The 135,130-nt window shown below is 38.2% G+C and overlaps 2 protein-coding genes across 2 annotated transcripts; one reads left to right on the plus strand and one right to left on the minus strand.

Annotated features, from left to right (window-relative positions):
• Positions 1-24,112: 24,112 nt before the first annotated feature.
• Positions 24,113-49,263, minus strand: LOC138319843 (serine/threonine-protein kinase VRK1-like). The gene is made up of 5 exons (XM_069262973.1): positions 49,233-49,263; positions 47,698-47,838; positions 36,491-36,687; positions 32,849-32,953; positions 24,113-24,262 (listed from the first exon to the last, which is right to left on the minus strand). The coding sequence occupies exons 1-5, from the start codon at positions 49,261-49,263 to the stop codon at positions 24,113-24,115; spliced, it is 624 nt and encodes a 207-aa protein (XP_069119074.1).
• Positions 49,264-58,064: 8,801 nt separating this feature from the next.
• LOC138319845 (protein phosphatase 1 regulatory subunit 37-like) lies at positions 58,065-102,706 on the plus strand. The gene is made up of 12 exons (XM_069262974.1): positions 58,065-58,491; positions 61,966-62,063; positions 62,307-62,352; positions 66,119-66,219; positions 75,420-75,539; positions 76,521-76,671; positions 80,857-81,002; positions 87,376-87,501; positions 92,171-92,312; positions 92,686-92,852; positions 93,268-94,741; positions 102,639-102,706. The coding sequence occupies exons 1-12, from the start codon at positions 58,221-58,223 to the stop codon at positions 102,704-102,706; spliced, it is 2,910 nt and encodes a 969-aa protein (XP_069119075.1). The 5' UTR covers positions 58,065-58,220.
• The last annotated feature ends 32,424 nt before the right edge of the window (positions 102,707-135,130 follow it).

A 135,130-nucleotide genomic window follows, 5' to 3' on the forward strand; every position in this document is an offset into this window, starting at 1 on the left:
CTGCCATCGTGTTAATAATGACGATTGAAATTATGTCTGGCTGTTTAGATAAAATCCATATAAGCCTAAAAAAAACACTTTCGTTTCTTATGATTCCTAACTATACACGCACCCAAGCCAGTTAAACAAACACACTTCCGGTCATGATCAGTCATGCCATGCTGTGTTATTGTGTAAACATGCGTGTGTCTGTGTACAGGTAGGTCACAATTGTAAAGTGACACTAATTAGGAAGCCAGACTTGAGAGGATTATTAAACAATTCATAATTAGCAGTCATTGTTGTAGTATGTTCTATAGGCCTGCGTATACCGATCGCAATATGTGCAGGTAAACCAATCATGCGTTACAACAAACCACAGGAGAATTTCAACTGTTCATATACATTGTATATTTACGTAATTGATTTATTTTTAATATAAAATTTTGACTGAAATTATATTCGAGATAGCGACTATTTTTTTAGCTGAATATCCATTCTAGGGACCAGGAGTTGAATTTGACTCAACCCGAATTTCGAGTCATCCGATCTTAAAATACATATACAAAGAAGGAAAAATAACTGGACTTCAAAATTGATTTCACTCAACAAGAATTTCGAGTCATGAGATTTTGAGATAAAGAGTTAAGACTGTATATGATATCCAATATAAATTCATATTACTCAGAGAAGAATCTAATGGATCTACGTTTTGTACAATTTTTAATCCCCAAACCATGAGCATGTTGCATACTAAATGATGTTACCATGTCATTGATCATTGTTACCATGTCATTGATCATGTTACCATGTCATTGATCATGTTACCATGTCATTGATCCATGTTACCATGTCATTGACCATGTTACCATGTCATTGATCATGTTACCATGTCATTGATCATGTTCCATGTCATGTTCAGTGATACATGTTACTATGTCATTGACCATGTTACCATGTCATTGATCATGTTACCATGTCATTGATCCATGTTACCATGTCATGTGATCATGTTACCATGTCATTGATACCATGTTACCATGTCATTGATCATGTTACCATGTCATTGATCATGTAACCATGTCAGTGATCATGTTACCATGTCAGTGATCATGTTACCATGTCATTGATCATGTGACCAGTCATTGATCATTCGACCACGTCAGTGATCATGTTACCATGTCAGTGATCATGTTACCACGTCAGTGATCATGTGACCATGTCATTGATCATGTTACCATGTCAGTGATCATGTGACCATGTCATTGATCATGTTACCATGTCAGTGATCATGTTACCATGTCATTGATCATGTTACCATGTCAGTGATCATGTTACCATGTCAGTGATCATGTTACCATGTCAGTGATCATGTTACCATGTCAGTGATCATGTTACCATGTCATTGATCATGTCGACCATGTCAGTGATCATGTTACCATGTCATTGATCATGTTACCATGTCATTGATCATGTCAGTGATCATGTCACCATCAGTGATCATGTTACCATGTCATTGATTATGTTACCATGTCATTGACCATATTACCATGTCATTGATCATGTTACCATGTCATTGATCATGTTACCATGTCATTGATCATGTTACCATGTCATTGATCATGTTACCATGTCAGTGATCATGTTACCATGTCATTGATCATGTTACCATGTCATTGATCATGTTACCATGTCATTGATCATGTTACCATGTCATTGATTATGTTACCATGTCATTGATCATGTTACCATGTCATTGATCATGTTACCATGTCATTGATCATGTTACCATGTCATTGATCATGTTACCATGTCATTGATCATGTGACCATGTCATTGATCATGTTACCATGTCAGTGATCATGTTACCATGTCATTGATCATGTTACCATGTCAGTGATCATGTTACCATGTCATTGATCATGTTACCATGTCAGTGATCATGTTACCATGTCAGTGATCATGTTACCATGTCATTGATCATGTGACCACGTCAGTGATCATGTTACCATGTCAGTGATCATGTTACCATGTCATTGATCATGTTACCATGTCATTGATCATGTTACCATGTCATTGATCATGTTACCATGTCATTGATCATGTTACCATGTCAGTGATCATGTTACCATGTCATTGATCATGTTACCATGTCATTGATCATGTTACCATGTCATTGATCATGTTACCATGTCATTGATCATGTTACCATGTCAGTGATCATGTTACCATGTCATTGATCATGTTACCATGTCATTGATCATGTTACCATGTCAGTGATCATGTTACCATGTCATTGATCATGTTACCATGTCATTGATCATGTTACCATGTCATTGATCATGTTACCATGTCATTGATCATGTTACCATGTCATTGATCATGTTACCATGTCATTGATCATGTTACCATGTCATTGATCATGTTACCATGTCATTGATCATGTTACCATGTCATTGATCATGTTACCATGTCATTGATCATGTTACCATGTCATTGATCATGTTACCATGTCATTGATCATGTTACCATGTCATTGATCATGTTACCACGTCAGTGATCATGTTACCATGTCAGTGATCATGTTACCATGTCATTGATCATGTTACCATGTCATTGATCATGTTACCATGTCATTGATCATGTTACCATGTCATTGATCATGTTACCATGTCATTGATCATGTTACCATGTCATTGATCATGTTACCATGTCAGTGATCATGTTACCATGTCATTGATCATGTTACCATGTCAGTGATCATGTTACCATGTCATTGATCATGTTACCATGTCATTGATCATGTTACCATGTCATTGATCATGTTACCATGTCAGTGATCATGTTACCATGTCAGTGACATGTTACCATGTCATTGATCATGTTACCATGTCATTGATCATGTTACCATGTCATTGATCATGTTACCATGTCATTGATCATGTTACCATGTCATTGATCATGTTACCATGTCAGTGATCATGTTACCATGTCATTGATCATGTTACCATGTCATTGATCATGTGACCACGTCAGTGATTATGTTACCATGTCATTGACCATGTTACCATGTCATTGATCATGTGACCACTTCATTGATCATGTTACCACGTCATTGATCATGTTACCATGTCATTGACCATGTTACCATGTCATTGATCATGTTACCATGTCAGTGATCATGTTACCATGTCAGTGATCATGTTACCATGTCAGTGATCATGTTACCATGTCATTGATCATGTTACCATGTCATTGATCATGTTACCATGTCATTGATCATGTTACCATGTCATTGATCATGTTACCATGTCAGTGATCATGTTACCATGTCAGTGATCATGTTACCACGTCATTGATCATGTTACCATGTCATTGATCATGTTACCATGTCATTGATCATGTTACCATGTCATTGATCATGTTACCATGTCATTGATCATGTTACCACGTCATTGATCATGTTACCATGTCAGTGATCATGTTACCATGTCAGTGATCATGTTACCATGTCATTGATCATGTTACCATGTCATTGATCATGTTACCATGTCATTGATCATGTTACCATGTCAGTGATCATGTTACCATGTCAGTGATCATGTTACCATGTCATTGATCATGTTACCATGTCATTGATCATGTTACCATGTCAGTGATCATGTTACCATGTCAGTGATCATGTTACCATGTCATTGATCATGTTACCATGTCATTGATCATGTTACCATGTCATTGATCATGTTACCATGTCATTGATCATGTTACCATGTCATTGATCATGTTACCATGTCAGTGATCATGTTACCATGTCATTGATCATGTTACCATGTCATTGATCATGTTACCATGTCATTGATCATGTTACCATGTCATTGTGTTACCATGTCATTGATCATGTTACCATGTCATTGATCATGTTACCATGTCATTGATCATGTTACCATGTCATTGATCATGTTACCATGTCAGTGATCATGTTACCATGTCATTGATCATGTTACCATGTCATTGATCATGTTACCATGTCATTGATCATGTTACCATGTCATTGATTATGTTACCATGTCATTGATCATGTTACCATGTCATTGATCATGTTACCATGTCATTGATCATGTTACCATGTCATTGATCATGTTACCATGTCATTGATCATGTTACCATGTCAGTGATCATGTTACCATGTCATTGATCATGTTACCATGTCATTGATTATGTTACCATGTCATTGACCATGTTACCATGTCAGTGATCATGTTACCATGTCATTGATTATGTTACCATGTCATTGACCATGTTACCATGTCAGTGATCATGTTACCATGTCATTGATCATGTTACCATGTCATTGATTATGTTACCATGTCATTGACCATGTTACCATGTCATTGATCATGTTACCATGTCATTGATCATGTTACCATGTCATTGACATGTTACCATGTCATTGATCATGTTACCATGTCATTGATCATGTTACCATGTCATTGATCATGTTACCATGTCATTGATCATGTTACCATGTCATTGATCATGTTACCATGTCATTGATCATGTTACCATGTCATTGATCATGTTACCATGTCATTGATCATGTTACCATGTCATTGATCATGTTACCATGTCATTGATCATGTTACCATGTCATTGATCATGTTACCATGTCATTGATCATGTTACCATGTCATTGATCATGTTACCATGTCATTGATCATGTTACCATGTCAGTGATCATGTTACCATGTTGACATGTACCATTCATGATCATGTTACCATGTCATTGATCATGTTACCATGTCAGTGATCATGTTACCATGTCAGTGATCATGTTACCATGTCATTGATCATGTTACCATGTCAGTGATCATGTTACCATGTCATTGATCATGTTACCATGTCATTGATCATGTTACCATGTCATTGATCATGTTACCATGTCATTGATCATGTTACCATGTCATTGATCATGTTACCATGTCATTGATCATGTTACCATGTCATTGATCATGTTACCATGTCATTGATCATGTTACCATGTCATTGATCATGTTACCATGTCATTGATCATGTTACCATGTCATTGATCATGTTACCATGTCATTGATCATGTTACCATGTCATTGATCATGTTACCATGTCATTGATCATGTTACCATGTCATTGATCATGTTACCATGTCATTGATCATGTTACCATGTCATTGATCATGTTACCATGTCATTGATCATGTTACCATGTCAGTGATCATGTTACCATGTCATTGACATGTTACCATGTCATTGATCATGTTACCATGTCATTGATCATGTTACCATGTCATTGATCATGTTACCATGTCATTGTTATGTTACCATGTCATTGATCATGTTACCATGTCAGTGATCATGTTACCATGTCAGTGATCATGTTACCATGTCATTGTGTTACCATGTCATTGATTATGTTACCATGTCATTGATCATGTTACCATGTCAGTGATCATGTTACCATGTCATTGATCATGTTACCATGTCATTGATCATGTTACCATGTCATTGATCATGTTACCATGTCATTGATCATGTTACCATGTCAGTGATCATGTTACCATGTCAGTGATCATGTTACCATGTCATTGATCATGTTACCATGTCATTGATCATGTTACCATGTCATTGATCATGTTACCATGTCAGTGATCATGTTACCATGTCAGTGATCATGTTACCATGTCATTGATCATGTTACCACGTCATTGATCATGTTACCATGTCATTGATCATGTTACCATGTCAGTGATCATGTTACCATGTCATTGATCATGTTACCATGTCATTGACCATGTTACCATGTCAGTGATCATGTTACCATGTCATTGACCATGTTACCATGTCAGTGATCATGTTACCATGTCATTGATTATGTTACCATGTCATTGTGTTACCATGTCATTGATCATGTTACCATGTCATTGATCATGTTACCATGTCAGTGATCATGTTACCATGTCAGTGATCATGTTACCATGTCAGTGATCATGTTACCATGTCATTGATCATGTGACCACGTCAGTTATGATGTTACCATGTCAGTGATCATGTTACCATGTCATTGATCATGTTACCATGTCATTGATCATGTTACCATGTCATTGATCATGTTACCATGTCAGTGATCATGTTACCATGTCATTGATTATGTTACCATGTCATTGATCATGTTACCATGTCATTGATCATGTTACCATGTCATTGATCATGTTACCATGTCATTGATCATGTTACCATGTCATTGACCATGTTACCATGTCATTGATCATGTTACCATGTCATTGATCATGTTACCATGTCATTGATCATGTTACCATGTCAGTGATCATGTTACCATGTCATTGTGTTACCATGTCATTGATTATGTTACCATGTCATTGACCATGTTACCATGTCAGTGATCATGTTACCATGTCATTGATCATGTTACCATGTCATTGATCATGTTACCATGTCATTGATCATGTTACCATGTCATTGATCATGTTACCATGTCATTGATCATGTTACCATGTCATTGATCATGTTACCATGTCATTGACCATGTTACCATGTCATTGATCATGTTACCATGTCATTGATCATGTTACCATGTCATTGATTATGTTACCATGTCATTGATCATGTTACCATGTCATTGATCATGTTACCATGTCATTGATCATGTTACCATGTCATTGATCATGTTACCATGTCATTGATTATGTTACCATGTCATTGATCATGTTACCATGTCATTGATCATGTTACCATGTCAGTGATCATGTTACCATGTCAGTGATCATGTTACCATGTCAGTGATCATGTTACCATGTCATTGATCATGTTACCATGTCATTGATCATGTTACCATGTGTCATTGATCATGTTACCATGTCATTGATTCATGTTACCATGTCATTGATTACCATGTTACCATGTCAGTGATCATGTTACCATGTCATTGACATGTTACCATGTCATTGATCATGTTACCATGTCATTGATCATGTTACCATGTCATTGATCATGTTACCATGTCATTGATCATGTTACCATGTCATTGATCATGTTACCATGTCATTGATCATGTTACCATGTCATTGATCATGTTACCATGTCATTGACCATGTTACCATGTCATTGATTATGTTACCATGTCAGTGATCATGTTACCATGTCATTGATCATGTTACCATGTCATTGATCATGTTACCATGTCAGTGATCATGGTTACCATGTCATTGATCATGTTACCATGTCATTGATCATGTTACCATGTCATTGATATGTTACCATGTCATGATCATGTTACCATGTCATGAATGTTACCATGTCATTGATCATGTTACCATGTCATTGATCATGTTACCATGTCATTGATTATGTTACCATGTCATTGATTATGTTACCATGTCATTGATCATGTTACCATGTCATTGATCATGTTACCATGTCATTGATCATGTTACCATGTCATTGATCATGTTACCATGTCATTGATCATGTTACCACGTCAGTGATCATGTTACCATGTCAGTGATCATGTTACCATGTCATTGATCATGTTACCATGTCATTGATCATGTTACCATGTCATTGATTATGTTACCATGTCATTGATTATGTTACCATGTCAGTGACCATCATGTTACCATGTCATTGATCATGTTACCATGTCATTGATCATGTTACCATGTCATTGATCATGTTACCATGTCATTGATCATGTTACCATGTCATTGATCATGTTACCATGTCATGTCATGTTACCATGTCATTGATCATGTTACCATGTCATTGATCATGTTACCATGTCAGTGATCATGTTACCATGTCATTGATCATGTTACCATGTCAGTGATCATGTTACCATGTCAGTGATCATGTTACCATGTCATTGATTATGTTACCATGTCATTGATCATGTTACCATGTCATTGATTATGTTACCATGTCATTGATTATGTTACCATGTCATTGATCATGTTACCATGTCATGATCATGTTACCATGTCAGTGATCATGTTACCATGTCATGATCATGTTACCATGTCATTGACATGTTACCATGTCATTGATCATGTTACCATGTCATGATCATGTTACCATGTCAGTGATCATGTTACCATGTCATTGATCATGTTACCATGTCATTGATCATGTTACCATGTCATTGATCATGTTACCATGTCATTGATCATGTTACCATGTCATTGATCATGTTACCATGTCATTGATCATGTTACCATGTCATTGATCATGTTACCATGTCATTGAATGTTACCATGTCATTGACCATGTTACCATGTCATGATCATGTTACCATGTCATTGATCATGTTACCATGTCATTGATCATGTTACCATGTCATTGACATGTTACCATGTCATTGATCATGTTACCATGTCAGTGATCATGTTACCATGTCATTGACATGTTACCATGTCATTGATCATGTTACCAGTCATGATTACCATGTCATTGATCATGTTACCATGTCATTGATTATGTTACCATGTCATTGATCATGTTACCATGTCATTGATTATGTTACCATGTCATTGATCATGTTACCATGTCATTGATCATGTTACCATGTCATTGATCATGTTACCATGTCATTGATCATGTTACCATGTCATTGATCATGTTACCATGTCATTGATCATGTTACCATGTCATTGATTATGTTACCATGTCATTGACCATGTTACCATGTCAGTGATCATGTTACCATGTCATTGATCATGTTACCATGTCATTGATCATGTTACCATGTCATTGATTATGTTACCATGTCATTGATTATGTTACCATGTCAGTGATTATGTTACCATGTCAGTGATCATGTTACCATGTCATTGATCATGTTACCATGTCATTGACCATGTTACCATGTCAGTGATCATGTTACCATGTCATTGATTATGTTACCATGTCATTGATCATGTTACCATGTCAGTGATCATGTTACCATGTCATTGACATGTTACCATGTCATTGATCATGTTACCATGTCATTGACCATGTTACCATGTCATTGATCATGTTACCATGTCAGTGATCATGTTACCATGTCATTGATCATGTTACCATGTCATTGATCATGTTACCATGTCATTGATCATGTTACCATGTCATTGATCATGTTACCATGTCATTGACCATGTTACCATGTCATTGATTATGTTACCATGTCATTGATCATGTTACCATGTCATTGATCATGTTACCATGTCATTGATCATGTTACCATGTCATTGATCATGTTACCATGTCATTGATCATGTTACCATGTCATTGATCATGTTACCATGTCATTGATTATGTTACCATGTCATTGATCATGTTACCATGTCATTGATCATGTTACCATGTCAGTGATCATGTTACCACGTCATTGATCATGTTACCATGTCAGTGATCATGTTACCATGTCATTGATCATGTTACCATGTCATTGATCATGTTACCATGTCATTGATCATGTTACCATGTCATTGATTATGTTACCATGTCATTGACCATGTTACCATGTCATTGATCATGTTACCATGTCATTGATCATGTTACCATGTCATTGATCATGTTACCATGTCATTGATCATGTTACCATGTCAGTGATCATGTTACCATGTCAGTGATCATGTTACCATGTCATTGATCATGTTACCATGTCATTGATCATGTGACCACTTCATTGATCATGTTACCATGTCATTGATCATGTTACCATGTCATTGATCATGTTACCACGTCATTGATCATGTTACCATGTCATTGACCATGTTACCATGTCATTGATCATGTTACCATGTCATTGACCATGTTACCATGTCATTGTGTTACTGTTACCATGTCATTGATCATGTTACCATGTCATTGATCATGTTACCATGTCATTGATCATGTTACCATGTCATTGACCATGTTACCATGTCATTGATCATGTTACCATGTCATTGATCATGTTACCATGTCATTGATCATGTTACCATGTCATTGATCATGTTACCATGTCATTGATCATGTTACCATGTCATTGATCATGTTACCATGTCATTGATCATGTTACCATGTCAGTGATCATGTTACCATGTCATTGACCATGTTACCATGTCATTGATTATGTTACCATGTCATTGATCATGTTACCATGTCATTGATCATGTTACCATGTCATTGATCATGTTACCATGTCATTGATCATGTTACCATGTCATTGATCATGTTACCATGTCATTGATCATGTTGATCATGTCATTGATCATGTTACCATGTCATTGATCATGTTACCATGTCATTGATTATGTTACCATGTCATTGATCATGTTACCATGTCAGTGATCATGTTACCATGTCAGTGATCATGTTACCATGTCATTGATCATGTTACCATGTCATTGATCATGTTACCATGTCATTGATCATGTGACCATGTTACCATGTCATTGATTATGTTACCATGTCATTGATCATGTTACCATGTCATTGATCATGTTACCATGTCATTGACCATGTTACCATGTCATTGATCATGTTACCATGTCATTGATCATGTTACCATGTCATTGATCATGTTACCATGTCAGTGATCATGTTACCATGTCAGTGACCATGTTACCATGTCAGTGATCATGTTACCATGTCATTGATTATGTTACCATGTCATTGATCATGTTACCATGTCATTGATCATGTTACCATGTCATTGATCATGTTACCATGTCAGTGATCATGTTACCATGTCATTGATCATGTTACCATGTCATTGACCATGTTACCATGTCAGTGATCATGTTACCATGTCATTGACCATGTTACCATGTCATTGATCATGTTACCATGTCATTGACCATGTTACCATGTCAGTGATCATGTTACCATGTCATTGATCATGTTACCATGTCATTGATCATGTTACCATGTCAGTGATCATGTTACCATGTCAGTGATCATGTTACCATGTCATTGATTATGTTACCATGTCATTGTGTTACCATGTCATTGATTATGTTACCATGTCATTGATCATGTTACCATGTCAGTGATCATGTTACCATGTCATTGATTATGTTACCATGTCAGTGATCATGTTACCATGTCATTGATTATGTTACCATGTCATTGATCATGTTACCATGTCATTGATCATGTTACCATGTCATTGATCATGTTACCATGTCATTGATTATGTTACCATGTCATTGATTATGTTACCATGTCATTGATCATGTTACCATGTCATTGATTATGTTACCATGTCATTGACCATGTTACCATGTCATTGATCATGTTACCATGTCATTGATTATGTTACCATGTCATTGATCATGTTACCATGTCAGTGATCATGTTACCATGTCATTGATTATGTTACCATGTCATTGACCATGTTACCATGTCAGTGATTATGTTACCATGTCAGTGATCATGTTACCATGTCATTGACCATGTTACCATGTCATTGATTATGTTACCATGTCATTGATCATGTTACCATGTCATTGATCATGTTACCATGTCATTGATCATGTTACCATGTCATTGATTATGTTACCATGTCATTGATTATGTTACCATGTCAGTGATCATGTTACCATGTCATTGATCATGTTACCATGTCATTGATCATGTTACCATGTCAGTGATCATGTTACCATGTCAATGATCATGTCAGTGATCATGTTACCATGTCATTGATCATGTGACCAGTCATTGATCATTGACCATGTTACCATGTCATTGATTATGTTACCATGTCATTGATCATGTTACCATGTCATTGATCATGTTACCATGTCATTGATTATGTTACCATGTCAGTGATCATGTTACCATGTCATTGACCATGTTACCATGTCATTGATTATGTTACCATGTCATTGATCATGTTACCATGTCATTGATTATGTTACCATGTCATTGATTATGTTACCATGTCATTGATCATGTTACCATGTCAGTGATCATGTTACCATGTCATTGATTATGTTACCATGTCATTGATCATGTTACCATGTCATTGATCATGTTACCATGTCATTGATTATGTTACCATGTCATTGATTATGTTACCATGTCATTGATCATGTTACCATGTCATTGACCATGTTACCATGTCAGTGATCATGTTACCATGTCATTGATCATGTTACCATGTCATTGATTATGTTACCATGTCATTGATCATGTTACCACGTCAGTGATCTTGTTACCATGTCATTGATTATGTTACCATGTCAGTGATCATGTTACCATGTCATTGACCATGTTACCATGTCAGTGATCATGTTACCATGTCATTGATCATGTTACCATGTCATTGATCATGTTACCATGTCATTGATCATGTTACCATGTCATTGATCATGTTACCATGTCATTGACATGTTACCATGTCATTGATCATGTTACCATGTCATTGATTCATGTTACCATGTCAGTGATCATGTTACCATGTCATTGATCATGTTACCATGTCATTGATCATGTTACCATGTCATTGATCATGTTACCATGTCATTGATCATGTTACCATGTCATTGATCATGTTACCATGTCATTGACCATGTTACCATGTCATTGATTATGTTACCATGTCATTGATCATGTTACCATGTCATTGACCATGTTACCATGTCATTGATCATGTTACCATGTCATTGATCATGTTACCATGTCATTGATTCATGTTACCATGTCATTGATCATGTTACCATGTCATTGATCATGTTACCATGTCATTGATCATGTTACCATGTCATTGATCATGTTACCATGTCATTGATCATGTTACCATGTCATTGATCATGTTACCATGTCATTGATCATGTTACCATGTCATTGATCATGTTACCATGTCATTGATCATGTTACCATGTCATTGACCATGTTACCATGTCATTGATCATGTTACCATGTCATTGATCATGTTACCATGTCATTGACCATGTTACCATGTCAGTGATCATGTTACCATGTCATTGATCATGTTACCATGTCAGTGATCATGTTACCATGTCATTGACCATGTTACCATGTCATTGATTATGTTACCATGTCATTGATCATGTTACCATGTCATTGACCATGTTACCATGTCATTGATTATGTTACCATGTCATTGATCATGTTACCATGTCATTGATCATGTTACCATGTCATTGATCATGTTACCATGTCATTGATTATGTTACCATGTCATTGATCATGTTACCATGTCATTGATCATGTTACCATGTCATTGATCATGTTACCATGTCATTGATCATGTTACCATGTCATTGATCATGTTACCATGTCATTGTGTTACCATGTCATTGATTATGTTACCATGTCATTGATCATGTTACCATGTCATTGATCATGTTACCATGTCATTGACCATGTTACCATGTCAGTGATCATGTTACCATGTCATTGATCATGTTACCATGTCATTGATCATGTTACCATGTCATTGATCATGTTACCATGTCATTGATCATGTTACCATGTCATTGATTATGTTACCATGTCAGTGATCATGTTACCATGTCAGTGATCATGTTACCATGTCATTGATCATGTTACCATGTCATTGATCATGTTACCATGTCATTGATTATACCATGTTACCATGTCATTGATCATGTTACCATGTCATTGATCATGTTACCATGTCATTGATCATGTTACCATGTCATTGATCATGTTACCATGTCATTGATTATGTTACCATGTCATTGATCATGTTACCATGTCATTGATCATGTTACCATGTCATTGATTATGTTACCATGTCATTGATCATGTTACCATGTCATTGATCATGTTACCATGTCATTGATCATGTTACCATGTCATTGACCATGTTACCATGTCATTGACCATGTTACCATGTCAGTGATCATGTTACCATGTCAGTGATCATGTTACCATGTCATTGATCATGTTACCATGTCATTGATCATGTTACCATGTCATTGATCATGTTACCATGTCATTGACCATGTTACCATGTCATTGATCATGTTACCATGTCAGTGATCATGTTACTATGTCATTGACCATGTTACCATGTCATTGATTATGTTACCATGTCATTGATCATGTTACCATGTCAGTGACCATGTTACCATGTCATTGATCATGTTACCATGTCATTGATTATGTTACCATGTCATTGATCATGTTACCATGTCATTGATCATGTTACCATGTCATTGATCATGTTACCATGTCATTGATCATGTTACCATGTCATTGACCATGTTACCATGTCATTGATCATGTTACCATGTCATTGATCATGTTACCATGTCATTGATCATGTTACCATGTCATTGATCATGTTACCATGTCATTGATCATGTTACCATGTCATTGATCATGTTACCATGTCATTGATCATGTTACCATGTCAGTGATCATGTTACCATGTCAGTGATCATGTTACCATGTCATTGATCATGTTACCATGTCATTGATTATGTTACCATGTCATTGATCATGTTACCATGTCATTGATCATGTTACCATGTCATTGATCATGTTACCATGTCATTGATCATGTTACCATGTCATGATCATGATCATGTTACCATGTCATTTGATCATGTTACCATGTCATTGATCATGTTACCATGTCATTGATCATGTTACCATGTCATTGATCATGTTACCATGTCATTGATCATGTTACCATGTCATTGATCATGTTACCATGTCATTGACCATGTTACCATGTCATTGATCATGTTACCATGTCATTGATCATGTTACCATGTCATTGATTATGTTACCATGTCATTGATCATGTTACCATGTCATTGATCATGTTACCATGTCAGTGATCATGTTACCATGTCATTGATCATGTTACCATGTCATTGATCATGTTACCATGTCAGTGATCATGTTACCATGTCATTGATCATGTTACCATGTCATTGATCATGTTACCATGTCATTGATCATGTTACCATGTCATTGATCATGTTACCATGTCATTGATCATGTTACCATGTCATTGATCATGTTACCATGTCAGTGATCATGTTACCATGTCATTGATCATGTTACCATGTCATTGACCATGTTACCATGTCATTGATCATGTTACCATGTCATTGACCATGTTACCATGTCATTGATTATGTTACCATGTCATTGATCATGTTACCATGTCATTGATCATGTTACCATGTCATTGATCATGTTACCATGTCATTGATCATGTTACCATGTCATTGATCATGTTACCATGTCATTGATCATGTTACCATGTCATTGATCATGTTACCATGTCAGTGATCATGTTACCATGTCATTGATCATGTTACCATGTCAGTGATCATGTTACCATGTCATTGATCATGTTACCATGTCATTGATTATGTTACCATGTCAGTGATCATGTTACCATGTCAGTGATCATGTTACCATGTCATTGATCATGTTACCATGTCATTGACCATGTTACCATGTCATTGATTATGTTACCATGTCATTGATCATGTTACCATGTCATTGATCATGTTACCATGTCATTGATCATGTTACCATGTCATTGATCATGTTACCATGTCATTGATCATGTTACCATGTCATTGATTCATGTTACCATGTCATTGATCATGTTACCATGTCATTGATCATGTTACCATGTCATTGATCATGTTACCATGTCATTGATCATGTTACCATGTCATTGATCATGTTACCATGTCAGTGATCATGTTACCATGTCAGTGATCATGTTACCATGTCATTGATTATGTTACCATGTCATTGACCATGTTACCATGTCATTGATCATGTTACCATGTCAGTGATCATGTTACCATGTCATTGATCATGTTACCATGTCATTGATCATGTTACCATGTCATTGATTATGTTACCATGTCATTGACCATGTTACCATGTCATTGATCATGTTACCATGTCATTGATCATGTTACCATGTCATTGATCATGTTACCATGTCATTGATTATGTTACCATGTCATTGATCATGTTACCATGTCATTGATCATGTTACCATGTCATTGATTATGTTACCATGTCATTGATTATGTTACCATGTCAGTGATCATGTTACCATGTCAGTGATCATGTTACCATGTCATTGACCATGTTACCATGTCATTGATCATGTTACCATGTCATTGATCATGTTATTATGTCATTGATCATGTTACCATGTCATTGATCATGTTACCATGTCATTGATCATGTTACCATGTCAGTGATCATGTTACCATGTCATTGATTATGTTACCATGTCATTGATCATGTTACCATGTCATTGATCATGTTACCATGTCATTGATCATGTTACCATGTCATTGATCATGTTACCATGTCATTGATCATGTTACCATGTCATTGATCATGTTACCATGTCATTGATCATGTTACCATGTCATTGATCATGTTACCATGTCATTGATTATGTTACCATGTCAGTGATCATGTTACCATGTCATTGATCATGTTACCATGTCATTGATCATGTTACCATGTCATTGATTATGTTACCATGTCATTGATTATGTTACCATGTCAGTGATCATGTTACCATGTCAGTGACCATGTTACCATGTCAGTGATCATGTTACCATGTCATTGATTATGTTACCATGTCATGATCATGTTACCATGTCATGATCATGTTACCATGTCATTGATCATGATATTACCATGTCATTGATCATGTTACCATGTCAGTGATCATGTTACCATGTCATTGATCATGTTACCATGTCATTGATCATGTTACCATGTCAGTGATCATGTTACCATGTCATTGATCATGTTACCATGTCATTGATCATGTTACCATGTCATTGATCATGTTACCATGTCATTGATCATGTTACCATGTCATTGATTATGTTACCATGTCATTGATCATGTTACCATGTCATTGATTATGTTACCATGTCATTGATCATGTTACCATGTCATTGATCATGTTACCATGTCATTGATCATGTTACCATGTCATTGATCATGTTACCATGTCATTGATCATGTTACCATGTCATTGACCATGTTACTATGTCATTGACCATGTTACCATGTCATTGATTATGTTACTATGTCAGTGATCATGTTACTATGTCATTGATCATGTTACCATGTCATGATCATGTTACCATGTCATTGACATGTTACCATGTCATTGATCATGTTACCATGTCAGTGATCATGTTACCATGTCATTGATCATGTTACCATGTCATTGATCATGTTACCATGTCAGTGATCATGTTACCATGTCATTGATCATGTTACCATGTCATTGATCATGTTACCATGTCATTGATCATGTTACCATGTCATTGATCATGTTACCATGTCATTGATTATGTTACCATGTCATTGATCATGTTACCATGTCATTGATCATGTTACCATGTCATTGATCATGTTACCATGTCATTGATCATGTTACCATGTCATTGATCATGTTACCATGTCATTGATCATGTTACCATGTCAGTGATCATGTTACCATGTCAGTGATCATGTTACCATGTCATTGATCATGTTACCATGTCAGTGATCATGTTACCATGTCAGTGATCATGTTACCATGTCATTGATCATGTTACCATGTCATTGATCATGTTACCATGTCAGTGATCATGTTACCATGTCATTGATCATGTTACCATGTCATTGATCATGTTACCATGTCATTGATCATGTTACCACGTCATTGATCATGTTACCATGTCATTGACCATGTTACCATGTCATTGATCATGTTACCATGTCATTGATCATGTTACCATGTCATTGATTCATGTTACCATGTCATTGAATTCATGATCATGTTACCATGTCATTGATCATGTTACCATGTCATTGATCATGTTACCATGTCATGATATGTTACCATGTCATTGATCATGTTACCATGTCATTGATCATGTTACCATGTCATTGATTCATGTTACCATGTCAGTCATGACATGTTACCATGTCATTGATCATGTTACCATGTCATTGATCATGTTACCATGTCATTGATCATGTTACCATGTCAGTGATCATGTTACCATGTCATTGATCATGTTACCATGTCATTGATCATGTTACCATGTCATTGATCATGTTACCATGTCATTGATCATGTTACCATGTCATTGATCATGTTACCATGTCATTGTCATGTGACCATGTCATGTCATGATCATGTTACCATGTCATTGATCATGTTACCATGTCATTGATCATGTTACCATGTCATTGATCATGTTACCATGTCATTGATCATGTTACCATGTCAGTGATCATGTTACCATGTCATTGATCATGTTACCATGTCATTGATCATGTTACCATGTCATTGATCATGTTACCATGTCATTGACCATGTTACCATGTCATTGATCATGTTACCATGTCATTGATCATGTTACCATGTCATTGATCATGTTACCATGTCATTGATTATGTTACCATGTCATTGATCATGTTACCATGTCATTGATCATGTTACCATGTCATTGATCATGTTACCATGTCAGTGATCATGTTACCATGTCATTGATCATGTTACCATGTCATTGATCATGTTACCATGTCATTGATCATGTTACCATGTCATTGATCATGTTACCATGTCATGATCATGTTACCATGTACGTGATCATGTTACCATGTCATTGATCATGTTACCATGTCAGTGATCATGTTACCATGTCAGTGATCATGTTACCATGTCATTGATCATTCGACCACGTCAGTGATCATGTTACCATGTCATTGATCATGTTACCATGTCATTGATCATGTTACCATGTCATTGATCATGTTACCATGTCATTGATCATGTTACCATGTCAGTGATCATGTTACCATGTCATTGATCATGTTACCATGTCATTGATCATGTTACCATGTCAGTGATCATGTTACCATGTACGTGATCATGTTACCATGTCATTGACCATGTTACCATGTCATTGATCATGTTACCATGTCATTGATCATGTTACCATGTCATTGATCATGTTACCATGTCATTGATCATGTTACCATGTCATTGATCATGTTACCATGTCATTGACCATGTTACCATGTCAGTGATCATGTTACCATGTCATTGATCATGTTACCATGTCATTGATCATGTTACCATGTCATTGATCATGTTACCATGTCATTGATCATGTTACCATGTCATTGACCATGTTACCATGTCAGTGATCATGTTACCATGTCAGTGATCATGTTACCATGTCATTGATCATGTTACCATGTCATTGATCATGTTACCATGTCAGTGATCATGTTACCATGTCATTGATCATGTTACCATGTCATTGATCATGTTACCATGTCATTGATCATGTTACCATGTCATTGATCATGTTACCATGTCAGTGATCATGTTACCATGTCATTGATCATGTTACCATGTCATTGATCATGTTACCATGTCATTGATCATGTTACCATGTCAGTGATCATGTTACCATGTCATTGATCATGTTACCCATGTCAATGATCATGTTACCAGTCATTGATCATGTTACCATGTCATTGATCATGTTACCATGTCATTGACCATGTTACCATGTCATTGATCATGTTACCATGTCATTGATCATGTTACCATGTCATTGACCATGTTACCATGTCAGTGATCATGTTACCATGTCATTGTGTTACCATGTCATTGATCATGTTACCATGTCATTGATCATGTTACCATGTCATTGATCATGTTACCATGTCATTGATTATGTTACCATGTCAGTGATCATGTTACCATGTCAGTGATCATGTTACCATGTCATTGATCATGTTACCATGTCATTGATTATGTTACCATGTCATTGACCATGTTACCATGTCAGTGATCATGTTACCATGTCATTGATCATGTTACCATGTCATTGATTATGTTACCATGTCATTGATCATGTTACCATGTCATTGATCATGTTACCATGTCATTGATCATGTTACCATGTCAGTGATCATGTTACCATGTCATTGACCATGTTACCATGTCATTGATCATGTTACCATGTCATTGATCATGTTACCATGTCATTGATCATGTTACCATGTCATTGATCATGTTACCATGTCATTGATCATGTTACCATGTCATTGATCATGTTACCATGTCATTGATCATGTTACCATGTCATTGATCATGTTACCATGTCATTGATCATGTTACCATGTCATTGATCATGTTACCATGTCATTGATTATGTTACCATGTCAGTGATCATGTTACCATGTCAGTGATCATGTTACCATGTCATTGATCATGTTACCATGTCATTGATCATGTTACCATGTCATTGATTATGTTACCATGTCATTGATCATGTTACCATGTCAGTGATCATGTTACCATGTCATTGATCATGTTACCATGTCATTGATCATGTTACCATGTCATTGATTATGTTACCATGTCATTGATTATGTTACCATGTCAGTGATCATGTTACCATGTCAGTGATCATGTTACCATGTCAGTGATCATGTTACCATGTCATTGATCATGTTACCATGTCATTGATTATGTTACCATGTCAGTGATCATGTTACCATGTCATTGATTATGTTACCATGTCATTGATCATGTTACCATGTCATTGATCATGTTACCATGTCAGTGATCATGTTACCATGTCATTGATCATGTTACCATGTCATTGACCATGTTACCATGTCATTGACCATGTTACCATGTCAGTGATCATGTTACCATGTCAGTGATCATGTTACCATGTCAGTGATTATGTTACCATGTCATTGACCATGTTACCATGTCATTGATTATGTTACCATGTCATTGATTATGTTACCATGTCAGTGATCATGTTACCATGTCATTGACCATGTTACCATGTCATTGATCATGTTACCATGTCATTGATCATGTTACCATGTCATTGATCATGTTACCATGTCAGTGATCATGTTACCATGTCAGTGATCATGTTACCATGTCAGTGATCATGTTACCATGTCATTGACCATGTTACCATGTCATTGATCATGTTACCATGTCATTGATCATGTTACCATGTCATTGATCATGTTACCATGTCATTGATCATGTTACCATGTCAGTGATCATGTTACCATGTCATTGGATTATGTTACCTACCTACTCCAAGGTGGGCATCAGTACTGGTAAACTCTATGGTTAGGTGTGATACCTACCTACTCCGAGGTGGGCGTCAGTACTGGTAAACTCTATGGTTAGATGTGATACCTACCTACTCCAAGGAGGACGTCAGTACTGGTAAACTCTATGGTTAGGTGTGATACCTAACTACTCCAAGGTGGGCATCAGTACTGGTAAACTCAATGGTTAGATGTGATACCTACCTACTGCCACATGGACGTCAGTACTGGTAAACTCTATGGTTAGATGTGATACCTATATACTCCAAGGTGAGCGTCAGTACTGGTAAACTCTATGGTTAGGTGTGATACCTACCTATACCTACCTACTCCAAGGTGGGCGTCAGTACTGGTAAACTCTATGGTTAATTGTGATACCCACCTACTCCGGGTGGATGTCAGTATTGGTAAACTCTATGGTTAGGTGTGATACCTACCTACTCCGAGGTGGGCGTCAGTACTGGCAAACTCTAATGTTAGGTGTGATCACAACCTACTCTGAGGTGGACGTCAGTACTGGTAAACTCTATGGTTAGGTGTGATACCTACCTACTCCTACTTGGGTGTCAGTACTGGTAAACTCTATGGTTAGATGTGATACATACCTACTCCAAGGTGAGCGTCAGTACTGGTAAACTCTATAGTTAGGTGTGATACCTACCTACTCCAAGGTGGGCGTCAGTACTGGTAAACTCTATGGTTAGATGTGATACCTACCTACTCCGAGGTGGGCGTCAGTACTGGTAAACTCTATGGTTAGGTGTAATACCTACCTACTCCGAGGTGAACGTCAGTACTGATAAACTCTATGGTTAGGTGTGATACCTACCTACTCCCACATGGGTGTCAGTACTGGTAAACTCTATGGTTAGGTGTGATACCTACCTACTCCAAGGTGGGCGTCAGTACTGGTAAACTCTATGGTTAGATGTGATACCTACCTACTCCGAGGTGGGCATCAGTACTGGTAAACTCTATGGTTAGATGTGATACCTACCTACTCCGAGGTGGGCGTCAGTACTGGTAAACTGTATGATTAGGTGTGATACCTACCTACTCCGAGTTAGGAGTCAGTACTGGTAAACTCTATGGTTAGGTGTGGTACCTACCTACTCCGAGGTGGATGTCAGTACTGGTAAACTCTATGGTTAGGTGTAATACCTACCTACTCAAGGTGGGCGTCAGTACTGGTAAACTCTATGGTTAGGTGTAATACCTACCTACTCCGAGGTGGATGTCAGTATTGGTTAACTCTATGGTAAGGTGTAATACCTACCTACTCCAGGTGGATGTCAGTACTGGTAAACTCTATGTTTAGGTGTGATACCTACCTACTCCGAGGTGGGCGTCAGTACTGGTAAACTCTATGGTTAGGTGTGATACCTACCTACTCCGAGGTGGGCATCAGTACTGGTAAACTCTATGGTTAGGTGTGATACCTACCTACTCCCACATGGGTGTCAGTACTGGTAAACTCAATGGTTAGATGTGATACATACCTACTCCAAAGTGGGCATCAGTATTTGTAAACTCTATGGTTAAATGTGATACCTACCTACTCCGAGGTGGGCGTCAGTACTGGTAAACTCTATGGTTAGGTGTGATACCTACCTACTCCAAGGTGGGCGTCAGTACTTGTAAACTCTATGGTTAGGTGTGATACCTACCAACTATGAGGTGGGCGTCAGTACTGGCAAACTCTATGGTTAGATGTGATACATACCTACTCCGAGGTGGGCGTCAGTACTGGTAAACTCTATGGTTAGGTGTGATACCTACCTACTCCGAGGTGGGCATCAGCACTGGTAAACTCTATGGTTAGGTGTGATACATACCTACTCCGAGGTGAGCGTCAGTACTGGTAAACTCTATGGTTAGGTGTGATACCTACCTACTCCAAGGTGGGCGTCTATGGTTAGGTGTGATACCTACCTACTCCGAGGTGGGCATCAGCACTGGTAAACTCTATGGTTAGATGTGATACATACCTACTCCAAGGTGGACGTCAGTACAGGTAAACTCTATGGTTAGGTGTGATACCTACCTACTCCGAGGTGAGCGTCAGTACTGGTAAACTCTATGGTTAGATGTGATACCTATCTACTCCGAGGTGGGCGTCTATGGTTAGGTGTGATACATACCTACTCCCACGTGGGCGTCAGTACTGGAAAACTCTATGGTTAGATGTGATACATACCTACTCCAAGGTGGGCATCAGTACTGGTAAACTCTATGGTTAGATGTGATACCTACCTACTCCGAGGTTGGCGTCAGTACTGGTAAACTCTATGGTTAGATGTGATACCTACCTACTCCCAGGTGGGCGTCAGTACTGGTAAACTCTATGGTTAGATGTGATACCTACCTACTCCAAGGTGGGCGTCAGTACTGGTAAACTCTATGGTTAGGTTTGATACCTACTACTCCAAGGTGGGCTTCAGTACTGGTAAACTCTATGGTTAGATGTGATACCTACCTACCCCGAGGTGGGCGACAGTACTGGTAAACTCTATGGTTAGGTGTGATACATACCTACTCCAAGGTGGGCGTCAGTACTGGTAAACTCTATGGTTAGATGTGATACCTACCTACCCCGAGGTGGGCGTCAGTACTGGTAAACTCTATGGTAAGATGTGATACCTACCTACACCGAGGTGGGCGTCAGTACTGGTAAACTCTATAGTTAGATGTGATACCTACCTACCCCGAGGTGGGCGTCAGTACTGGTAAACTCTATGGTTAGGTTTGATACCTACTACTCCAAGGTGGGCTTCAGTACTGGAAAACTCTATGGTTAGGTGTGATACCTACCTACTCCAAGGTGGGCGTCAGTACTGGTAAACTCTATGGTTAGGTTTGATACCTACTACTCCAAGGTGGGCATCAGTAATGGTAAACTCTATGGTTAGGTTTGATACCTACTACTCCAAGGTGGACGTCAGTACTGGTAAACTGTATGGTTAGGTGTGATACCTACCTACTCCAAGGTGAGCGTCAGTACTGGTAAACTCTATGGTTCCATCATGTGCCATTCGTTTGTCCTCTTTGTAAGGCTTATGTTCCCCATCTATCTGATATTTTGTAGCTAGACCAAAGTCCACTAGGTAAACCTATATAACAGCATCAGTATTCAGGCAAAACAGCATCAGTATTCAGGCAAAACAACATCAGTATTCAGACAAAACAACATCAGTATTCAGACAAAACAGCATCAGTATTCAGACAAAACAACATCAGTATTCAGACAAAACAACATCAGTATTCAGACAAAACAACATCAGTATTCAGACAAAACTAGAAGTGAAAGCCAATGGGTGACTAATATATGTACCCCCTTCTTATCAGAGGTGTTCGACTTGTTCTTGAGTCCAGCAGTTTAAAAGGAGTTGTCCAGACAAAAGTTTTCTACCTGTACATAGTGCCCTGGTTACCATGGGGGGTGTATAAAACATGCACAACTAGAACAATGAAAGCCAGAAAAGGCCATATACTTATGTGCCTTATGATTAGAAAAATATAACACACTCTCCATAAACATGTACACATACATGACACATGAACCTCACACTTCACACACATGACACCACATGTACCTCACACTTCACACACACATGACACCACATATACCTCATACTTCACACACACATGACACCACATGTACGAGGCATGTTCCGAAATTAATGTTACTTGCGCAATATCTCGTGGAAATCGTGCTAAATGGGCTTAAAACTACCTCGTGGCGATAGCGTGATATCTGAAGCATGATATAGGTAAATATCTCGCTCACAATTACACTGACCTTGGTGCTGTGTACATTGTTTTGTAGCACACTCGTTACACTCTATACAAATATGGTTGGCAAGAGAGTTGAAAACGTAATTGAAATTTGGGCCTTTATCAAAGGTAGGTCTCTACTTGGCTTAAAGCCGGTGGATATTCATCTTGAGGTGTGTGATATATATGGGAAGGGTCAAATGTCATATATGACTATTTGTAGGTGGGTTGCTCAATTTAAGTCGGGACACCAGCAGCTTAAAGATGCTGCCCACACAGGTCGCCCTGCAACAACAACAAAGCATAACATTGAACTAATTCGGCAAATCCTTGAAAAATATGCAAGGTACACTATCCGGCAGTTAGCTAAAATGACAGGCTTGTCTTTAGCACGTATTCATTGCATTTTAAAGAAACATCTTAAGCTGGGCAAGATCAATGCCAGGTGGATACCCCATTTACTAACTGACAACCAAAAGAGGTCCCGGGTTGACAAGGCCAAATCCTTATTGAAGAAATACCCAAAATACAGCAAAAAGGCTTTTGATAATTTGGTCACAGGTGAAAAACATGGGTGTATTTTTTTTAACCCAAAAGAAAATGCTCTAATCGAATCTGGGCAAGCAAAAACGCCAGGCGCCCTAGCATTGCTAAAAGAATACGCACCGTGAGGAAGGTTTTGTATGTCATATTCTTTGATAACAAGGGTCCAATCATTCAAATCCCTGTTCCAAAAGGCAAAACTGTCACCGCGAAGTATTATAGAGACGTTGTACTTCAAAAACTTAAGAAAGTCTACAAACACCGCCGCCCACAGACAGGTTTGAAGTACCTCAGGCTCTTATATTACATGATAATGCGCCAGCACACAAGGCGCACATTGTAACGGAGTTTTTGAAGGCAGAAAAGGTCACTGTCCTCCCCCACCCTGCATATTCACCAGACTTGGCCCCCTGTGACTTTTTCTTGTTCCCCAAACTAAAATTTCACCTGTCTGGAACAAAATATAAATCAAGAAATGCCCTTGGCTCTGCCATTGACAAGTATCTTATGAGTATACCAATTCAAGAGTACGAAAACTGTCTCCAAAAGTGGATCGATTGGTTGAAACGATGCATAAATGCAGAGGGGGAGTACTTCAAGGGACAGGGCAAAGTAAAATGATCAGAATTACTTCTATCAAAGAGAAATCACCAAAGTAACAATAATTTTGGAACACCCCTCGTACCTCCCACTTCACATACATGACACCACATGTACCTCACACTTCATACACACATGACACCACATGTACCTCACACTTCACACACACATGACATCACATGTACCTCACACTTCACACACACATGACACCACATGTACCTCACATTTCACACACACATGACACCGCATGTACCTCACACTTCACACACACATGACACACATGACACCACATGTACCTCACACTTCACACACACATGACACAGCATGTACCTTACACTTCACACATACATGACACCACATGTACCTTACACTTCACACATACATGACACTACATGTACCTCAAACTTCAACCACACACTCGACACCACATGTACCTCACACTTCACACATACATGACACCGCATGTACCTCATACTTCACACACACATGACACTACATGTACCTCACACTTCACACACATATGACACCACATGTACCTCACACTTCACACATACATGACACCACATGTACCTAACACTTCACACACACACATACATGACACTACATGTACCTCACGCTTCACACACACATGACACCACATGTACCTCACACTTCACACACACGACACTACATGTACCTCATACTTCACACAAATGACACCACATGTACCTCACACTTCACACACACATGACACCGCATGTACCTTACACTTCACACATACACGACACCACATGTACCTTATATTTCACACATACATGACACTACATGTACCTAACACTTCACACACACGACACCACATGTACCTCACACTTCACACATACATGACACCACATGTACCTCACACTTCACACACACACACACATGGCACTACATGTACCTCACACTTCACACACACATGACACCACATGTATCTCACACTTCACACACACGACACTACATGTACCTCACACTTCACACACATGACACCACATGTACCTCACACTTCACACACATGACACCACATGTACCTCACACTTCACACACACATGACACCGCATGTACCTTACACTTCACACATACAGGACACCACATGTACCTTACACTTCACACGACACCACATGTACCTCACACTTCATACACACATGACACCACATGTACCTCACACTTCACACACACATGACATCACATGTACCTCACACTTCACACACACATGACACCACATGTACCTCACATTTCACACACACATGACACCGCATGTACCTCACACTTCACACACACATGACACACATGACACCACATGTACCTCACACTTCACACACACATGACACAGCATGTACCTTACACTTCACACATACATGACACCACATGTACCTTACACTTCACACATACATGACACTACATGTACCTCAAACTTCAACCACACACTCGACACCACATGTACCTCACACTTCACACATACATGCCACCGCATGTACCTCATACTTCACACACACATGACACTACATGTACCTCACACTTCACACGCACATGACACCACATGTACCTCACACTTCACACATACATGACACCACATGTACCTCACACTTCACACATACATGACACCACATGTACCAAACACTCAACACACACATGACACTACATGTATCTCACACTTCACACACACATGACACCACATGTACCTCACACTTCACACATACATGACACTACATGTGCCTCACACTTCACACACTCATGACACTACATGTACCTCACACTTCACACACACATGACACCACATGTAACTCACACTTCACACATACTGTACACCACATGTATGGGAGGCGTCCTTAACTGACTCTGGCTGTTTATAGGACGTTCATATAATAAAACAATCCAAACAATTGACAATGAAATATAATGTTGTCCTTAAGATCACTAGATTATGGTACAGTAAAGCACAGTTTTAACGAACCTCCAGGGACCAGGAAAATAAGTTCTATTGCAAAGTTCACATTTTGTATCTACAGTGCATCAAGCAGGATGTGCAGCTAATGTGATGTGCAGGCTAATTATTGGTTATATGGTGTTACCGACACCACCTGGTTATATCGTGTTGCCGACACCACCTGGTTATAGGGTGTTACCGACACCACCTGGTTATATGGTGTTACAGACACCATCTGGTTATATCGTGTTACCGACACCACCTGGTTATAGGGTGTTACCAACACCACCTGGTTATATGGTGTTACCGACACCACCTGGTTATATGGTGTTACCAACACCACCTGGTTATATGGTGTTACCAACACCACCTGGTTATATGGTGTTACCGACACCACCTGGTTATATCGTGTTACCGACACCATCTGGTTATATGGTGTTACCAACACCACCTGGTTATATCGTGTTACCAACACCACCTGGTTATAGGGTGTTACCAACACCACCTGGTTATATCGTGTTACCAACACCACCTGGTTATATTGTGTTACCGACACCACCTGGTTATATCGTGTTACCGACACCACCTGGTTATATGGTGTTACCAACACCACCTGGTTATATGGTGTTACCAACACCACCTGGTTATATGGTGTTACCAACACCACCTGGTTATATGGTGTTACCAACACCACCTGGTTATATGGTGTTACCAACACCACCTGGTTATAGGGTGTTACCAACACCACCTGGTTATAGGGTGTTACCAACACCACCTGGTTATATCGTGTTACCAACACCACCTGGTTATATGGTGTTACCAACACCACCTGGTTATATGGTGTTACCAACACCACCTGGTTATATGGTGTTACCAACACCACCTGGTTATATGGTGTTACCAACACCACCTGGTTATATGGTGTTACCAACACCACCTGGTTATATGGTGTTACCAACACCACCTGGTTATATGGTGTTACCAACACCACCTGGTTATATGGTGTTACCAACACCACCTGGTTATATCGTGTTACCAACACCACCTGGTTATATGGTGTTACCAACACCACCTGGTTATATGGTGTTACCAACACCACCTGGTTATATGGTGTTACCAACACCACCTGGTTATAGGGTGTTACCAACACCACCTGGTTATATATGGTGTTACCAACACCACCTGGTTATATGGTGTTACCAACACCACCTGGTTATATGGTGTTACCAACACCACCTGGTTATATGGTGTTACCAACACCACCTGGTTATATGGTGTTACCAACACCACCTGGTTATATCGTGTTACCGACACCACCTGGTTATATGGTGTTACCAACACCACCTGGTTATATGGTGTTACCGACACCACCTGGTTATATGGTGTTACCAACACCACCTGGTTATATCGTGTTACCAACACCATCTGGTTATATGGTGTTACCAACACCACCTGGTTATATGGTGTTACCAACACCACCTGGTTATATGGTGTTACCAACACCACCTGGTTATAGGGTGTTACCGACACCACCTGGTTATATGGTGTTACCAACACCACCTGGTTATATGGTGTTACCAACACCACCTGGTTATATGGTGTTACCGACACCATCTGGTTATATGGTGTTACCAACACCACCTGGTTATATGGTGTTACCAACACCACCTGGTTATATGGTGTTACCAACACCACCTGGTTATATGGTGTTACTGACACCACCTGGTTATATGGTGTTACCGACACCACCTGGTTATATGGTGTTACCGACACCACCTGGTTATATGGTGTTACCGACACCACCTGGTTATATCGTGTTACCAACACCACCTGGTTATATGGTGTTACCAACACCACCTGGTTATATGGTGTTACCAACACCACCTGGTTATAGGTGTTACCAACACCACCTGGTTATAGGTGTTACCAACACCACCTGGTTATAGGGTGTTACCAACACCACCTGGTTATATGGTGTTACCAACACCACCTGGTTATATGGTGTTACCAACACCACCTGGTTATATGGTGTTACCAACACCACCTGGTTATATGGTGTTACCGACACCACCTGGTTATATGGTGTTACCGACACCACCTGGTTATATGGTGTTACCGACACCACCTGGTTATATGGTGTTACCGACACCACCTGGTTATATGGTGTTACCGACACCACCTGGTTATATGGTGTTACCAACACCACCTGGTTATATGGTGTTACCGACACCACCTGGTTATATGGTGTTACCGACACCACCTGGTTATATCGTGTTACCGACACCACCTGGTTATATCGTGTTACCGACACCACCTGGTTATATGGTGTTACCGACACCACCTGGTTATATGGTGTTACCGACACCACCTGGTTATATGGTGTTACCGACACCACCTGGTTATATGGTGTTACCAACACCACCTGGTTATATGGTGTTACCGACACCACCTGGTTATATGGTGTTACCGACACCACCTGGTTATATGGTGTTACCGACACCACCTGGTTATATCGTGTTACCGACACCATCTGGTTATATGGTGTTACCAACACCACCTGGTTATATGGTGTTACCGACACCACCTGGTTATATGGTGTTACCGACACCATCTGGTTATATGGTGTTACCGACACCACCTGGTTATATGGTGTTACCGACACCACCTGGTTATATGGTGTTACCGACACCACCTGGTTATATGGTGTTACCAACACCACCTGGTTATATGGTGTTACCGACACCACCTGGTTATATGGTGTTACCGACACCATCTGGTTATATGGTGTTACCAACACCACCTGGTTATATGGTGTTACCGACACCACCTGGTTATATCGTGTTACCGACACCATCTGGTTATATGGTGTTACCGGCACCACCTGGTTATATTGTGTTACCGACACCATCTGGTTATATCGTGTTACCGACACCATCTGGTTATATGGTGTTACCAACACCACCTGGTTATATCGTGTTACCGACACCACCTGGTTATATGGTGTTACCGACACCATCTGGTTATATGGTGTTACCGGCACCATCTGGTTATATGTGTTACCGACACCACCTGGTTATATGGTGTTACCAACACCACCTGGTTATATCGTGTTACCGACACCACCTGGTTATATGGTGTTACCGACACCACCTGGTTATATGGTGTTACCAACACCACCTGGTTATATGGTGTTACCAACACCACCTGGTTATATGGTGTTACCAACACCACCTGGTTATATGGTGTTACCAACACCACCTGGTTATATGGTGTTACCGACACCATCTGGTTATATCGTGTTACCGACACCACCTGGTTATATGGTGTTACCAACACCATCTGGTTATATCGTGTTACCGACACCATCTGGTTATATGGTGTTACCGACACCACCTGGTTATATCGTGTTACCGACACCATCTGGTTATATCGAGTTACCGACACCACCTGGTTATATCGTGTTACCGACACCACCACGGAAGGCGGATCACTGTGTAAATGGGGAGGCGGATCACTGTGTAAATGTGGAGGGGATCACTGTAAATGGGAGGTGGATCATGTGTAAATGGGGAGGTGGATCACTGTGTAAATGGGGAGGTGGATCACTGTGTAAATGGGGAGGTGGATCACTGTGTAAATGGGGAGGTGGATCACTGTGTAAATGGGGAGGTGGATCACTGTGTAAATGGGGAGGTGGATCACTGTGTAAATGGGGAGGTGGATCACTGTGTAAATGGGGAGGTGGATCACTGTGTAAATGGGGAGGTGGATCACTGTGTAAATGGGGAGGTGGATCACTGTGTAAATGGGGAGGTGGATCACTGTGTAAATGGGGAGGTGGATCACTGTGTAAATGGGGAGGTGGATCACGTTGGATCACTGTAAATGGGGAGGTGGATCACTGTGTAAATGGGGAGGTGGATCACTGTGTAAATGGGGAGGTGGATCACTGTGTAAATGGGGAGGTGGATCACTGTGTAAATGGGGAGGTGGATCACTGTGTAAAAATGGGGAGGTGGATCACTGTGTAAATGGGGAGGTGGATCACTGTGTAAATGGGGAGGTGGATCACTGTGTAAATGGGGAGGTGGATCACTGTGTAAATGGGGAGGTGGATCACTGTGTAAATGGGGAGGCGGATCACTGTGTAAATGGGGAGGTGGATCACTGTGTAAATGGGGAGGCGGATCACTGTGTAAATAGGGAGGTGGATCACTGTGTAAATGGGGAGGTGGATCACTGTAAATGGGGAGGTGGATCACTGTGTAAATGGGGAGGTGGATCACTGTGTAAATGGGGAGGTGGATCACTGTAAATGGGGAGGTGGATCACTGTGTAAATGGGGAGGTGGATCACTGTGTAAATGGGGAGGTGGATCACTGTGTAAATGGGGAGGTGGATCACTGTGTAAATGGGGAGGTGGATCACTGTGTAAATGGGGAGGTGGATCACTGTGTAAATGTGGAGGTGGATCACTGTGTAAATGGGGAGGTGGATCACTGTGTAAATGGGGAGGTGGATCACTGTGTAAATGGGGAGGTGGATCACTGTGTAAATGGGGAGGTGGATCACTGTGTAAATGGGGAGGTGGATCACTGTGTAAATGTGGAGGTGGATCACTGTGTAAATGTGGAGGCGGATCACTGTAAATGGGGAGGTGGATCACTGTGTAAATGGGGAGGTGGATCACTGTGTAAATGGGGAGGTGGATCACTGTGTAAATGGGGAGGCTGATCACTGTGTAAATGAGGAGGCGGATCACTGTGTAAAAGCATTATCAATAAAGAGAAGAAGGGAAAGGTGGAGCAAGTGATGGAAGCACAAATAATACTGTTACCTCATCAGCTTGTTGTTTGCCAGCTCTGAATCCAAGTAAGATATTTGAGGCTTTGATATCTGCATGGACATAACCATTGTGGTGGATGTACTCCAAGGCCTCAATCTAAATATAGAATGGGCATTAACTATTACTGTATCACAGGTATATAAATCAAAGCATTACAGAAGCAGAGTATTCAAAATGTTACCCCCGTGTGTCTGATGCAACTATACCCCTACACATAAAGCTACCAGTAACCGAGGCTCATGAGAAGCTCATGAGCACTACATGAGCTTCACATAAGAATGATGTTAAAATTTTATGCAAATTAGGTGAGCCATGTGAGCTGAGGTTATCTGAAATAGCACATCTGATTTGCACATGAACTTTCTGAAAGCCAACAAAAGCTCACATGATTTTTTGGAAAGCAACAGACCATGTGAGCATTCTGAACTTAGAACAAGAGATCCCAGAGGGATCTTGGCGCCCACCAAAGAATGATCTATGTCTGACAATGGAAAGAGGGATCTTTTCCCTGCTTTTCAAACTTTTTCAAACACACTACATATAAAATTTGAGACAGATCCCTATAGTACTTTCTAAGAAATAGTGGTAACAAACTTCAACAATGAAATCTAAGATGGCGGCCGGTTTGCCATCTTGTATACCGATCAGTCCCGAAAGGCATTATGGATCAGTCCTTAAATGTACTATGCACAACTAGGGTACAAGGGGAAACTATGCATGGAATTTGAGAAAGATCCCTTCAGTACTTTCTGAGAAATAGCGATAACAAACTTTAACTATCAAAATCCAAAATGGCCGTCAGTCGGTCATCTTGTTTACAGATCGGTCCCAAAATGCAATATGCACAACAAGGGTCCTAGGGGAACCTATATATGAAATTTGAGAAAGATCCCTTCAGTACTTTTTGAGAAATAGCGGTAACAAACTTTAACTATCAAAATCCAAGATGGCCGCCTGTCAGCCATCTTGTTCATCGATCGGTCCCAAAATGTGATATGCACAACTAGGGTCCTAGGGGAACCTGTATATGAAATTTGAGAAAGATCCCTTCAGCACTTATTGAGAAATAGCGGTAACAAACTTTAACTATCAAAATCCAAGATGGCCGCCGCCTGTCGGCCATCTTGTTCACCGGTCGGTCCCAAAATGGAACATGCACAACAAGGGTCCTAGGGGAACTTATATATGAAATTTGAGAAAGATCCCTTCAGTACTTTTTGAGAAATAGCGGTAACAAACTTAAACTATCAAAATCCAAGATGGCCGCCTGTCGGCCATCTTGTTCCACGATCCGTCCCAAAATGCCATATACACAACTAGGGTCCTAGGGGACCCTATATATGAAATTTGAGAAAGATCCCTTAAGTACTTTTTGAGAAATAGCGGTAACAAACTTTAACTATCAAAATCCAAGATGGCCGCCTGTGGGCCATCTAGTTCATCGATCGGTCCCAAAATGTAATATGCACAAGTAGGGTCCTAGGGTAACCTGTATATGAAATAAGCTACCTTCAGCACTTTTTGAGAAATAGCGATAACAAACTTTAACTATCTGAATCCAAGATGGCCGCCTGTCGGCAATCTTGTTGACCGATCGGTTCCAAAATGCAATATGCACAACTAGGGTCCTAGGGGAACCGACATATGAAATTTGAGAAAGATCCCTGCAGTATTTTCTGAAAAATAGCGGTAACAAGAATTGTTAAGGACGGACGGACGGACGGACGGACGGACGACGGACCACGGACGAGAGGCGATTTGAATAGCCCACCATCTGATGATGGTGGGCTAAAAATTAAAGGTACACCCGTCTTAGTACTGAAAAGCTACCATGTTTGCACATAAATCGAGTGGTCCTAGTTAACCAATGAAAAATAACTTCCTGTCATTTTGAACTTCAGTTTAGAAGCCATTTTTATTGGTGTGTTGGTGTGGCTGTACATGCATTGATAGATCTGTATTTTATTTACTATTCGGACAGAGTGATTAAGTGAAAGATATGTATATTTTATAATACATAATAGAATATGAAAGTAAATCTATTTGATTCAACATTAATGAATTAGGTAAGTATAATCAATATACTTACTATTAGCTTTGAGGAGAAAGGTTTGTGGGTAACTTATGTGAATTACAAATGATATAACCAAACCCAAAATTTGCAACAATTTGTTTGTCTGATAATTGTAAACATGTTCGTTGCAGTTAAATTACATGTATTAATGCATGACCATCAGTGCACTCTTGATTTTTGACGGACGACGGACGACGGACGCCGCGCTTCGGACCAGGTGAGCTAAAATATCTGACTATTGAAACTATCAATAGCTTGGCATACGATTGTTATTGACTTGTTGAAGTTGTAATCGTCACAATATAATAATAGGCCAATGTATTGTTACACTCCTAATGCTAGGTTTACACTATGTTCCCGGCGACCACGGTAGACCTGTTTGCCCGAAACGTGGTGCGCCGTGGAATTTAGGCTATTTTTGTCTCTGTATTCAAGTTAAGCTAGGTCTTGTGAAGTTTTGTTAAGCTAGGTCTTGTGAAGTTTTGCCACGTTTTTTTTACGGAGTACGTGGTGGACCATGGATATAGGGGAAAGCGCTGTTCTCCGACATTAAAGGTTCACTACAGCTTTAGCACGGTCTATCAAGGATACCACTACGCTCTCTCTAGGCCTGTTACGATCTGATGAGGTCTGCTATGTTTTACAAATTTCGATCAAGCTCCGATACGTTTTTCACGGTTCGCCAAGTCGTACTATGGATGAAACTTTGATGCCTGGCTTTTTTGGAGCAAATGAAACAATATTTATTGCCGAAAATGTCATTTCAAACACATTTTAATTACAAAATTATAATTATTATTGCCAAGTGTTTCTACGCAAATATTTTTTTTATGTAATGGTTCTCACTTAATCTACTTTTTGCAATAATAGCTTTGGTATAATTTGATGGTTTACATGTGTTTGATAATGACTATTTCTATTTATTAATACAAATAATTCCATGAAGTAGCAAATATCTACCAGGCCAGGCAATGATACTCTATCATATATTGCTTGCAACATAAGACCGTGATAAGACACAACACGCCATATCACGTCGGGCTTTCAACCGTTACAAGCCAAGCCAGAACCCATCGAAACCGCTATCATCCACCTTGGCTTGTCGTCAAAACCTGGACAAAACGTGCAGCCAATATACATCAACCGTGATAAAACGTGGAAAAAACTCAACAGAAAGTCACAAAACTTGAAATCACCGTGAGATTCTGGGGAACGTGTTTGCTGCCCGTTCCACCACGGACCATCTGGAAGTTTTGTTACAGCCTCGTACGCACTTTTACGTTTTGTTACGTCAATCACGTTTTATTACGTCCTGTGGCCTTCACCATCTGTACCGTGACTGTCGTGGCAAATTTTTTGACAGTTTAAAAATCTGGCACCGCATCCACGGTATTCACGACCGCTCACGTTTGTCTATCATGTCCTTCTGTGTTGTCTCACGTTGTCTCGCGGTCACCACGTTTTGTCCACAGTGGTCTAAAATGGGGCTGCCATGGCCGCCGGGAACATGGTGTATACCTAGCATAACAATGACTCTTAATCTGTGTTTTAAAACCTACCATTCTCAGTGCTAAACAGAATACTGTGTGAACTTCAAATTGTTTCCCTGCTCCTTCAAATATTTTCTGTACATCTGAACCAAATCTCTCCATCACCATGAATCTGTACTGTTCATTTGCACGCATGTGAGAACCTGCTGCTATAAACTTCGGCACTCCAAGGTATTTCAGCTTTTGGCCTTTTCTCCATGCTTCAACTTGAAAAATAAAAAACGTATGCACAGCCTCAACAAACAAAATGATCTTTTTTCACATACAGACCAACCACGTGCTTTCATTCTAACACCTGTTTGAATGTAATAATGTGCCAAGGTCTAAATAATTCTGCTTACCTTGTAACACTGTCCCAAGGTCTATAACTCTATATACAACAATGGAAATATTCTCCATCAACAGACATATATATAGCGCTTGTCTTTAATATGATATATGATGCAACATGGTGTAGAAATGTCTCCAGATGTCTTTAAAGCACCATCCCATCCCTCATTTCTCAGTTCCCAAAGAACAACTTATTCATTTGGTGTTAGTCGGCCTTACTATGTATCTAGATAAAGATAAGTTAATCTTACACCAATATCTAATTTATCTGACCTTACTATAGATCTAGATAAAATCAATCTTAACTGTATCTACTTTGGCAGGCCTTACTATAGATCTAGATAAAGTCAATCTTACCTGTATCTACTTTGGCAGGCCTTACTATAGATCTAGATAAAGTCAATCTTACCTGGATCTACTTTGGCAGACCTTACTATAGACCTAAATAAAGTCAATCGTACCTGTATCTACTTTGACAGGCCTTACTATAGACCTAGATAAAGTCAATCTTACTTGTATCTACTTTGACAGGCCTTACTATAGATCTAAATAAAGTCAATCTTACCTGTATCTACTTTGACAGGCCTTACTAGATCTAGATAAAATCAATCTTACCTGTATCTACTTTGGCAGGCCTTACTATAGATCTAGATAAAGTCAATCTTACCGGTATCTTCTGTGGCAGACCTTACTATAGACCTTACTATAGACCTAGGTAAAGTCAATCTTACCTGTATCTACTTTGGCAGACCTTACTATAGACCTAAATAAAGTCAATCTTACCTGTATCTACTTTGACAGGCCTTACTATAGACCTAGATAAAGTCAATCTTACTTGTATCTACTTTGACAGGCCTTACTATAGATCTAAATAAAGTCAATCTTACCTGTATCTACTTTGGCAGGCCTTACTATAGACCTAGATAAAGTCAATCTTACCTGTATCTACTTTGACAGGCCTTACTATAGATCTAAATAAAGTCAATCTTACCTGTATCTACTTTATCATGCCTTACTATAGATCTAAATAAAGTCAATCTTACCTGTATCTACTTTATCATGCCTTACTATAGATCTAAATAAAGTCAATCTTACCTGTATCTACTTTGGCAGGCCTTACTATAGATCTAGATAAAGTCAATCTTACCTGTATCTACTTTATCTATGCCTTACTATAGATCTAAATAAAGTCAATCTTACCTGTATCTACTTTGGCAGACCTTACTATAGACCTAGATAAAGTCAATCTTACTTGTATCTACTTTGACAGGCCTTACTATAGATCTAAATAAAGTCAATCTTACCTGTATCTACTTTGGCAGACCTTACTATAGACCTAGATAAAGTCAATCTTACTTGTATCTACTTTGACAGGCCTTACTATAGATCTAAATAAAGTCAATCTTACCTGTATCTACTTTGGCAGACCTTACTATACCTAGATAAAGACCTAGATAAAGTCAATCTTACTTGTATCTACTTTGACAGGCCTTACTATAGATCTAAATAAAGTCAATCTTATCATCAAGACCTATCCTGCCACTTGATGTAACACTTGACCCTGTGCCTACCACATGATGTATATAAACTATAAAGACTTAATGACCACTTCAATGTAGATAACTATAATATAAAGACCATCCTGAACCACAAACACTTGATGTAGATAGCAGATAATGACCTAAACTAAGATTAACTATAATGACCTATCCTGCCATTTGATGTAGATAACTATAAAGATAATGACCTATACTACCACTTGATGATGTAGATAACTATAAGATAATGACCTATCCTACCACTTGATGTAGATAACTATAAGATAATGACCCTATACTACCACTTGATGTAGATAACTATAAGATAATGACCTAATCCTGCCCACTTGATGTAGATCCTATAGAGATAATGCCACTTGATGTAGATAACTATAAGATAATGACCTATAAGATGGCTAATGACCTATCCTACCACTTGATGTAGATAACTATAAGATAATGACCTATGCCTACCACTTGATGTAGATAACTATAAGATAATGACCTATCCTGCCACTTGATAGATAACTATAAGATAATGACCTATCCTGCCACAAACACTTGATGGTAGATAAACTATATGATAACCTATATCCTACCACTTGATGTAGACAACTATAAGATAATGACCTATAACTGCACCACTTGATGTAGATAACTATAAGATAATGACCTATCCTGCCACTGATGTAGATAACTACTAAAGATAATGACCTATCCTGCCCACTTGAATGTAGATAACTATAAGATAATGACCTATCCTACCACTTGATGTAGAGATAATGATAATGACAATCCTACCACTTGATGTAGATAACTATAAGATTAATGGACCTATCCTACCACTTGATGTAGATAACTATAAGATAATGACCTATCCAGCCACTTGATAAGATACCACTTGATGTAGATAATGACTATAAGATATGACTATATCCTGACCATACCACTTGATGTAGATAACTATAAGATAATGACGCTATCCTGCCACAAAACACTTGATGTAGATAACTATAAGATAATGACCTATCCCTGCCACTTGATGTAGATAACTATAAGATAATGACCTATACTGTACCACTTGATGTAGATAACTATAAGATAATGACCTATCCTACCACTTGATGTAGATAACTATAAGGATAAATGACCTATCCTGCCACTTGATGTAGATAACTAAATAAGATAATGACCTATCTCTACCATATTGATGTAGATAACTATAAGATAATGACCTACTCCTACAAAACACTTGATGTAGATAACTATAAGATAATGACCTATCCTGCCCACTTGATGTAGATAACTATAAGATAATGTTACCTATCCATTGATGCCACAATCCACTTGATGTAGATAACTATAAGATAATGACCTATCCTGCCACTTGATGTAGATAACTATAAGATAATGACCTATCCTGCCACTTGATGTAGATAACTATAAGATAATGACCTATCCAAACCACTTGATGTAGATAACTAAAAGATAATGACCTATACATACACTTGATGTAGATAACTATAAGATAATGACCTATCCTGCCACAAACACTTGATGTAGATAACTATAAGATAATGACCTATCCTGCCACTTGATGTAGATAACTATAAGATAATGACCTATCCTGCCACTTGATGTAGATAACTATAAGATAATGACCTATCCCTACCACTTGATGTAGATAACTATAAGATAATGACCTATACTACCACTTGATGTAGATAACTATAAGATAATGACCTATCCTGCCACAAACACTTGATGTAGATAACTATAAGATAATGACCTATCCTGCCACAAACACTTGATGTAGATAACTATAAGATAATGACCTATCCTACCACTTGATGTAGATAACTATAAGATAATGACCTATCCTGCCACTTGATGTAGATAACTATAAGATAATGACCTATCCTACCACTTGATGTAGATAACTATAAGATAATGACCTATCCTGCCATTTGATGTAGATAACTATAAGATAATGACCTATCCTACCACTTGATGTAGATAACTATAAGATAATGACCTATCCTGCCACAAACACTTGATGTAGATAACTATAAGATAATGACCTATCCTGCACAAACACTTGATGTAGATAACTATAAGATAATGACCTATCCTGCCACTTGATGTAGATAACTATAAGATAATGACCTATCCTACCACTTGATGTAGATAACTATAAGATAATGACCTATACTACCACTTGATGTAGATAACTATAAGATAATGACCTATCCTGCCACTTGATGTAGATAACTATAAGATAATGACCTATCCTGCCACCACTTGATGTAGATAACTATAAGATAATGACCTATCCTACCATTTGATGTAGATAACTATAAGATAATGACCTATCCTACCACTTGATGTAGATAACTATAAGATAATGACCTATCCTACCACTTGATGTAGATAACTATAAGATAATGACCTATCCTGCACCACTTGATGTAGATAACTATAAGATAATGACCTATCCTGCCACTTGATGTAGATAACTATAAGATAATGACCTATCCTGCCAAAACACTTGATGTAGATAACTATAAGATAATGACCTATCCTGCCACTTGATGTAGATAACTATAAGATAATGACCTATCCTGCCACTTGATGTAGATAACTATAAGATAATGACCTATCCTACCACTTGATGTAGATAACTATAAGATAATGACCTATCCTGCCACTTGATGTAGATAACTATAAGATAATGACCTATCCTACCACTTGATGTAGATAACTATAAGATAATGACCTATCCTGCCACTTGATGTAGATAACTATAAGATAATGACCTATCCTGCCACTTGATGTAGATAACTATAAGATAATGACCTATCCTGCCACAAACACTTGATGTAGATAACTATAAGATAATGACCTATCCTGCCATTGATGTAGATACTATAAGATAATGACCTATCCTGCCACTTGATGTAGATAACTATAAGATAATGACCTATCCTACCACTTGATGTAGATAACTATAAGATAATGACCTATCCTGCCCACTTGATGTAGATAACTATAAGATAATGACCTATCCTGCCACTTGATGTAGATAACTAAGATAATGACCTATCCTACCACTTGATGTAGATAACTATAAGATAATGACCTATCCTGCCACTTGATGTAGATAACTATAAGATAATGACCTATCCTACCACTTGATGTAGATAACTATAAGATAATGACCTATCCTGCCACAAACACTTGATGTAGATAACTATAAGATAATGACCTATCCTGCCACAAACACTTGATGTAGATAACTATAAGATAATGACCTATCCTACCACTTGATGTAGATAACTATAAGATAATGACCTATCCTACCACTTGATGTAGATAACTATAAGATAATGACCTATCCTGCCACTTGATGTAGATAACTATAAGATAATGACCTATCCTACCACTTGATGTAGATAACTATAAGATAATGACCTATCCTGCCACAAACACTTGATGTAGATAACTATAAGATAATGACCTATCCTGCCACTTGATGTAGATAACTATAAGATAATGACCTATCCTACCACTTGATGTAGATAACTATAAGATATCCTGACCTTGATGTAGATAACTATAAGATAATGACCTATACTACCACTTGATGTAGATAACTAAGATAATGACCTATCCTGCCATTTGATGTAGATAACTATAAGATAATGACCTATCCTGCCACAACCACTTGATGTAGATAACTATAAGATAATGACCTATCCTACCACTTGATGTAGATAACTATAAGATAATGACCTATCCTACCACTTGATGTAGATAACTATAAGATAATGACCTATCCTACCACTTGATGTAGATAACTATAAGATAATGACCTATCCTACCACTTGATGTAGATAACTATAAGATAATGACCTATCCTGCCACTTGATGTAGATAACTATAAGATAATGACCTATCCTGCCACAAACTATAAGATAATGACCTATCCTGCCACTTGATGTAGATAACTATAAGATAATGACCTATCCTGCCCACTTGATGTAGATAACTATAAGATAATGACCTATCCTGCCACAAACACTTGATGTAGATAACTATAAGATAATGACCTATCCTACCACTTGATGTAGATAACTATAAGATAATGACCTATCCTACCACTTGATGTAGATAACTATAAGATAATGACCTATCCTGCCACAAACACTTGATGTAGATAACTATAAGATAATGACCTATCCTGCCACAAACACTTGATGTAGATAACTATAAGATAATGACCTATCCTGCCACTTGATGTAGATAACTATAAGATAATGACCTATCCTGCCACTTGATGTAGATAACTATAAGATAATGACCTATCCTACCACTTGATGTAGATAACTATAAGATAATGACCTATACTACCACTTGATGTAGATAACTATAAGATAATGACCTATCCTGCCATTTGATGTAGATAACTATAAGATAATGACCTATCCTGCCACTTGATGTAGATAACTATAAGATAATGACCTATCCTACCACTTGATGTAGATAACTATAAGATAATGACCTATCCTGCCACAAACACTTGATGTAGATAACTATAAGATAATGACCTATCCTGCCACAAACACTTGATGTAGATAACTATAAGATAATGACCTATCCTGCCACAAACACTTGATGTAGATAACTATAAGATAATGACCTATCCTGCCACAAACACTTGATGTAGATAACTATAAGATAATGACCTATCCTGCCACTTGATGTAGATAACTATAAGATAATGACCTATCCTGCCACTTGATGTAGATAACTATAAGATAATGACCTATCCTGCCACTTGATGTAGATAACTATAAGATAATGACCTATCCTGCCACTTGATGTAGATAACTATAAGATAATGACCTATCCTGCCACTTGATGTAGATAACTATAAGATAATGACCTATCCTACCACTTGATGTAGATAACTATAAGATAATGACCTATCCTGCCACTTGATGTAGATAACTATAAGATAATGACCTATCCTGCCACTTGATGTAGATAACTATAAGATAATGACCTATCCTACCACTTGATGTAGATAACTATAAGATAATGACCTATCCTGCCACTATCCTGCCACTTGATGTAGATAACTATAAGATAATGACCTATCCTGCCCACTTGATGTAGATAACTATAAGATAATGACCTATCCTGCCACTTGATGTAGATAACTATAAGATAATGACCTATCCTGCCACTTGATGTAGATAACTATAAGATAATGACCTATCCTGACCTAGATAACTATAAGATAATGACCTATCCTGCCACTTGATGTAGATACTATAAGATAATGACCTATCCTCACTTGATGTAGATAACTATAAGATAATGACCTATCCTGCCACTTGATGTAGATAACTATAAGATAATGACCTATCCTGCCACTTGATGTAGATAACTATAAGATAATGACCTATCCTACCACTTGATGTAGATAACTATAAGATAATGACCTATCCTGCCACTGCCACTTGATGTAGATAACTATAAGATAATGACCTATCCTGCCACAAACACTTGATGTAGATAACTATAAGATAATGACCTATCCTACCACTTGATGTAGATAACTATAAGATAATGACCTATCCTGCCACTTGATGTAGATAACTATAAGATAATGACCTATCCTACCACTTGATGTAGATAACTATAAGATAATGACCTATCCTGCCACAAACACTTGATGTAGATAACTATAAGATAATGACCTATCCTACCACTTGATGTAGATAACTATAAGATAATGACCTATCCTGCCATAAACACTTGATGTAGATAACTATAAGATAATGACCTATACTACCACTTGATGTAGATAACTATAAGATAATGACCTATCCTGCCATTTGATGTAGATAACTATAAGATAATGACCTATCCTGCCACTTGATGTAGATAACTATAAGATAATGACCTATCCTACCACTTGATGTAGATAACTATAAGATAATGACCTATCCTACCACTTGATGTAGATAACTATAAGATAATGACCTATCCTGCCACTTGATGTATAGATAACTATAAGATAATGACCTATCCTACCACTTGATGTAGATAACTATAAGATAATGACCTATCCTGCCACTTGATGTAGATAACTATAAGATAATGACCTATCCTGCCACTTGATGTAGATAACTATAAGATAATGACCTATCCTACCACTTGATGTAGATAACTATAAGATAATGACCTATCCTGCCACTTGATGTAGATAACTATAAGATAATGACCTATCCTACCACTTGATGTAGATAACTATAAGATAATGACCTATCCTACCACTTGATGTAGATAACTATAAGATAATGACCTATACTACCACTTGATGTAGATAACTATAAGATAATGACCTATCCTACCACTTGATGTAGATAACTATAAGATAATGACCTATCCTGCCTACCACTTGATGTAGATAACTATAAGATAATGACCTATCCTGCCACTTGATGTAGATAACTATAAGATAATGACCTATACTACCACTTGATGTAGATAACTATAAGATAATGACCTATCCTGCCACCACTTGATGTAGATAACTATAAGATAATGACCTATCCTGCCACTTGATGTAGATAACTATAAGATAATGACCTATCCTGCCACTTGATGTAGATAACTATAAGATAATGACCTATCCTGCCACTTGATGTAGATAACTATAAGATAATGACCTATCCTGCCACAAACACTTGATGTAGATAACTATAAGATAATGACCTATCCTACCACTTGATGTAGATAACTATAAGATAATGACCTATCCTGCCACTTGATGTAGATAACTATAAGATAATGACCTATCCTGCCACTTGATGTAGATAACTATAAGATAATGACCTATCCTACCACTTGATGTAGATAACTATAAGATAATGACCTATCCTGCCACTTGATGTAGATAACTATAAGATAATGACCTATCCTGCCACTTGATGTAGATAAATAAGATAATGACCTATCCTACCACTTGATGTAGATAACTATAAGATAATGACCTATCCTACCACTTGATGTAGATAACTATAAGATAATGACCTATCCTACCACTTGATGTAGATAACTATAAGATAATGACCTATCCTACCACTTGATGTAGATAACTATAAGATAATGACCTATCCTGCCACAAACACTTGATGTAGATAACTATAAGATAATGACCTATCCTGCCACTTGATGTAGATAACTATAAGATAATGACCTATCCTGCCACTTGATGTAGATAACTATAAGATAATGACCTATCTACCACTTGATGTAGATAACTATAAGATAATGACCTATCCTACCACTTGATGTAGATAACTATAAGATAATGACCTATCCTGCCACTTGATGTAGATAACTATAAGATAATGACCTATCCTACCACTTGATGTAGATAACTATAAGATAATGACCTATCCTGCCCACAAACACTTGATGTAGATAACTATAAGATAATGACCTATCCTCCACTTGATGTAGATAACTATAAGATAATGACCTATCCTACCACTTGATGTAGTTAAATAATGAAACCTATCCTACCACTTGATGTAGATAACTATAAGATAATGACCTATCCTGCCACTTGATGTAGATAACTATAAGATAATGACCTATCCTGCCACTTGATGTAGATAACTATAAGATAATGACCTATCCTGCCATTTGATGTAGATAACTATAAGATAATGACCTATCCTACCACTTGATGTAGATAACTATAAGATAATGACCTATCCTGCCACTTGATGTAGATAACTATAAGATAATGACCTATCCTGCCACTTGATGTAGATAACTATAAGATAATGACCTATCCTGCCATAAACACTTGATGTAGATAACTATAAGATAATGACCTATCCTGCCACTTGATGTAGATAACTATAAGATAATGACCTATCCTACCACTTGATGTAGATAACTATAAGATAATGACCTATCCTGCCACTTGATGTAGATAACTATAAGATAATGACCTATCCTGCCACTTGATGTAGATAACTATAAGATAATGACCTATCCTGCCACTTGATGTAGATAACTATAAGATAATGACCTATCCTGCCATTTGATGTAGATAACTATTAACATATTCACCCTCTAATAAGACCCCTTCTACAAATATAACCTACACCTATTTACAAAAGTTCCAGCATTACATGGTAAGGGAATTACATGTATCTGTGAAAAAGACATTTACCAAATTTCCCTGTTTACTTGAAACTGGATAAGAAATAACTGCCTTGAGTTTTTTAGTATTAATTGAGCAATTTTCAAGAGTTATTTAGGAAAACTTACAATTTTCAAGAGTTATTTAGGAAAACTTACAATTTTCAAGAGTTATTTAGGAAAACTTACAATTTTCAAGAGTTATTTAGGAAAACTTACAATTTTTACAACATATGGAGCATCAGAGTCAACCAGACATCCATTTTCATTTGCTGAAAAAAACCCCAGAAACACCATTTAATCAATTTTGTGGAATGCAGGGGCAGGGAATGAAAACTGTATAAGTAACTTTGCATGATCCATATTTCATGGTTTTGTAAATATAACCTATTTGCGGGAGTTTCAGTCTGTGACGTTAATTTTTTTCGCTTCTAGTCAATTTTACTAGTATGACTATCTAATTACTAGTCCAAATTAAATAAACAGCAGTTTTGCTTCAGCACTTCAGTCATGATCAGTTTCAATTTTTGACCCAAATTATGGTCTGAATGCGTTTGTTAATGCAAATTCTCACAAAATGATGCATCCGGACTGAAATAACTGGATACAGATTGCACTCAAACTATGTTGAAAAGTTTAATTGACCACTGCTCTTGTAAATATAGAATTTACCAGTCTTAATCAAGTGGGGAGCCACTAGTCCAATTTGAATACTTCATTACAATTGGCAATCGTCCGGCCGTAAAATTACTAGTCATTGGCATCGAGTAATGCTTAAAGTCACAGACTGGAGTTTAATTTCGCAGTACACTGATACTTCAAAATGATCAATCAAATTTAATAGTGTCAGCGTTATTAATTCTAATAATTTCTTTGGAATTAATTTTGAGATCACTTGAAAGCAGTATCACTTTCGATAACGTACACGGTAAACAAAGTCCGGATTATGACATCATGAAGCAGTATTTAATTTCCTAGTGTTTTGAATCAGCGAACGTCAATAAAACAGCGAATATAGCAAAAATAAACCACTTGTGATATTTACTCACTATATAGTTTGATTGATTCGTAGTTTTTTCCAAAATGAAAAATGTTGACAAAATCATACAAGTGATTTACCTAAATAAATGAGACCAAATCCACCCTGGCCAATCTCTTTTCCAAGCTTCCAGTCTTTTTTTCGCAAATCCTTTAGAATAGTCCCAGGTTCAAATGAGTCGGGTAATTTTGGAACTTTAGGTCCTCTGGGTTTTTTAGCTCCTGAAATAGATTTCATGTTTAATCATTTTTAAATTTATTAAATAAACAAACAAGAGGCCCATCAGCCTTAACGGTCACCTGAGTTCATATACAGAATGAAACAAAGAAATAAAACCACTAGATATTGGCCCATCAGGTCCTTGAAGTCAGTCAGTGATTTTATAAATTTGACCTATGAAGAGTATTTGGTTCCATCAAATCTGTAAATTTAGAAGAAAGATTTTGAAATTTTATCCATTTTGACCTCTTTGGCCCCGCACCTCTGGCCCCTGGGGGTCGACCAGGACCAATATTGATATGATGTTAAAATGCTATCTCAGGCTAATAATTCCAATCCAATTTGACAAATTTCCTAAGAAAACTGAACAAATAATGCTCATAAATGTTTTTTTCCAATAAAAACTATAGTAAACTTAACCCCTCCCCAGGGGGAAACCTGAGACCCCAGGGTCATGTAATTCACAACTTTTGTAGAGGGCCTTGAGACCTTTCTATCTACGAAGAGTATTTACTCTACCACATCTGTGAGTGGAGAAGATTTTTTAAATTTTAGCCAATTTTAGTTTTACTTTCTTTTACTTTTGGCCCCTCCCACAGCCCCCTGGGGGTGGGGGTCATATAATTAATATTTTTGATTGGCCTTATGCCTTAGAAGTTTGTGCAAAATTTCATTGAAATTGCTTCAGCGGTTTCGGAGAAGAAGTTGAAAATGTAAATTGTTTATGGACACACGACGCACAAAAGGCGATTAGAATAGGTCACCTAAGACGAACCAATTCATGTTTTAATTTGACAAATCTATGTAACCCTGGTAAATACTAGCTGCAATATGCCTATCAGCTAGAGAACTTCTCTCTACCAACTGATCATGAGTTTCCTGATCATTGATGATCGACCCAGTCAAATTCTGCTATACATATATATACATTCCTCTCTCCTTTATCAATATCTTTGTTTCGAATACAAGATGCTTTCTTTCATGTCGCATATTACAAACGTATAATAGCACAGTGCTATTTTTGCAACAAACATGAAATTGTGAATACACAACAAATCACAAGTTTGTATATCCCTCTGCTATTTTTTTGTAAATTTTATAACAGAAGAAAAAAAGAAGCAGCCAGGCTGGGATTCGAACCTGGGACTCCCAAACACTAGCTGAATGTTCTACCAGCTTGGCATGGTCATTGATGATCGATGACCATTGATTCAATTCGTTTAACCATTATACATTATATTTTTGATATGGATATAGAGGCTTTCAGTCTGCATCTATTAATTATCCCAATAAATCTCAATGAGCCTTAAAAGTATGTTAGATATATATGCTAGTCAAAAATTTGCCGTTGTAAAAGTAAAGATGGAGAGTCAAGAGATCCAATAGGATTCAGTACCAGCAGAAGCTGCAGCTTTCCCTCTTGGCATGATGAAGTCTGTTAAATACAGCCACTGAAAAGTAAATATTTAGCATAATTAGAAAAGAACATGATAAAATTCATTCGGTCTGGGAAAACCACCAACTTGCGTATTATACGCAAACTGGAGTATTATACCCCATTTGGAGTATGGATTTGTTACTATAATAGATGAAATTGCTTTAAAATAAACTTTTCTCAATTATTTTCACAAATCACATTTATTTAACTATGAACCATAACACAAGTGCAAAAATTAGATTTATTGATCATACCGAAAAATATTGAAAATAGATGCAAAATTCTTAGAGAAAAGTTGCATCAAGTTCCTAAGTAAAAAATGCTTCTACTGCAAACATTTCAGTAAATTGTACTTTACCTTGGCATATATTAATGCGATTTTTTTAAAAAAGTATAGCAAAATTTGAGATTCAGCAATTTAGGCTATTTTAAGTAACGAATCTATACTCCAATTGGGCTATATTACTCTAACTAGTTTGCGTATAATACGCAAGTTGGTGGTTTTCCCCGACCTGTTCAATGAAATTGTTAAAATCGAAAGTACAAAAACGATTAACAAATTACAATGGCCAAAAATGCACCAGTCGAGTAAATTTGATTGCAACGTGGTTCATTAGTGGTGAAAATAACAAAATAAATCCAAGCAAAGAAAATAATATTATGGTGTCGGGTGAGGAATGAATCAATGAATCAATGAAGAAACCCTCATATAGTTGGAAGACTTCCTTGTAAACAGACAACAACGTGTTATTATCAACGGTGAAACATCCAAGTGGGAAAGAGTGACATCAGGAATACCTAAGGGTTCAGTGTTGGGGCCGCTGCTGTTTGTCATTAATATAAATGACCTGCCCGAGATAATTAAGTCAACTGTTTACTTATTTGCGGACAACACAAAACTGTTACAGATAATTAACTCACAAGAAAGCAAAAAGTCAATACAAGAAGATTTGTTGCAAGTCTCCCCGTTGAGTGACACTTGGTTACTCCAATTTAACGAGGACATGTCTTAAGTTATTACACGTGTGAAAACACACTGGATAGAACACTGGATATGTGCTTAATAATACAACATTAGAACAAGTGGAGTGAAGAAAAGGACCTTGGGGTCATATTTGATAAAGAACTTACATTTGACAAACACATACGTGAAAAGTTGCAAAAAGCAATTTCAATTTTCGGTATGATCAGAAGAACATTTTAGTTCCTAGATTCTAAACTATTTATTCCACTTTACAAATCTTTGGTAAGAAACCATGATAGAAACATACAAGGTAGTTACAGGGAGATATGACAAAGGAGCAACTCAGTTCGTAAGGATTACACCCATAATATAACATGAGAATCGACTGGTCAGCTTTTTTTTTTATCGGACATTATTTTGCTGACTGTCGGCTCTCATTTCCGAAGGCTTATTTCTTTGATGCAGCTTCCGATGTCAGATGTAAGCGGAAAGAAAAATGCAATAATATCAATATCTATATCTCTAACAGTGATAACATCAATGTTTACTTACAGTTTAGGTATTAATTATCCCAACTATGTAATAAAACCATAACTTGAGGCCTCATAAAATAGTATTTAAGTGGATTAGATTTGATGAATCCTTTCTGTAACATTTTGACCTAGTTTTAAATATGGCGACTGGTTGCTACAAAAAACGAAATGTGAATTCAAGTGGGCAGAATACAAAGAAAAGTAAAGGCAGATCAAGCGTTTTGGAGACTAAATGCAATTCGTTTTTTCTATTTACCGACCGGATTGCTATATCAACATGAAGTTTTGTCTGGGTCATGAAAATTACATTAGGCGATGTAAATACTTGTTTTAGACAGATGTTACGGCTTATTTTGTCAAAATACTTGTTAATCTATGAAAAAGAGGAGGTTAATTGACATTGATGACTATTTAAATATGTGTAGCGTTTTTTGTATCCCCCGCCGGTCGTGGACTGGCGCGGACAGCCACTGCAGTGTATATCTGTACCTATCTGCGAGTAGCCCTCGGTTTAAGTGCCCTTTGTGGTAGCGCCGGACAACCACCACAATACCCAAGTTTTATAGAGAAATAGTCATGGGTCGTCGAGAGAATAAATTATCCAACACAGTCATAAAGTTTCCTGACTTCTGTATTCAGCATAGCAATCCACAGTACATACAAACGCAGCAACACCTAGCACCTCAAGAATCAAACTCCCAGAACTCTCTCTCACTTCTTCTTATATACTAAAATCTGTCGGCCAAAGTTTGCCCGATCGGGCAAACGTATCCTTATGAGACCTTATGACATAACTTGTAGGATCCTGTCGGAGCAGTCGGGCAAACCAACCTAATTATGAGGATACACATACAAGTAAACATTTAGAAAGTAATAAGGGATGAGATTATGATGACATGTACATAATTAAGAAGAATACAAATCAATCGAAATTGGTATAAACCTACAAATACCTACATAAAAATAGTACATATGATTTAAACGTTTTATATTGTCACAATCCAACCTTTGAAAATGTTACCCTCAGCACCGGGTAAATGGCCTATCAGAAGTTAGAGGTTAGACACAACTTAAAGTTCCAAAAGTATCTCGTCGTGCTATACCTCTAACATTGTAGGAGTACGTAAGGATGTGATCCAATACATCAGAGAGATCTAGCACTAGGTTAAACTCGCTGAAAATATTCCCCAGCATACTAAAACATCGATCAGGAAGAACTCATTCTCGGTTAGGATTGCTACTTCGCTGATACTTCGCTGATGGCGGCCTCGTTGAAAGTGTACACACTTGTAGAGAGGCATTGATGGTATTATAGATCTTGGTGGAGATAGGGGTTTTTCCCCCTCCTACACCGACTTTTGAGTTCCGGATACGCACGCACAGATATTATAGAGTTATTTACAAAAATTTAAAAGTATCACTATTAACAAAAAAATAAAATATCTATAAATTCCAGTCATAGGGACTGAAAATATGTATCATTTTAAAATATTGGTGTCAAATGAATTGAGGGTACCCTATGTGTATACGTACTAGTTAATAGATTTAGTTTCATAAAATTATGATCTATCTATAGGGTAGATTGATACAATGATATATAATGGGGAACACTGATACAAGTGGCGGGGCAATCCCCAAACAACTTGTACTACTTAATGGTAAATGAGTATATAAACCTGAGTAGACTGGCGATTAGAATTGGTCTATAGGCTGCATATGTGTTTAATAGAGTCTCTTTTGCAGTTTCCTTAGACCAAATCTATTTTAAAGTTACACTACCGGCCTCACTAAGGATGTTCACTTAGGACAAACTTGTTGTTGGTCTTCCAATATTTGTTTAGCTGAGTCTTAAAGCTGTTGATTGACTTGGCGTTGACTACCTCGTTTGGTAATGCATTCCAGTGGTTGACGACTCTATTGGAGAAGGCATTTTTTGTTGTATTCAGCCTGACCTGTCTCTTGAACAGTTTGTGGGTATTTCCTCGGGTTGACTGGTATGGTCGACTACTAAACATTGTGTCCGAGACTATTTTATCATGCTTATTAATAATCTTGTATAGTTGAATCAAATCACAACGTTTTCGTCTATACTCCAGTGTCGGGAGACCCAATGTTCTAAGTCTGTCTTCATAGGACAAGTCTTTGATATTTTTAATCCTCTTTGTAGCTCTCCGTTGGACATTTTCGATTTTGATGATATCTTTTTGTAGGAATGGTGACCAGATGGTAGTGGCATATTCTAAGTGCGGTCGTACCAGGGATTTGTAAAGAGTTCTGAATATATGTTGGTCCATGTATGTAAATGACTTAAAAATTACTCCCATGATACGATTTCCTTTTTGTGCTGCTATGTTAGCTTGTTCCGAGAAGTTCAGCTTCTCATCTATGATCACACCTAGATCCTTTTCTGTTGAGACTTTCTGGATAGTTATGTTTGAGGATTCGTTCCGGATGTTGTATTGGGATGTTTTCTCGTTGTTACCAATCTCCATATGTTTACATTTGGTAAGATTGAGAGTCATCAGCCAGTTCTCTGCCCACTTTACCATTTTATCTATGCTATTTTGTAGTTCTTGTCTGCTACCCGGAGTAGATATTTGTTTGTAAAGTTTGGTGTCGTCAGCAAACATTTTAACGAGGCATGGCACAACTTCTGGAATATCATTTACATAGATCAGAAACAGTACAGGTCCCAGAACACTTCCTTGGGGAACTCCACTTGTTACAGGTAGACTATGGGAACGTGTTCCGTTAACAATTACTCCTTGTTCCATGTCCGTGAGAAAATTTCTGATCCATTGGAGTACTCTCCCTTTAATACCATATTGTTCCAGTTTGTGTAGCAGTAGGCTGTGACATACCTTGTCAAACGCCTTGCTGAAGTCCAGGTATATCACATCGGTATTGTGCCCTTCATCCATTGATATTGTCCAGTCTTCCAGGCATTCCAGTAATTGAGTGGTGCATGAACGTCCCTGTCTGAAACCGTGTTGCTCTTTTGTGAATAGGTTGTTGGTATCCATATGTTTGACAATTTCGTCTCTCACTATTCTTTGTAAAATCTTGCTAGGTACTGAGGTCAGGCTGATTGGTCTGTAGTTACTTGGGTCTTTCCTTGAACCTTTTTTGAATATTGGGCAGACGTTGGCTTTTTTCCATGGGTCTGGGGAGTGTCCCTTCTTGGATTGATTTGTTGAATATAATAGTTAGTACATTTTTTATTTCATTAACTGTTTTTGCCAGCAGCATTGGATGGATATTATCTGGACCTGGTGATTTGTTAGGGTTGATTTTATTGATGGCTTTTTCAACTTGTGTGACAGTCACAGTAATCGTCTCAAGGGGTTCAGCATAATTTCTGGTTGAAAGGTGTGGTCTTTCTCTGATTCTTTCCTCTGCAGTAAACACACTGGCGAAGTATTTATTCATAGTGTTGGCTATTTCTTCGGAGGTCGATGTTAGCTCTCCTGATGGCATTGTAACATTTCCAATCGTTGTAGCTGTGTTAGTTTTAGTTCGAACATATTTCCAGAAAAGCTTCGGATTAGTTTTTATTTTGTCAGCCAGGTCTTTTTCGTAGTAGTATTTGGAATGCCTCAGAGTTTGTGTAGCTCGGTTCCTAGCCATTTTTTATATTCAGCAAAATTGTGAGCAGATTTACAATGTAGGTATTTGGTCCAGCATTTCCGTTTTCGTCTAACTGCATCCTTTGCTGTTTTGGATATGTATGGTTTTGAATTTCTTTGGCTGTAAGTTTGATGTAGTGGAATGTTCTCCCTAATTTCCCTATCGAGTTGTTGACTGAAGACTTCCCAGGCTTCCGATACATTAGAACAGTTCTCAATGTCTTGTAGTTGGATGTTTGTAAGATTTTGCCTGATAGTTTCATAGTCTCCTTTATGAAAGTTGTATCTTGTTTTAGTGTTGTCTTTAGGGTTGCTATCAACATACACGATTAGGTCAAATGCTAGTACTAGGTGGTCACTGGAACCTAGACTTGGATTATACTCAAGATTTTCCACCATTCCTTCCTCATTTGTGATGATCAGGTCCAGGATATTACTTACTTGGCCTTCTCTATATCTAGTCGGATCCTTTACGTGTTGAAACATGTAGCAGTCCTCGATAGTAGACAAAAATTTGTTAGCAGGGTGGTTGTTTCCGACCGTTGTTGACATAGTCTCCCAGTTGATCTGTTTGAAGTTCAAATCTCCTACTATTAATATATGTGTAAAGTTCATAGTATACAGCCTGTCAAAGATTTCTAGTATTTTATTGTTGTTCTCTTCTGTGTTATTTGGGCTCCTATAGATATTCCAAATAAGGAGTTGGTCTCTATTTCGTAGATTAATGGTGCAGGATACTTGATCTTCTAGAGGGTCTAGCTCAACGTATTCCGAGTTGATGTTACTCTTAATGTAGATCACTACTCCTCTCTTCATGTTGCTAGCTACATAGTGGTGGTAGTTTTCTATCTTGTAGTGGCGATCGTCATAAGTATATGATGGTGTTTTTTGAAGAATCTCGGTTAGACATATTATGTCAGGGTGACTAATCCGTATAATGTCTTCTAATTCAGCTTTTTTGGTTTGTGTTAGTGTATCACAGTTCGAGTACATAGTAGTTAGTTTCCCACATACTTCATTTTGAACATCATCTTGGGTAAAACTGGTAAAACAGGTATCCTATAATATGGTCTTTTGGGAACCTGATTCGGTAATGGTATCGTTGACCGGGTCATCGTCCGAATCAATTGCATATGCTAGTGTTTCCTCTTGGTCGTCCATGATGGATATTTGGGAAGAGTTGAGAGTTGTATCATTATATACACTAGCTGTAACCATTCTCAACTTGGCTGACCTTTGGCTGGGCCTTATAGGACTTATAAAGTCTACTGATTGTAGTGACCTAACGTCATCCACGGTTGTTGATTTCTGGATGGTTGAAGGGTTTTGATGACTAGGGTTTCGGATAGGACCTGTGGCGGGGCTATCCCCAGACAGCAGGTCTTTCTCCTTAGATTTTTTGTTTATCTTGGTTCCAGAGGAGCTTGAGCTTGAGGAGGACTCCTTTAAGTTTTCCACAGTCTTTCTTGCTTTGAATTTTGCCTTTCTTTCCTCACGTTGTAGTTTGGTAAGATCTCTTGTCAATATGGCATTCTTTAGAGATGGAGGTGCTCTGTCTTTGATATTTCTTGCCTTCTCCAGGAGTTGTTTACGCTCCTGTTTTGCCTTCATTACAGCTACTTGTGGCCTGGATTTGTCTTTGTTATGCTTGCCGAGTCTATACATGGAGAGTGTTTCCGGTATGGATCCAGTGAGGGCTGTACATAACTGGTTAAAGACCTGGGTGTCATGGGTTTTTATTTCATCTGGTGTTTGGTTTTCACATTCAGGCATATTAAACAATATCACATTTTCTTCCTTGGAACGTCGTTCTTGAAGTTCTTTCGTTCTCTCGTCAACTAGATCGAAGACATTTTCTCTGAGGTTATCCATCATTGTAGATGCTTTGTGAAGTTCCGTCTTGGTTTCTTTGGAGGTGGTTTCTAGTTGGTTTAGCCTGCTCTCTATGCTGTCGAGTCTGACCTCGTTTTTCTCACACAACATTTTGAGGGAGTTATTAATATGGTCCAGAGTTAGTTTTGTTCTTTTACACACTCTGCATGACCAGGTCATGTTATCTATGTCACTATTGATAAGACACTGATAGGCCATATCCGAAATCCTCGAACATCTTTGGCAGTAGTTTAACCCACAAATATCACACTGAATATGATTCGTGTGTGTGTTGAGTTCTGTTTCACATTGGCCACACAGATGTAGTGAGTCTTCTGGTTTGGACCTCTTATTGCGCTGGTCTTTGTCCATGGTGAATACACTAGGTAGACAGAAATGAACTATACTATGTGGTATTTAAAGACAGTTCTTGTATGTTGTACAAATATGTAGTTTACTAGCTCAGTGGCGGAGCAATCCCCAAACAACTGAGCAGAAACTAGTTAGTATACATAAATGTTAGTGTTCAGCAACAAAGTACTCTATGATCCTTCTCAGCCAGTATTTGTTTAGAACTTTGGTGGAATGGACCCCGTCAGATAGAAGTGAGTATGATATTTTTTCGGTTGTGTAGGCTTTGTTGCTCTTTCTCGACTTCAACATGTCAAGGGTTAGTTTGGGAGAGGCTGTTCCTAATTCGCGGTTTAGGGCGTGGATACCTTTGTTCAGCTCATCTATTTTCGCTCTTAAGATAGAGTCTGAGTCGGTGAGTGTTTAAGGATTTTCATAGCCTTTATTCGCATTCCATATCCGGATACTGTAGTAAGGGCACTCTAGAATAGTGAACTTTACAGAGTCTCCATATTTGTTACTGAGGGAGATGAGTCTGCTGTACTGCTCTATTACATTGTCGATAGAGGCCTCATGTAGGCTGATGAATCGACCAGTCTTCTTGGTAAGATCACACGTGCCCGTCCAGAGAAATATTGACACCTTAGTGTAACGCCTAATGAAGGGCTCCAAGTTCTCAACTATATAGTTAATCGAAACTCGGGTGTTCTGGCCAGGGCGACAGTACCACACAATACTTTTTTCAATAGGCGTCTCAGCTACATCTCTTAGTTTTAGGCCCTTACTATCAGAGACGAAAATGATTGTACGATCACTACGAACATCTAGCTGGGGCGGGTTTCTGTCTAGAAATTTTTGGAGTTTCGATACACTCATGGGGATAATTATAAAGTATACTACAATATGGAATAACCTACCAGACCATGTCGTTACATATAAGACATAGGATACTTTCAAAAACAGATTGGACATTCACTGGAACGAGCAGGAAACAAAATAATAAATTTAAAGAGAATATCAGTTAGGAAGTGACCATAATCATAATATTTAACTAAATAACATTGTGAGTCCAGCAACGAGGGTCTATAAGGAGCCTGTGCTGGAAAACATCATTAAGGATCATTAAGAATCATAAGCCTAGGAACATTCATCCACCTGTCCACCTATAGCAGATTCTCCTTTAATCGGTTCTAGTAGATATGGCAATTGTAGCAGTTCGTGATCGGTTTATGATAAGCATCTATGTGCTTCTCCTTGTGAAACAATTCCAACCATATTTACCTATATTGCATGTCGTAGAATATCTAATCTTATATTCGCTTCAAAATAAAAACAAATCTGCAACTTCCGTCATGTGTTCAAAAATTCCGCCAAAGTGACTAAGACAATTGAGATCTCATTGGTTGTATTTTTCATACGACAACCAATCGCTCTGCAGTTAACAAATTTATTTCTTTTAGGTCGAGTACGCTTGCGTCAAGCAAACATGGAGGATGCACGAGTCAGATGAGGTGGCTAGACGTATAATTTTATTTTCATTATACAAAACACTAACCTGTTGTTTAGAGCAAATAAATGCACGAGGATGTAAAAGGAGAAAATGACGGATTCTTTAGGGACTTTGGACTCTGTCGTCATTAATGATAAAGGGGGTGATCGAAGTGTCGGGCCAGCTGGCACGGCCCCCTCGACGGGAGACGACACGGATATGCAGGAAGTAAACAAATCCACTGAAGGTGCCGAAACAAACTCGGCCGAAGTTACGGGCAATGAAAATAGCAAAAAGACGGGGGCAGTGAAGAAAACTATATGTTTTCGCGAACCACACGCCATAGCAACTTATTCTGAGGCACCTGATCCATGGAAACGTGGTAAAGAATATCTTAATATCTAGATTTGGCAATGATTCGGGAATGAAATATCTACATTTTGTAGTAACATTAGGTCTTTCCACAGGGGCCTGGCACGAAAATTTTTAACCAATAGTATACATAAATGTATATCATAGTATCAAGAGTATGAACTCGGCGGTCGAGAAAAAACGGACCTATTTTTTTAAAACCGTGATTTGTAACGGGAGGGGTGAACTCACGCGTGCACCCGCTCCGCGCACATGTGTGTACTGATCAACCCAGGTTCGAATTGAGTTATGATGTTAAGTACGGTATTGGCTATTAGAAGAATGAACAAAGGCGTTTAAATACTGATATTGACGTTTATTACATAGACATAAACAAACAAAAGTAAACAATTACCGCAGCGGTTCGACTACACATACATATTGACATGGCACTCTACACATGACGTACACAAATACTCTTTGAGACCGTCCCCCCAACCCTCATACCGCTACATTCCTATAAACCCCCATGCATATAAAGCTTATCAACGACCACCCACCATAGTTATACCTAAATAAGAGAGGGAAAGAAATGTGACCGTCGGCTCACGAAGTCAATCGTAATAGCGGCGAACATACCTGCAAACACGGCGCGATAAATAAGTTCCGAGCACACAAATCCGAATAACCGTCCAATCAGAAGACCGAATCGAACGTACCTGACTAAATAATCTCGGACCCAAAGTACTCTCATTGGTAAACGAGGAAAGCGTGCAAAGTGTCGCAAGTCACCAGACAGAACAGGCGGCAAGTGCTAACTTTGGCTATAATTTGCATTACAATAATCTTAAACATCGCGAGACATATGCCTAACAACGAGAGGTAAACAAATAGGAAACGAACTGACAGAAATTTAAGAAACTAAAACCAATCCCGTTACATGATTATTTTAATAAATGGGTTCTATACAACATTGACGGATATCTTAGAGTGTGGGTACGTAATTTCACACAGTACGTAATTTCGCACACCTGACGATTTTTCCTGATCTTCCTTGAAATGTCAGAAAGCTTTGCTCTGTTGTTTATGTTGTGACTAAAGGAGGCCTCTCACTGTGATTTTGTCATATTTAGTTAAACTTTTCAGGATAAGTTTTGAAAAAACGAAATCGGAATAGATCTAATACGGCCCATCTCAGTAAAAAAAAATTATAGAAAATAAACCACTTGACATAAAATAATTCTGGGTGATAAATGACTGACTCACGTACAAATATGTAGAGAAACTATCCTTTTTTAGAATATATCAAAACCCGTATGAAAATCCATCAAATATAAGCGGAAAACAGATATTTTCTGCGGACACCCTATGACTTTCTTGACCTCGTTTACATTGTTTACTATGGGGAGCGGTCATTTTTCGTAATGAAAATGGCGGCGAAATGTCACTTTTTCATTTAGAAATATAATTGTGTTTTGATGTCATTTCAAGATTGGAACTGTACTTAATCTTTGTAAACGATGTTGTTGGTCCATGAAATGTTTGAAAATAATTATTTTCTCCAAAAACAAGAAAGTTTGAGGGGTGTGCGAAATTACGTCCCCCAAACCTGTTCAACTACAAGTTAACCTCAAGTTAATAACAGCTCCTGTGCGCAGTGATACGTCTGCGCATATCCCCTTACATACGCGTGTGTTGTGAAGCACTTGTACATCTGCCGATGTAAGTCCAGCCTTTTTGGTTCGGAATGAAAGTATTTGAAATTCATTAAAATCAATGCCGAAAGTGTGCGAAATTACGTACCCCCACTCTACTTTAAAGAGAAATAATTTATCTTTCCATTGAGTGCTTGATGAACGAAATTGGCCAAGTATTGATGAAGTTATGGCTTGATGAATGGGTAAATTTATGATAAATATGTGCTAGGTAGACATTTCCTTGTCCGGTCGAAATGTCGTCTCGGCTCTAATGGGTACCTCAAAAACCAAGCCAAAATCACAAAATCTACGCTTGTGGTGGTAAACAGTACCCATAACTGTGTTATCCACAATCTCCTTTGGAGGTGTCATGACCCGTACTTTGTAGAAACTCCATTTAAACATCGTGTAGCTCACTTACTTTAGCCATCACCGCCATGTTCATTTGTTCTTCGGAATGCTTCTCGAGTTTACCGACAAGCACAACATGACATAATTTGCATAATGTAGTCACGATATGTTAAGTCGAGAAGCATTCCGAGGGAAAAATGAACATGGTGGTAACGGTTAAAGTAAGTGAGCTACATGATGTTTAAATAGAGTTTCTACAAAGTACGGGTCATGACTTCTCCAAAGGAGATTGTGGATGAACAAAGTTATGGGTACTGTTTACCACCACAAGCGTAGATTTTGTGATTTTGGCTTGGTTTTTGAGGTACCCATTAGAGCCAAGACGACATTTCGACTGGACAGGGAAATGTCTACCTAGCATATTTTTCGTAAATTTCCCGATTCATCAAGCCATAACTTCGTCAATATTTGGCCAATTTTGTTCATCAAGCACTCAATGAAAAGATAAATTATTTCTCTTTAAGGTAAGATATCCGTCAATGTTTTATAGAACCCATTTATTAAACAATCACGGCTTTAAAGAAATAGGTCCGTTTTTCTCGACCGCCGAGTTCATACCCTTGATACTATAATATATATACCTATACTGTTAGTTTAAAAAAATCGTGCCAGGTCCCTGTGGGTCTTAAATTTCCATCTTTTTGTCAGTTTCAAGGATAATGCATTGCCGAGAATGACGGGCAGTTCCAATTAGGCCTAATGAATATTGCTGCTATATATATTTGTATTTAAAAATTGGTAAATAATTCGGGCTAACTACCACATCACCTTGTACACGTTTTAACATATCAGATATTATTAGAGAGACATTAAAAAGTGCTTAAGCCCAAGATGCTGTGGCCCTGACACCGTTTGGTATCAGGCCAGGTCATCTATTCAGACTACTTCCAAAACATACCCCACCCCCAGATTGTAAATCATCACTTTTGACGGCTTGATCTTAGAACAAGAACAAGGTAACCATCGGAAATGCCACTTACCTTTGGTATTTTCAACAAATGAATAATTTAGCTACTCAAAGTAATCGTCAAGATTTGAGGCAATTTGTATCCTTGAAGGACCAATATTTGTCAGGGTAATCAAATCCTTTTGGATATCAATGAAACAGCAACAAAAATTACTAATTTATCAATACAAATATCTAATACACATATTTTGTCTTGCTTATACCACAAGTTGTCTATCACTTTGTTATTTATTTATCACGATACGGAAGAGTACTATCCGTCGGTCACTGGGTGTTAGGACTGATGGCCGACACACAATAGGAACCTATTTTCGTCAGTAAACCCCCCCCCCCCCCCCCCCCCCCCCCCCCCAAAATTTTTTTTGAAAATTCTTCATAAACCAGTAGAGAGACAATGAAATATTAATGCCTATTCCATTCTTTTCTGAAGCTGAGGTCTGGGATAACAAAGATTTAGTAGCTGCTTATAGAAATGGATGTGAACAAAATAATGTGCGACCTTTGAGTAAAGTTTTAAATCAGCTACAGGTAAGATGATTTTAACATTAATAGTTATGTATAACAGCATATTGATTACCTGGTTATATTTAATATTTTCTGTAGAATTTGTAGATGACAGTTTGATTTCTTGTCATGTTTTAGCTAATTCCTTTCATTTTTTCAGGATGTAGAAATTCTAAAATGATTAAGATGTAATTTTTATAAAATGTTGCTAAATAATATAAATCAATACAGCATTTTCAATGTTTCCCTTTTTTCCATGACTTCTAGGGTATTCAATACACAGGGGAGAGACATGAAGCATTTTCTCTCAAGGGTATGTATATAACTATTGATGTAGAGAAATGTATCCTCAACAACTTTATGATAGCAAATGTAAACTGTTATGGGATACATTATCTGATAAAGCACCAATATATGAATTTAAAGTACATTTTTGTTAAAAGGAGTGGGACTGGGTCAGTGTGGCTTGTATATATATGTTAGATACTAGCCCTGTCAGCTGAGTGACAGAGACTATTTACTGTTGACGCAGGATTACTTCGAAAGGCACAGGTGAAGTACTAACCAGACAGATGGAGGAAGTTCCTTTCATCACTACAGGCACAAATTGAATGGGATAACAGTATGCGCGTGGTGATTGGTCGAGTCTGACTTCATAAGCCCCGCCCCATAAACAACAATGACAGCACGTAAAACTCTTCAATTCAGTAATCACCGAGATGTGACCGCGTAGTTACATGGCCTCTCAGTTTCGGTGTAGAACAAACAACTCGATATTTTGATATTAACTTTACATATATACTGTATGGTAATGTCCCAGTTAATTTGAACCGACGGAGAGTTCATATACTGTATGGTAATGTCCCAGTTAATTTGAACCGACGGAGAGTTCATATACTGTATGGTAATGTCCCAGTTAATTTGAACTGACGGAGAGTTCAAACACGCATTTTTTAGGGAAAAAAATAATTTTTTAACTAATGACAGTTCGAACATGTCAAATGATCAAAGTAAAGGTAAGATTTTGTCGGCAAATCGGCACAATGGGATCCCCATAAATGACGGTATTTTGAATATTGCCACAAAGATTTTTGAATTAAAGACTGAATGAATGATCATTATAATGACTTTTACAACAGATAATGAATTACAATGAACATTTTAAGTAATAAATAAAATTATTTGCGCTGAAATATTGTGCACAAAACAGCACCCCAACAATGAACATATTTGTACTTTATGTACGTGGAAGAAATCGCCAATGTTCCTTAGGCCCAATCTAGATAAAGATATCACTTAAAATCGACATTAAAATTCAACATTCGGTCTTATTACATGTGCCGTACGCTGGTTTGGGCAAGCCAGTTATGCGGTGTCATGTCAGCGAGCATGCTGGATATTCAGCTCCGGCCAAAACAATCCACTTGTTGGTAATATTTTAACAATGTAAACGTAAACGTGCATACTTTTCATCAGTTTAAATATATCAACATAATCTGTATCTAATTTAGACGTAGACAATCTGCGATCGGGGGGTAGACAATCTGACAGTTCGATTGTGACCTAATTTTACGAACAGAATGTTAACATTTTCAGCAGCAATTTCGTAAAAGCAACCGACTCTATTTATAATTAAAAAACATGTTCAGTTACGAAATATAACAAAGGACTAATACTTAACTAGATTTTCTGTGGTTTACTGCCAGTAAATAATTACGGACGTCGTCGTAGATTCTTAGGCCTCGATCAACGGTGCTGTTTTGGGGCTTTGACTGCACGCAAGGCTTCTGTTACACAATTAACATTAGGCCTACAGTACATGTTAGATTTCTAATTAAATGTAAAAATAAATGCTCACGTTAATGGAGAATTCATCTTTCAGGTAAATCAGCAAAATGTGTGCATTCCCAGAATAAATTATCCACACTCGTGTGTATAGATACACAGGTAACTAGTTCATCCACATATCGAGGAAGTAATGCAGCCGTGCCTTTCGAAGTAATCCCGCGTCGACAGTAACACAGAGGTTGTCACTCAGCTGACAGGACATGCTTCTTTGGCCCAGTCAGTAGAGCCATGAATTTTCACACCAAAGATCTAGACTTGGGTTTGATACCTTTACGGGACACTTGACAGGAATTCGAACCATCTACCTCCTCTCGTGTTGGAAATGCACAATGCAATATTTTGGGGAAACCGGCGGTCCACTCAACGTCAGAATCAACAATCACCGCTGGTCTATCAAACAGAACAAACCTGACTATCGGGTTGCCAGACATTTCAACTTACCCAGCCATAGTTGGAAAGACATGCAGGAGATCGCAATTAAGCACTGTTCCTACTGGACACAAACCAAGTGTTGATCGAGAGAGAGATTCTGGATTACCTATCTACAGACCTGCTTTAAGCTTTCACAAAGGCATTAGCAAACGTTAAATATATATATATTACAAATTGACATCAATTGATCATTCTCTTTTCAATTACTAATCCCTACTTCCAACATTTTCCTGTTCTTTTTTATGCTTTTTGGATCCTTTGCATATGCTGCCCAACAAAAGCAACTAAATTTAGGACTTTGCTCCTTTGTACACACACAAGCCGGGGATATAGGCGACTAAATTTGTATCCTATACAAATGAGCAGTACATATAAATTTTGCCACACATTTGATATCACACGTGGCACGCTTTCCAGTCACCGCTCTTGATCATATTGTAGCGTTCTGCTTAACATGATGGCTACATTTTGGTAGACCGGCTGCCACTTGCAAAGGGTTAATTGCGCTCCATTGTGCTGTATTTGTCTACTTTTATTGTCCCGTATTACTGTCCGCATCATATTATATAATCATGTTCGTTTTGTATGTCTTGATAAAGGGGCAGATCGCCTCGAAAATTAGACAATTTTTTTGTCCACACAGAATTACTTTTTGTCCCATATATATACAGTAAAACCTCACCTTACAACCACCCCAAAATTATGACCATATATATATATATATAGCATATGTCTTTGTATTGGCCGTTTCAGTATTATGACCACACCCCGCTATTCCGTATAACGACCATTTTCAGCTCGCTTATTCGAAGAATAGGGGCAGCTAATGTTGTCACCCCGGTGTCGGCGTCGGTGTCGGCGTCAGCGTTGGCGTCCCATTTCACGTTAAAGTTTTTGAGCAAGTTTCTGTTTCGTCAATTGTTTAAGCTTAAGTCATCATAAATGTTTATGATTTTCTTTTCCTAATGTGTATGGATGCTGAACGTGATAATACAACCAATTTGGGGCCCTTTAGGGGGTTTTTGAGTCTGTTAATTTGTCATATTTCCATGTTTAAATAGTAAATACTTGAACATCAACTTCTTCTGAATAGGCGAGCTTTGCTGTTCGCCAACAGCTCTTGTTCATAGTTCCAACGACCACTAATTAACACTAATTGACCCCTTGATTACCACCACAGGCACATTTACCTGTGACTCACATTCTTGCAGGCATTGACCCATGAACAACTGCCCGCAGGTACATCAGTCAGTCTTTTGTTTCCATCGACCTAATTATCAGATTATCTACCTGGACAAGGAGAGTGTCAATAACCATCATTTGTATACTTGTGATTAATGGTCAGAAACCCGTCAGTTGATGTGATCAAAACCACATGTAACGCAACATTCCTTTTGTCTGCCCAGGTGACGAGATCAAGCGATTTAGCCATTTATTGTTCATAACGCCAATGGAATTAAAATTCTCTGTCACTCTTAATAGCGACAAGAAACAACAACATGTTAAATAAACGGGAAGTTAGTGACAACACACGATATGTTATTCAATACATTTAAACAAACATTTCAACCAAGTTTTTTTAGTCCATATATTTTTAGCCCACCATCATCAGATGGTGGGCTATTCAAATCACCTTTCGTCCTTCCATATGTCAGTTAACAATTCTTGTTACCGCTGATTTAATGTAGCAGAAACATATCGTCATATATGACTTTTATAACACCACTTCAAATCTATACAGGTTAAACATGACTAGTCATAATTGTTGGTGAGAAACACAAATTTCTGAATTTTTACAGGTGAGAAACTTGACATGCGTCACTGTGAGAGTCTAGAGGAGGTGTTCAGAAGAGTGCAGTTTAAATATGTCGACTTTGAAGCCTGTCATCTAGATGATGAGGTAAGTTCCATTTGACATGATTGAGTATTATGTCGTTGTTATTTCAGACCTCTGTGGCCCTGTTTGACATGATTATTGAGTATAGTGTCGTTATTTCAGACCTCTGTAGCCCTGTTTGACATGATTATTGAGTATAATGTCGTTGTTATTTCAGACCTCTGTGGCCCTGTTTGACATGATTATTGAGTATAGTGTCGTTATTTCAGACCTCTGTGGCCCTGTTTGACATGATTATTGAGTATAATGTCGTTGTTATTTCAGACCTCTGTGGCCCTGTTTGACATGATTATTGAGTATAGTGTCGTTATTTCAGACCTCTGTAGCCCTGTTTGACATGATTATTGAGTATAATGTCGTTGTTATTTCAGACCTCTGTGGCCCTGTTTGACATGATTATTGAGTATAGTGTCGTTATTTCAGACCTCTGTGGCCCTGTTTGACATGATTATTGAGTATAATGTCGTTGTTATTTCAGACCTCCGTGGCCCTGTTTGACATGATTATTGGGTATAATGTCGTTGTTATTTCAGACCTCTGTGGCCCTGTTTGACATGATTATTGAGTATAATGTGGTTGTTATTTCAGACCTCCGTTGCCCTGTTTGACATGATTATTGAATATAATGTCGTTGTTATTTCAGACCTCCGTGGCCCTGTTTGACATGATTATTGAGTATAATGTGGTTGTTATTTCAGACCTCTGTGGCCCTGTTTGACATGATTATTGAATATAATGTCGTTGTTATTTCAGACCTCCGTTGCCCTGTTTGACATGATTATTGAGTATAATGTCTATAATTGTTGTTATTTCAGACCTCTGTGGCCCTGTTTGACATGATTATTGAATATAATGTCGTTGTTATTTCAGACCTCCGTGGCCCTGTTTGACATGATTATTGAGTATAATGTCGTTGTTATTTCAGACCTCCGTTGCCCTGTTTGACATGATTATTGAGTATAATGTCGTTGTTATTTCAGACCTTCGTGGCCCTGTTTGACATGATTATTTAGTATAATGTCGTTGTTATTTCAGACCTCTGTGGCCCTGTTTGACATGATTATTGAGTATAATGTGGTTGTTATTTCAGACCTCCGTGGCCCTGTTTGACATGATTATTGAGTATAATGTCATTGTTATTTTTGACCTCCGTGGCCCTGTTTGACATGATTATTGAGTATAATGTGGTTGTTATTTCAGACCTATGTGGCCCTGTTTGACATGATTATTGAGTATAATGTCGTTGTTATTTCAGACCTCCGTGGCCCTGTTTGACATGATTATTGAGTATAATGTCATTGTTATTTCAGACCTCTGTGGCCCTGTTTCAGACCTCCGTGGCCCGGTTTGACATGATAATTGAGTATAATGTTGTTGTTATTTCAGACCTCCGTGGCCCTGTTTCAGACCTTCGTTGCCCTGTTTGACATGATTATTGAGTATAATGTCGTTGTTATTTCAGACCTCCGTGGCCCTGTTTTAGACCTCCGTGGCCCTGTTTCAGACCTCGGTGGCCCTGTTTCAGACCTTCGTTGCCCTGTTTGACATGATTATTGAGTATAATGTTGTTGTTATTTCAGACCTCCGTGGCCCTGTTTGACATGATTATTGAGTATAATGCCATTGTTATTTCAGACCTCTGTGGTCCTGTTTCAGACCTCCGTGGCCCTGTTTGACATGATTATTGAGTATAATGTCGTTGTTATTTTAGACCTCCGTGGCCCTGTTTGACATGATTATTGAGTATAATGTCATTGTTATTTCAGACCTCCGTGGCCCTGTTTGACATGATAATTGAGTATAATGTTGTTGTTATTTCAGACCTCCGTGGCCCTGTTTCAGACCTTCGTTGCCCTGTTTGACATGATTATTGAGTATAATGTCGTTGTTATTTCAGACCTCCGTGGCCCTGTTTCAGACCTCCGTGGCCCTGTTTCAGACCTTCGTTGCCCTGTTTGACATGATTATTGAGTATAATGTTGTTGTTATTTCAGACCTCCGTGGCCCTGTTTCAGACCTCCGTGGCCCTGTTTGACATGATTATTGAGTATAATGTCGTTGTTATTTTAGACCTCCGTGGCCCTGTTTGACATGATTATTGAGTATAATGTGATTGTTATTTCAGACCTCCGTGGCCCTGTTTGACATGATAATTGAGTATAATGTTGTTATTTCAGACCTCTGTGGCCCTGTTTCAGACCTCCGTTGCCCTGTTTGACATGATTATTGAGTATAATGTCGTTGTTATTTCAGACCTCTGTGGCCCTGTTTGACATGATTATTGAGTATAATGTCGTTGTTATTTCAGACCTCTGTGGCCCTGTTTGACATGATTATTGAGTATAATGTCGTTGTTATTTCAGACCTCCGTGGCCCTGTTTGACATGATTATTGAGTATAATGTCATTGTTATTTCAGACCTCCGTGGCCCTGTTTGACATGATTATTGAGTATAATGTCGTTGTTATTTCAGACCTCCGTGGCCCTGTTTGACATGATTATTGAGTATAATGTCGTTGTTATTTCAGACCTTCGTGGCCCTGTTTGACATGATTATTGAGTATAATGTCGTTGTTATTTCAGACCTCTGTGGCCCTGTTTGACATGATTATTGAGTATAATGTGGTTGTTATTTCAGACCTCCGTGGCCCTGTTTGACATGATTATTGAGTATAATGTCATTGTTATTTTTGACCTCCGTGGCCCTGTTTGACATGATTATTGAGTATAATGTGGTTGTTATTTCAGACCTCTGTGGCCCTGTTTGACATGATTATTGAGTATAATGTCGTTGTTATTTCAGACCTCCGTGGCCCTGTTTGACATGATTATTGAGTATAATGTCGTTGTTATTTCAGACCTCCGTGGCCCTGTTTCAGACCTCCGTGGCCCTGTTTGACATGATTATTGAGTATAATGTTGTTGTTTTTTCAGACCTCCGTGGCCCTGTTTGACATGATTATTGAGTATAATGTCGTTGTTATTTCAGACCTCTGTGGCCCTGTTTGACATGATTATTAGGTCATCTGACCCGAAGGGTCAGGATGACCTATAGTCATCATGTTTCGTCCGTCGTCGTCCGCCGTGCGCCGTGCGTTAACTTTTCACATTTTGAACTTCTTCTCAAGTTCTACCGGTGCAATTTGGCTGAAACTTGCATGAAATGATCCTGACATGGTCCTGACAAAGTGTTCTTATTTTTCGTCTCGATACGAAATCCAAGATGGCCGCCACAGCCGCCATCTTGAAAACACATTTTGAACTTCTTCTCAAGTTCTACTGGTGCGATTTGGCTGAAACTTGCATGAAATGATCCTGACATGGTCCAAACAAAGTGTTGTTATTTTTCGGGTCGATCCGAAATCCAAGATGGCCGCCACAGCCGCCATCTTGAAAACACATTTTGAACTTCTTCTCAAGTTCTACCAGTGCGATTTGGCTGAAAATTGCATGAAATGATCCTGACATGGTCCTGACAAAGTGTTGTTATTTTTCGGGTCGATCCGAAATCCAAGATGGCCGCCACAGCCGCCATCTTGAAAACACATTTTGAACTTCTTCTCAAGTTCTACCGGTGCGATTTGACTGAAACTTGCATGAAATGATCCTGACATGGTCCTGACAAAGTGTTGTTATTTTTCGGGTCGATCCGAAATCCAAGATGGCCGCCACAGCCGCCATCTTGAAAACACATTTTGAACTTCTTCTCAAGTTCTACTGGTGCAATTTGGCTGAAACTTGCATGAAATGATCCTGACATGGTACCGACAAAGTGTTGTTATTTTTCGGGTCGATACGAAATCCAAGATGGCCACCACAGCCGCCATCTTGAAAACACATTTTGAACTTCTTCTCAAGTTCTACCGGTGCGATTTGACTGAAACTTGCATGAAATGATCCTGACATGGCCCCGACAAAGTGTTGTTATTTTTCGGGTCGATCCGAAATCCAAGATGGCCGCCACAGCCGCCATCTTGAAAACACATTTTGAACTTCTCCTTAAGTTCTACTGGTGCGATTTGGCTGAAACTTGCATGAAATGATCCTGACATGGTCCAAACAAAGTGTTGTTATTTTTCGGGTTGATCCGAAATCCAAGATGGCCACCACAGCCGCCATCTTGAAAACACATTTTGAACTTCTTCTCAAGTTCTACCAGTGCGATTTGGCTGAAAATTGCATGAAATGATCCTGACATGGTCCTGACAAAGTGTTGTTATTTTTCGGGTCGATCCGAAATCCAAGATGGCCGCCACAGCCGCCATCTTGAAAACACATTTTGAACTTCTTCTCAAGTTCTACCGGTGCGATTTGACTGAAACTTGCATGAAATGATCCTGACCTGGTCCCGACAAAGTGTTCTTATTTTTCGTGTCGATACGATATCCAAGATGGCCGCCACAGCCGCCATCTTGAAAGTACATTTTGAAGTTCTTCTCAAGTTCTGCCGGTGCGATTTGACTGAAACTTGCATGAAATGATCCTGACATGGTCCCGACAAAGTGTTGTTATTTTTCGTGTTGATACGAAATCCAAGATGGCCGCCACAGCCGCCATCTTGAAAACACATTTTGAACTTCTTCTCAAGTTCTGCCAGTGCGATTTGACTGAAACTTGCATGAAATGATCCTGACATGGCCCCGACAAAGTGTTGTTATTTTTCGGGTCGATCCGAAATCCAAGATGGCCGCCACAGCCGCCATCTTGAAAACACATTTTGAACTTCTTCTCAAGTTCTACTGGTGCGATTTGGCTGAAACTTGCATGAAATGATCCTGACATGGTCCAAACAAAGTGTTGTTATTTTTCGGGTTGATCCGAAATCCAAGATGGCCACCACAGCCGCCATCTTGAAAACACATTTTGAACTTCTTCTCAAGTTCTACCAGTGCGATTTGGCTGAAACTTGCATGAAATGATCCTGACATGGTCCAGACAAAGTGTTGTTATTTTTCGGGTCGATCCGAAATCCAAGATGGCCGCCACAGCCGCCATCTTGAAAACACATTTTGAACTTCTTCTCAAGTTCTACCGGTGCGATTTGACTGAAACTTGCATGAAATGATCCTGACATGGTCCTGACAAAGTGTTGTTATTTTTCGGGTCGATCCGAAATCCAAGATGGCCGCCACAGCCGCCATCTTGAAAACACATTTTGAACTTTTTCTCAAGTTCTACTGGTGCAATTTGGCTGAAACTTGCATGAAATGATCCTGACATGGTACCGACAAAGTGTTGTTATTTTTCGGGTCGATACGAAATCCAAGATGGCCACCACAGCCGCCATCTTGAAAACACATTTTGAACTTCTTCTCAAGTTCTACCGGTGCGATTTGACTGAAACTTGCATGAAATGATCCTGACATGGCCCCGACAAAGTGTTGTTATTTTTCGGGTCGATCCGAAATCCAAGATGGCCGCAACAGCCGCCATCTTGAAAACACATTTTGAACTTCTTCTCAAGTTCTACTGGTGCGATTTGGCTGAAACTTGCATGAAATGATCCTGACATGGTCCCGCCAAAGTGTTGTTATTTTTCGGGTCGATCCGAAATCCAAGATGGCCGCCACAGCCGCCATCTTGAAAACACATTTTGAACTTCTTCTCAAGTTCTACCAGTGCGATTTGGCTGAAACTTGCATGAAATGATCCTGACATGGTCCTGACAAAGTGTTGTTATTTTTCGGGTCGATCCGAAATCCAAGATGGCCGCCACAGCCGCCATCTTGAAAACACATTTTGAACTTCTTCTCAAGTTCTACCGGTGCGATTTGACTGAAACTTGCATGAAATGATCCTGACATGGTCCAAACAAAGTGTTGTTATTTTTCGGGTTGATCCGAAATCCAAGATGGCCGCCACAGCCGCCATCTTGAAAACACATTTTGAACTTCTTCTCAAGTTCTACCGGTGTGATTTGACTGAAACTTGCATGAAATGATCCTGGCATGGTCCCGCCAAAGTGTTGTTATTTTTCGGGTCGATCCGAAATCCAAGATGGCCACCACAGCCGCCATCTTGAAAACACATTTTGAACTTCTTCTCAAGTTCTACCGGTGCGATTTGACTGAAACTTGCATGAAATGATCCAAACATGGTCCTGACAAAGTGTTGTTATTTTTTAGGTTGATACGAAACCCAAGATGGCCGCCACAGCCGCCATCTTGAAAACACATTTTGAACTTCTTCTCAAGTTCTACCGGTGCGATTTGACTGAAACTTGCATGAAATGATCCTGACATGGTCCTGACAAAGTGTTGTTATTTTTTAGGTTGATCCGAAACCCAAGATGGCCGCCACAGCCGCCATCTTGAAAACACATTTTGAACTTCTTCTCTCAAGTTCTACCGGTGCGATTTGACTGAAGCTTGCATGAAATGATCCTGATATGGTCCTTACAAAGTGTTGTTATTTTTCGGGTTGATCCGAAATCCAAGATGGCAGCCCAGCCGCCATCTTGAAAACATATTTCGAACTTCTTCTCAAGTTCTTCTGGTGCGATTTGGCTGAAACTTGCATGAAATGATCCTGACATGGGCCCGACAAAGTATTGTTACATCTCTGGTTGATCACAAATTGAAGATGGCTACCATGACACTATATCTAATTAATTTCCTATATGTTAAGGCCCTTGGGCCTCTTGTTTGAAATAAAATTTGTTGAAAGAAATTGAAAATGATCCTGACATGGTCCTGACAAAGTGACACCATATATAATTAATGTTACTATTGCCAAGGTAGTCAGATGACCGTTAAGGCCCTTTGGGCCTCTTGTTGAGTATAATGTTGTTGTAATTTCAGACCTCTGTGGTCCTGTTTGACATGATTATTGAGTATAATGTCGTTGTTATTTCAGACCTCCGTGGCCCTGTTTGACATGATAATTGAGTATAATGTTGTTGTTATTTCAGACCTCCGTGGCTCTGTTTCAGACCTCCATGGCCCTGTTTGACATGATTATTGAGTATAATGTCATTGTTATTTCAGACCTTCGTGGCCCTGTTTGACATGATTATTGAGTATAATGTCGTTGTTATTTCAGACCTCCGTGGCCCTGTTTCAGACCTCCGTGGCCCTGTTTTACATGATTATTGAGTATAATGTCGTTGTTATTTTAGACCTCCGTGGCCCTGTTAAAATGATTATTGAATATACTGTCGTTGTTATTTCAGACCTCCGTGGCACTGTTTCAGAACTTCCTGGCCCTGTTTGACATGATTATTGAGTATAATGTCGTTGTTATTTCAGACCTCCCTGGCCCTGTTTGACATGATTATTGAGTATAATGTCGTTATTATTTCAGACCTTCATGACCCTGTTTGACATGATAATTGAGTATAATGTTGTTGTTATTTCAGACCTCCGTGGCCCTGTTTCAGACCTCCGTGGCCCTGTTTGACATGATTATTGAGTATAATGTCATTGTTATTTCAGACCTTCGTGGCCCTGTTTCAGACCTTCGTGGCCCTGTTTGACATGATTATTGAGTATAATGTCGTTGTTATTTTAGACCTCCTTGGCCCAGTTTGACATGATTATTGAGTATACTGTCGTTGTTATTTCAGACCTCCGTGGCACTGTTTCAGACCTTCCTGGCCCTGTTTGACATGATTATTGAATATAATGTCGTTGTTATTTCAGACCTCCGTGGCCCTGTTTCAGACCTCCGTGGTCCTGTTTGACATGATTATTGAGTATAATGTTGTTGTTATTTCAGACCTCCGTGGCCCTGTTTCAGACCTCCGTGGCCCTGTTTGACATGATTATTGAGTATAATGTTGTTGTTATTTCAGACCTCCATGGCCCTGTTTGACATGATTATTGAGTATAATGTCGTTTTTATTTCAGACCTCCATGGCCCTGTTTGACATGATTATTGAGTATAATGTCGTTTTTATTTCAGACCTCGGTGGCCCTGTTTGACATGATTATTGAGTATAATGTCGTTGTTATTTCAGACCTTCATGACCCTGTTTGACATGATAATTGAGTATAATGTCATTGTTATTTCAGACCTTCGTGGCCCTGTTTCAGACCTCCGCGGCCCTGTTTGACATGATTATTGAGTATAATGTCGTTTTTATTTCAGACCTCTGTGGCCCTGTTTCTGACCTCCCTGGCCCTGTTTGACATGATTATTGAGTATAATGTCGTTGTTATTTCTGACCTCCGTTGCCCTGTTTGACATGATTATTGAGTATAATGTTGTTGTTATTTCTGACCTCCCTGGCCCTGTTTGACATGATTATTGAGTATAATGTCGTTGTTATTTCAGACCTCCATGGCCCTGTTTGACATGATTATTGAGTATAATGTCGTTGTTATTTCTGACCTTCGTGGCCCTGTTTGACATGATTATTGAGTATAATGTCGTTGTTATTTCAGACCTCCATGGCCCTGTTTGACATGATTATTGAGTATAATGTTGTTATTTCAGACCTTCGTGGTCCTGTTTGACATGATTATTGAGTATAATGTGGTTGTTATTTCAGACCTTCGTGGCCCTGTTTGACATGATTATTGAGTATAATGTCATTGTTATTTCAGACCTCTGTGGTTCTGTTTGACATGATTATTGAGTATAATGTCGTTGTTATTTCAGACCTCTGTGGTCCTGTTTGACATGATTATTGAGTATAATGTCGTTGTTATTTCAGACCTTCGTGGCCCTGTTTGACATGATTATTGAGTATAATGTCGTTGTTATTTCTGACCTCTGTGGCCCTGTTTGACATGATTATTGAGTATAATGTCGTTGTTATTTCAGACCTCTGTGGCCCTGTTTGACATGATTATTGAGTATAGTGTCGTTATTTCAGACCTCTGTGGCCCTGTTTGACATGGTTATTGAGTATAATGTCGTTGTTATTTCAGACCTTCGTGGCCCTGTTTGACATGATTATTGAGTATAATGTCGTTGTTATTTCAGACCTCTGTGGCCCTGTTTGACATGATTATTGAGTATAATGTCGTTGTTATTTCTGACCTCCGTGGCCCTGTTTGACATGATTATTGAGTATAATGTCGTTGTTATTTCAGACCTTCGTGGCCCTGTTTGACATGATTATTGAGTATAATGTCGTTGTTATTTCAGACCTCTGTGGCCCTGTTTGACATGATTATTGAGTATAATGTTGTTGTTATTTCAGACCTCTGTGGTCCTGTTTGACATGATTATTGAGTATAATGTCGTTGTTATTTCAGACCTCCGTGGCCCTGTTTGACATGATTGAGTACTATGAATCGGCTTGTAAGGTGAACATGTCATTCAATAAGAACATTTCAGTGAGGGGGTGGCAGTCCTGTTCTCGACTGATCAGAAAGGTAAGCCTCCAACTCAACATTGTTTCTGTAATTACTGTCAATGCTCTTGGTTGATCAGAAAGAAGTGTTTATACTCAGATTCTCAGCTTGATAACTCTGAGAGATAATTATATTAAAAAGCTAACATTAAAGTGTTAATATTGTAAACACAGGTAACAATATCTTCTTGATTCATTATCTGGAGTGTTTGTTACAGATGTGATAATAAAAACTGGACATTTATAGGTCATCTTACCTGAAGAGTCAGGATGACCTATAGCCATTATGCTTCTACTGTCGTCCTCCACTGTCAGTTGTGCGCTGTGTGTAAACTTTTCAAATTTGGACTTCTTCTCAAGTTCTACCAGTGCGATTTAGCTGAAACTTGCATGAAACGATCCTGACATGGTCCCGACAAAGTGTTGTTATTTTTCGGGTCGATCTGAAATCAAAGATGGCCGCTACAGCTGCCACCTTGAAAACACATTTTGAACTTCTTCTCCAGTTCAACCAGTGGGATTTAGCTGAAACTTGCATAAAATGATCCTGACATGGTCCCGACAAAGTTATTTTTCGGGTCGATCCAAAATCCAAGATGGCTGCCACAGCCGCCATCTTGAAAAAAACAATGTTATTTTGAACTTCTTCTCAAGTTCTACCAGTGTGATGTAGGTGAAACTTGTATGAAATGATCCTGACATGGTCCTGACCAAGTTTTGTTATTTTTTTGGGTCAATCAGAGATGCAAGATGGCTGCCACAGCCGCTATATTGAAAACAAATTTTGAACTTCTTTTCAAGTTCTATCGGTGTGATTTAGCTGAAACTTGCCTGATATGATCCTGATATGATCTCAACAACAAAGTGTAGTTACATCTACATCTGTTGAAGACGGCCAGCATTTTCAATTAATTTCCTATAGACTATTGCCAAGTTATTCAGATGACTCTTGTTTTACTAAAATGATAACAGATGACCACTATATACTGACTGTTTGTTGTAGACTCCATGTCTTTACTTCCTTGATGCCAGAAACTGTGATTTGAATGACCGTTTGATCCCGGTGATGGGCCGAGCTCTGAGGATGGGATCATTCCTTACTACTCTACATCTAGAGAGTACATCTTTATCAGGGAGGCCACTGGTAATATTAGGTAATCCTTAGATAGCAAGTCATTTATTTATCTGGCTATATCTAGAGAGTACATCTTAATCAGGGAGGCCACTGGTCATATTGGGTAATCCTTTATTTATCTGGCTACATCTAGAGAGTACATCTTTATCAGGGAGGCCACTGGTCATATTGGGTAATCCTTTATTTATCTGGCTACATCTAGAGAGTACATCTTTACCAGGGAGGCCACTGGTAATATTAGGTAATCCTTAGATAGCAAGTCATTTATTTATCTTGCTGCATCTAGAGAGTACATCTTTATCAGGGAGGCCACTGGTAATATTAGGTAAACCTTAGACAGCAAGTCATTTATTTATCTGGCTACATCTAGAGAGTACATCTTTATCAGGGAGGCCACTGGTAATATTAGGTAAACCTTAGATAGCAAGTCATTTATTTATCTGGCTACATCTAGAGAGTACATCTTTATCAGGGAGGCCACTGGTAATATTAGGTAAACCTTAGACAGCAAGTCATTTATTTATCTGGCTACATCTAGAGAGTACATCTTTATCAGGGAGGCCACTGGTAATATTAGGTAAACCTTAGATAGCAAGTCATTTATTTATCTGGCTACATCTAGAGAGTACATCTTTATCAGGGAGGCCACTGGTAATATTAGGTAAACCTTAGACAGCAAGTCATTTATTTATCTGGCTACATCTAGAGAGTACATCTTTATCAGGGAGGCCACTGGTCATATTGGGTAATCCTTAGATAGCAAGTCATTTATTTATCTGACTACATCTAGAGAGTACATCTTTATCAGGGAGGCCACTGGTAATAGTAGGTAATCCTTAGATAGCAAGTTATTTATTTATCTGGCTACATCTAGAGAGTACATCTTTATCAGGGAGGCCACTGGTAATAGTAGGTAATCCTTAGATAGCAAGTTATTTATTTATCTGGCTACATCTAGAGAGTACATCTTTATCAGGGAGGCCACTGGTAATATTAGGTAATCCTTAGATAGCAAGTCATTTATTTATCTTGCTGCATCTAGAGAGTACATCTTACCAGGGAGGCCACTGGTAATATTAGGTAATCCTTAGACAGCAAGTCATTTATTTATCTGGCTATATCTAGAGAGTACATCTTACCAGGGAGGCCACTGGTAATATTAGGTAATCCTTAGATAGCAAGTCATTTATTTATCTGACTACATCTAACGAGTACATCTTTATCAGGGAGGCCACTGGTAATATTAGGTAATCCTTAGATAGCAAGTCATTTATTTATCTGACTACATCTAACGAGTACATCTTTATCAGGGAGGCCACTGGTAATATTAGGTAATCCTTAGACAGCAAGTCATTTATTTATCTGGCTACATCTAGAGAGTACATCTTACCAGGGAGGCCACTGGTAATATTAGGTAATCCTTAGATAGCAAGTCATTTATTTATCTGGCTATATCTAGAGAGTACATCTTAATCAGGGAGGCCACTGGTAATATTAGGTAATCCTTAGATAGCAAGTCATTTATTTATCTGGCTTCTCCAGTTATTATGTCCCCCTAACGAAGTTGGGGGGGACGTATTGTTTTTGCTCCGTTTATTTTTATTATTATTATTATTATTCTTATTTCTTCTTCTTTCTTCTGCCGCATGGGTTTCCGCAGCTTTTCTCAGAAACTACTGGGCCGATTATCACGAAACTTCACATTCATACTCATTAGGGTGTGGGATTGTGCATAAAGGTTTTTTTTCCCAATCGGAAGTCCAAGATGGCCGCCAGAGCCCATTTCCGGTTTTGAGATTTTGGAGTTGGATTTCGATGAAAATTAGTATATAGTGGTTATTTGGGACACCGACTAACATGGCAGCATTTTCGAAAAGCTCAGTTGCCATGGTAACGAAATAAAGGCTTCTGATTGGTCAGAAATTTATATATTGTCAAAATCAGCTTAAATTGGTACACGGGGGTTGTGAGGTATGGTTATCGACATGGCAACAGGTTTGAAAAGCTTTATCGTCATGGTTACCTAATGGAGGCCTCTGATTGGTTGAAATTTACATTTTGTCCGATAAAGCTGAATATTAGTACATGGGGGTTAAAGGGTATGCTTTCGAAAAGTTCAGTTGCCATGGCAACGGAATAAAGGCCTCTGATTGGTCTAAATTTAGATGTCAGAATAAGCTGAAAATTGGTACATGGGGGTTTTGAGGTATGCTTATCAACATGGAATATGTTTTGAAAAGCTGTGCTGTCATGGTTACCTAATAGAGGCATCTGATTGGTTGAAATTTAGATTTTGATAGCTTAAGCTGAACACAATGGTTATGAGGTATGATGAACAACATGGCATCATTTTTGAATATGTGTGTTGCTAAGTTCTTTACCATCGAAACGAAATGGATGCGTGTAGGATGGCTCAAAATTTTAAAACTTGACAGATTGAGCTGATTATCAGGAAGATTAAGCTGCCATCTTTGAAAAGATTTGCTCTGACAGCAATCGACACATCATCTTGCGTAATTTTCGTAATTTGTGATCATTTCTTACTGCACAGTTCGTTTGGGGGACATCTGTAATGGTCCTCCATTACAATCATTACTTGTATGTTTTAATTTAAATGATCTTTGGAGCGCTGATGTACTCTTTGTGGTTTTTAGCACGATGGAACTAAAGTCCTAAGTTGTCCAATGCAAGAAATGAAGCGCTTATACAAGCTGATCAGATATCTGTTAAGCATCAGATTGATGTGAAACAGTATTTTATTAGCGTCTGCAAAGACAAATCGTCACAATCTGGCACAAAAATTATATGAACTTAGTTGGGGTTTTTTTCCAGCAAAAACGTGGGGGCGCCCTTATTAGAGGAGGCGCTCTTAATAGGGAAAATACGGTATAATGAATTAAGCCCTCCTCCAGGAGGTATCCTTTTAAAGTCAAGTCAAACTAACACTTGATTATACATATCTGTACATGTGTGATACTGATAAGCAATCACACAGGGAAAAGTGGCCCGAAGGGCAAGTGAGCTTATGCTGTGGTGCAGCGTCCATTGTCCGTCTGTCAACCGGCCATCTGGCCGTCCGGCCATCCGACGTCAACATTTCCATTTAAACAACTTCTTCCTGTGACATGTTGGGATGAAGCGCTACAAAGTTTGCTCAAATGAATGACCATGACTTTCATTCAAGGTCACAGGGGTCAAATAGGCTAAAATCTTTAAACAACTTCTTCTTAATAACCAAACAGCCTAGGGACCTGATATTGGGCCTGTGGCATGCTGGGATGAAGGGCTACAAAGTTTGTTCAAATAAATGAGCCTGACCTTCATTCAAGGTCACAGAGGTCAAATAGGCTTAAATCTTTAAACGACTTCTTATTGATAACCAAGAGGCCTAGAGATCTGATATTGGGCCTGTAACAGGATGGGATGAAGGGCTACAAAGATTGTTAAAATGAATGACCTTGACTTTCATTCAAGGTCATGGGGGTCAAATAGGCTAAAATCTTTAAAAAAAACTTCTTCTTAATAACCAAACAGCCGAGGGACCTGATATTGGGCCTGATATAAATTCTTATTCACTTTCCTATTTGTTAAGTATGAACCATTCATGATTACCAGATAGCAGGTGAGCGATTCGGACCCATTGGGCCCTTGTTTTCAACCATACAACAATGATATGAGCTTTTTAATTGGTTGCTTATTATGTAAATTTAAGGGGCGCAACTGTGGTAATTCAGCAGGTTGCGCAGTGCGGGAACACCCTTTCTGAAGTGAGATATGCCAAGGGTAGTAGCAGAGAATCGGCTAAATACCCTTGGCTAGCAAAGTTGGTTAAGATGATGCTATTTGCATTGGTCCCAACACTATTCACTCTAAAAAGATGCTGCTTCTGCATACGCTCACACTAAAATCCTGCTCAGAAAAAATTGTTTTGTACAAATCATTGTTTTTATAAAACTGTTGAGCTATATATAAATTAACATTTGATAAATGACATCGGTCTTGAAAGAATTTTATGATTGTTTTAATACCAACATTGTTGACAAATACCAGTGGTCATTTGAATTGTCCTTATTATTTATTAATTTAAACAGTGCATATATAAGTGTTAATCAAGAATATTAGTCATTGAACTTTAATTAGCTGGACCATCGTGCTACGCGGTCATTGGCCTCTTGTTGTATAATAAATCATCTTGTTTATTCAGTGGCAGCCTTGAAGATGAATGACATCCTGTTGGAACTGTTCTTGGCTGACAACCGTCTCATGCCAAGTGATGGAATACAACTGGGCAACCTTCTAAAATACAACCATAAACTTCAGCTGTTAGATATCAGGAACAACCACCTACAGGTACAACTAGTATTATTATACCTCACTTTCATTTAGAATACTCTGATTGGATTGAACTTGATCACATGAAATTGAATAAGTTAGATATTTCCCTGGCATTGGAATGCGAGGGAAATAACCCCTCAGGAAAATGACCCTTGGAAGCTCTGTGCGTGACCGGAAGTGGACGTCGTCTGCAACGTCAACCAACAATGGCAGCGCTGTTGCTTATTTTTTGCAGGTTGACAAATTTAGCAACGTTGTTATTGGGAAATACCTTCGTGAGTTCTTTTACCAGAGATTTTGTTCTTTTAATTTTGTTCAGTATAATAGAATTAATTAAGTCCCTATGTGTCGGGATACATCTAGAATTGTGTCCCTCGAAAGAGTTATTTTCTCGAGGGTGAGGCCAGAGAGAAAATAACTCTTTCCAGGGAGACAATTCTATCGGGATATATCTAGAATTGTCTCCCTGGAAAGAGTTATTTTCTCACAGGCTTCATCCTCGAGAAAATACCTCTTTCCAGGGAGACAATTCTAGATGTATCCCTCCACAGGTACAACAAGTAAAATCCACGTACAGGTACAGCTAGTAACATCAACCTACAGGTACAACTAGTAACATCCACCTACAGGTACAACTAGTAACATCCACCTACAGGTACAACTAGTAACATCCACCTACAGGTACAACTAGTAACATCCACCTACAGGTACAACTAGTAACATCCACCTACAGGTAAAACTAGTAACATCCACCTACAGGTACAACTAGTAACATCCACCTACAGGTACAACTAGTAACATCCACCTACAGGTACAACTAGTAACATCCACCTACAGGTACAACTAGTAACATCCACCTACAGGTAAAACTAGTAGCATCCACCTACAGGTACAACTAGTAACATCCACCTACAGGTAAAACTAGTAACATCCACCTACAGGTACAACTAGTAACATCCACCTACATGTACAACTAGTAACATCCACCTACAAGTACAACTAGTAACATCCACCTACAGGTACAACTAGTAACATCCACCTACAGGTACAACTTGTAACATCCACCTACAGGTACATGTACAACTAGTAACAACCAATATATTTTAACGTAATAGAGCGGCGTCCGTCGTCCGTCATCTGTCCTCCGTCCACTTTTTAGGTCATCTGACCGAAGGTCAGGATGACCTATTGTCATCGTGTTTCGTCCGTCGTCGTGCGCCGTGCGCCGTGCGCCGTCCGCCGTCCGCCGTGCGCCGTGCGCCGTGCGTCGTGCGTAAGACTATTTATACAAAAGCCTACTCCTCCTTCATCCTTTGATGGATTTCATCCATATTTGGTTTGAAGCATCATTAGGGAAGGACAATCATATTTTATATAAATGAGCCTGGTCCGACCCCTAGGGGCTGAGGGGTGGGGCACCAAAAGGGCAAATTTTCTTATTTTAAGCTTTAAAATCCTACTCCTCCTTCATCCTTGGATGGATTTCATCCATATTTGGTGTGAAACTTCATTGGGGAAGGACAATCATATTTTATATAAATGAGCTTGGTCCGACCCCTAGGGTCAGAGGGGTAGGGCCTCAAAAGGGCAAATTTTCTTAATTTTAGCTTTAAAATCCTACTCCTCCTTCATCCTTGGATGGATTTCATCCATATTTGGTGTAAAACTTCATTAGGGAAGGACAATCATATTTTATATAAATGAGCCTGGTCTGACCCCTAGGGTCAGAGGGGCGGGGCCACAAAAGGGCAAATTTTCTTAATTTTAGCTTTAAAATCCTACTCCTCCTTCATCCTTGGATGGATTTCATCCATATTTGGTTTGAAACATCATTGGGGAAGGACAATCATATTTTATATAAAGAGCCTGGTCCGACCCCTAGGGGCTGAGGGGTGGGGCCCCAAAAGGGCGAATTTTCTTATTTTAGCTTTAAAATCCTACTCCTCCTTTATCCTTGGATGGATTTCATCCATATTTGGTGTGAAACATTATTGATGAAGGACAATCATATTTTATATAAATGAGCTTGGTCCGACCCCTAGGGGCTGAATGGTGGGGCCCCAAAAGGGCAAATTTTCTTAATTTTAGCTTTAAAAACCTACTCCTCCTTCATCCTTGGATGGATTTCATCCATATTTGGTGTGAAACATCATTTGGGATGGACAATCATATTTTATATAAATGAGCCTGGTCCGACCCCTAGGGGCTGAGGGGTAGGGCCCCAAAAAGGCAAATTTTCTTAATTTTAGCTTTAAAATCCTACTTCTCCTTCATCCTTGGATGGATTTCATCCATATTTGGTGTGAAACATTATTTGGGACGGACAATCATATTTTATATAAATGAGCGTGGTCCAACCCCTAGGGGCTGAGGGGTGGGGCCCCCAAAGGGCAAATTTTCTTAATTTTAGCTTTAAAATCCTACTCCTCCTTCCTTGGATGGATTTCATCTATATTTAGTGTAAAACATTATTGGGGAAGGATAATCATATTTGATGTAAATGAGCGTGGTCCAACCCCTAGGGGCTGAGGGGTGGGGCCCCAAATGGGCAAATTTTCTTAATTTTAGCTTTAAAATCCTACTCCTCCTTCATCCTTGGATGGATTTCATCCATATTTGGTGTGAAACATCATTGGGGACGGACAATCATATTTGATATAAATGAGCCTGGTCCGACCCCTAGGGGCTGAGAGGTGGGGCCCCAAATGGGGAAATTTTCTTGATTTTAGCTTTAAAATCCTACTCCTCCTCCATCCTTGGATGAATTTTATCCATATTTGGTGTGAAGCATCATTGGGGAAACACAATTATATTTTATATAAATGAGTCTGGTATGAACCCTAGGAACTGAGGGGTGGGGCCCCAAAAGGGCAAATTTTCTTAATTTTAGCTGGCTCACTTCCTGTTTTAAGGTTTCAGTCTCCGATCTCAATGAAAATTGGTCTATAGGGGTTTTAATTGATGCCGAACAACATGCAAACATTTTCGTAAAGATTTTGGTATTCCAAGATGGCCGCTGGCCCACTTCCTGTTTTAAGGTTTCAGTCTCCGATCTCAATGAAAATTGGTCTATAGGGGTTTTAATTGATGCCGAACAACATGCAAACATTTTCGTAAAGATTTTGGTATTCCAAGATGGTCGCTGTCCCACTTCCTGTTTTAAGGTTTCAGTCTCCGATCTCAATGAAAATTGGTCTATAGGGGTTTTAATTGATGCCGAACAACATGCAAACATTTTCGTAAAGATTTTGGTATTCCAAGATGGCCGCTGGCCCACTTCCTGTTTTAAGGTTTCAGTCTCCGATCTCAATGAAAATTGGTCTATAGGGGTTTTAATTGATGCCGAACAACATGCAAAAAATTTCTTAAAGATTTTGGTATTCCAAGATGGCCGCTGGCCCACTTCCTGTTTTAAGGTTTCAGTCTCCGATCTTAATGAAAATTGGTCTATAGTGGTTTTAATTGATTCAGAAGGGGGAACTTTAGGTAAGGACAATCATATTTTATAAAGGACCGAGGTAAGACCCATGGGGATAGTATGACCGAGGTCCAAAATTGGAGCTTTGCTGAAATTTGGCTTTAAAATCTGACTCCTCCTTATATTAATCCTTGAATGGGTTTCGACCATATTTGGATGAAGGGCTACCAAGTTTGTTCAACAAATGACATTTACCTTTTTCAGAAACTTACATATTAACTAAGGAGTTCCTTGTATTGTTTATATTAATCGTTAACCAATACTTTATACTGTGACTTTGTTGTTTTGTGCCATGAGTCAGATGACCGTTAAGGCCCATGGGCCTCTTGTTATAAAAATCCCTACTAATCATAAACAGCTTAATGGATTTTCACCAAATTTGGTCTGAAGCTTTCTTGGGTGAAGGGGAGCCAATCTTGTATAAACGGTGACCCTGGCCCCCCAGGGGTATGAGGGGTGGGGCCCAATAGGGGAAATGTAGTAAATTCTTTAAAATCCTTCTTCTTCTGTGGGAATATAGGGATTTAGTTCTAAATTGGTCTAAAGCTTCCTTGGGTGAAGAGAAACCAATCTTGTATATGTGGTGACCCTGGCCCCCCAAGGGCCTGAGAGGCGGACCCAATAGGGGAAATATAGCAAATTTTTAGCTCACCTGGCCCGAAGGGCCGGTGAGCTTATGTCATGGCGCAGCGTCCGTCGGTCCGTCCGTCCGTCGTCCGTCCGTCAACATTTCCTTTAAATCGCTACTAGTCATAGAGTTCTGCATGGATTGTAATCAAATTTGGCAACAAACATCCTTGGGGGGAAGAGGAACAGAACTTGTATAAATTTTGGCTCTGACCCCACAGGGGCAGGAGGGGCGGGGCCCAAACCAAATTTTGCCACAAACATTCTTTGGGGAAGGGGAACAGAATTTGTAAAAATTTTGGCTCTGACCCCCCGGGGGCAGGAGGGGCGGGGCCCAATAGGGGAAATAGAGGTAAATCCTATAAATAGCTACTTGTCCTAGAGTTCTGCATGGATTGTAACCAAATTTGGCCACAAACATCCTTGGGGGAAGGGGAACAGAACTTGTATAAATTTTGGCTCTGACCCCATGAGGGCAAGAGGGGTGGGGCCCAATAGGAGAAATAGAGGTAAATCCTATAAATCGCTACTTGTCCTAGAGTTCTGCATGGATTGTAACCAAATTTGGCCACAAACATCCTTGGCGAAAGGGGAACAGAACTTGTATAAATTTATGCTCTGACCCCCCGGGGGCAGGAGGGGCGGGGCCCAATAGGGGAAATAGAGGTAATCTTATAAATTGCTACTTGTCCTAGAGTTCTGCATGGATTGTAACCAAATTTGACCAGAAACATCCTTGGGGGGAAAGAGAACAAAAAATTGTACAAATTTTGGCTCTGACCCCCTGGGGGCAGGAGGGGCGGGGCCCAATAGGGGAAATAGAGGTAAATCCTGTAAATCGCTAATAGTCATATAGTTCTGCATGGCTTGTAACCAAATTTGGCCACAAACATCCTTGGCAAAAGGGGAACAGAACTTGTATAAATTTATGTTCTGACCCCCCAGGGGCAGGAGGGGCGGGGCCCAATAGGGGAAATAGAGGTAATCTTATAAATTGCTACTTGTCCTAGAGTTCTGCATGGATTGTAACCAAATTTGACCAGAAACATCCTTGGGGGAAAGAGAACAGAAAATTGTATAAATTATGGCTCTGACCCCCCGGGGGCAGGAGGGGCGGGGCCCAATAGGGGAAATAGAGGTAAATCCTGTAAATCGCTAAAAGTCATATACAGTGGAACTTGGTTGATACGAACTCGGATAATTCAACAACCCGGCTTAATACGAAGTACTTTGCAGGTCCCGGCCGAATTCCCTCTTTATATTTGGTTAAAGAGCTCGGATAATTCGAATTCGGAAAACTCGAAGAACTCGGATAATACGAAGTAAATTTTGGGTCCGAATGATAAAAATCATACATAAAATGTTCTTATAACTCGAAATGAGATTTTTTGGACAACGTGTTCGCCGAAAATGCCGATGTTTTTCTCCATAAATCTGCTGTAGAACTGCATTTCGAAATATATATCTCGTTTTATTGTTATAATTATGCAACTACAATCGGCGATTATGACATCTCTCTTGTTCACATCATTTTACGCCATGGAACTGGTCTATATATACTAAGTAAAGAGATCGTCAGTAGACATGAGAACTCGCTTAATTCGAACACTCGGATAACTCGAAGTTTTATCTCAGTCCCTTCGAGTTCGTATTAACCGCGTTCCACTGTAGTTCTGCTTGGATTTTAACCAAATTTGGCCCAGAAACATCCTTGGGGTTAACAGAATTTGTATAAATTTTGGCTTTGACCCCCTGGAGCAGAAAGATGGGGCCTAATAGGGGAATTCAGAAAAGAAACAATGAACTTGAATTCAGAACATTCCTAGGCATTACAGACCAGGTGAGCGATACAGGCCCTCTGGGCCTCTTGTTTAAAATCCTTCTTCTTCTGTGGGAATGAAGGGATTTAGATCTAATTTGGTCGGAAGCTTCCTTGGGTGAAGGAGAACCAATTTTATATAAACGGTTGATCTGGTCCCTCAGGGGCCTAGATGGCAGGGCCCAATAGGGGAAATATAGCAAATTCTTTATAATCCTTTTTCTTTTGTAGAAATGAAGGGATTTAGTTCTAATTTAGTCTGATGCTTCCTTGTGTGAAATGGAACCAATTTTGTATAAACGGTTGGGCTGTTTAAAATCCATCTGTAGAAATAAATAGATTAAGTTCAATCCTAAAGTCTTCCAGTTGGTAGCTTGTGTTCTTAGCCTGAAACAGGTGAGCGATACAGGCCCAATGAGCCTCTTGTCATATCCTTGTAATAAGAAAAGTGTTTATATTTTCAGGATATTGGAGCAAGCCATGTATGTGACGGTCTTTGTGAACAGAACATGGGGACAGGCTTGCAGACTCTTGTATTATGGAACAACCAGATCACATACAATGCAATGACAGCTGTAGGCAAGGCTATGGTAGGTCCTTACTAGATAATATAATCCCCATATACCTGTACACAAGGCTATGGTAGGTCCTTACTAGATAACATAATCACCATATACCTGTACACAAGGCTATGGTAGGTCCTTACTAGATAATATAATCCCCATATACCTGTACACAAGGCTATGGTAGGTCCTTAATAGATAATGTAATCACCATATACACAAGGCTATGGTAGGTCCTTAATAGATAATGTAATCACCATATACACAAGGCTATGGTAGGTCCTTACTAGATAATATAATCCCCATATACCTGTACACAAGGCTATGGTAGGTCCTTACTAGATAATATAATCACCATATACCTGTACACAAGGCTATGGTAGGTCCTTACTAGATAATATAATCCCCATATACCTGTACACAAGGCTATGGTAGGTCCTTAACCCTTTAAGTGCCATTGCGCCCTACACCGCCATCGCTCGTATAGCGTTGAACCGGCCGAGGCCGCCTCAGTTTCCTTGCTTGTTTACAGTGGAGACTACTCCCACCTAATTCTACATCCCGTTATAGTCTCACGAGATCTCGCTAGAGCACTACTTCCTGTTTATTTACATAGCATGGCTGCTGTCTGTACCATGCATTTCAGGTTGAATTTTCGATCGCAAACAAAATGATGACTGAAAAAACGAAAGTGACAAAAAGATGGCGGACCTACGGGACTCAAGTGATAAGTTTTTTGACATTAATAGCAAATATTTTTAACAATTTTAATGAGAAAGGCATCAAATAACAAATCAGAAATTTAGAAATGACACGGGATGGTATTGCTGATCAATCTATCGTAATTTTTTTTGATGACGATCGCGAGTAATCGGAAGATGGAGATGATCCATTCTTTCAAAATTTGAATTTTACATAAAATGTTGCCCTATTTACAAGTGTTTTATTGGACTTCACGGAAAATATATGGGCAAATAATCACTTGCAAATGGAGGAAAGAACCCATTGGTCATCGTTTCAAGTTAATTTCACTCAAATATTTTGGCATTATATCTGTAAAAACGAAAGGTATGCCATTAAAAATGACCCAATCCAAGATGGCAGCCGACAGCATATGACGAGGTACGTGTTATCAATATCATTATTTGTGAATACCTGAGCCACTACTGACCTTTATAACGACTGATGTATTTATGAATGCTTCTGAGACTAATTTAAATCGCCAGTAATGACCAAAAAAACACAAAATGATATGGTTGTTGCCAAATTTCGCCATATTTACCTGATGTTACCTGTGCTCGCTTGTACAGGTAAGTTGGTTCAATACCAATTACTGTGGACTGTTATTTGGGAAAAAAGGATATCTATAAATGTAGATATAGAACTATTTACCTGAAAATCACTCTAAAATTTGATAAATTTTTATACATAATGAACACTTGAAATAAAAATCCGATTTTATTCCATATTTTACCTGTGTTATTTACCTGTGTTACCTAGCTCAACCCTTGAAATGAGAATTGGAATTTTTGCTCTAGTTGTATGTTGGTTGTTAGCAAGTGTCAAAACTATAACTAATGAAGTAAAAACAAAGACAGAGGCTTTGTATTTCAATATTTTAATCATTTTCACCTTAATTACCGTTTTTACCTGCCCATATTACCTGCAAATGATATCATAAGGTAATTATGAATATAATTTCTGAAGGGTAAAGGTATCAAATGATACCATTCAAAATTTCATCAAAATCCATCAACAAATGGCAAAGTTATAATCAATAGAACAAAAGTTTTCAAAGTAGTCAAAAGAGTCAAATTTAATGTAGATTATCCATATGGTATAATGGTAAGTATTGTGGCACTCAAAGGGTTAATAGATAATGTAATCACCATATACACAAGGCTATGGTAGGTCCTTACTAGATAATGTAATCACCATATACACAAGGCTATGGTAGGTCCTTACTAGATAATGTAATCACCATATACACAAGGCTATGGTAGGTCCTTACTAGATAATGTAATCACCATATACACAAGGCTATGGTAGGTCCTTACTAGATAATGTAATCACCATATACACAAGGCTATGGTAGGTCCTTACTAGATAATGTAATCACCATATACACAAGGCTATGGTAGGTCCTTACTAGATAATGTAATCACCATATACACAAGGCTAGGGTAGGTCCTTACTAGATAATGTAATCACCATATACACAAGGCTATGGTAGGTCCTTACTAGATAATGTAATCACCGTATACACAAGGCTATGGTAGGTCCTTACTAGATAATGTAATCACCATATACACAAGACTATGGTAGGTCCTTAATAGATAAAATCACCATATACACAAGACTATGGTAGGTCCTTAATAGATAATGTAATCACCATATACACAAGGCTATGGTAGGTCCTTAGCAGATAATGTAATCACCATATACACAAGACTATGGTAGGTCCTTACTAGATAATGTAATCACCATATACACAAGGCTATGGTAGGTCCTTACTAGATAATGTAATCACCATATACACAAGACTATGGTAGGTCCTTAGCAGATAATGTAATCACCATATACACAAGGCTATGGTAGGTCCTTACTAGATAATGTAATCACCATATACACAAGACTATGGTAGGTCCTTACTAGATAATGTAATCACCATATACACAAGGCTATGGTAGTTCCTTACTAGATAATGTAATCACCATATACACTAGGCTATGGTAGGTCCTTACTAGATAATGTAATCACCATATACACAAGGCTATGGTAGGTCCTTGCTAGATAATGTAATCACCATATACACAAGGCTATGGTAGGTCCTTACTAGATAATGTAATCACCATATACACAAGGCTATGGTAGGTCCTTACTAGATAATGTAATCACCATATACACTAGGCTATGGTAGGTCCTTACTAGTCCGCTAAACCTGCCTATATTATTAGGCTTTTTTAAAAAAACAATTTTTTTTTTTTTGCCTAATATATAGTCAGCTCGCGGTACCTCTTAAAAATGTGAAATCGTAGGCCAGATTTGGCCTACGCTATGTCAGCGGCATATTTCTGATATATCGTCCATGCAATGCCGGGAAAACGTACACATACCTTTATATTAGGATCTTTTGTACTCCTTTGCCCCCATGTTACATCCCATTTATGAAATTAAACAACTGTGTACAATGAAATACTTCCGAGACCCTTCTTTTCACACATTTGTAATGGCCGCCGTATACACATTTAGTAGAGCCAACGGCAGCCAATCAACTTCGCTTCCGGTTTTATTTTAAAAAAACACGTGTAGTTGAAAGATAAACAAAATGCTAGCCAGTTAGAGTTTTTAAAGTAAAATCATGGTCGACATACACGACATGTTGTCAAATATTCAAATTGAACACGACTATATTGCTGGTACCGCATCACTTTCGCGATATTCACGTTGCATATACATGATGTACATGTAGCATATACACGGTAGAATTTTGTTTATCTTTCAACTACACGTGGATATTTAAAAATAAAACCGGAAGCGAAGTTGATTGGCTGCCGTTGGCTCTACTAAATGTGTATACGGCGGCCATTACAAATGTGTGAAATAGAAGGGTCTCGGAAGTATTTCATTGTACACAGTTGTTTAATTTCATAAATGGGATGTAACATGGGGGCAAAGGAGTACATAAGATCCTAATATAAAGGTATGTGTACGTTTTCCCGGCATTGCATGGACGATATATTAGAAATATGCCGCTGACGTAGCGTAGGCCAAATCTGGCCTACGATTTCACATTTTTAAGAGGTACCGCGAGCTGACTATATATTAGGCAAAAAAAAAAAATTAAAAATTAAAAAAGCCTAATAATATAGGCAGGTTTAGCGGACTAGGTCCTTACTAGATAATGTAATCACCGTATACACAAGGCTATGGTAGGTCCTTACTAGATAATGTAATCACCGTATACACAAGGCTATGGTAGGTCCTTGCTAGATAATGTAATCACCATATACACAAGGCTATGGTAGGTCCTTAGTAGATAATGTAATCACCATATACACAAGACTATGGTAGGTCCTTACTAGATAATGTAATCACCATATACACAAGGCTACGGTAGGTCCTTAATAGATAATGTAATCACCATATACACAAGGCTATGGTAGGTCCTTACTAGATAATGTAATCACCATATACACAAGGCTATGGTAGGTCCTTGCTAGATAATGTAATCATCATATACACAAGGCTATGGTAGGTCCTTAGCAGATAATGTAATCACCATATACACAAGACTATGGTAGGTCCTTACTAGATAATGTAATCACCATATACACAAGGCTATGGTAGGTCCTTACTAGATAATGTAATCACCATATACACAAGGCTATGGTAGGTCCTTACTAGATAATGCAATCACCATATACACAAGGTTATGGTAGGTCCTTACTAGATAATGTAATCACCATATACACAAGGTTATGGTAGGTCCTTGCTACATAATGTAATCACCATATACGCAAGGTTATGGTAGGTCCTTGCTACATAATGTAATCACCATATACGCAAGGTTATGGTAGGTCCTTACATGGTATTGTAATCAATAATGTATATCTCAATTGTCACATAAATATTATCTGTCAGTAGTCTCCCCTTTTTCTCTCTTGTTTATTGAGAGTTGTCTCTCTTGTTTCAGGCTACCACTGATAGTGTGGAAACACTTAATCTTGGTCATAATAATGTCACTAATGAAGGAATCCACCTTATGAAGGATGGCCTCCTCAAGTCCAAGTCCCTCCTCCGTATTGGTCTACAGGGTACCAAGGTCACATGTGAAGGTAGGTGTTAAAGGTTAATACAAAATATAACTATAAAAGATCTATAATTTTAATTTACTTATTTCATGTGTTTGTTCCTTTGCTATTAATGTGAAATTTGGAAAAAACAATAAAGTAATAAAGAAAAGATGAGAAAGTAATGGTCATTTGGGACTTTTAGACATGACCGTGTTAATAAAATGATCAGCCTTGCAGAGTTTTGGAATGAACATATGAAGTTCATCTTAAGTTATGTTTAAAGGATTTTGTGCAGATGAAGTGAAAGCTTCGTTATTTTGTTACCTCATATATCTACTTAATCTTTGTTTATTTACCAAACAAATCAGTATGAATTGTCTACATGGCAGCCATTAATAATGAATGTGTTGTATAGGTGCTGTAGCTTTAGCGGAAGTGATAGCTGACAGTCCACGCTTACTCCGGCTCGATCTGAGGGAGAATGAGATTAAAACAGCTGGCTTGATGGCACTCTCTCTGGCTCTCAAAGTCAACGAGACCGTCACTAGACTGGACATGGACAGAGACACAAAGCGAGAGTCGGTAAGTTGAAAATTTAACCATATTTGTCAGTAAGTTGGAAAATTGAAATATATTTGTCGGTAAGTTGGGAAAATGAATTATATTTGTCGGTAAGTTGGAAATTTGAATTATATTTGTTGTTGAGTTCGAAAATTTAATTCTATTTTTCTATAAGTTGGAAAATTGATTTACATTTCTTATAAAAATTTAAACAACAGTTTAACTATCTCTTGTTCAACACTGAAATTTTACTTGACAAGGCATGCGTTCACCAAGGTGAGGCAGTGTGCCATAAACCAGAATATCTTCATATTCTATTTCTACAACTGGTGCTTACAATGATCAACTTTAGCAAATAATTTCCCCAAAATTAAATTACATGCAATTGATGACAGATTGTCTTTGCATACCATAGTGCATATATGTTGTTTTGTAGGGAATGAAGGATTTTGCAGAGCAGCAGAGACGACTACAACAAGACATTGGTAACTTTCTAGAGAGAAACCAAAGCCTGGCACGGAAACGGACAGAGGAGGAAAGACTAAACCTGGAGAGGACGATCAAAGAAGACTCTCGGCCTGGCCGATCGGATTCAGTTATAGAACCAGCCGAATCGGCCAAGGAGGATGCCCAAACTATTGCATCATTTGATAAAATAAAGCGACCAATGCTCCTGGTCATGGAGGACAAAGGCGCTCAGAAAACACTGGACTCTCCTCATGTAAAGCCCCAGGACCTGGAGAGTAGTGATGATGAAGATGAGTCTGTCCTGCCTTCTAATAAAGCCCTGGCGAAGGCAGCAGCTCCTCCACATGAACTTCTGCTCAGTCCACAGTACTGCACTGTTAAAGCTAAAAAACTCTTCACTGTGTCCCGTGTTGCAGGGCCACCCCAGCTTCCTCTTCCCAGTCACTCAGCCCCCTCCCGTCTGGACACGGTTCTGTCACCCTCTGATACCAACGACCTGATCTCAAACATCAGTAACGGCACACATGTTGTAACTCAGGCCCTCTCAGCCATCACAAGTCCAACTGATGTCAGCCTCAGTATACAGGCTGAAAGTGTTAGACAAATCCTAGGGGAGACTTTGACGCCTCACACAGAAAGGGAAGAAACATTCCAGAAATCTGGCAGTGACGAGGTAAAAAGTGTTAACGATGTTGGCAGTGGCAAGGTAGAAAGTGTTGACAATGTAAGTAGTAGTAAGGTAGAAAATGTTGACGTTGTCAGCAGTGGTGAAGTAGAAAGTGTTGACAATGCTGGCAGTGGTGAAGTAGAAAGTGTTGACAATGCTGGCAGTGGTGAAGTAGAAAGTGTTGACAATGCTGGCGGTGATGATGTAGAAAGTGTTGATGATCCTGCGAGAGGTAATGTTGACAGCGACAAGGCCGAGTCTGCCGAACTGATAAGTGATAGTGGTGTCTGTGATATTAAACATAATGACAAGGCGTTTAACCTTCCTGACTGTGCAATAAAAGATGTAAATAAAGGGCATAACTCTATAGAGAATGGGGACAACTTGAGTAGTATAGCGAGTGTCAATGACAATTTATCAGCACATAAACCTCAATTGGATATTACAGATGGTGATCAAACAGAACAGAATGGAGAGAAAAGTGAGGATTCTCATATTTTATCAAAAAGTTTACCTTGTGATAAACTAAAACAGGAGAAGGATTCTGGGATAGGCAGTTACGAAAATGAGCGTGACTGGACGAGACTTGATGCTCCCTGTAAAGATACGAAAACCAATGGTTGTGACACTGATAGAGATGGGCCAGGCTTACCTATTACAAACCCCGACTTCTATACAGACTTATCATTGAATGGATTAACCCAAGAACTAGCTAGTGCTCTGGAAAATCTGGATGTAGACTCTTCTGGAACAAAGAAGGGTTCAAAAATCACTGGTTAGTAGAAAGGTTAAAAAATCAGTGGTTAATATGAGAAAAAAGACACTTAAGGGCACTTTTTCAAGAGTTTACTTTATTTCATATACTGTATTCCATAAAATAGAATTTATTTCATCACCCAATGAAGGTAAAAAAATAGTTACATCAATGCTTATAAGTAATTTTTCAGTCTACTTGATAAGATAAAATATGTTTAAACGTACAATTCCATTGATTTGTGACATCATGATTCCGTTGGATTTTCACGCCATTCTCGGATTTTTAGCCTACCATTATCAGATGATTGGCTATCCGAATCGCTTCTCATCCATGGTCCGTCTGTCCGTCCTTCCTTCCGTTTACATTTCTTGTTATCTTATTTCTCAAAAAAGGCTGAAGGGATCCTTCTCAAATTTCACCTGTAGGTTCTCCTAGGGTCCTAGTTGTGCATATTGCATTTTGGGACTGATTGGTCAACAAGATGGCCGACCGGCTGCCATCTTAGATTTTGATAGTTATCCCCCGCCCAACGAAGTTGGCGGGGGATATACAAATGGGTTCCGTCCGTCCGTCCGTCCGTCTGTCCGTCCGTCTGTCCGTCCGTACGAATTGTTTCCGGAGCATAACTCTAAAACCAGTAGAGATATTTCCACGAAACTTCACACACACATTGGTCTTATGGTCTAGTAGTGCCTTTTGCTATTTTCAGGTTTTCATTTTTAGCATTTTTTCCGTAACCATGGAAACATTGCTGAAATTGTCATATTTTTGTACCAGGTTCGTTTCCGGAGCATAACTCTAAAACCAGAAGAGATATTTCCACAAAACTTCATAGACACATTGATCTTATGGTCTAGTAGTGCCTTTTGCTATTTTAAGGGTTTCACTTTTTGTACTTTTTTCTGTAACCATGGAAACATTGCTGAAAATGGCAGATTTTTGCGTAAGAATCGTTTCCGGAGCACAACTCTAAAACCAGCAGAGATATTTCCATGAAACTTCATAGACACATTGTTCTTATGGTCTAGTAGTGCCTTTTGCTATTTTTAGGTTTTCAGTTTTTGTGTTTTTAGCTCACCTGGCCCGAAGGGCCGGTGAGCTTATGTCATGGCGCGTCGTCCGTCCGTCCGTCCATCCGTCCGTCCGTCCGTCCGTCCGTCCGTCCGTCCGTCCGTCAACATTTCCTTTAAATCGCTACTAGTCACAGAGTTCTGCATGGATTGTAACCAAATTTGGCCACAAACATCCTTGGGGGAAGGGGAACAGAACTTGTATAAAGTTTGGCTCTGACCCCCCGGGGGCAGGAGGGGCGGGGCCCAATAGGGAAAATAAAGGTAAATCCTATAAAACGCTACTTGTCCTAGAGTTCTGCATGGACTGTAACCAAATTTGGCCACAAACATCCTTGGGAGAAGGGGAACAGAACTTGTATAAAGTTTGGCTCTGACCCCCCGGGGGCAGGAGGGGCGGGGCCCAATAGGGAAAATAAAGGTAAATTCTATAAAACGCTACTTGTCCTAGAGTTCTGCATGGATTGTAACCAAATTTAGCCACAAACATCCTTAGTGGAAGGGGAACAGAACTTGTATAAATTTTGGCTCTGACCCCCTGGGGGCAGGAGGGGCGGGGCCCAATAAGTAATAGAGGTAAATCCTATAAAACGCTACTTGTCCTAGAGTTCTGCATGGATAATGTAACCGAATTTTGCCACAAACATCCTTGGGGGAAGGGGAACAGAACTTGTTTGAATTTTGGCTCTGATCCCCTGGGGGCAAGAGGGGTGGGGCCCAATAGGGGAAATAGAGGTAAATCCTTTAAATCGCTACTTGTCCTAGAGTTCTGCATGGATTGTAACCAAATTTGACCAGAAACATCCTTGGGGGAAGGGGAACAGAATTTGTTTGAATTTTGGCTCTGATCCCCCGGGGGCAAGAGGGGTGGGGCCCAATAGGGGAAATAGAGGTAAATCCTTTAAATCGCTACTTGTCCTAGAGTTCTGCATGGATTGTAACCAAATTTGGCCACAAACATCCTTGGCAGAAGGGGAACAGAACTTGTATAAATTTATGCTCTGACCCCCCGGGGGCAGGAGGGGCGGGGCCCAATAGGGAAAATAGAGGTAAATCTTATAAATCGCTACTTGTCCTAGAGTTCTGCATGGATTGTAACTAACTTTTGCCACAAACATCCTTGGGGGAAGGGGAACAGAACTTGTATAAATTTTTGGCTCTGACCCCCCCGGGGGCAGGAGGGGCGGGGCCCAATAGGGGAAATAGAGGTAAATCCTTTAAATCGTTACTTGTCATAGAGTTCTACATGGATTGTAACCAAATTTGGCCACAAAGATACTTGGGGGAAGGGGAACAGAACTTTGTATAAATTTTGGCTCTGGCCCCCCGGTGGCTGGAGGGGTGGGGCCCAATAGGGGAAATAGAGGTAAATCCTTCAATTCGCTACTAGTCATAGAGTTCTGCATGGAATGTAACCAAATTTGGCCAGAAATATCCTTGGGAGAATAAGAACTGAGTTTGTATAAATTTTGGCTCTGGTCCCCGGGGCAGGAGGGGCGGGGCCCAATAGGGGAATTATAGGTAAAATTCTATAAATTGCTACTTAATTGTCCTAGAGTTTTGTATGGATTGTAACTAAATTTGGCCACAAACATCCTTGGGGGTAGGAGAACAGAACTTGTATAAATTTTGGCTCTGACCCTCAGGGGGCAGGAGGGGCGGGGCCCAATAGGGGAAATAGAGGTAAATTCTATCAATCGCTACTTGTCCTAGAGTTCTGCATGGATTGTAACCAAATTTGGCCACAAACATCCTTGGGGGAAGGGGAACAGAACTTGTATAAATTTTGGCTCTGACCCCCCGGGGGCAGGAGAGGTGGGGCCCAATAGGGAAAATAAAGGTAAATTCTATAAAACGCTACTTGTCCTAGAGTTCTGCATGGATTGTAACCAAATTTAGCCACAAACATCCTTAGTGGAAGGGGAACAGAACTTGTATAAATTTTGGCTCTGACCCCCTGGGGGCAGGAGGGGCGGGGCCCAATAAGTAATAGAGGTAAATCCTATAAAACGCTACTTGTCCTAGAGTTCTGCATGGATAATGTAACCGAATTTTGCCACAAACATCCTTGGGGGAAGGGGAACAGAACTTGTTTGAATTTTGGCTCTGATCCCCTGGGGGCAAGAGGGGTGGGGCCCAATAGGGGAAATAGAGGTCAATCCTTTAAATCGCTACTTGTCCTAGAGTTCTGCATGGATTGTAACCAAATTTGACCAGAAACATCCTTGGGGGAAGGGGAACAGAACTTGTTTGAATTTTGGCTCTGATCCCCCGGGGGCAAGAGGGGTGGGGCCCAATAGGGGAAATAGAGGTAAATCCTTTAAATCGCTACTTGTCCTAGAGTTCTGCATGGATTGTAACCAAATTTGGCCACAAACATCCTTGGCAGAAGGGGAACAGAACTTGTATAAATTTATGCTCTGACCCCCCGGGGGCAGGAGGGGCGGGGCCCAATAGGGAAAATAGAGGTAATCTTATAAATTGCTACTTGTCCTAGAGTTCTGCATGGATTGTAACCAAATTTGACCAGAAACATCCTTGGGGGAAAGAGAACAGAAAATTGTATAAATTTTGGCTCTGACCCCCTGGGGGCAGGGTCCAATAGGGGAAATAGAGGTAATTTCTGTAAATCGCTAATAGTCATATAGTTCTGCTTGGATTTTAACCTAATTTGGCCCAGAAACATCCTTGGGGTTAACAGAATTTGTATAAATTTTGGTTTTGACCCCCTGGAGCAGAAAGAGTGGGGCCTAATAGGGGAATTCAGAAAGGAAACAATGAACTTGAATTCAGAACATTCCTAGGCATTACAAACCAGGTGAGCGATACAGGCCCTCTGGGCCTCTTGTTTTCTGTAACCATAGAAACATTGCTGAAAATATCATATTTTTGTAGCAGGCTCATTTCCGGAGCATAACTCTAAAACCAGCAGAGATATTTCCACAAAACTTCATAGACACTTTCTGTTTATGGTCTATTAGTAAATTTTGCTATTTTTCGGTTTTCATTTTTTGCACTTTTTCCGTTACCATGGAAACATTGCTGAAAATATCATGGTAAATGGTAAATGTTACTTTGCAAAACTCCACCCATCTTTGTGTATATAGTCTAATATAAATGTCAAGGCTGTATACCTGATTCAACAATTGCAGCCCCGCTCTACTTGAATTATACTCCATCTTTCTTTAGCTCAACTTCCCTTTTCCTGGTTTTTTAGCCCACCATCATTAGATGGTGGGCTATTCAAATCGCCCTGCGTCCGTGGTGTCGTCCGTCGTCCGTCGTCCGTCCGTAAACAATGCTTGTTATCACTATTTCTTAAAAACCGCTGCAGGGATTTTGTTCAAACTTCACATGGAGGGTCCCCTTGGTCCATATTTGTGCCATACAGATTTTGAGGCTGATCGGAAAAACAAGATGGCCGCCAGGCAGCCATCTTTGATTTTGGCAGTTGAAGTTTGTTATCGATATTTCTTGAGAACTACTGAAGGGATTTTGTTCAAACTTCACATGGAGGTTACCCTTGGTCCCTAGTTGTGCCATACAGATTTTGAGGCTGATCGGAAAAACAAGATGGCCGCCAGGCAGCCATCTTTGATTTTGGCAGTTGAAGTTTGTTATCGATATTTCTTGAGAACTACTGAAGGGATTTTGTTCAAACTTCACATGGAGGTTACCCTTGGTCCCTAGTTGTGCCATACAGATTTTGAGGCTGATCGGAAAAACAAGATGGCCGCCAGGCAGCCATCTTTGATTTTGGCAGTTGAAGTTTGTTATCGATATTTCTTGAGAACTACGTACTGAAGGGGTTTTGTTCAAACTTCACATGGAGGTTACCCTTGGTCCCTAGTTGTGCCATACAGATTTTGTGGCTGATCGGAAAAACAAGATGGCCGCCAGGCAGCCATCTTTGATTTTGGCAGTTGAAGTTTGTTATCAATATTTCTTGAGAACTACTGAAGGGATTTTGTTCAAACTTCACATGGAGGTTACCCTTGGTCCTTAGTTGTGCCATACAAATTTTGAGGCTGATCGGAGAAACAAGATGGCCGCCATCTTTGATTTTGGCAGTTGAAGTTTGTTATCGATATTTCTTGAGAACTACTAATGGAATTTTGTTCAAACTTCACATGGAGGTTACCCTTGGTCCCTATTTGTGCCATACAGATTTTGAGGCTGATAGGAAAAACAAGATGGCCGCCAGGCGGCCATCTTGGATTTTGATAGTTAAGGTTTGATATCCTCATTTCTCAAAAAGTGCTGAAGGGATCTTTCTCAAATTTAATATGTAGGTTCCCCTAGGGCCCTTGTTGTGCATATTGCATTTTTGGACCAATCGGTGAACAAGATGGCCATCAGGCCGCCATCTTGGATTTCGATAGTTAAAGTTTGTTATGGCTATTTCTCAGATAGTACTGAAGGGATCTGTCTCAAATTTCATATGTGGTTTCCCCTAGGGACCTAGTTGTGCATATTGCATTTTGGGACCGATCGGTTCACAAGATGGCCGCCAGGCAGCCATCTTGGATTTTGTTATTCAAAATTTGTTATTGCTATTTCTCAGAAAGTACTGAAGGGATCTGTCTCAAAATTCATATGTTGGTTCCCCTAGGGCCCTAGTTGTGCATATTGTGATTTGGGACCGATCGGTCAACAAAATTGCTGCCAGGCAGCCATCTTGGATTTTTATATTCAAAGTTTGTTATCGCTATTTCTCAGAAAGTATTGAATGGATCTTTCTCAAATTTCACATGTAGGTTCCCCTAGGACCCGAGTTGTGCATATTGTGATTTGGGACCGATTGATCAATAAGATGGCTGCCAAGGAGTCATCTTGGATTTTGACAGTTGAAGTTTGTTTCCGCTATTTCTCAAAAGGTACTGAAGCGATCTGTCTCAAATTTTATATGTAGTATGTTTGAAAAAGTTCAAAAAGTAGAGAAAAGATCCATCTTTCCTTTGTCAGGTATAGATCATTCTTTGGTGGGCGCCAAGATCCCTCTGGGATCTCTTGTTTCATACACATAAGTCTCCACAATCAAACTTACTTCAGCTTTGATATCTCCATTGGCGGAGGATCAGAATGACTATGTCCTTGTTAAAGTTTGTTTCTACTATTTCTCAGAAAGTACTAAAGGGATCCTTCTCAAATTTCACATATAGGTTCCCCAAGGGCCGTAGTTGTGCATATAACATTTTGGGACTGATCGGTCAACAAGATGCCCGCCAGGCAGCAATCTTGGATTTTGATAGTTAAGATTTTGTTACCACTATTTCTCAGAAAGTACTGAAGAGATCTGTCTCAAATATCAGATTTAGGTTCCCCTAGGGTCCGAGTTGTGCACATTGTATTTTGTAACTGATCAGTGAACAAGATGGTTGACCGGCCGCCATCTTGGATTTTGATTGTTACGGCTTTTTCTCAGAAATTTCTGAAGGGAATTCTCTGCAATTTCATACGTAGATTCTGCTTGGGCCCTAGTTGTGCATAGTACCTTTTGGGACTGATTGCCAACCAGGCGCCATCTTGGATTTCATTGTTAAAGTTTGTTACAGCTGTTTCTCAGAAAGTACTGAAATGATCTGTCTCAAATTTAATACGTCTTATGTTTGAAAAAGTTTGAAAAGCAGGGTAAATATCCCTCTTTCCATTTTCAGACATTGATCATTCTTTGGTGGTTGCCAAGATCCCTCTGGGATCTCTTGTGGTAGTTGAAGTTTGTTACCACTATTTCTCAAAAAGTACTAAAGGGATCATTCTCAAATTTCATATGTAGGTTCACCAAGGGCCTTAGTTGTGCATATTGTATTCTGTAACTGATCGGTCAACAAGATGGCCAACCGTTGCCATATTGGATTTTGATAGTTATTGCTATTTGTCAGAAATTACTGAAGTGATATCTCAAATTCTATACATAGGTTCCCCTTGGGCCCTAGTTTTGCATAGTACCTTTGAGACTGATCAGTCAACATGATGGCCAACTGGCCGCCATCTTGGATTTCACTGCTGTTTCTCAGAAAGTAATGAAGCAATCTGTCTTAAATTTCATATGTTGTATGTTTGAAAAAGATTTGAAAAACAGCGAAAAGATCCCTCTTTCCATTATCAGACATAGATCATTCTTTGGTGGGCGCCAAGAGCCCTCTGGGATCTCTTGTTCACTAATAAAAGGGCCATAACTCAGCCAAATAGGGTCCAATCAAAGTCCTGATCGAAATTGGCCAAGGCCCTGAGGCATTCAACCATGGTACCAAGTACCCAGAAAATCCTGTAATATTTGAAAGAGTTTTTGAACGGAAACAGACAAAAATGGTGTTTTTCGTTAATCAAAGGGCCATAACTCAGCAAAATAAGGTCCAATCAAAGTCCTGATCAAAATTTGCCAAGGCCCTGAGGCATTTAACCATGGTATCAAGTTCTGAGAAAATCCTGTAATATTTGAAAGAGTTTTTGAACGGAAACAAACAAAAATGATGTTTTTCGATAATCAAAGGGCCATAACTAAGTCAAATAGGGACCAATGAAAGTGCTTAGCGAACTCATTTGAGTCCTTGGTACATTGGACCATGTGACTAAGTTACAAAAAAAAAAAAAAAAAAAAAAATTGCTTTAGAATTGTGGCAGTTATTGCTCTGAAACCAAGCGTTACAGACAGACGGACAAACCCAAATTAATATCCCCCGCTTTTAACGAAACAGGGTATATTAATTAAAAACACAGGTGAGGGATACAGGCCCTCTGGGCCTTTTGTTGATATAATTACAACATTCTTAACGATAATTGTATTACCGGTAGATAAATTTAGATTTCATATCTATATAATACATAGCTACTTTTTTTCTTAGGAGAAACCTCCGATTCCACTGCCGAAGACTTTGAGAAAGAACTGGACATGTCTCCCGGTCTGGATTAATATTTTTAGCAGATGTAAAAAGTGGGTCCAACCTGCAATGTACGGTTATCGTCTGCCTTTCAATGTAAGTAAAACATAGGTTTTATCTGCGGTCTTTTCTTTTAAATATTGTTTTATATTTCATTCCACAGTTCTCTGTGATCTTTCAGTTCATAAAATTTTGTGGCTATTATTGACATTGTCTCAAATACAATGTTATAATATATCGGTACATACAATACGGATCGAATTGGACATTGTCTCAAAATACAATGTACGTTAATCATTTACATTTGTAATACGTTAAATCATTTACATTGTCTCAAAAATACAATGTACGGTAATCATTTACATTGTCTCAAAATACAATGTACGGTAATCATTTTACATTGTCTCAAAATACAATTACGGTAATCATTGACATTGTCTCAAAATTACAATAATTACGGTAAATCATTGACATTGTCTCAAAATACAATGTAACTTTAATCATTGTACATTGTCTCAAAATACAATGTACGGTAATCATTGACATTGTCTCAAAATACAATGTACGTAATCATTTACATTGTCTCAAAAAAATACTCATTGTCATTGTCTCAAAATACAATGTACGGTAATCATTGACATTGTCTCAAAATACAATGTACGGTAATCATTGACATTGTTTCAAAATACAATGTACGGTAATCATTGACATTGTCTCAAAATACAATGTACGGTAATCATTGACATTGTCTCAAAATACAATGTACGGTAATCATTGACATTGTCTCAAAATGACTATGTACGGTAATCATTTATCAAAGAAAGAGACGTCATATTTATCATTGATACAGTAACTATAGCAATATCAAGGACGTCATTTTGTCATTGATACAGTAACTATAGCAATATCAAGGGATGTCATTTTGTCATTGATAACAGTAACTATAGCAATATCAAGGACCATCATTTTGTCATTGATACAGTAACTATAGCAATATCAAGGACGTCATTTTGTCATTGATACAGTAACTATAGCAATATCAAGGACGTCATTTTGTCATTGATACAGTAACTATAGCAATATCAAGGACGTCATTTTGTCATTGATACAGTAACTATAGCAATATCAAGGACGTCATTTTGTCATTGATACAGTAACTATAGCAATATCAAGGACGTCATTTTGTCATTGATACAGTAACTATAGCAATATCAAGGACGTCATTTTTCATTGATACAGTAAACTATAGCAATATCAAGGACGTCATCATTTTTGTCATTGATACAGTAACTAATAGCAATATCCAAGGACGTCATTTTCATTGATACGAGTAAATATAGATCAACATTGATACAGTAACTATAGCAATATCAAAGGATGTCATTTTAAATTATTGATACAGTAACTATAGCAATATCAATACATCATTTTTGTCATTGATACAGTAACTATAGCAATATCAAGGACGTCATTTTGTCATTGATACAGTAACTATAGCAATATCAAGGACAATCATTTTAGTCATTGATACAGTAACTATAGCAATATCAAGGACGTCATTCTATTATTGATACAGTAACTATAGCAATATCAAGGGATCATTTTTTATTTATACATAGCAATATTCATATTTAGCATTGATACTTAATACAGTAAATTGTCAAGGACGTCATTTTATTCATTGATACAGTAACTATAGCAATATCAAGGACTTCATTTTGTCATTGATACAGTAACTATAGCAATATCAAGGACGTCATTTTGTCATTGATACAGTAACTATAGCAATATCAAGGACGTCATTTTGTCATTGATACAGTAACTATAGCAATATCAAGGATCATTCATACAGTAACTATAGCAATATCAAGGACATCATTTTGTCATTGATACAGTAACTATAGCAATATCAAGGACGTCATTTGATTATTGATACAGTAACTATAGCAGATACAGTAATTAACTATAGCAATATCAAGGACGTCATTTTGTCATTGATACAGTAACTATAGCAATATCAAGGACGTCATTTTGTCATTGATACAGTAACTATAGCAATATCAAGGACGTCATTTTAGCATTGATACAGTAACTATAGCAATATCAAGGACGTCATTTTGTCATTGATACAGTAACTATAGCAATATCAAGGACGTCATTTTGTCATTGATACAGTAACTATAGCAATATCAAGGACGTCATTTTGTCATTGATACAGTAACTATAGCAATATCAAGGACGTCATTTTGTCATTGATACAGTAACTATAGCAATATCAAGGACGTCATTTTGTCATTGATACAGTAACTATAGCAATATCAAGGACGTCATTTGATTATTGATACAGTAACTATAGCAGATACAGTAATTAACTATAGCAATATCAAGGACGTCATTTTGTCATTGATACAGTAACTATAGCAATATCAAGGACATCATTTTGTCATTGATACAGTAACTATAGCAATATCAAGGACATCATTTTGTCATTGATACAGTAACTATAGCAATATCAAGGACATCATTTTATTATTGATACAGTAACTATAGCAATATCAAGGACGTCATTTTATCATTGATACAGTAACTATAGCAATATCAAGGACATCATTTTGTCATTGATACAGTAACTATAGCAATATCAAGGACGTCATTTTGTCATTGATACAGTAACTATAGCAATATCAAGGACGTCATTTTGTCATTGATACAGTAACTATAGCAATATCAAGGACGTCATTTTGTCATTGATACAGTAACTATAGCAATATCAAGGACATCATTTTGTCATTGATACAGTAACTATAGCAATATCAAGGACATCATTTTGTCATTGATACAGTAACTATAGCAATATCAAGGACATCATTTTGTCATTGATACAGTAACTATAGCAATATCAAGGACATCATTTTGTCATTGATACAGTAACTATAGCAATATCAAGGACGTCATTTTGTCATTGACTATAGCAATATCAAGGACGTCATTTTAGCATTGATACAGTAACTATAGCAATATCAAGGACGTCATTTTGTCATTGATACAGTAACTATAGCAATATCAAGGACATCATTTTGTCATTGATACAGTAACTATAGCAATATCAAGGACGTCATTTTGTCATTGATACAGTAACTATAGCAATATCAAGGACATCATTTTGTCATTGATACAGTAACTATAGCAATATCAAGGATATCATTTTAGCATTGATACAGTAACTATAGCAATATCAAGGACGTCATTTTAGCATTGATACAGTAACTATAGCAATATCAAGGACGTCATTTTAGCATTGATACAGTAACTATAGCAATATCAAGGACATCATTTTGTCATTGATACAGTAACTATAGCAATATCAAGGACGTCATTTTGTCATTGATACAGTAACTATAGCAATATCAAGGACGTCATTTTGTCATTGATACAGTAACTATAGCAATATCAAGGACATCATTTTGTCATTGATACAGTAACTATAGCAATATCAAGGACATCATTTTGTCATTGATACAGTAACTATAGCAATATCAAGGACGTCATTTTGTCATTGATACAGTAACTATAGCAATATCAAGGACATCATTTTGTCATTGATACAGTAACTATAGCAATATCAAGGACGTCATTTTATTATTGATACAGTAACTATAGCAATATCAAGGACGTCATTTTGTCATTGATACAGTAACTATAGCAATATCAAGGACATCATTTTGTCATTGATACAGTAACTATAGCAATATCAAGGACATCATTTTGTCATTGATACAGTAACTATAGCAATATCAAGGACATCATTTTGTCATTGATACAGTAACTATAGCAATATCAAGGACATCATTTTGTCATTGATACAGTAACTATAGCAATATCAAGGACGTCATTTTGTCATTGATACAGTAACTATAGCAATATCAAGGACGTCATTTTGTCATTGATACAGTAACTATAGCAATATCAAGGACGTCATTTTGTCATTGATACAGTAACTATAGCAATATCAAGGACGTCATTTTGTCATTGATACAGTAACTATAGCAATATCAAGGACGTCATTTTGTCATTGATACAGTAACTATAGCAATATCAAGGACATCATTTTGTCATTGATACAGTAACTATAGCAATATCAAGGACGTCATTTTATTATTGATACAGTAACTATAGCAATATCAAGGACATCATTTTGTCATTGATACAGTAACTATAGCAATATCAAGGACGTCATTTTGTCATTGATACAGTAACTATAGCAATATCAAGGACGTCATTTTGTCATTTTAGCATTGATACAGTAACTATAGCAATATCAAGGACGTCATTTTGCATTGATACAGTAACTATAGCAATATCAAGGACGTCATTTTATTATTGATACAGTAACTATAGCAATATCAAGGACGTCATTTTGTCATTGATACAGTAACTATAGCAATATCAAGGACGATCATTTTAGTCAATTGATACAGTAACTATAGCAATATCAAGGACGTCATTTTTTATTGATACAGTAACTATAGCAATATCAAGGACGTCATTTTGTCATTGATACAGTAACTATAGCAATATCAAGGACGTCATTTTATCATTGATACAGTAACTATAGCAATATCAAGGACATCATTTTGTCATTGATACAGTAACTATAGCAATATCAAGGACGTCATTTTATCATTGATACAGTAACTATAGCAATATCAAGGACGTCATTTTATTGATACAGTAACTATAGCAATATCAAGGACATCATTTTAGTCATTGATACAGTAACTATAGCAATATCAAGGACGTCATTTTATCATTGATACAGTAACTATAGCAATATCAAGGACGTCATTTTGTCATTGATACAGTAACTATAGCAATATCAAGGACGTCATTTTAGTCATTGATACAGTAACTATAGCAATATCAAGGACGTCATTTTTATTGATACAGTAACTATAGCAATATCAAGGACGTCATTTTGTCATTGATACAGTAACTATAGCAATATCAAGGACGTCATTTTGTCATTGATACAGTAACTATAGCAATATCAAGGACGTCATTTTGTCATTGATACAGTAACTATAGCAATATCAAGGACGTCATTTTGTCATTGATACAGTAACTATAGCAATATCAAGGACGTCATTTTATCATTGATACAGTAACTATAGCAATATCAAGGACGTCATTTTATTGATACAGTAACTATAGCAATATCAAGGACGTCATTTTGTCATTGATACAGTAACTATAGCAATATCAAGGACGTCATTTAGTCATTGATACAGTAACTATAGCAATATCAAGGACGTCATTTGTATTGATACAGTAACTATAGCAATATCAAGGACTCATTTTGTCATTGATACATAACTATAGCAATATCAAGGACGTCATTTTGTCATTGATACAGTAACTATAGCAATATCAAGGACATCATTTTGTCATTGATACAGTAACTATAGCAATATCAAGGACGTCATTTTGTCATTGATACAGTAACTATAGCAATATCAAGGACATCATTTTGTCATTGATACAGTAACTATAGCAATATCAAGGACGTCATTTTGTCATTGATACAGTAACTATAGCAATATCAAGGACGTCATTTTATCATTGATACAGTAACTATAGCAATATCAAGGATATCATAGATACAGTAACATTGATACAGTAACTATAGCAATATCAAGGACGTCATTTTGTCATTGATACAGTAACTATAGCAATATCAAGGACGTCATTTTGTCATTGATACAGTAACTATAGCAATATCAAGGACATCATTTTGTCATTGATACAGTAACTATAGCAATATCAAGGACGTCATTTTGTATTGATACAGTAACTATAGCAATATCAAGGACGTCATTTTGTCATTGATACAGTAACTATAGCAATATCAAGGACATCATTTTGTCATTGATACAGTAACTATAGCAATATCAAGGACGTCATTTTGTCATTGATACAGTAACTATAGCAATATCAAGGACGTCATTCTATTATTGATACAGTAACTATAGCAATATCAAGGACGTCATTTGATTATTGATACAGTAACTATAGCAGATACAGTAATTAACTATAGCAATATCAAGGACGTCATTTTGTCATTGATACAGTAACTATAGCAATATCAAGGACGTCATTTTGTCATTGATACAGTAACTATAGCAATATCAAGGACATCATTTTAGCATTGATACAGTAACTATAGCAATATCAAGGACGTCATTTTAGCATTGATACAGTAACTATAGCAATATCAAGGACGTCATTTTATTATTGATACAGTAACTATAGCAATATCAAGGACGTCATTTTATCATTGATACAGTAACTATAGCAATATCAAGGACGTCATTTTAGCATTGATACAGTAACTATAGCAATATCAAGGACGTCATTTTGTCATTGATACAGTAACTATAGCAATATCAAGGACATCATTTTGTCATTGATACAGTAACTATAGCAATATCAAGGACGTCATTTTGTCATTGATACAGTAACTATAGCAATATCAAGGACGTCATTTTGTCATTGATACAGTAACTATAGCAATATCAAGGACGTCATTTTGTCATTGATACAGTAACTATAGCAATATCAAGGACATCATTTTGTCATTGATACAGTAACTATAGCAATATCAAGGATCGTCATTTTATTATTGATACAGTAACTATAGCAATATCAAGGACGTCATTTTACATTGATACAGTAACTATAGCAATATCAAGGACGTAATCATTTTAGCATTGATACAGTAACTATAGCAATATCAAGGACGTCATTTTCATTGATACAGTAACTATAGCAATATCAAGGACGTCATTTTGTCATTGATACAGTAACTATAGCAATATCAAGGACGTCATTTTGTCATTGATACAGTAACTATAGCAATATCAAGGACGTCATTTTGCATTGATACAGTAACTATAGCAATATCAAGGACGTCATTTTAGCATTGATACAGTAACTATAGCAATATCAAGGACGTCATTTTAGCATTGATACAGTAACTATAGCAATATCAAGGACGTCATTTTACATTGATACAGTAACTATAGCAATATCAAGGACGTCATTTTACATTGATACAGTAACTATAGCAATATCAAGGACGTCATTTTGTCATTGATACAGTAACTATAGCAATATCAAGGACGTCATTTTATTATTGATACAGTAACTATAGCAATATCAAGGACATCATTTTGTCATTGATACAGTAACTATAGCAATATCAAGGACATCATTTTGTCATTGATACAGTAACTATAGCAATATCAAGGACGTCATTTTGTCATTGATACAGTAACTATAGCAATATCAAGGACATCATTTTGTCATTGATACAGTAACTATAGCAATATCAAGGACGTCATTTTATCATTGATACAGTAACTATAGCAATATCAAGGACGTCATTTTGTCATTGATACAGTAACTATAGCAATATCAAGGACGTCATTTTATGTCATTGATACAGTAACTATAGCAATATCAAGGACGTCATTTTGTCATTGATACAGTAACTATAGCAATATCAAGGACGTCATTTTATCATTGATACAGTAACTATAGCAATATCAAGGACGTCATTTTTTCATTGATACAGTAACTATAGCAATATCAAGGACGTCATTTTGTCATTGATACAGTAACTATAGCAATATCAAGGACGTCATTTTATCATTGATACAGTAACTATAGCAATATCAAGGACATCATTTTGTCATTGATACAGTAACTATAGCAATATCAAGGATCATTTGTCATTGATACAGTAACTATAGCAATATCAAGGACGTCATTTGTATTGATACAGTAACTATAGCAATATCAAGGACATCATTTTGTCATTGATACAGTAACTATAGCAATATCAAGGACGTCATTTTGTCATTGATACAGTAACTATAGCAATATCAAGGACATCATTTTGTCATTGATACAGTAACTATAGCAATATCAAGGACGTCATTTTATCATTGATACAGTAACTATAGCAATATCAAGGACGTCATTTTGTCATTGATACAGTAACTATAGCAATATCAAGGACATCATTTTGTCATTGATACAGTAACTATAGCAATATCAAGGACGTCATTTTATTATTGATACAGTAACTATAGCAATATCAAGGACATCATTTTATTGATACAGTAACTATAGCAATATCAAGGAGTCATTTTGTCATTGATACAGTAACTATAGCAATATCAAGGACGTCATTTTATTATTGATACAGTAACTATAGCAATATCAAGGACGTCATTTTAGCATTGATACAGTAACTATAGCAATATCAAGGACGTCATTTTAGCATTGATACAGTAACTATAGCAATATCAAGGACGTCATTTTAGCATTGATACAGTAACTATAGCAATATCAAGGACGTCATTTTGTCATTGATACAGTAACTATAGCAATATCAAGGATATCATTTTAGCATTGATACAGTAACTATAGCAATATCAAGGACGTCATTTTAGCATTGATACAGTAACTATAGCAATATCAAGGACGTCATTTTAGCATTGATACAGTAACTATAGCAATATCAAGGACGTCATTTTGTCATTGATACAGTAACTATAGCAATATCAAGGACGTCATTTTGTCATTGATACAGTAACTATAGCAATATCAAGGACGTCATTTTGTTATTGATACAGTAACTATAGCAATATCAAGGACATCATTTTGTCATTGATACAGTAACTATAGCAATATCAAGGACGTCATTTTGTCATTGATACAGTAACTATAGCAATATCAAGGACGTCATTTTGTCATTGATACAGTAACTATAGCAATATCAAGGACGTCATTTTGTCATTGATACAGTAACTATAGCAATATCAAGGACGTCATTTTGTCATTGATACAGTAACTATAGCAATATCAAGGACGTCATTTTGTCATTGATACAGTAACTATAGCAATATCCAAGGACATCATTTATTATTGATACAGTAACTATAGCAATATCAAGGACAGTCATTTTTTATTGATACAGTAACTATAGCAATATCAAGGACGTCATTTTTGTCATTGATACAGTAACTATAGCAATATCAAGGACGTCATTTTATTATTGATACAGTAACTATAGCAATATCAAGGATCATTTTAGTCATTGATACAGTAACTATAGCAATATCAAGGACGTCATTTTAGCATTGATACAGTAACTATAGCAATATCAAGGACGTCATTTTAGCATTGATACAGTAACTATAGCAATATCAAGGACGTCATTTTAGCATTGATACAGTAACTATAGCAATATCAAGGACGTCATTTTGCATTGATACAGTAACTATAGCAATATCAAGGACATCATTTTGTCATTGATACAGTAACTATAGCAATATCAAGGACGTCATTTTTTATTGATACAGTAACTATAGCAATATCAAGGACGTCATTTTGTCATTGATACAGTATACTATAGCAATATCAAGGACATTTTATATTGATACAGTAACTATAGCAATATCAAGGACGTCATTTTGTCATTGATACAGTAACTATAGCAATATCAAGGACATCATTTTGTCATTGATACAGTAACTATAGCAATATCAAGGAGTCATTTTATATTGATACAGTAACTATAGCAATGATACAGTATGAACTACTATAGCAATATCAAGGACGTCATTTTAGCATTGATACAGTAACTATAGCAATATCAAGGACGTCATTTTAGCATTGATACAGTAACTATAGCAATATCAAGGACGTCATTTTAGCATTGATACAGTAACTATAGCAATATCAAGGACGTCATTTTAGCATTGATACAGTAACTATAGCAATATCAAGGACGTCATTTGATTATTGATACAGTAACTATAGCAATATCAAGGATATCAAGTATTTTGTCATTGATACAGTAACTATAGCAATATCAAGGACATCATTTTGTCATTGATACAGTAACTATAGCAATATCAAGGACATCATTTTAGCATTGATACAGTAACTATAGCAATATCAAGGACGTCATTTGATTATTGATACAGTAACTATAGCAATATCAAGGACATCATTTTGTCATTGATACAGTAACTATAGCAATATCAAGGACGTCATTCTATTATTGATACAGTAACTATAGCAATATCAAGGACGTCATTTTAGCATTGATACAGTAACTATAGCAATATCAAGGACGTCATTTTAGCATTGATACAGTAACTATAGCAATATCAAGGACGTCATTTTATTATTGATACAGTAACTATAGCAATATCAAGGACGTCATTTTGTCATTGATACAGTAACTATAGCAATATCAAGGACGTCATTCTATTATTGATACAGTAACTATAGCAATATCAAGGACATCATTTTGTCATTGATACAGTAACTATAGCAATATCAAGGACGTCATTCTATTATTGATACAGTAACTATAGCAATATCAAGTATATCATTTTAGCATTGATACAGTAACTATAGCAATATCAAGGACGTCATTTTATTATTGATACAGTAACTATAGCAATATCAAGGACATCATTTTGTCATTGATACAGTAACTATAGCAATATCAAGGACGTCATTTTGTCATTGATACAGTAACTATAGCAATATCAAGTATATCATTTTAGCATTGATACAATAACTATAGCAATATCAAGGATGTCATTTTAGCATTGATAAATATTTTCAGGATGAAAGAAGACTGACTATACAGGAGATTACTCAAGATTGTTCTGCGACAGAAAGAAATGCTGGAACACATATTTTCACCCCATCATGAAATATCCAGAGGAAATGTAATACTGTAAAATCGTGTTTACTTGAGGAGGATATAAGTACTATCAATGAACAGTAATTATGGCATCAGTTTCCATGGCAACAGCCTGAGGAGGACAGCTATAAAACATGCTTTTAAAGTGATATAACTAGTAAATGGTGAAGTCTCAAGTGACATACATTCTGATCGCCTTTTGTCCCTCATCGTCTTTCGTCTGTCGTATGGTGATAAACAATTTACATTTTTGACTTCTTCTCCTAAACTACTGAACAAAATTTGTTGAAATTTTGCAGAAACCATCCATGGCCAAAGGTCAACCAAAATTGTGAATTAAATGGTCCCAGCCCCCCAGGGGCCTAAGAAGTGGGGCCAAAAGTGGTCAAATAGATTAAAACTTGAAAAATCTTCTGAAATTACAGAAATGGTAGAATCAAATACTTTCCATAGTTGGAAAGGTCTTAAGGTCTTTTACAAAAATTGTGAATTATATGACCCTGGGGTCTTACGTTTCCCCCTTGGGAGGAGGTCAAGTATACTATAGCTTATATAGGAAAAAACACATTATTTATGAGCATTATTTGCTCAATTTTCATAGGAAATGATCGAGTCAAACTTTGTCAGAATTATCAGCCTGAGAAAGTATTTTAAAATCATATCCATATTGGTCCTGTCTGACCCCAAGGGGCAGAAGGGCGGGGCTAAAAGGGATCAAAATGACTAACATTTTAAAAATCTTTTTCTGGATTCACAGAGTTGGTGGAACCAAATACTTTTCATAGATTGAAAAGTCAAATTTATAAATTCACTGACTGATAGGCCAATATAAATATAGTGTTTATATGTCTTTGCTTCATTCTGAATCCGAACTCAGGTGACTGCAAAGGCCCATGGGCCTCTTGTTTAATATAGCATGAAATGCTGAAAATAATTCTCCAAAAATCCAGACAATGAATATTTAATGGTGCCACTTGAAAACTGCAACAACTTGGCAAGGTAAGTGACTGGTATAAAATACATTAAATGTTGTAATTTGCAACCAGTGGGACCATTGTAAAGCTATTAAAATGTTATATACTTAGTAAGATAGAACTTTGAATTAAACAGAGCTTTCAAGTTGTACATTATTTGAATTAGCAAGGTTGTATTTGTCCCTGTCATAGATAGAAATACAGTTATGTAAAACTGTTTGTCTTTGTCAGATGAGAAAAACCATTCAATGCAAGTTAGCTGAAGTAAATGTATAGAAATTATGTATATTCCTTGTGTGGAAACATTATGGTGAGGTTGATAATGTTACTACTTGTCTATATGTATAACATGTGTATTATTGTATATAGAATCTGCGTGGTGAGTGTATGTCACGGGGATTGTATAAAGTATGGATGTCAACTAAATATCAGGTCAAAACATGCACAAGCTTTATGTCTTTCATTTCCTTTATTTTAGAGTGACGTTATGGTATCAGATTGGTTGTATGTATCGCGACACATCCCACTCTGGCATGGATCTTCTGTTACTATAATAGTAATGGGTGGCAGTCGTCACACTAGCCATCATTCCTTCTTGCCAAAGTTAACACTTGGGCCATATATATTGACTACAATTTTACTCTCTAGTTATAATTTATTAACATGAACAACTTACAAAAAGCAAACTAAGGGCTTTAACATTGCAATGATAGTGTGAAGTTTCTTAATAACTGATCATTTATTAATAAATCTAAAGTTTTTCTATGTAATTAGATATAAGATAAATAAATAGATAAACATATATCTCTGAGTGATAATCTTGTTTTAGTGCTTTTCACACAAGAAATCTTTTGCTTAATTAATTTAGATTATAACTACATTTTTAGTTCACCTGACCATAGGTCATGGTGAACTATTGCGATAGTCTTTTGTCCGTATTGTTCATTGTGCGTCGTCCGTTAATATTTCCTTGTGAACATGAAAATTGAGTAAATATGAACTGAGCTTAATGAAATGTAATATGTAGACTAACATTTGAAATATCTCGGATGAGTTTGAAAATCAGCTTGTTTCGACAGTAATTTACGGAGTTATTGCCCTTTGCACTATAATTATTATTTGACCTTGTGAACACAATAACTTGAGTAAATTTGCACCGAGCTTAATGAAACTTTGTATTTAGACTAACGTTGGAAAGATCTCGGACGAATTTGAAAATCAGCTTGAAAATCAGCAGGTGAATATGCACCAAGTTTAATGAAATTTGTATGTAGACCTATTAGATCCATGTTCTTATTTCGCGAACAAAAGACATCAGTTGGCTTGTAAGTTACATAACTAATTTGTATTAAATATCAGGTGACTGTTAAGGCCCATTGGCCTCTTGTTGTTGTGTCGCCTGCAACGCAAGGGCGACACTTAGGTATCACTATGTCGGCGTCCAGGAAACAGTTTCCATGCGATAATTGAAGTATTTATTGTTAGATTTCAACCAAATTTGGTATATAGCTTTATATCATTGAGATCTCGGATAAGTCGATAATGGTCAAAATCCGTCAATATTTGCAAGAATTACGGGACTTTAAAATCGTCAAAACAGAAAAATCCATGGTTTCCGCTCGATAACTTAAATATTTATTGTCCAATTTCAACCAAATTTCATAAATTGTTTTATATCAATGAGTTCTTGGATGAGTTTGATAATGGTCAAAATCCGTCAATATTTGCAAGAGTTATGGAATTTTAAAATTGTCAAAACAGAAAAATCCATGGTTTCCGCTCGATAACTTAAATATTTATCGTCCAATTTCAACCAAATTTCATAAATTGTTTTATATCAATGAGATCTTGGATGAGTTTAATAATGGTCAAAATCTGTCTATATTTTCAAGAGTTACAGGACTTTAAAATCATCAAAACAGAAAAATCCATGGTTTCCGCTCAATAACTTAAATATTTATTGTCCAATTTCAACCAAATTTGGTATGTTGCTTTATATTAATGAGATCTTAGATGGGTTCGATACTGGTCAAAATCTGTCAATATTTGCAAGAGTTACGGGACCTTAAAATAGTCAAAACATGGCTTCCGCTTGAAAACATTAGTATTTATTGTCCGATTCCAACCAAATTTGGTATATTGCGTCATATCAATGAGATCTTAAATGGGTTCGATACTTTTCAAAATCCATCAATATTTGCAAGAGTTATGGAACTTGATTTCTTCACCTAAATTATTAACAATATTTTCAACTGTAAATAACTTTTTTGTAATGCTGTGCAGGCGACACATCCACTTCCGTGGAATTCTTGTGTTTGTGAATTCATCCATTCTGATCTATAACTAACAAAGGGAAGTAACTGTGATAGATCCGAATGAAAGTCATCTTACTTATTGTGATTACACTGGCCAATCATGTACTTTTACAGTGTTGTCATCTAAGTGTCTTATTACCTTCTAATGGTGGTCACTAATTATATAACTGGACATCAAGTGCAATCTTCAATAGATCAGATCTGAAATATGTACAGGATTATACACTTCTTTTGATTGTGATGTATGTTCAATGGGATAATAATGGGATACAGGTTCTTTCTGTTGTATAATGGTATAATTATACGGGATGGTGTAGGGGTTGATCTCTACAGGACGGTGTGGGGGATTGATCTCTACAGGACGGTGTGGGGGATTGATCTCTACAGGACGGTGTGGGGGATTGATCTCTACAGGACGGTGTGGTGGGGATTGATCTCTACAGGACAGTGTGGGGATTGATCTCTACAGGACGGTGTGGGGGGATTGATCTCTACAGGACAGTGTAGGGGTTGATCTCTACAGGACGGTGGGGGGGATTAATCTCTACAGGACAGTGTGGGGATTGATCTCTACAGGACGGTGTGGGGGATTGATCTCTACAGGACGGTGTGGGGGGATTGATCTCTACAGGACGGTGTGGGGGATTGATCTCTACAGGACGGTGTGTGGGGATTGATCTCTACAGGACGGTGTGGTGGGATTGATCTCTACAGGACGGTGTGGGGGATTGATCTCTACAGGACGGTGTGGGGGATTGATCTCTACAGGACGGTGTGGTGGGATTGATCTCTACAGGACGGTGTGGGGGATTGATCTCTACAGGACGGTGTGGGGGGATTGATCTCTACAGGACGGTGTGGGGGGATTGATCTCTACAGGACGGTGTGGGGGATTGATCTCTACAGGACGGTGTGGGGGATTGATCTCTACAGGACGGTGTGGGGGATTGATCTCTACAGGACGGTGTGGGGGGATTGATCTCTACAGGACGGTGTGGGGGATTGATCTCTACAGGACGGTGTGTGGGGATTGATCTCTACAGGACGGTGTGTGGGGATTAATCTCTACAGGACGGTGTGTTGGGATTGATCTCTACAGGACGGTGTGGGGATTGATCTCTACAGGACGGTGTGGGGGATTGATCTCTACAGGACGGTGTGGGGGATTGATCTCTACAGGACGGTGTGGGGGATTGATCTCTACAGGACGGTGGGGGGATTGATCTCTACAGGACGGTGTGGGGGATTGATCTCTACAGGACGGTGTGGGGGATTGATCTCTACAGGACGGTGTGGGGGGATTGATCTCTACAGGACGGACGGTGGGGGATTGATCTCTACAGGACGGTGTGTGGGGATTGATCTCTACAGGACGGTGTGGGGGGATTGATCTCTACAGGACGGTGTGGGGGGATTGATCTCTACAGGACGGTGTGGGGGATTGATCTCTACAGGACGGTGTGGGGGGATTGATCTCTACAGGACGGTGTGGGGGATTGATCTCTACAGGACGGTGTGTGGGGATTGATCTCTACAGGACGGTGTGGGGGATTGATCTCTACAGGACGGTGTGGGGGATTGATCTCTACAGGACGGTGTGGGGGATTGATCTCTACAGGACGGTGTGTGGGGATTGATCTCTACAGGACGGTGTGGGGGGATTGATCTCTACAGGACGGTGTGGGGGGATTGATCTCTACAGGATGGTGTGGGGGGATTGATCTCTACAGGACGGTGTGGGGGGATTGATCTCTACAGGACGGTGTTGGGGATTGATCTCTACAGGACGGTGTGGGGGATTGATCTCTACAGGACGGTGTGGTGGGATTGATCTCTACAGGACGGTGTTCGGGATTGATCTCTACAGGACGGTGTGGGGATTGATCTCTACAGGACGGTGTGGGGGATTGATCTCTACAGGACGGTGTGGGGGATTGATCTCTACAGGACGGTGTGGGGGGATTGATCTCTACAGGACGGTGTGGGGGGATTAGGATGGTGTTGGGGATTGATCTCTACAGGACGGTGTGGGGGATTGATCTCTACAGGACGGTGTGGGGGGATTAGGACGGTGTTGGGGATTGATCTCTACAGGACGGTGTGGGGGGATTGATCTCTACAGGACGGTGTGGGGGATTGATCTCTACAGGACGGTGTGGGGGGATTGATCTCTACAGGACGGTGTGGGGGATTGATCTCTACAGGACGGTGTGGGGGGATTGATCTCTACAGGACGGTGTGGGGGATTGATCTCTACAGGACGGTGTGGGGGATTGATCTCTACAGGACGGTGTGGGGGATTGATCTCTACAGGACGGTGTGGGGGATTGATCTCTACAGGACGGTGTGGGGGATTGATCTCTACAGGACGGTGTGGGGGATTGATCTCTACAGGACGGTGTGGGGGATTGATCTCTACAGGACGGTGTGGGGGATTGATCTCTACAGGACGGTGTGGGGGATTGATCTCTACAGGACGGTGTGGGGGATTGATCTCTACAGGACGGTGTGGGGGATTGATCTCTACAGGACGGTGTGGTGGGATTGATCTCTACAGGACGGTGTTCGGGATTGATCTCTACAGGACGGTGTGGTGGGATTGATCTCTACAGGACGGTGTGGGGATTGATCTCTACAGGACGGTGTGGGGATTGATCTCTACAGGACGGTGTGGGGGATTGATCTCTACAGGACGGTGTGGGGGATTGATCTCTACAGGACGGTGTGGGGGATTGATCTCTACAGGACGGTGTTGGGGATTGATCTCTACAGGACGGTGTGGGGGATTGATCTCTACAGGACGGTGTGGTGGGATTAATCTCTACAGGACGGTGTGGTGGGATTGATCTCTACAGGACAGTGTGGTGGGATTGATCTCTACAGGATGGTGTGGGGGATTGAACTCTACGGGACGGTGTGGTGGGATTGATCTCTACAGGACGGTGTGGGGGATTGATCTCTACAGGACGGTGTGGTGGGATTGATCTCTACAGGACGGTGTTCGGGATTGATCTCTACAGGACGGTGTGGGGATTGATCTCTACAGGACGGTGTGGGGGATTGATCTCTACAGGACGGTGTGGGGGATTGATCTCTACAGGACGGTGTGGGGGATTGATCTCTACAGGACGGTGTGGGGAATTGATCTCTACAGGACGGTGTGGGGGATTGATCTCTACAGGACGGTGTGGGGGGATTAATATCTACAGGACGGTGTGGGGGGATTGATCTCTACAGGACGGTGTGGGGAGATTGATCTCTACAGGATGGTGTGGGGGATTGATCTCTACAGGACGGTGTGGGGGGATTGATCTCTACAAGAATATGTTGGGGATAATTTGTATGATGAAAGTTATTTATTCAAGATGCACTTGGAGCCACACACTATAGGAGCTTGTTGTATTACTTACTCCAAATGGAATTTGCTGATTGTATATATCCATGTTATAATTAGATTTTAGTTACAGATAGATAAATTCTTCTAGCTTTTCTCAATACAAAAAATACAAAAGGCATTGAGCCACCTGTTAAGTCTTTATGTTATACAGTAAATGGTTTATAAAATGGTCTCCATTTTCAGGTTCTTATATTGATCAGTTGATGTTATAATTTAATAAGTCATTCTCACTTTATAGCTGTGATATTTTTATGGAATTTTTAGTTAATATATATATATGATAGAAGATTGTACAAGTTCAGATTCATGCATATGATGAATATAGTCTGAAGAATATAAGTTTTAAATTTGCCAGCAATATGCAAGACAGACTTGTGTTGATACATATACACTGTATACCAAAGGACATATTTGAATTTTATGTATGCTATCTAATATTTGAAGGTAATGTGCCCAACTTTATTTAAAGGGACAATTCAGTCTAAGAGTACATGAAAATTTGCACATATATTGGAAACAAACCAGTTCTAATAGAAATTAGATTAGTTGGTTTTACTGTAATATGCCAGAAAAGCCCACTGTAACGAAATGCATGTGAAATGTTCAAACTCGCTTTACTGTCCGCCATTACACATAGTGGTCGGATGCCTTGTATGCCGAACTTTGGCCCTTGCCAGTGTAGTAAAGAAATTTTTGTCTGGAACTACTCACATTGCTCTTACAGCAGTGTGTTTATATACATATTCTTGTTTAAAAATAATTTCATCAACTCTGCAGTGGTTATGGATTTTATTTGTTTAACATGTGTGACTTTGGCTCGCGTATGGGTACAGCGTACATGTTGTATGATTTGGAATTTCAATGGTATCAATCAAAATACTTAATAATGTCGTGAAATTTGTCAATATTTCTTGTTATATGTTTCATAAGGAATGTAGAACAAAACGTTATGTCATATTTTGCTTTGTGGTTATATAACAGAATTAGCTTCACTGAATTGTCCCTTTAAGTTCAATAATTGCAAGTTTGATACCCATGTTGGCCAGTTGTGTGGTACTGACATACCAGTAGATACTTACAGTTCTAATGATTTCCTCCACTTTCAAAACCTGTTGTATCCTTAAATTGATCTGGTTGTTAATTAAATGATGATATAAAGAAACCAAACCATTTTTTGATATCAAACTTAATTTAAATAATATAAACCATATTATCATGAAAAATCAGTATTACTATGATATGAGATATACTTTGAAATAAGATAATATTATAGTGACAAGATCATCCCTATATCCGTTGCATGTATGTATCAAGAAAAAATGGGATATGCTCAGTGCATAAAATCAATAAGATTTTGCTAAAAATGTACGTTATTGGCTAAAATGGTTTATAACATTAAGTTCCTATGGTAAGTTAGTCCATGTCAGTGTATGCATCCTCCTTTTACCTGTAACATGAATATATATAGCTCTATGCAACCCTTATTGGTTTATTGTAATTCATTTTAAGTGACTAAAGCTAATATCAGCTGGCCGTACTGACCCAATATCAAATACTCTTAATCCTGACATTCACCAAATTACGCATTTTAAGGTCATCTAACCCGAGGGTCAATATGACCTATTGTCATCGTGCACCGTCTGATGTCGTGCTCCGTGCATAAACTTTTCCTTTAAATTGCTACTAGTCAGAAAGTTCTCATTGGATTTTAACCAAATTTTGCCAGAAACATCCTTAGGGGAAGAGAAACAGATTCTGTATAAATGGTGATATAGACCCAACTGGGGCCTGAGGGGTGGGGCCCAATAAGGGAAATAGAGGAAAATTCCTTCAAAACGCTACATGTCGTAAGGTTGGTATTGGATTTTGACAAAATTTGGCCAGGAACATTTTTAGGGAAAGGGGAACAGATTCTGTATAAATAGTGACTCAGGCCCCATTGGGGCCGGAGGGGCAGGGCCCAATAGAGGATATAATGGAAAATTCCTTCAAAACGCTACTTTTCATAAAGTTCTTATTGTATTTTAACCAAATTTGGCCAGAAACATTCTTATGAGAAGAGGAACAGATTTTGTATAAATGGTGACTCTGACCCCCTGGGGCAGGAGGGATGGGGCCCAATAGGGAAAATTTTGGTTATTCCTTAAAACACTACTAGTCATAAAGTTTGCATTGGATTTTAACCAAATGATCAGAAACATCTTTGGGGGAAAATGAACAGATTTTGTATAAATGATGGCTCTGACCCCCTGGGGCAGGACCCAATAGGAGAAATTTTGGTAATTCTTTAAAACGCTACTAGTCATAAAGTTCTTATTGGATTTTGACCAAATTTGGTCAGAAACAAATTTGGGAAATGTGAAGAGATTTTGTACAAATAAATAAATTTTGGCCAAATTTTATCAAACAACCTTTTGGGAATGAGAAAATATTTTGTATAGTGACTCTGCTCAACACTGTTGTTTCAATTTCTATTTCACCAAATTTTTGTTTTTCCTCCCTCTTGTTTCAATTTGTTGAAATGATTTTCAGATGACCGTTAAGGCCCATGGGCCTCTTGTTGTACCAACTTTTGGGCGTGGGGATAATGCCACGCTTTGTGGCACCTTGTTGAAGTTTGTTACTGTTATTAGCCCACCATCAACAGATGGTGGGCTATTCAAATCACTTTTTGTCCGTGGTCCGTGGTCCGTCCTTCCGTCCTTCCGTCCGTTAACAATTCTTGTTACCGCAATTTTTCAGAAAGTACTGAAGGGATGTTTCTCAAATTTCATATTTAGGTTCCCCTAGGGCCCTAGTTGTGCATATTGTATTTTGGGACCAATCGGTCAACAAAATGGCCGCCAGGCAGCCATCTTGGATTTTGATAGTTAAAGTTTGTTACCGCTATTTCTCAGAATGTACTAAAGGGATCTTTCTCAAATTTCACATGTGAGTTCCCCTAGGGGCCTAGTTGTGCATATTGCAATTTGGGACCAATCGGTTAACAAGATGGCTGACAGGCAGCCATCTTGGATTTTGATAGTTAAAGTTTGTTACCGCTATTTCTCAGAAAGTACTGAAGCAATCTCTCTCAAATTTCACATGTAAGTTCCCCTAGGTGCCTAGTTGTGCATATTGCATTTTGGGACCAATCGGTTAACAAGATGGCCAAAGGCAGCCATCTTGGATTTTGACAATTGGAGTTTGTTACCGCTATTTCTCAGAAAGTACTGAAGGGATCTGTCTCAAATTGCATGTGCAGATTCCCCTAGGGGCCTAGTTGTGCATATTGCATTTTGGGACCGATCGATGAACAAGATGGCCGACAGGTCGCCATCTTGGATTTTGATAGTTAAAGCTTGTTACCACTATTTGTCAGAAAGTAATGTTGTGCTTGTGTGTAAACTCGAGAAGCGTTCCGAAAAACAAATGAACATGGCGGTGATGGTTAAAGTAAGTGAGCTACACAATGTTTAAATGGAGTTTCTACAAAGTACGGGTCATGACACCTCCAAAGGAGATTGTGGATGAACACAGTTATGGGTACTGTTTACCACCACAAGCGCAGATTTTGTGGTTTTGGCTTGGTTTTTGAGGTACCCATTAGAGCCGAGACGACATTTCGACCGGACAGGGAAATGTCTACCTAGCATATTTTTCGTAAATTTCCTGATTCATCAAGCCATAACTTCGTCAATACTTGGCCAATTTTGTTCATCAAGCACTCAGTGGAGAGATAAATTATTTCTCTTTAAGGTAAGATATCCGTCAATACTGTATAGAACCCATTTACTAAAATAATCACGGTTTTAAAAAAAATAGGTCCGTTTTTCTCGACCGCCGAGTTCATACCCTTGATACTATAATATATATATATGTATACTGTTAGTTAAAAAAAATCGTGCCAGGTCCCTGTGCCCACCATCATCAGATGGTGGGCTATTCAAATCCCCTTTCGTCCGTCCGTCCATTAACAATGCTTGTTATCGCTATTTCTCAGAAAGTATTGAATGGATCGTTCTCAAATTTCATATGTAGGTTTTCCTAGGGCCTTAGGTGTGCATATTGCGTTTTGGGACTGATTGGTCAGTAAGATGGCAGCCATCTTTGATTTTGATAGTTATTGATTGATATCGCTATTTCTCAGAAAGTACTGAATGGATCATTCTCAAATTCCATGAGTCCTAGTTGAGCATATAGCATTTTGGGATGGATCAGTCAACAAGATAGCCACCAGGCAGCCATCTTTGATTTTGATATTTAAAGTTTGTTATCACTATTTATCAGAAAATATTGAATGGATCATTCTCAAATTTCATTTGTAGGCTTCCCTAGGACCCTAGTTGTGCATATTGCAATTTGGGACCGACTGGTCAACAAAATGCAGTCATCTTGGATCGTGATATTTAAAGTTTGTTATCGCTCATTCTCAGAAAGTACTGAAGTGATCGTTCTCAAATTCAGTGGCATAATTCAGTGATAAAGCACTATAATAAGAGCAAGCATTCCAATATACAAGAAAATATAAATACACCGCTGTCTCTCATAACACACAACTGCAATTCATACACGCAACACACCCTATGCATGGGGGGGTGGGGGGGCTGTCCTTAAATGACCCTGGCTGTTATGTTAAAGTGAATAGTCAGGCAAAGGGAGGCTGAAGTCGGTAAAAATTGTGTTGATATGTCCAGTATAATTTCTTAAGAAATTGAAATTAAAATTTCTCATCCAAATCGCTCTGCAGCATGCAGAGTAATTAATTTATATTACAGGAATCCTAAAATGTCCTCCCGGCTGGCTTTTTTCCGTGTTGACATTCCCACGCAGCCTCACTTTCAGAGTTTATTAGGTCACCTGAGACGAAGTCTCAAGTGACCTATTCTAATCGCCTTTTGTCCGTCGTCGTCATTCGTCCTTCGTGCGCCGTGCGTCATCTGTCGTCCGTCGTATGTCCATAAACAATTTACATTTTCGACTTCTTCTCCAAAACTGCTGAAGCAATTTCAATGAAATTTTGCACAAACCTTCTAAGGCATAAGGCCAATCAAAATTGTGAATTATATGGTCCCCACCCCCCAGGGAGCTATGGGAGGGGCCAAAAAAGGGGTAAAATTGACTAAATTTTCAAAAATCTTCTTCTCCACTCACAGATGTGATGGAATTAAATATTCTTCATAGATAGAAAGGTCATAAGGTCCTTTACAAAAATTGTGAATTATATGACCCTGGGGTCTCAGGTTTCCCCCTGGGGAGGGGGTTAAGTTTACTATAGTTTATATAGGGAAAACACATTTTTGAGTATCATTTGATCATTTGTAATAGGAAATGAGTCAAATATTGTCAGAATTATCAGTATGAGATTGCCATTGAATCCTATTAACCAATTTTCCATGACTGACCCCCAGGGGCCTTAGGGGCGGGGTCAAAAGGGGTCAAATAGGCTATATCTTCAAAAATCTTCTTCTGAAATTCTGGAAATGGTAGAATCATATACTCTTCATAGATGGAAAGGTCTTGAGGTCCTTTACCAAAATTGTGAATTATATGACCCTGGGGTCTCACGTTTCCCCCTGGGGAGGGGGTCAAGTTTACTATAGTTTATATTGTGAAAACACATTTATGAGCATTTTTTGCTCAATTTTAATACGAAATGAGTCAAACTTGTTTAGAATTATAAGCATGAGATAACATTTTAATATCATATCTATATTGGTCCTGGTCAACCCCCTCGGGGCAGAGAGGCGGGGCCAAAAGGGGCAAATAGGCTAAAACTTTAAAAATCTTCTTCTTAAATATTGGAAATGGTAGAATCAAATACTCTTCATAGATGGACAGGTCTTAAGGTGTTTTATGAAAATTGTGAATTATATGACCCTTTGGTCTCAGGTTTCCCCCTAGGGAGGGGGTTAAGTTTACTATAGTTTATATAGGGAAAACACATTTTTGAGTATCATTTGATCATTTGTAATAGGAAATGAGTCAAATATTGTCAGAATTATCAGTATGAGATTGCCATTGAATCCTATTAACCAATTTTCCATGACTGACCCCCAGGGGCCTTAGGGGCGGGGTCAAAAGGGGTCAAATAGGCTATATCTTCAAAAATCTTCTTCTGAAATTCTGGAAATGGTAGAATCATATACTCTTCATAGATGGAAAGGTCTTGAGGTCCTTTACCAAAATTGTGAATTATATGACCCTGGGGTCTCACGTTTCCCCCTGGGGAGGGGGTCAAGTTTACTATAGTTTATATAGTGAAAACACATTTATGAGCATTTTTTGCTCAATTTTAATACGAAATGAGTCAAACTTGTTTAGAATTATAAGCATGAGATAACATTTTAATATCATATCTATATTGGTCCTGGTCAACCCCCTCGGGGCAGAGGGGCGGGGCCAAAAGGGGCAAATAGGCTAAAACTTTAAAAATCTTCTTCTTAAATACTGGAAATGGTAGAATCAAATACTCTTCATAGATGGACAGGTCTTAAGGTGTTTTATGAAAATTGTGAATTATATGACCCTTGGGTCTCAGGTTTCCCCCTAGGGAGGGGGTTAAGTTTACTATATATAAGTTTATATATGGAAAACACATTTTTGAGCATTATTTAGTCATTATAATAGGAAATTAGTCAATTGTAGTCAGAATTATCCCTATGCGATGGCCATTGAATCTTATTACCAAATTTTCCATGACTGATCCCCAGGGGCCTTAGGGGCGGTCCCAAAACCGGTCAAATAGGCTAAAACTTCAAAAATCTTCTTCTGAAATTCTGGAACTGGTAGAATTAAATACTCTGCATAGATGGAAAGGTCTTAAAGTCCTTTACAAAAATTGTGAATAATATGACCCTGGGGTCTCATGTTTCCCCCTGGGGAGGGGGTCAAGTTTACTTTAGTTTATTTAGGAAAAACACATTTATGAACATTATTTGCCTATTTTTCATAGGAAATTAGTCAAACTGGGTTAGAATTATTAGCCTGAAATAGCATTTTAACATTATATCCATACTGGTCATGGCTGACCCCCAGGGGCCAGAGGGGCGGAGCCAAAAGGGGTCAAAATGGTAATTTCAAAAATCTTCTTTTTGAATTCACAGATTTGATGGAACCAGATACTCTTGATAGATTGGAAGGTCTTAAGGCCCTTTACAAAAATTTGTGAATTTCATGGCCCTGGGATCTCAGATTTTCCCCTAGGGAGGGGGTCAAATTTACTATAGTTTATATAGGAAAACACATTTAGGAACATTATTTGCTTAGTTTTCATAGGAAATTAGTCAATCTGGGTTAGAATTATTAGCCTGAGATAGCATTTAACATCATATCCATATTGGTCCTGGCCGACCCCCAGGGGCGAGAGGGGTTGGGCCAAAAGGGGTCAAAATGGATAACATTTCAAAAATCTTTCTCCTGAATTCACAGATTTGATGGAACCAAATAATCTTCATAGATTAAAAATTTATAAAATCACTGACTGACTTCAAGGGCCTGATGGGCCAATATATAGTGTTTATATGCATGTCTTTGTTTCATTCTGTGTCAGAACTCAGGTGACCGATAAGGCCCATGGGCCTCTTGTTTTTAGAACTGTGTTAAATTTACACAGGACTTTTCCATAATTTCAGTGGTCAAAGCTGAACAAGGTAAACAGAACTTTACCATCGTTTTGATATATTATGACTTTTAGAAGGCTAATGAACGCAATTTGACTGGTTTTCATTGGCCGACTATTCACTTTAATAGGACTTTAATTGAATCAAACAAACAAACAAAATCCATATGCATGTGCCCCTTGGGCCATAGTTGTGCATAGTGCATTTTGGGACCAATTGGTCAACAAGATGGCTAACAGTTGAAGCTTGAAAAGTAGAGAAAAGATCCATTTGTCAATTGTCAGACATAGATCAATCTATAGTGGGCTCCAAAATCCTTTTAGGATCTCTTGTTTAATTTGAAAATTTGATTGCTTATTCACTCAACTTCAATCCCTTTGTATAGATCTTCCAAAACAGTTGGTTTTAGGCCACTGTCTCATGCAATACTATTGATGTCATGTATTACATATCTCATCAATCTACAATGATACCAGTAACATTATATTGCAATAAATTACATGCTGTTGGATATATGTCATGATTTTTAGGAGCTTGGTAGCAAAGGAAACAACAATGGTGAATGAAAGTTTCATTCAGGTAATGTTATAAAGATTTATTTATGATATCTGCAAGATTGTTAAAATATGAAAACACCTGAACTCTTAGTTTGAACGGAGGGACCTTCATAGCATTAGGAAATATAAAGGGCAAACAAACCCACTGATACAGTAGTCTTGATATGGAGAAATGCCATAGTACCTTAAATCTGTTGGTAGCCATATACGTAGGCTTATTGGTGGTCTATTCTTCTACTCTATAGTAATAGAGGAGGTTCACTTTAAAAATAAGAAATGTCACTTTAAACCACAGATATTTGATGGATGTATTTCCCTGGGTTCAATGTGTATACTTTTGAACTTCAAATTTCATCGGATGCTTGAAAAAACCATGAACATGTCTACATGTAAAAAATACTGTAATTTAGTGGATAGAAATCATTTAAAATGTCAAGGCTTTCTTTTGTAAGCTATACTCAGAGGATTTAGTAAATGTAAAACTTGGGTTTATTGTAACAAGTAAAAACCGAGGAATTTTTCCGTTAGAATCTTGGTTGCAGAAATAATTTGTAACCTTTGTTATTTTCTCCTGTCTGTATGATCTTGGGTTGTCATAATAAACCTGTGGAATCAAGCTGTTGAATGTTGCTTTTTCATAGTTTTGGTTTTGACCTATATGTATTGTTATCTTTTACTTGATGTGAATGTCTAATAAATCTAAATGAATCTAAAACTGTCTGACTTATCTGTCCACTGGTCTGCATTTTCATAATTGTTTTAAGGAATTCATAACCACACCCATCTGATAGATAAATGACTAGACATGTCTGATAGATAATTGACAAGACCCATCTGATAGATAATTGACCAGACCCATCTTATAGGTAATTGACCACACCCATCTGATAGATAAATGACTAGATCTGTCTGATAGATAAATGACTAGACCCGTCTGATAGATAATTGACCAGACCTGTCCGATAGATAATTGACCACACCCGTTTGATAGATAAATGACTAGATCTATCTGGTAGATAAATGACTAGATCTATCTGGTAGATAAATGACTAGACCCATCTGATAGATAAATGACTAGATCTGTCTGATAGATAAATGACTAGATCCGTCTGATAGATAAATGACTAGACCCATCTGATAGATAAATGACTAGACCCGTCTGATAGATAAATGACTAGACCCGTCTGATAGATAAATGACTAGATCTGTCCAATAGATAAATGACTAGACCCATCTGATAGATAAATGACTAGATTTATCTGATAGATAAATGACTAGATCCGTCTGATAGATGAATGACTAGATTTGTCTGATAGATAAATGACTATACCCATCTGAAAGATAAATGACTAGACCCGTCTGATAGATAAATGACTAGATCTGCCTGAAAGATAAATGACAAGACCTGTCTGATAGATAAATGACTAGACCCATCTGATAGATAAATGACTAGACCTGTCTGATAGATAAATGACTAGATTTGTGATAGATAAATAACTAGATTTGTGTGATAGATAAATAACTAGACCCGTCTGATAGATAAATGACTAGACCTGTCTGATAGATAAATGACTAGATCTATCTGATGTATAAATGACTAGATCCGTCTGATAGATAAATGACTAGACCCATCTGATAGATAAATAACTAGACCCATCTGATAGATAAACAAGGAGCCGCAAAGCTTGGCATTATCCCCCGCGCCCAGTTGTGTATGAAAGCTCAAACATAAAATAAATGAAGCTCATTGTAACTAAGAGTTTAAATCTTGATATTGTCATCCATGTAGGTTTAACTATTTGAACAGAGCTTAGTATTGTCCTTGAATAAATTCATACAACAATATATCCGCTCTCCAGTAACATGACATTTAAAAGAATAAAAGAACACAGAATTGATGTAACATGTTTAAGTAATATGAATATGATATTTTTTATGACACAAACATATCTAAATATATACATTGAGTTATAGCCTGAAATAGAAAGGAAACTTTAATAATATGGTATTTTTAAATAAGTTTCCATAGTAACAGAAAAAGTATCGAAAATGAAAGGTTCCCATTAGAAAAAGGCACAACTAGAGCACTAGCCTAACATGTACAGAAAGTTTCGTGTAGCCAAGTTGAACGGTTTTCGAGTTATAGCCCGGAATAGAAAGGAAACTTTAATAATATGGTATTTTTGAATAAGTTTCCATGGTAACAGAAAAAGTATCGAAAATGAAAGGTTCCCATTAGCAAAAGGCACAACTAGAGCACTAGCCTAACATGTACAGAAAGTTTCGTGTAGCCAAGTTGAACGGTTTTCGAGTTATAGCCCGGAATAGAAAGGAAACTTTAATAATATGGTATTTTTTAATAAGTTTCCATGGTAACAGAAAAAGTATCGAAAATGAAAGGTTCCCATTAGCAATAGGCACAACTAGAGCACTAGCCTAACATGTACAGAAAGTTTCGTGTAGCCAAGTTGAACGGTTTTCGAGTTATAGCCCGGAATAGAAAGGAAACTTTAATAATATGGTATTTTTGAATAAGTTTCCATGGTAACAGAAAAAGTATCGAAAATGAAAGGTTCCCATTAGCAAAAGGCACAACTAGAGCACTAGCCTAACATGTACAGAAAGTTTCGTGTAGCCAAGTTGAACGGTTTAAGAGTTATAGCCCGGAAACGATACTCGGACGGACGGACGGACGGACGCACGGACGGACAGAGCCCAAATCAATATCCCCCGCAAACGCGTTTCGCGGGGGATAATAACTAGATCATGACCAGACCCGTCCGATAGATAAATAACTAGTCCCGTCTGTTAAATAAATGACTAGATTTGTCTGATAGATAAATGACCAGACCTGTCTGATAGATAAACGACTAGATCCGTCTGATAGATAAATGACTAGATCCGTCGGACAGATAAATAAAAAGATCTGTCTGAAAGATAAATTACTAGACCTGTCAGTAAGATAAATGACTAGATCTGTCTGATAGATAAATGACTAGACCCATCTTATAGAAAATTGACCACACCAGTCTGATAGATAAATAACTAGATTTGTCTGATAGATAAATGACTAGATTTGTCTGATAGATAAATGACTAGATCCGTCTGATAGACAATTGACAAGACACGTCTGAAAGATAAATGATTAGACCTGCCTGATAAGATAAATGACCAGACCGGTCTGATAGATAAATGACTAGATTGGTCCGAAAAATAAATAACTAGATTTGTCTGATAGATAAATGACTAAACCCATCTGATAGATAAATGATTAGATCTATCTGGTAGATAAATGACTAGATCCGTCTGATAGATAAATAACTAGATCATGACCAGACCCGTCTGATAGATAAATAACTAGACCCGTCTGATAGATAAATGACTAGATCCATCTGATAGATAAATGACTAGACCTGTTTGATAGATAAATGACTAGGCCAATCTGATAGATAAATGACTAGACCTCTCTGATAGATAAATGACTAGACCCATCTGATAGATAAATGACTAGATTTGTCCGATAGATAAATAACTAGATTTGTCTGATAGATAAATGACTAGATCCGTCTGATGTATAAGTGACTAGACCCATCTCCAGATTAATGACTAGATCTGTCTGATAGATAAATGACTAGATCCGTCTGATGTATAAATGACTAGACCTTCTGATAGATAAATGACTAGATCCGTCCGATAGATAAATGACTAGATCTGTCTAATAGATAAATGACTAGATCTGTCTGATAGATAAATGACTAGATCCGTCTGATAGATAAATGACTAGACCCATCTGATAGATAAATGACTAGATCCGTCTGATAGATAAATGACTAGATTTGTCTGATAGATAAATGACTAGACCAATCTGATAGAAAAATGACTAGATCCGTCTAATGGATAAATTATTAAACCCATCTGATAGATAAATGACTAAATCTGTCTGATAGATAAATGACTAGACCCATCTGATAGATATATGATTAGATCTGTCTGGTGGATGATTTATTAAACCCATCTGATAGATAAATGACTAGATCTGTCTGATAGATAAATGACTAGATCTGTCTGATAGATAATTGACTAGATCCGTCTGATAGATAAATGACTAGATCCGTCTGATAGATAAATAACTAGACCCGTCTGATAGATAAATGAATAGACCCGTCTGATAGATAAATGACTAGACCTGTCTGATAGATAAATGACTAGATCCCTCTGATAGAAAAATGACTAGATCTATCTGATGTATAAAGGACTAGATCCGTCTGATAGATAAATGACTAGATCAGTCTGATAGATAAATGGCTAGATCCGTCTGATAAATAAATGATTAAACCCATCTGATAGATAAATGACTAGACCCATCTGATAGATAAATGACTAGACCCGTCTGATAGATAAATGACTAGATCCTTCTGATAGATAAATGACTAGACCCATCTGATAGATAAATGACTAGACCCATCTGATAGATAAATGACTAGATCCTTCTGATAGATAAATGACTAGATCTATCTGATGTATAAATGACTAGATCCGTCTGATAGATAAATGATTAAACCCATCTGATAGATGAATGACTAGACCCGTCTGATAGATAAATGACTAGACCCATCTGATAGATAAATGACTAGACCCATCTGATAGATAAATGACCAGACCCGTCTGATAGATAAATGACTAGATCCCTCTGAAAGATAAATGACTAGATCCCTCTGATAGATAAATGACTAGATCCGTCCGTTAGATAAATGACTAGATCCCTCTGATAGATAAAAGACTAGATCCGTCTGATAGATAAATGACTAGATCTATCTGATAGATAAATGACCAAGGTTATCAGGGCCAACCAGGGACCGGCTGCCTTTCGCTTCGGTTCTGCTTGGTGTTACTGCAGGTAGTCCTATTTGCAGAATCCAATAAGGGAAATAGAGGTAAATCCTTTAAATCGCTACTAGTCATAGAGTTCTGCATGGAATGTAACCAAATTTGGCCAGAAACATCATTGGGAGAAGAGGAACAGAGTTTATATAAAGAACGTTGACCATTTAGTGGGACGATAGCAATAGTAGTATATGGAGCGTCGATCCTAGTGGGACGATGACAAGAGTATATTTATATACAGCGTTGACAATAGAAAGAGTACTATACATTGTATATAGAGCGTCCATTCTAGTGGGACGATGACGAGTATATATATACAGCGTTGACGATAGTAAGAGTAGTATACATTGTATATAGAGTGTCGATTCTAGTGGGACGATGACGAGTATATATATACAGCTTTGACGATAGTAAGAGTACTATACATTGTATTTAGTGCAGCGGTCCTAGTAGTGGGACGATGACAAGTATATATATACAGCTTTGACGATAGTAAGAGTACTATACATTGTATTTAGTGCAGCGGTCCTAGTAGTGGGACGATGACAAGTATATATATACAGCTTTGACGATAGTAAGAGTACTATACATTGTATTTAGTGCAGCGGTCCTAGTAGTGGGACGATGACAAGTATATATATACAGCTTTGACGATAGTAAGAGTACTATACATTGTATTTAGTGCAGCGGTCCTAGTAGTGGGACGATGACAAGTATATATATACAGCTTTGACGATAGTAAGAGTACTATACATTGTATTTAGTGCAGCGGTCCTAGTAGTGGGACGATGACAAGTATATATATACAGCGTTGACGATAGTAAGAGTACTATACATTGTATTTAGTGCAGCGGTCCTAGTAGTGGGACGATGACAAGTATATATATACAGCGTTGACGATAGTAAGAGTACTATACATTGTATTTAGTGCAGCGGTCCTAGTAGTGGGACGATGACAAGTATATATATACAGCGTTGACGATAGTAAGAGTACTATACATTGTATTTAGTGCAGCGGTCCTAGTAGTGGGACGATGACGAGTATATATATACAGCGTTGGGACCGCAATGAACCCTGGGAGAGATTGTTTACAGAGGTCAATCTCTCCCAGGGTTCATATTGCGGTCCCCACATTCACCTCTTTCAATGGCTCAGGAACTGGCAGTTTATCATAACGTAATATTCTGTGACCCGAGGTCAATAGACGGCCAGTTCGTCAAACGGCTCACCGATTGTTTAATACATTGCACCTTTTATATATGATGTCACAGTGATTGTGTTTGAAACGGCGGACGTCGTATGGAAATCATGACTATTTACTTAAAGTAAATCTAGTGTGTCGGAAAAAAGAATCCATTATTGGTTGGTTTGATAGTAATGATCAATTTGTCAGAACTGACAGTCCTTTACAGGAAACTTTACAAAAGGAAACTTGTAATATATATTAAAGAATTTGGTATGCGTCCGAAATACGTTTTTCAAGAATCTTGAAATTTCGCTGGGCCATTTACAGAGGTGAAATTGTGGGGACCGCAATGCACCCTGGGAGAGATTGTACAGAGGTGTGGGGACCGCAATGCACTCTGGGAGAGATATGAGAAGGATCCCTTCAGTACTTTCTTGGAAATAGCAGTAACAAACTTAAACTATCAAAATCCAAGATTTGCGGCCTGTCAGCCGTCTTGTTGACCGACCGATCCAAAAATACAATATGCACAACTAAGGCCCTAATGGTAGGGAACCTACATGTGAAATTTGAGAAGGGAGTCTCTTCAGCGCTCTGAGAAATACCAGTTACAAACTTTAAGTATCAAAATCCAAGATTATCGCCTGTCGGCCATCTCGTTGGCTGATTGGTCCCAAAATTTCTATGCACAACTAGCTATAGGGCCCTAGGGGAACCTAGATGTGAAATTTCAGAAGGATCCCTTCAGTACT

Source organism: Argopecten irradians, chromosome 3 (genome assembly GCF_041381155.1).
Source record: "Argopecten irradians isolate NY chromosome 3, Ai_NY, whole genome shotgun sequence".
Lineage (NCBI taxonomy): Eukaryota > Metazoa > Mollusca > Bivalvia > Pectinida > Pectinidae > Argopecten > Argopecten irradians.

Excerpts from the sequence above, each read along its gene's own strand:
- LOC138319843 (XM_069262973.1), bottom strand. The coding sequence starts at position 49,263 with ATGCCAAGAGGGAAAGCTGCAGCTTCTGCTG. Across the intron at positions 36,688-47,697 it reads ATTTGGTCTCATTTATTTAG|TTGAAGCATGGAGAAAAGGC; the intron begins GTAAATCACTTG and ends TTATTTTTCAAG. Across the intron at positions 32,954-36,490 it reads TCTGTTTAGCACTGAGAATG|ATTGAGGCCTTGGAGTACAT; the intron begins GTAGGTTTTAAA and ends TTCTATATTTAG.
- LOC138319845 (XM_069262974.1), top strand. The coding sequence starts at position 58,221 with ATGACGGATTCTTTAGGGACTTTGGACTCTGTCGTCATTAATGATAAA. Across the intron at positions 62,353-66,118 it reads TGAAGCATTTTCTCTCAAGG|GTGAGAAACTTGACATGCGT; the intron begins GTATGTATATAA and ends GAATTTTTACAG. Across the intron at positions 81,003-87,375 it reads TCAGGAACAACCACCTACAG|GATATTGGAGCAAGCCATGT; the intron begins GTACAACTAGTA and ends TTATATTTTCAG.